At 40.4% G+C, this 144,179-nt stretch overlaps 1 protein-coding gene across 4 annotated transcripts; it reads left to right on the plus strand.

Annotated features, from left to right (window-relative positions):
* Positions 1–9,554: 9,554 nt before the first annotated feature.
* On the plus strand, positions 9,555–117,956 carry LOC147900187 (uncharacterized). 4 transcript variants are annotated; one of them, XM_087377141.1, is made up of 4 exons: positions 9,555–10,111; positions 86,352–86,441; positions 117,419–117,657; positions 117,906–117,956. In XM_087377141.1, exons 1-3 carry the CDS (start codon positions 9,565–9,567, stop codon positions 117,637–117,639), a joined length of 858 nt encoding a protein of 285 aa, XP_087233267.1. In that variant the 5' UTR covers positions 9,555–9,564; the 3' UTR covers positions 117,640–117,657; positions 117,906–117,956. The 4 variants fall into 4 exon arrangements, with proteins under 4 accessions (XP_087233267.1, XP_087233266.1, XP_087233268.1 ...); XM_087377140.1 differs by having other exon boundaries at positions 117,834–117,948; XM_087377142.1 differs by lacking the exons at positions 86,352–86,441; positions 117,419–117,657; positions 117,906–117,956 and adding an exon at positions 10,548–10,713 and having other exon boundaries at positions 9,555–10,299.
* The last annotated feature ends 26,223 nt before the right edge of the window (positions 117,957–144,179 follow it).

The raw sequence follows: 144,179 nt of genomic DNA on the forward strand, positions 1-144,179 counted from the left end.
CGATTTGTTAAATGGAGTTTTAAACGAATTGTTAGACGCGCTGTTAGACGGATGTTTGGACGGACTGTTAGACGCGATGGTAGACATGCTTTTTAATGCACTGTTAGATGGATGTTTTGACGGACTTTTAGATGCAGTGATAGACACGCTTTTACTTGAACTGTTAAACGCTCTGTTAGACGCGTTTATAGATGCGAAGATTAGACGGGTCTATAGACGCGCTCTGACAGAGCTTTTTTTTTTTCCCCCCCTTTCTTCTCAGCTCCCAAAGTAATAGATTTGTTTATTTTTTTCCAGTTTAACATGTGGGGAGAAAGTGCTTCTAGCTCACCTGATCTGCGTGAATCGATCTGGAAGGATTTATATAATCTTTTAGGGCACCCTCCTAGTCCTGCGGAGTTATATGGGTACATGACGGGTACCCTTAACACTCCCCAAGAGTCGGCACTACAGACTCCGAGCCATCCCACACCGCCTGAGATCACCCCAGCGGAGTCCGCATAGCCGTCTTATGCCCCGTCTTATGCCCTGTCCCCCGTACCGTCTTATGCCCCTTCCCCCATGCCGTCTTATGTCCCTTCTGCCATCCCGTCTTATGCCCCTTCCCCCATGCCTTCAGGAGGTCCTTCTGCCTCAGCGAGCCGTCGACGTACTCCCCAGCCATTGAGACTCGGTTCTCCAGCTACGAGTGGTCAGCGTAGTCCCGCGCAGTCCCCAGCTACGAGTGGCCAGCGTACGAGCTCGACACGACAGGGTAGCAGGCATAGTAGCAGGGAGAGCGGTGGCGGATGCATGGCACAGTGCTTTGGGCCATGTGGCGGTGAGGAGGATGATGATTCTGATGATTTAGACGTGCCTCTGGGTGATGGTACGATTTATTATGACATCACCCAGACAGGAGGCATCTTGATGGATGCGCGGGGGAAGGATATAATGGCCTTCATGCGCTCTGTAATTGCTAACAATTACAGAGATTGCTTTATCCACTATAAAGACCACCCAAAGAGGTTGGCTGATGAGACCCTCGCTACTGTTCGCTCTAGGTATCCTAACCCCCCCAATCGCCAGTTCACAGATAAATGGGCGATACTTAGCAATAAAAGATCTTCCCTTAAGAGACAGGCACTAGCGGAGCTTGCCAGACTTGAGGCAGGTCAACCTCCAAGGGGCCCGCCCCACACAGCTCAGAAGCATGAGTGGAAGAAGGCAATGAAGTCAGCGAGGGAGGAGCCCAGTCTGCAGCACGTGGAGGCACGGAGGATCCAGATGGAGGAGTATGGGAGCGCGCATTTTGGAGCAGGGGGTGTTGAATCATGGGAGGCCCAATTTGTAAGTATCAATCTCAAATTATATTGCTTACGTAGTTTATTAGGAGGTTGGTTGTTTCTTTGTACTAATCCCTCCACAAAGTGTATCGCGATCATGCAGCTTGAGATCATGCACAGATACCCTACTCCAGTGGAGACAGCCTACCACCGCCACCATCGCAGAGGAGATACATGGAGGCACTTCTATGATGACAGGTTGATTACTGAGGAGCAGTATACCCGAGCTACTGGACAGGCCCCCCAGGTATTTGAAAGTAATTAAATAATGCCAAAATTATAAGTAAAGATTTGATTTTTCATACATTGATATATGTTGTCCCTTGTTTACATGGCGCCCCTGCACAAGACGACGAGGAAGACGAGGAAGGAGGTGCAGAAGGGAGCGCAGAAGGCAACGCAGAAGGGAGCGTGGAAGGCAGCGAGGATTAGTCGTAGAAGTAGTGCTACTATTCTTTTTTGTACTTAAAGCCATTGGCTTGGCTTCGTGCCTCTTGTATATAGACTCCTCTTATTTTTTGTACTTGAAGCCACATGACATGGCTTAGCTTCCTTATTTTTGTACTTGGAGCCACATGACGTGGCTTAGCTTCGTGCTATATGTATATACAAGCACTTTTTGAGCTTTCAATTTTATTGCGTTTTGGAGTTGTAATATTTTCTCGGGGGGGTCACTATGTATAAACCCTCTATATCACGTGCGTTCAAGGCCTATATTTAAAGTCCCTTATCTGTAAAAAATTTCATTGATAAAATGTACCCCTTTTCTATACAAATCTGTAAATTTTTTCCAAAACTATTTTAAATAGTCCCTTATGTATATTTATTTCTGTAAATTTTAGAAATTAAAAAAATCCTTCTGTTGAACTCACGTGATAGGGTTACATATGATGAGTGACCCCCCCGAGAATATTTTATTTGGAATTGTAATTAAAATGAGGTTGGCTGTAAGAATTGAATTACAGAATGTGGATATGGGATTCTTGTAACAATATAGAATACACAACATACACAGTATTCTGTAAATTTTTTTTAAAAAAAAAGGTGCATCTATCAGTGCGTTTACAAACGCGTTTATATTCGCGTCTGTCTGTTCGAGTTGCGTCTATACGTGCGTCTATCAATGCGTTTATATGCGCATCTATTTACGCGTGTATGAGCGCGTCTATACACGCAAAAGTCTGACATATAGACGCGCTAATAGACGCGGGTCTCCTGACGTGCAAATAGACGCGCCCGTAAGTTTTTTATTTAGTTCATGAAACGCGTCTGTGCACGTGTCTATGGGTGCTTTGTCTTGTTGTGTAGCACCTACTAACTTTCGAGCTGATCTGCACATCAAAACATATAACAACAGTGAATATAGGCATTGCATATCAATGTACATGTCAAGAAGTGACAACAAGTGTAGTCTATACTTACTCTAACACAGTGCCATGGACGGATATCATTGAGTTGGCAAAGAAGCACTTCTTCGCAAGGATGTCCATGACTACCAGACTCCAATGTGAGCTGCATTATCAATAAAGAATAATTATTATGTTTGAGACAATTCTAGCAATGCAATAGAAAAAACAAGTAGGGTTTGATGCTTACTTCTCATAATATGCTATAAAAATAACTCGTGCGTCATTCATAGGAACGTGCTTCAACCACTTGCAAACACCCTCTATGGTTTCTTCTTTGTTGCTAAGCACTTCCAAAATACGAGGATCGAGCATATATGAAACGCTTTGTATATTTTGCAGAAAATTTGCTATAACATTACTATATTTTAAAAAAAAGTATAAGCTTCTTGGGTTTAATCAAAATAAGCAAAGTATAAAGCCAAGGAAAAGGCTGCATCAAACCTGAGGATGGTTGTAATGACTTTGACATTAACCTCTTTCTTAGGATTCAAGAGGATTGAAATCTCTTCTTCACCAAATTCAAAAAAATGAGGTTGTTGTCGAATTAACAACATAGCGGTGAATGAACTTCCAATCTGCTCTAATAGATTCATATTTTCATGACTCATCTTATTGAGAGAGTAGTCTACATCGTATTCTTCTTCACTTGCTGTGTCTTCTACATCCTCCTTCTACTATAAAAATATAAAAAAGTTATGTGATGTACACATCCCAAATAAAGGCTTAAACAAGCAGATAAGGTTTCATACATGCTTTCATTAGAGTGAGTTTCTCCTCCGCTTGGAGCAAAAATTTAAAAAGTAAGGTTTCATACATGCTTTCATTAGAGTGAGTCTCTCCTCCTCTTGAAGGAAAAATTTAAAAAGTTATGAGATTTACACATCCCAAATAAAAATAAAGGTTTAAATAATCATAGAAATATAAAGATAGCATGCTTTCATTAGACTCAGTCTCTTCTCCTCTTGGAGGAAAATATAAAAAAGTTATGAGATTTACACATCCTAATTAAAGGCTTGAACAAGCATACAAGTATAAAGATAAGCTTTTATACATGCTGTAATGTAGTCATATTTTCAGGCTGTTTCCCAATGGTAGTAATTAGATGCTGAATACTCTCAGCCTAAAATGCTAGCAGATCAGCTTCTGTATATGATTCCATTTTGACTGGTAACTCCAAATCAAAAATCTCTCTAAGAAACAACATGCAGTTGTAGGCAACTCTCCACCCACAGCTGTGCCCATCTTTTTGCTCCACTGGCAGATGTCTTTTAAATTCTACTTGATCTTGTTACTCCGTGGTTGTTCTGACAGCAGATATGTAGCACTATCCATCATGACATATTAAATATATCAATATGTCATGATCATAAGATACAAAATAAGAAAGTATCAAAAATATTAAGAGAATAATTACCTTGGGGAGTTGGCATGATAGCCTTCCATTGAATTCACAAACGACAAACGGTTGAGTTCAAGGTCCCAGACAATCAGACTCCAATGTGAGCTACATGACCAGAATAAAAAAGATTATTGTTTTACACAAACTTGCCAAAGAAATATTAAAAATAAGGTTACAGTTGATACTTATGCCTCATGATAAGGCATTAAGATGACTCGCACCCCATCTAAATTCAAAGGGCTTAACCAAGTACAAACATCTTCTATAGTCTTTTGAGGAGAGCTAAGAATAGAAGAAAGGAGAGCATCGAGCATGTAGACACGATGTTGCACTGCACTAGGAAGCTGAGAAATAACTACACTGCACCAAGAAATAAATAAACGTTAGCTCATAGAATTGATTTGCATTCTACACTAGGAAACTGATATATAACTACACTGTGAATAAATAAACAAATGTTAGCTCATTGAAGTAGGCAACAAATAAACAAACGTTACCTGAGAATGGCCAAGATAACATTGTCATTAACCTCTTTTAAAGGATTGGAGAGGATTGAAACCTCCTCTCTACCAAAGCTCAAATACTGAGGTTCTCGTTTCAAAACGATCCTAACTTCTCCACATTTTATCCAATGCAGCTAAATTTGCAGAATGGGTCTCTATCATAGCTTGTATTCTATGTTTGGGGTCATTCTGCTTTTCCGTGGTCTCTTTAAAGCTCTTGTGCTCATGGGATTCTTCAATCAAATTTAGAGGTGGTTGTATTGTTGAAGTAGAAGGGAGTGCCTCCGTATTGACTTCATCCATTTCTTCTCCCTCTATTGCCTGTAAACAAATATGAGAGATTAGATTCATTATCTTTAAATTTAAATCTTATTTAAAAAATTGTATTTAGTTGAGAAATAGAGAGTTCATACCGCTAAGTATTGTCGTAGTGGCCTTTTTTCATAACCCTGCGAGCCATAATTATCAAAGAAGGCATCATCATGTTTGTCTTCATCCACCAACCTCTCTCTGAACGGGTCATGTAAGTCCATCTTTTCATCATCATCAACTGGGACATTATGATCTTCAAGGTAATCATCCATGTCATCAGTGTCCTTGTGGTCTATCTCTTTTTCATAGCCTGTGGTTAGATCTACTTGAAGCTGAAAATAAGCCATGAAATGCTTATTTTCAATAATATTTGTGGAGTTGCCTTTTCTGAGGAGATCCTCAAATAAATATCCCATCCTACACAAGGTGACCTCCCAACCTGCCGGTAGCAAATTCTCCATCATGGTAAGCAAGAGACTCCCACTTTTTGCAGGACTTCCATAGTTGTTTTTTTAATAATGTATGGACCTGGGAATATCTTGCTCTTCTAGCATCAATCTTAAATTATTTGAATTCCCTCTTATGTTCTTTTGTAAGGAGTGATCAGGGTTGTGGGACTCCGCATACACAAAAAGGATGATTCAAGAGATTGAATCGCTATGCCACATTCTCTCTTGCCTCTCTTTGCTGCATACGGTTGAAGAAGGTTGTGCAGGGCCCGTGAGATCCCTCAGCGTTGTGAAGGGCTATGGTGGTCGTTCGGCACTGTTGGAGCCCATAGAGACAAAATGTGTTAAGGAAAGGTGCTTTTTACCAATGTCCATGAAAATGCTCGTTTGAGCATGTAATTCACATTATTTCTAATGTCAATTGGAATCCACTATCTCTTTCCACTCTAACAACCAAACGTAAAGCTTTGCCACTCCATTGATAGGAAAAGTTACCACTCTAACAACCACATATAAAGCGTTGCTACTCCATTGATAGGAAAAGTAAAGGGTTCAAAGTAAACTAATACATGCAATCAACTTTTTACATCCCTAATAAATGAGAATAAAATGTGTAAATGGTACCCCATAATTAGGACCTTTGCACCCCACTATATTTTTGAAAGTTTATACAAACCATTTTATAAATTTGGCCTTACATTTCCTCTAGGAGTTGTGACATAGATATAACATTATGAATCTCTGCCTCTATTGAACCTATGATACCGCCCTAAACCCTAAATCACCCTAAACCCTAAACCTGAAACCCTAAACCCTAAGCCCTAAGCCCTAAGCCCTAAACCCTAAAGCTTGATCTTCTAGTAAGGCCTGGGTACCATTATGGAAATTTGGAAATTGATTTAAAACATGCAACAATCAGCATTTCAGAAAGAGAAATTATTTAAACAATGAAGCACCTAATTAACCATTGAAATCAAATCACAAGAAACACAAGTCGACATAAAATACTAAAAACACAAAACTTACAAGCAAGCATACACGCAAGATTAAAGAGACTAAATATAGTATAAATAATAAATCATTAAACTCACAAAAGAAGATAAGAACTTATTATAAGAAACACAACTCGTAATAGACTATTGAATCTTAAGCATATGCGCCATGGCATATCAAACTAACTATTGAATCTTAAGCATATACACCATTCAGAAAAAGAACCACAATAAAAAGCCATGATGATCTAGATCATCCTTGCCAGCCACACATCTAGTTGGGAAGGTCATTAGTAAGGTGATATCGGTTTGCCATTTACATATGCAAGCTACACACTTGAATAACAATAAGCTCTACTCAATATGACTAAATAGAGTAATACAGTATATCACAATGTTTAAATTAGGGGACCAAGCCAACAAATCATACCTGACTTTGACCCCCCTGGCTCCCCCCTCCTCTCTCTCCCTCTCCCCCCCTCCTCTCTCTCTCTCTCTTTCTCTCTCTCTCTCTATGTGCCTATCTGCCTCTCCCCCTCCCCCTCCCCCCCCCCCTCTCTCTCTCTCTCTCTCTCTCTCCCTCTCTCTCTCTCTCTCTGGGTTCACCTAAAAACAATTTAGTGTACCACGTGCATTCAAAAGGAGGGGTATTTTAATTCAACTCTTTGAAAAGTTTAATAGGATTACAATAACAAGAGGGGTTTTTAAATATAACTTCAAAAATAAATAGTTTAGTTCATAAGTAAAGAGGGGTCTTTTTATTTAAGAAAAAATTTAGTTGAGGGGTTTTTCAAATACCCCTCAAACACATGTGATACATACAATTTCTAAATAGTGCACCTCTGTGTGTGTGTGTGTGTGTGTGTGTGTCCACGTGAGGTCCATGTGCACGCATGTTCGCATAGATCCATACCCATGTTAGTTAAAACAGGGTGATATATTTGGTGATTTTGGGACGCACATGTAGACCTAGCCAAATTCTTTAAAAGAACGGCAAAAAACTCACGAGAAAAAGTTATAAAGAACATTTAAAAAAGGAAAAATCAACATAATCATGTAGCGAATCATAATGGAACTCACTTTTATAGAATTTCCTACTACCACGTGGAACAAAGTAGCCAATATAACTCTTGATAATGTTATGCAAGTTAGGCATATGTTTTGATACCCTTTGGGGAGAATGCTAGCTTTTCCACCGTGAGCACCTATGCTCTATGAACTATTCTTGCTATAATAGGTTGGCTAGGAGTACATTGTTGTCTTGTAAGCATGCTTGTCTTTGTAAGGCCTAGTTGTACCAAGCTTGTACTTGTTTAATGATATGAACTATCAATTTTCATAAATACGCCTATTGCTGGTATATATGTTGTTTGTATTCCCATACTTTACACTAGCTGATATAGTTACTCTTCATGAAAATGCTATCCATGCCCTACCAACTCATCTTGGATTGATTGATACTCCCATGGTTTTTAAGAGAGCCTTTTTTTCTTATTAAAATATGACTAAACTTCCATTTAAAATAAACATTAGAAGCCACAATTTTTTAAGCTTGATGAAGGCAATTGGCGCATTAGATAAATATTGGGCAATATAGATAAACAACAAATGGTGTATGTAGAAATTATCATATAGTATATCAACATTGTCGCACAATATTTAGGTTTATTACATGGTAAAACATGCAATAGAACAATGGAAAACATATATTTACTCGAGTCACTTTTGGCCAAAAACATTATTGTTGATCCAAGTGTATTGCACAAAGAAATGGAAATATTAAACAATGAAGCTAAGTGGATGAGAAGAACTCTAGATTGCACAAGTATCAATCCTAATTCACTCATCTTGCAATCGTTGTATACAAGGTGAAATTTTACTTAAGTATGAGCTTGATATCAAGATGATGTGTCCAAACTTAATGTTGCCTAGTGTTGTACCTTTTCAAGAAACAAAACTTCTGATAGTCAAGCACACTCATCTTCAAATTATGTGAGTATTAATCACTTTTATAGTGTTGGTCCATGTACACTTGTAAATAAAGAAATCACCATTAGAACATGATGACACCACAAGATATAATCTTTAATAATAGAAAAAACATTGAATGCACTCTCATTAATATGTATCATCTCACTCCACCAAATTATAGAATATTCACAAACATGCTTTGACAAAATGCTCGAAATTTTTGAAAAACGGAGAACATGTTCATACTTGATACACTTTAAATATAGGAGCTATACGGCCACGTTAATAATCTTGGAGAAAACCTAAATTGCCATGACATGAAGCTGCAATGGAGAAAACCTAAATTGCCATGACATGAAGCTGCAATTCGAAGAATCATTAGAATTATGTATGGTTCCGATCCAGATCATTATGGGTTCCCATCTAAATCACATTCAGAGCTGTGAACATATGCATATTGGAGATACCGTTCCATATACAGTGGTGTCCTTCCTTTCTAGAAGCCGGTATTGCTAAATTATTAAAAAAAAACGATTCTTACAAACTTGCATGCACGTACGTAATTAGTTATGAGGAAATACATGACGTTACGATTGACTGACTCCACCGACACAAGCTGTAAACTGCAACAAAAACCTCACATTTGTTCGGACGCTGAGTTTGAAGAGCACGAGATACATGATGCTCCTATTGATGCATCTTTTAATAAATGATGATACGAGGGACTGACTCCACCAGCTACACAAGCTCTAGAGGCAACAAACACCTCACATTTTTCGGACGTTGAGTGTGAAGAACAAGAGATACGTGATATTACCATTGATGCATCTTCTGCAAGACAGGGGCCTCTGATAGAACAGCCAATCTTTAACAGGGATCGACAAAGGACCTTGACGACGTTAATTTCGCTCAGAGGCCCAATTCAGCAGAGGTGATGAAGGCATTGTCCGTTCAACCTTTATGCCGGACGTCCCTTCGTTAAGAGGGTCGGAACTTGGCACTGTCCACCCTGCTGGATAGTGGATGCTCGTCTCTGTGACGTGACTCTCGGCCTCTACCGACATGTGCGTCCCGGAAAACAAAAATTACCAATAGATGTGCATCACCGTTAAGATACGCATCGCCGAACTTATAAATTCGAGCCATCGACCTCCGCCATCCAACCCATTCCCGGATTGAGTTTGTTGCGAGCTTCTCACGAATCATGGCTCCAAAGAGCATGCTTTTTCTGGCTAGTATTCTGCTATTGTTGCTGATCGCCGTCAGCTCATGGGGAGCGGAGGCTCAAGGTGGAGGCCCCGGAGGTCAGGGAGGACCGGGAGCTCAAGTAGGGCCTGGAGGTCAGGGGGGGCCTGGAGATCAAGGTGTAGCGGGAGGTGGAGCCTTTGGACAGGGAGGGCCTGGAGGTGAGGGGGGGCCTGCTGATCAAGGTGTAGCGGGAGGTGGAGCCTTTGGACAGGGAGGGCCTGGAGGTGAGGGGCCAGGGGGTCAAGGAGGACCGGGAGGTGGAATCTTCGGACCTGGAGGTCAGGGAACGGCAGGTCAAGGAGGGCCTGGAAATCAGGGAGGACCGGGAGGTGAGGGGCCTCTACTTCAAGGAGGACCAGGAGGAGCTGTAGGACCTGGAGGTCTGGGAGGACCTGGAGGGCGAGGTCAAGGAGGTGGAGGAGGACCAGGAGGAGGTGTAGGATCAGGAGGACGAGGAGGAGGTGTAGGACCAGGAGGACCAGGAGGTGGAGTAGGACCAGGAGGTGGAGGAGGGCCTGGAGGGCAGGTGCGTCCTGGAGGTCAAGGAGGACCGGGAGCTGGAGGCTTCGGACAAGGAGGAAGAGCTGGAGGTGGAGAAGGACCTGGAGGGCTAGCGCTTGGAGGTCAAGGAGGACCTGGAGGTAAAGCTTCGAGGCAACAAGCCCTTCCTTGAGCTGCTTTCTCAAAAACGGTACGTAGTCTTTGCCATGGAGTTCCAAAGTCTTTGCAAGTCCTTGCCAATATGCAGTTCGACATAACGCCTCCACGTCTTTGCATTTGCTGTTCTGTATTTCTAATTTGCTACTTCGAGAGCATATTAGCTGTGTAATTAATTACAACGTTCGTGAGAGTTTGTTTCCATTGCAGAGCTGTTGATGTTGGCAAACGCTCCCTTGATAAGTTGCTTGCTAAACGCAGTACATAGTTCTTGCCATGCAGACGTTCCACAGTCCTTGCCATTGCAGTTCCATAAGGCATTCACATCATGAGCAGACTATGCCTTTGCATTTGTTGTTTGTATTGCTACTTCAAGGCCTTATGTAACCGTCACCTTCGTGCTCCTACAAGATGTAATCGAATCAACCCATCAATACAACTATTCTACCATTACGCGCATACTCTATTTTCCACAATTTCCACAGAGGAAAGTACTCTGAATGTGACGAGTGGCCTCTAGCCATGAGCCATATTATGAGCACTTCTCGACTCCCCCATGTTGAGGAGTTACCTGGTGGCTCCTCTCTAGAAGTCCTTGGTACTAGTATTTGCTTTTATTGCAAACATCAATTCAAGGAAGGGAAATTAGCATCTATATTAAACTAGACAAACCAATTGAGCTACAATCGCAGCTAGAAGAAAATTGAATTACACCACGTGCTACATTTGGCCCAAATCAACTACATTAAAGCTTTTGACCTCCATAAAACATCCCTCATTCCAAATATGATGCTTTACAAAGAACAAAGACATATATTTGATAATCGAGAGAAACAAAAAGCTTATCTATTTTGAAAGATTCTCTTAAGAGTCAATGATCGCGTATGAGTTCTTTTCTTGTACTGTGCAAGTTAAAGCATCGAGTCCATCCATTTCTTCATGATGTACCATCCCATTCCCCTCTTTTTGTACCTTATAAAAGAAAATTCTTACTCAATGTTTCCTTGGACAAAATATGTGAGACATTGTTGATTAGAAAATTTGTTGAGCTTTTGGGCAATATTTCTCATTATTGCTTCAGACAAAATTTCATGGTACATCCTATTTTGATCACGTGTCCAAAGGTGCCATATATTCTATGATTTTTCCATTCAATCCCCATGCAAATCATGCATGTTGCATACCTACACTTGCCCACACTTTGATCAATGATATAAAAATAATAATGGAAGGCTAAAATCATTTGCGAAAGATCACATCAGCATAACAATTAATCTAACCCAACCTAAAAGGAAATAGAAACATGCATATAACAAACAATAGAGGAATACCAAATATTATAAACCATAATTCAAAACAAAACTAGACCAAAGTCTAAGCTCTACTTAGAGCATATTGTTTATATATAGCACTCAAAACTCTCTTATTGAATATTCTCAAAAAAAGGCTCAATCTTTAGAACAAAGATCAAAACAACCCATAGCTGTTACACTCTCCAACAAAAACAATGATAACAAGTACTTATGATGCAATCAAAGTATTTTGATTCTTATCTATATTTTACATGAAGGGATCAAAGCATAGCATAATCAGGTGTGGCCATTCACAAAACTATTTGGGGGTGCATCGTGACAAGTGCTAGTGGATTGGATCACCAAATTGATGTGTAACAATCACCTTCTCATCGGATCTTTTAGCGGTGTGATGATTATCACATTGGATGACCACAAATTTTAACTTGCCTTGATCTTTTACCAACTACCATATCTATACATACTCTTTCAAAACAAAATACTACTAGTGCTATTGAATTGATTATGCTACATGGAAGCTATAGTTATTGTATTAAAATCATCGTGCTAATTTTGATACATAGCACATCGCATTGTGTAGGTGTGCTACATGAAGCCATAATTGGGATCCTTGGTAGAGGACATTTGGCATTATACATGCTCAAAATAGTCAAATTGACTACCACGATGGCTGGAATCAACCCTATAACCCATGTCCAACATCTATTGGGGTGGCCACGTCAACTATTGCAAGTGATGACTACCACCACAATGGCATATGTTATTTACTTCAATGGCCCACATCAACTATATCGTAAGGATTGTCTAGTGACCCATTTCAACAATCATGATAAGTGATAGTAACCATTATAGGTGGTGACTATCCCGGGGGGTCCACTAGGGTTTATCATATGGTACCACATGAGTAAGGGAGGGGGGTTATATAAGGGAAGGAAGGTACATTTATAAGGTAAGGTCTCGTAAATAGGGGGTAGATAAGGGAAATTTTCATATATTTACTACACGCAGGTGACGTCTCCTTATTACTACTAGTGAATCCCCCGTGGTGACTATTGACATAGTGGCACATTCTACCAATTCAATGGCCCAAAGTGAGTGGTCTTATTGCATGATGTATGTTTCTGTGTAGGCCACCATGTTGGACACATGGGGCTGTGCACTCCATAGCTTGCTACTATGGCACCATGCATCATGGTTCTTGAAGGATGTGGCTCTGGCACTACCACACCTTTGTCCTTTCTTGACATTTCCCTATCGATGTTTAGCATGTGTAGGTGCAAAAACTCTTGATACCGTGCAGGGCAGATTTTCTATTGGTATTGGTGTAGGTATATATCGACACTAAAGAGTGTCGGTATATACCAATACTAGTGAGTGTCAATATATACCAACATTATCAGAAGAATTTTTACTAGAGTACCGGTAAAAAATTTCCATACCGATGGAATTACATAACCTTTTTTGCAATAAGGCCCGTAATAATTTTTTGCTACAAGTTTTATCATTTGAAAGCTAAAAAATATGAGAGCATGTACACCAAGTACATCTACCTAGGACTTGATGCTCTAATTCATCTTCTTCAATAATATTGGGTGATACATGATCCCCATCTTTTTCCCTAATGTCATCACATCAAGCAGTGATGAGTACTTCTTATAACAAATTCTAATGATTGAAGTCTCTCTTCAAACCAATCCCTACATACATCTCTTCGTAATAAATTTGTAATACATATAATAAAGCTTAAAGCTTGGCTCAAGTACAATTTCAAAGTACACCAGATATCCATTCCAGATAATCATCCTTGGAAATAGCTTCCATGGCAATAGGTGTAAATGCATAATTAGTTCCATGAATCTCACTGCGCTAACCGTAGTAAACTCCCTCTCCTTATATCACCAATCTAATCATATGTGTGCACTATCCCATATACCCCCATTAAAACCATTTGTAGACATTAGTTCCTCATTGGCCTAGAGCTATTTGTAATCCCTATTAAACAACAATCTCATGGTGGTGCTAAGGGAAATAGGGGTTCCTCAAGGGTTCTTTGTGTGTGTGTGTGTGTGTGTGTAAGATTTTACAACACCCCTTTGCATAGTGAAAAGACAAAAGAGTGAAGCTAGACAATGAAATAGGACTAATTGCATTAACGAAAAAGTTTGTATAAGTAGGTGAATCCTTGTTTATAAAGGAAATTAGCAATGGGCCCTTTTGTAGAAATGACTTTATGGAAACTGTATAGAAGTTGAGCTTGGATAAGTTCTAGCAAGCATCACTTTTATTGAAGAGGGGGAGTCTACCTACCTTCCACCATCCAACAAGAAAGATGTGGTGAGAACCCGCTTAAACCTTAGTTGGGAAGGAAGGTGTCATAAACATCCCTCCCTTGTTATCAGGGTCACAATAAAAATAACTCATAACCACAAACCTATCAAGCGAGTTATTAATATTTAGGAGAATCAAGTAAATTGGAGTAACTATGAATGAGTTTTGCATTTTAGAGAGTGAAATTTTATATGTAAAGAAGGGGGGATAACTTGGTGGAATAATTAAGAGAACGTAGTTTTAAGATCATAGAGGGAAAAATGACTATAGGAGGGAATGAGATAGCACAAAGGTTTTAAGAAAGGTGAAAAGCTATAAACAAGATAGAGATGGAAGGGTAATAAAGGAAGGGGGGGGGGGGAATATAAGAAGAATTGAAAAAGGAGGGGGGGGGGTATTAGCAGGGGAAATGAAAAGGGAAAAGTAAAGGGACAATCAAGGGTAAATTATATAGATAGAGAAGAGGGAGGAAAAAAGGAAAGGAGGGAAAAGGAACAAAAAAATTAGGAAGAGATATACATATAGAGGAGGGGGGAGAGGGGAAAGAATGTATGAATAGAGAGGAGGGAGAGATAAGGAGAGAGGAGGAGGGGGGGGGGCATGGTTACGGAATTAAAAGGAGGAAAAGGAAAGAATGAAGGGGGGGGGTTAATATCATGCAACCGAAAATACATTTAAAACATAGGGTCCTACAAGTCCATTATTTGGAGGAGGCGTGCAAGAATTGAACGCGATAAAGATTGGGTAGCAGGTTGACGGGACATGATCGAGAATCCCAAAACTGGCAAGGGGGGTTTAGTCATGTAGACTATGCAAAGAGTTCAATAGATGGGACAGCAGGGGGTTTAATGGAAGTTTTAAAGAAGGATTTGTGAGTCCATTGCACATGGCCAATAGAGAAGAAGTACGGGCACGATGTGGAAGGAGGTATGAGCCATGGAGAGGAGACTGCAAGGCGTAGGGGTGGCTGGGGAGCAGAATGTCACTGGAAGGTCTACGCAGCCAATGCACTGAGTGTGGCATGCCACCCGAGACAACAGCAAGGTGTAAGGGGACATGCCAAAAAGGGTACTAGGAGGGGATAGTGGGCAAAGAAGACTATGGGTGGGACTCTATGGGAGGGCTTAATATATAGGAGAAGGGAGGTAGTCGGGATACTTGAGAGCTAGGGGTTGTTTTGGGAAGGTGGAGGTATTTATCACAAAGCTACTTGGTGTATGGAGGAAAAAAGGGCCGCGGTTGGGTTAGCTTAGAAAAATTATGGGAAAAATCAATGAAAACAAGTGTAGAAAAATTATAGAAAAAATTAAGTGAAAGTTTAGAAAATTAGAAAATAGTAGGAAAATTTTGGAAAGATAAAAAATTAAGAAAAAAGGAAAAACCCTCACGATTGGGGGGGGGGGATTAAGATAAGTGTGACTATAAATGAATGATTAGGAAGGCGGGGGGGGGGGGGGGGGTAGTGAATAAAATAGGATAAAATGAAATAGGGTGGAGAAATTAGAATTTATAAGAAAGGTGTAAACAATTTAGGGAAAAAAGAAATAAAAGAAAATAAAGGACAATTTTATTATAAAATCAAGGAATTTAAGAGAAGAGTAAGGAAAAATAAGAGAATTGGAGTACAAAGAAGTTAAGAGACCAATTCAGGGAGAAATGATGGAATTTGAGGGAAAAGAGATTAGGGGGATAAAGGGAAAATATACTGGGAAAAATTAAGAGAGATTACCGAACAAGGAGAGAAATTGAAAGAGGGGTTTGGAAGGGAGGGGGGTCTCGATGGAGATCTAATGTCCAAGTGGCCAAACCAATGAAGGAAGGGATAGTGTGTGTGTGTGTGTGTATCTCTATCTCCTTCCTATAATCTATCCCATGCCATGTAACATTATCCTCATTCTATTTGCATCAATTTTAGTGACACAATATTTAAATTCACAACACCAAGTGTTTATAGAGAATTTTTACATTTGCAGATAGAGAAACCTACAACTTTCTACTCACACAATTGCTAGAATATAGCTAAAGCATTACACAAAACCTACAATAACAAAGATTATATCAATTGTACCAACATACTAGTGAAACTCTTTATATTATTGAAATAGAAAATGATCAATATATAAAAATCTATACATTTACAACTATATAAAGAGCACAAGCCCAATATAATAGAGCAAACAAGAGAACCTATGGATTCAAGGGCCATTTTCTTTGGAGTATTATTGAGGGGCAACTTAAAGGAACACCTTCAAATATCTCTTGACTACGTTTTCAACATTGAGGGAAAACCGATACAATATTATGAAAAATATGCCATGAATGGTCTAATCATATGTATTTACCACAATCATGCTATATGCATAAACACTTTTACATCACAAAATCTAATTGTCCACCTATTAAGATGGAAACTATTAATGGTCCACCTATTAAGATCGAAACTAATACATAGTACAAGCTTATGATTGGTTGCATTAACTCTTGCACTAGGATCTCCATTTTTATTTAAGTAACTAAGGTTCAAGTTGGGATGTCCTTTCTTTTTTAGAGCTTTTAGATCTGTTTTGTGACCACGACCATGGAGACAAGCAATCACTTCTATCCATAGAAGTGGGATGTGAGAGGGAGCTTTGTTTGTAGGGATGCAAAACAAAGTTGAATGGAGGTTGAAATTGGTGAAACAAGTGAAATAGAGTGTGAGGCATCACGAGAGACAAAAGCATGAGTGGTTTTGGCTATTTCTACTAGGCAACCATTTGTATATACCAACAGTTGTAAAAGCACAGTGTTGGTATATACCAACACTTATCCATTGGTATATACCAACATAAATAGTTTTTGGCATCGGTATATACTAACGAAGAGGGGGTTTAGCAACATACCAACAATGCAAATAGGATCTAAGGTTGATATATTCCGATGGAATAGGGCACTTTCCTAAAATTGATGGATGCTTGGGCAATTTCTAAACTTTTTCTGGCTCGACTTGGTTTTTGTTGTGGTTTTGAAGATGTGTAGAGGGCAAGGGTGAGTGGAAGCTCTTTGGATGAGGGGACAAGGCTTGAGAGCATGGAGTGGCTTAAGGAGAGGTTGCCTTATCCTTGCAAATGCTGAAAGTAAGAAGTTTGACATCAGTGCTGTATTGTCATGCCATGTGTAAGCATCTAGGGAGTCGCCAAAAGTACCACCAGTTGTTGGTGGCACTAGTGGATCGTTGGTGCATCAATGGTATTTGAGTTTGTGATCAATATTGCATGTGTATTTTACACACTAACCTTGTAGTTATGCAAAAGCATTATACAAGATGAGGAGGGCAACGAGCAAGCACATGTACGTACACACTTGGAGCTTGAGGATAGTCTCCCTGATGTGCCAGATGATGACAAGGGTATGCATTGAGGATGGTGTAAATTGCACCATACCTTAAGGGCATTAGGGAAAAACCCTAACCCTAATCCTTAGGGGTTCTCATGTATATTTTCTTGTTTATTGCACCATACCTTAAGGGCGTTAGGGGAAAAACCTAACCCTAAGGGGTTCTCATGTATATATTCATGTTTATGTTCAATACAACATAGTGTATAGGTGGCTATATTGTGTGCATTGCTCTCTCTCTCTCTCTCTCTCTCTCTCTCTCTCTCTCTCTTTCTCAAAGCACCAAGTTCTCACAAGCCCTTACATCTTGTCAAGGCAACAAGTGCTCCTTTTGCAATGCACCCACCATCTCCAAGCAAGAGATCCACTGTCTACAAGGTCCATTCTTTATTTGAGAGATTTTCGTGAGAGAGTGTAAGCCCTTGTTTTGTCAAGGTGAAATCCATCCTTCATGAGGCATCTTCATTTCTTCAACTCTTCTTATATATCCCTGTCTCCTCTCTGATTTTCTTCAGAAAGCTTGACATTTTGAGGGTGAGATATGTTCATTTTAGTTTTGAGAGTTCTACTTTGTGAGAGAGATCTCTCAGTCCTTTTTCCTTTAAGGAGAAGAGATATATCTTCAAAAGATCAACCTCCTTTAAAAGCCATAGAGGCTAATGCAACATCTACTATATACAAGCTCCTAGAATCAAGAACCATTCGGCCAAGGAACCTCTACATTCTACTTGTGTTGAAGGCAAGGCTCCCATTTTGGCAACCCTCTTTGACACACAACTTGCAAACAACTCAAACAAGTCCCATTAGTTGGACCTCTAGTAGTAGTGACTTCTGTGACTAAGCCACTCCCTCCTCTAGCCAAAGCCACTCTCCAAATGGTGTACAATCTCTAGAGCAGTGCCAATACCTCTAGCAACCTAGCAGCCTAGTACCAAGACTCCCTTGACTCGACTGCATGGTGTCCATCTCCTCTACAGTAGTGGGAATCAACTCCTAAGGAGTAGCAAGTAAAAAAGGATGACTCCAAGGAAAATGAATCACACAATATCCTCTCAAATGGACAACGACTTTAACAATAGCCTCCATCTACAATTTGGCCCCTCACATAGCAATGCTACAGCCCTACCTACAATGCTTGACTAGCAAAGAGCTAGCATGTACCAACAACAATGAATGGAGTCCATGGCTCGAGAATAGGCTGTAGCACATAGTTGACTATCAAGGCTCAACTGACCACCTACAACCAGAAGACCTCCAAATTTGCAAAAGAGACATCAAGCCTTCCGATGGTTCCATAGCAATTGATGCCTTCATGGCTAACAACAACGACCAAAGTACCCTCCACCATCAAAACAATCAGCAATGCAATGACTAGATCATTGTGTTGTGAGGCATTTTGGTGCTCCAAGATGCCTTCTACACACATATTCATAATGAAACAAACTCCACAACCTACATACACTCTAAACAATAGCACAAGGCAACCAAGTCACTGTCAACTGCACCAACTGTCAACTGCACCAACAATAGTTGCACCAAGCCAAGGTGACTAACGGGCAATGGACCTAGCAACCTAAATGTGTCGGCTCCTCCAGTGATGCCCCAGGCATCTAGGCCACAAGTGGTGACTAGTGAGTAAAATGCATCCCCAGTGGTGACATAGCCAGAATACACATGGCCACATTGACAAAATCTTAAAAATATTTTGATGGGTTATTTGAGACATCAAACCTTATCTCTCCCCACATGGTGACATGTATAATCAACTCTATCCCCAAAGTACCATACCCTTGGGCTTGGTCCATAAGCTGCCACATAACAACCCTATCCTAATAACACCCACATAGGCACACCACATCAACATGCCAGGTCACTTGCCTAGTCAACACTTCTAGTAGCTACTGCCACCTCAACAATGCCACGTTAGCACTGCCACATGCCCTACCCAATCATCGGGCCATGTCATCATGCCACATCATTAGGCCCTGTGGTGGCAGAGCCTGTACTAGGCACACTTGCCTCTTCATAGGCAGAGTATATTTTTGCATGTGCATTCATGTGCCACCTCAACACATAGTGCCACATAGGCACCATTTTGTAAACAACATGTGACCCACAGTTCCAGATCATCATTTTTGTGCCCTCTTGGGATCAAAGTTTGCCCATTTTCTAGGAGCCACATCTTTTGATCCAGGTGGAATCTCGAGGAGCCCAAAAAAAAAAAAGCTCTGCAACTTGCACTCTGTGTTAGCTCAAATTTCACATCTAAGATTTCCACTTTGTCAAATTTGCTAAACCTCATCATTGAAACCACCTCTTGATCCATTGCATCCACCCAACACATAAAATGATCGAACTAAAATTCATTTTGCTACATTTGATGCTTCAACATGTAGTCCTCTAGCTGTAGACTAGCAGAGCCATAGAGGAGATTTGACTCCACCAAGCCAAGTAATCCATTGTCATATTACCTGATTAGTTCTCAAACGTGTCAGCCCCATCTGATCTATCATCAATGTACACATTCACACATCTCTTGAGTCTCTTGGTATTTTGCAGTCCGGTATGTCAGTGTGACACTTGGCAAAGTGATCTTCCTCTAGAATTCAAGATTGTTGCATTATTCTTGTACACACATATACCACCCATGTACAATCAAATTTATTGATTGTTTTCTAGCATTGGTTTCTACACACATATCCATCAGCCTTGTATAGCCTCTTGGCTACTCCCAACACATAGTTGTCATCGTTTCACTACAAGCTTGATCTTTGGCACACATGGAGTTCTTCAACCATAACTTGGTTTTGATAGTTTAGCATTCAAATTGCTTAGTGGCATCTCTCACATAGTGTTCTCATTGGTAGCTCGGGGGGGTCAGTCATCATATGTAACCCTATCACGTGAGTTCAACAGAAGGATATTTTTTATTTCTAAAATTTACAGAAATATATATACATAAGGGACTATTTAAAATAGTTTTGGAAAAAATTTATAGATTTCTATAGAAAAGGGGTACATCTTATTAATGAAAAATTCACAGATAAGGGATTTTAGAAATATGCCTTGAACGCACGTGGTATACAGGGTTTATACATAGTGACCCCCCCGAGATTGGTAGACACTTACATCGGTACATGGGTAGGCCTCTTGTATAGAACACCAAATCGCCTCCAACATGGAGTTATTCACATCACACAGTTGATGATACACCAGTCATGACTCTAGATGAGATCCATGAGTGGAAAGAGAACCTACTTTGTTCCACATGTTAGCATGGATCAGCCTACACCTTCTGATCATGCATATTTTTCATCGGTAGGCCCTCAGCATGAGGTCCATTTGTTAGTAAGCCCTCGGCATGAGGCTCATTTGACAATAAGCCCTCAGCCCAAGGCATTCCAATCTACATCAGCACAGTCTAATTCTAGTGATTTCCAACCATCACATTCATGCATGGATTCGACTCCATCTACTATCACACCAGATGTAAATACACAATAGGAGTTCCATTATGATCATGCAGTTTTAAAGCAGGTAAGTCCTCATTATGAGGCTCTCACATCTCCAGTTGCATGTGGAGATACATGCCACAATGCATTCAACTCTTCAAGTGATTCCAATCCATCATATGTCAGTGATGCTTTCACCTATGACATGGAGCCTATCATATCTTTTGACATGGTTGCCATGAGCATTATTGATCAATATATCGGTCTTATGGACATTCTAGCATCGGCTCACTCACGCCCCATTTTACCACCCTTGGATCCTATAATCACCACCTCTTTCCATCAATAGATCATTTCTCATCATGAGGACATTTATGCATCAATTCCATCCTACTCTGGTGCTGTGGGCATCGTCAGGTTCAACCATTGTGAAACCCAGGGAACTTCAATGTTCTAGCATGCACTTATGGTTGTAGTATACAGTCACAAATTTGTAGAAAGAAGGCTTGCGAGGTGCAAGGTTGCGAGGAGTAAGTAGTAGTGCAACAAGTAAGCAAGAGAGGACAAAAGGAGGCAAGATGGTTAGAGTGGAAAATGGTGCATCTCTAAATTTACCCACCATGGTGGAGGCTCGGTGGAGGTGATTGACTTGCTTATGTAGTGCATGATGCTTGGTTTCCAACAAACTTTGGAAGCCATGCTTTCATGCAAGCTAAGCCACGAACTTGTTGTGTTTATCTCGTGACTTTATTATTGCTTCAAAGTGGTTATAATTTAGAAGGGTGGCACCCCTTATGGCAATCTAGTGTGTGGGTGTGTGTGGCACGTAGCAGGGCATGTGTGTTACCCAATCAAAATTCTTGTATGGCTACTAGGAGTCATTATTACTAGTCAGTGTTGGGTCCAATTAGGAATGTAAGGCACAAGATGGAGAATTAAATTATCAATATAGTTGATTAGTGTGTTATTACTGGGGTATTATTAGGGTCTAAAATTATTGATTAGTGTGTTATTACTAGCAGTGTTGGGCTCAATTAGGAATGCAAGGCACAAGAGGGAGCATTAAATTCTCAATATAAATTGCTCTTACCAATGAAAAGTAGTTGAAGAAACTTTTCACCTTGGTAATCTAATAGATTTAAGAGGATTGTAACTTATCTCGTCCATTTTTAGTCTTGTAGAATTATTGGGGTCATGAACACATACTTTCTATTTGTGCCTTCTTCAAAAGTCACATCCTACTAATAACACTTATTTCATTAATTTTGGACTCATATGTCTACTTTTGGACTATTCCTTAAAATCCTTCCCAACTGAAAAGTTTACTTTATGAAACTGTCATTCGAGAATCAAAAGTTTACTTTTTGGCACTATCATTTTCACATAAGACATTTCAAAATATCTCTCTACAATGTTGTACAAATAATGCAAAAACTACTATTAAATCCTAAATTTGTATTTCTTGTTTATAAGAATCATATTCTTAAAATAAAAAATCCGAGTTATTAGTTTAAATTCATGAAAAACCATGCTATTGAGGATTCACAACATTTTAAAAATGTATACATAAGAGACCTGTAAGACTCTTTTTACTTTCAATGCAGAAAACTATAACACTCTTGAATATTCAAGAAATTAAAAGGTTTATATACACATGAGACATGATGGAAGTCTCTTTTGTACTCCAAAAAATAGCAATAGCTATGCTTGCAATTTTACATTATCATGTCATAAGTTTTACAACAAATATTGCTCTGGATGAGTCTTTGTACAAAGGATCTCCTGTGGCCTTTTCAATAATTTAATTTTTCCTTTACAATGAGTTTAGTACAAATGGGCGATCCAAACATTTGCTTGTTTGAATGTCCTTTTATATCATGATCACAGAAATGAGCAATCCAAACATTTGCTTTTTCAGAATGTCCTTTCTGTCGTCACTTGTCGCTTGGGTGCCATCTTCATTCACTCTCATCTGACAACCACCACCACCTTCACTCTTTCTCGATATTTGAATGGTGTTATGATGGGCATTCTTCATTTGCGCTATCTCCTTCTACTTCCTCCCAGGCGAGCATCTTTGTGAACTCTGTAATGTGCGTAATAATTGGTTGCGGTAATTTTATTTTGTCTTCTACATCATACCCCATGTGCTTCTTTGTTTTCTTTGACCTTGATTTCCAGGATACTATGACTGTCTCTGTGGAAAGTCTTGAAATTGCTTCATGGTTTGGGACCCATTCCTTTTTCAAACAACTACTATACAATGTACTGTTATCTTGGTTCTCCTTCCTGCCCCTTGGCTCATACCATACCGCTGTAAATGTTGTAGCTCTCCCCCGGTCATCCATGCTCACGTCAACTACTTTTGCAACCCAAAACTTCACGTTCTCATGTTCATCATCCGATGGTCGAACTGCAACAAAACAATGGACATCTATGTCTATTTGTGGCATAAACTCTCTCTTCTTGGGTCCACAATATGGACGTGGGAGCAACGATTCAAACTCATTTTCAAAGAGACCACATGCTGGACGCAAGTCATTACTAACATTTGGCCAAAATAAAGGCCGTTCTGCCTTAATATCATCTTCTCGCATTTTTGCAAGGTCCTTTATCAATTGGTAGGTCTTGCTAATTACAACAGTAGTGTGTTCCTTCCAAGAGGGCTTCCAATCAGGAAATCTCCGGAGCATTTCCTCTTTGTATGCAATAAAAGCTTTTAAGCCTTCTATTTCACCTTTGGATTTCTCGCTGAATTCTTTTATAGGAGCCCATGTTGGATGCATTTCTTTGCTCGGGATTGAAGTTAAGAGAGAGTAAGGTTCTTCAGGTTCCCATTTTGTATCAAGAGAATAGTGTTGCCATTGCATCACTGGTTTTTCATTCTTTAAGAAAAATCGAAAATAGTGTGGAGCGCTATGACCAATCAGGGCATCACCACCTTTTTGTATGAAAGGTAGAATAAAGCTCTTCCAATCATCATCCTCTCAACCATTGAGTATATTGTTCCTTCCTTACGGCCACCAACTTGCCTCCCGCATTTTCTTATCAAGTCATCCATTGTCTCCATGTCCTTGTGTTTTAGTTCTCTTGAAACTGTGCTAAATACCTGATCGATATCCTCATGTGTGTGCCCAACCAACAAAAACCCAACTTCAATCTCATTGAAGATTCTATGAGCGATTAGCATTGAGCAAAATGCAAAGAAGAGTACATTCTTATTCTCTCGTCCGCAATTGTCTGCTTGTATTCTCAAAGTTGCTGGTAGGCGACCTTTTTCTGCATGTACATTGTGAATTGCCTTCATAACGGATGTTACAACTTGATTGCTATCGTGTAGATGCAAGGAATCAATCCATATGTCTACAAAAAACTTAAATCTGTGCACTAACACTCCACATAGATGTGTCTTTAAAAAGTATTTGCCTTGTAGCTTAGGTGGAGTGTTAACGAATCGAGGTAATGTTGTTGTATTTTGATCCATACCATCTACAATAATGCACATGTACTCATTTGGGTGAGAAATAGCTTGCTCCTTCCAAAATGCATATTTTATTCTAGAATGTCGAACAAGTCCATGATGAAATTCTCTCTTTCTTTTGTAAGCTTCTTTTTGTTCTAGAGATGTTGCACTCTCAAGTGCTCGCTTTAGATCATCACAGTCGTTGCACTTTGACATTTTTTGCCTCTTTGGGATTTTAACATGTCCAAAGCTTTTTTTCCAAAGAGTATACAAAGTATGAAAAGATGCCGGTGCATGCCCTCTTTGCCTCTGTGTATCTCCAATAGAGTTAAATACTTCTTTTTTGGTTAAACCTATCGGAAGATGCATTTCTGATAGGTGGGGTTGCGGTAAAGCATTTTCATAAATGTAATCTTTCAAAATTGCTGTTGCCGCAACCGTTGAGGCTCTTGTTTTGGGCCTTCCTATGTTTCCATGAATGTTAAATTTAACTCCATACTTTGCTTTATTAGCCAAATTCCAATATGTGCCATGTGATAATCCTGTAATAATGCGATATGCATTATTGCATATACTTTTTCCATTTATAAGAGGCCTTATTTGATGTCCTGAACTTTGCCTTCTCTTATCATTTACAAGAAAGCAAGACAATCTCGTGAGTAGGTATTCATTTCTTCTGCTTCCTTTCCTTTGCCAGACATGTTCTCTACAACCCTTGATGTCATGTAAGTTAATGGATCGCATACATGTATGCTTACAGCATGTAGATCGCATTGCTTTTAGCATAACATCTTCATTCATTACTCTTATTCTCTTTGGTTGCTTTTCTGGATCTGCCTGCACTCGTTGTCTTTTCATGCATCTGTATGTCCGTTTTGGGACCTTCTGTTCATTCTTATTTGGATTTGTGTAGTTCTCCTTGTAAGATTTATTTGTCACGTTGTTTTCATGAGATGTTGCATCCTTGATCTTATCACTCTGACAGTCAAATACTGAATATTCCTTTGTTGATGTCATCCTTGCTTTTGATACATTCGTCAAACCATTTGTAACATTTACAAGTTCACAATCAAAGTCAAACACCGAATAGTCCTTTGTTGATCTCATCCCTACTTTTGATACAATCGTAGAACCACTTGTCACAATGGCTTTAGAGTGTCCCGAATGATCTTCAAACTCATTTATTCCTGAGAGAACATCACTCATTGATGCACTTTCTATGGATTTCATAACTCCATAGTCAGTGGTGATAGAGTGTCCAGAATGATCTTCAAACTCATCTATTCCTGAGAGAACATCGCTCATTGATGCACTTTCTATGGATTTCATAACTCCATAGTCTTGAAACTCCTCTACTCCAGAGAGAACATCACTCATTATACTATCGTGCATGATTTCCATAATTTCATAGTTACCTGCTTTGACTCCAAGAACTTTATCAGTATCCATGAAGCCATCCATGCTTGAAGATATAACACTTTTCACATCTTTGCCCAAGTTCTCAATGTGCATGAACTCATCCACCCCGGATAAGGCATCACTTGTGAAATATTTTTCTTTCTCGGTACCAATGAACTCATCGACTTCTGATAAGACATCAGTGCTATAGTTGAGTGCATTGGAATCATCCATCTCTGAAGGAATAGAGCTTGGTACATTGGCATATTCTTTCAATTCTTTGATGTTGTAGTATACATTATGTTTATCATTAAAAACCACATGCCAAGTCTTTCCAATCTTTAAAAATTGCATGCTCCATCTCAAATCCTTACCTACCTCATAGTAGGGACCATCCAATGACATTGAGTTATCATCCATACCATCATCAGTAACTTTTTGAATTCTCATCTGCGCAAATGTCCAGTGTTCAACTTGTTCAAATCCCAAGACTTGACCTTCTGCTACATACTTATTTGTAAATGATAACATTTGTAAAATATCTCCCACTCTAAAATCCAAAGATATGCACTTTGTATTCCTGATGACATGTGTTGGATAAGTCTCATCTCTGTCCCATGCAATAAATGCTTTGTTGGAAGTATTAAAGGGCATAACATCTCCAAGGATTTCCATATCCCCACACTTATGCTTTAGCTCAACATGTGCACTAAGAATCCTTGATACGATAACCGCTACCTTATCTTCGCCAAGTCTTCTAAAGTGACAAATAGAATTTGGATCACTTTCATGGATTGTAGTAAATGCAACTACTTCTCTTTTGCAACATAAAATCACCTCCATCCCTGGAATAAATTTTGTAGCCATCTCCTTTGTGAGTTTCCTTTGCAAATAACGTGTAACAACCATTATAAAGAACATTCGTCTCTTCTCAATAATCTACTTTATTAATGATTTAAAAATCCAGAACGTGTTTGAAAATTTAATTAGACACTAACCAATAACAACCGTAAACCAATAACAACCATAAACCCTAACCAATAACAGCCCTAAACCCTAAACCCTAAACCCTAAACCCTAAACCCTAACCCCCAAACCCCAAACCCTAAACCCTAACCCCCAAACCCCAAACCCTAACTCCCAAACCCTAAACCCTAAACCCCAAACCCTAAACCCTAACTCCTAAACCCTAAACCCTAACTCCCAAACCCTAAACCCTAAACCCTAAACCCTAAACCCTATCCCCTAAACCCTAAACCCTAAACCCTAACTCCCAAACCCCAAACCCTAAACCCTAACTCCCAAACCCGAAACTCGAAAGCCTAAACCCTAAACCCTAAACCCTAAACCCTTAACCCTTCACCCATCGTCATTGTGCCTAAATGCAATAAGAAGCTCAGAATATGCGTAAACTTAAAAAATGTGAATGCCACCACAATTAGGGATCACTATCCCCTACCCTTAACAGAAACTGTTTTGGAAAAGGTGGCAGGCTCCGAAATATATAGCTTCTTGGATGGCTTCAGTGGCTATAACAAAGTGCAAATTGCTCCTAAAGACCAATCAAAAACAGCATTTGCTACAGAATGGGGTATTTTTGCATATAGAGTCATGCCATTTGGCCTTTGTAATGCCCCATCCACATTCCAGCAAGTCATGTTCACAGCTTTCAAGTCATTTCTAATCAAGTTTTTACAGGTGTTCTTGGATGATTTGTGCATCCATTCAAACAAAAAAGACACACTTCAAATGTCTTGAAGCTGTACTAATCAAATGCAAGGAGTATGACATCTCCCTAGATCCAACAAAATGCTAGTTCATGGTCACCCATGGAGATTTTTTGGGACACATCGTCTCTCAACCTGGGATTGCAAGTGACATGGAAAAATCAAAATCATCATGGAATTGCCTCCTTCTACAAATTCCAAAGGTGTAGAGTTCTTTATGGGACATGCCGGCTATTATAAAAGATTTATATTGTGGTATGCCATGATAGCTAGACCACTTTAGAAATTATTAGTGGAATTCTTATGGATCGAAGAGTACGACCAAGCCTTTGAGCTTTTAAAGTGGCACCTAATCACATCACCCATCCTTATATCTCCCAATTGGGATATTGATTTTCATGTTCATACTAACGAATCCAAGTATGCAATTGGGAGTGTGCTTTGTCAACCTGGTGAACATAAGAAAGACTACCCATTCTACTTCACCAGTCAACAACTCAATGATGTAGAGATCAACTATACCATCACAGAAAGAGAAGCCCTAGCAATGGTGTATAGTGTAAAGAAATTTTGGCACCATCTACTAGGTGGCAAATGATTTTGTCTTATACATTGACCATCAAGCATTGCTTTATCTTGTGAACCGTCCATGTACAATAGGAAGAATAACCAAATGGCTCCTCTTGCTTCAAGAATTCAACTTCAAAATAGTGGCCTGCAAAGGTGCCCACTACTACATTCCCGATCACAGGAATGCATGGGAGACCATGAATCCTTGAAAGAAAGACTCTATCAGTTGGAGAAGCATACAGAGACAAGACTAGTCACCTACCATGCCATGACAACAGAAAAACACAGAAGAAAGGCATGGTTTGACAGAAATCTTAAAGTTAAAGACATCAAAGAAGGTGACTTGGTCCTATTATACAATGCCAAAGTACACAAAGGCAAAACTGAAGTATCTAGGTCAAGGACCCTACCGAGTACGAAAGATGAATCCCATTGGAGATGTGCTACTAGAAACCTTGGATGGAGTCTAATTCACACAACAATAAATGGGAGCCGCCTGAAGCGCTACTACAACACGCAAGCCATCCCTGACAAAAACGAAGATTTGGGAAACCAAGTATTTCTTAGTTAAGATTAGATTGTATCATGAGCACTCACTTGAATATGTACATCTTTGCACATATAGGTAGCATCAATTGATTTTAACCTAGGGCTCAAAAGTGATGCCTAAGTTCTAGTTGCCCTATGAAAATCCCAACAAAAAAAAAAGCATATAGTTAGTCTCTACCTAGCTACTAGGTCACACGCACTCACACGCTTTCGCTTAGACACATAGATGATTGCATGAATAATTGTGCCACACACTTTCATTCCACACTCTAAAAGCATGTATAAAAATAAGATCTCTCACACACCCACAGAAAGGTCATACCTGCATGCCAACCAATCTAATGATCAATGGTACACGACATGCACATGGATGCAGGTTCAAAAAAGATGCCGCCACTAAAGAGGATGCACAAAAAGAGCCCACTACCTCAACCACAAGACCCCCTCTAGAGTTTGCAACCATCTACATCCTCTCAACCACGACGACCATAGGCATTTTTGGTCTAGAGCGATAGCTTCGAAGAGGATTCAGGGCATGACGAAGAAGAACAAATGCCACCCCAGTCACCACCGGCCTACACAACCATTGACGGCCCACGGGGCCCAATCACTAAAACTTGTTTGGCCGCCCACATCAACTTATGCTCTCTCCCAAGAAGCAACATCTTACTTAGAGCAAAGGGGTCTAGGCAGTTTGCATGAGAGCCTAAAAGCCTTGGAGGACAGTCCTACAATGAACACATACATCATGGACTTTCTCCATTCTTACCACTCCAACAATGCAAAGGTTGGCAAGTATGATACAATCACTGTACATTAGAGCCCACTAAATATTATCCTCAATAGTACAGTCATTCAAAGGGCTTTTTCACTGCCAACACACGGTGCTAAATACCCTACACGGCCTGTTGATGCAAAGTTTCTCGAAGTACAGTCTCTTCTCACCAAGGGCACATTGTTCCATAGGGAGGGAATGCATATAGGTTCCATGATCTAGGCTACATGAAGGTAATATACATGACTTCTACATGGTCTAACAAAGCAATTGTTCATCTTATGCTGGACCCTTTTTTGAAATTTCTCATTCATATGAAAGATAAAACAACAAATGAATGAAAAATTATAAAAAAGTGCATAGCCATACATTGAACATGTCTTATATTGAATTTAAATTTAAAAAATAAATATTTAATTTCTCAATTCATTTGCAAGATGTAGTACGAATTGCATTGCCACCCTTTGTGTTTTCCTCCCTCAAGCCAATTTATCCTATCTCCTCACTCATGGCATCGATCCTCTATCTCCATGCTTTCTCATAAGCATGCATCGCAATCCTAGTCAAATGCTATATAGCTGTAAATAGTTTTCATGCTCAACTCTATGTCATATACTACACAACAACTATTCCTACAACCACTATATACTCTACTTAACCTGGTGACAACAACCAAAACAACAATTGCATACCAGACTCTATCATCCATTGCATACCCAACTCTATGTCATCTATTGCATAACTACTTGTACAATCCATACTACATATTTTTGTGTGACTCTACAGCAACAACCACAAAAATCACCCCTATACAATTGCATATGGCCAAAACTATGTCATCTACTACTTGACAATAATGACACAACAACATCCTCTAATGCATGAAAGCAATTGTATACCTAATTTTCTATCATCAACTACTTAACAACAAAAATTGCATACCTTAGTCTATATCATCTATTGCATAACAGTTGGGTAACAACTACTCTTACAACCCATTACATGCTCTATGTAGCTCTGTAGCAACCACAACTACAACCCTTACACAATTGGTTACTAATTCTTTAAGTACTCTCCCCCCTCAATTTTGGAATATTCCCCATGCTAGGTATTCGTCGATTTGCTTATGTAGATAAATCCATTGGTCGATATCCCCTTGTTGACTTCAAAGTGAATCCTTATCAAGACTATTGGTAGAATCACTATATGAGTTTTTTCAGCCTCCCACTCAATGTTCCTTTGTCGTTGACTCCTTCAATCTCAAAGCTTATTGTGACTCAGTCCATATGACTTTGGACATGGCTCAATCCATATGACTTTGGGCATGGCTCAGTTAATTGTTCATTTCAAGCTTTATCTTGGGCCTTGTATTATTCTTTTCTTTGTTGTTGGACACCTTTTTGTTCGGGGTTTTCAAACTTGCACCCAACTCTCACTAAAGCCATGTCCTCATGGCATTCTTAATCAATTTGTCTCAATCAATAGTTTTTGGGATGGGAGTCGTAGAACGTTTTTCTAATAGCTAGAACATCTTATTTTCCTTAAGGGTAAAGGCATGTTAACTAGTACAAAATAGCATGTCCAAGGACATTGTTATTAGCATACCTAGTAAGTGTTCCTAGCATATCAATACAAATTTCTATACATACTTAATTGTGCTCCTAGCATACTCCATACAAAAATTCAAAATAATAAGTGCTCAATTGCATAATTTACATTTATGCCACGGGTATGTAATCAATGTCTGTTGAAGTTTACATACTACTACTGATTAGCATAAAACGTGTAGCAAGTTAACATGGTTACACGCTTAAACTCCATGTCCCTGTACATCTTGTGATTTTTTTCTTCACATAAAGTCAAGAAAGTGATTGTATCTATCATGGGATTCCTGGTGTTTACCATTCTACCTAGCTAGGAGGAGTGTGTGTTTTTTAGCATTGTGGTAACCAAATGCAAAGGTGAATACCATTGTAGCTTTCTCTGTTGGTGGGGTCACTCACTTCTATATGTGTGAATATCACATGAGTTCAACATTTCATTTCATTTTCTCTCACATTTTCACATACACAAGGGTGCTGTAAAAAGGATTAAAAAATTACAGATTGCATTGAAAAAGGGTGCATTTTATTAATTAAAAAGTAAAAAATAAGGGTTATTGTAAATTGTCCTTAAATGCATCTGGATATAGGGTTTCTACATAGTGACCCCCTGATCTTTCTCTGTAGGGTCATTTCTCCTTGTCCCTCTTGCTAATTTTTATTCGCTTGATGAAGAGCCATAAGATCCTCCAATATTGCATCTTCAATCACTTAGGCTAGGTTTGCATACATTTTTTTGTACATCTTGAGGTTTGCTTTAGGTCCATGGAATGGTTTAATAGGTCTTTAATAAAATGTCATCCTATAAGAGAAGGCAATGCATTCTTGTATGCCACTCTTGTCATCCATTATGAGCTCTAGTTTGAGTCATTATCTATTGAAATTGTGGTGCTTAGACCATAGTCTCTTCTTTGTCTGACCAAGTTAGGACCATAGCCCTTTCCATGTTAAAATTCCTTTTCTCTTCCTTATTTTGACTCTCTCTTGCCTTGCCTATGGTGATTTGGGGCTCTAGGTTACTTGGCTCAACTTGTGTGGCCTACATTTCTTGGTCCTAAATGCCTCCCCTAGACTATGATTCACCTCTCATGTTATAGAGACTATAGCTTTTGCAGCTACATTCTTATCAAGAATAGTGTAAATTGCACTATTATAGAGAGGACTATAAGGACATAGAGACATTTGGAACCCTATCTCAAAGGGTTAAAGGTGTATATATCCATCATCATGGTCATAATATAAGTAAAGTATAGTTTCTTATCTTTTGCAATCCATGTCTCCCTTATGTTTTGGCACTCCTATTGCTTAAGCATGAGTTCAAGCCCTCCCTCAGACACATTGTGATCCTCATTTCTTCTTGAGAGCATAGCCCTTCATCTCCTCTCTATTTAGAGCTTGAAAGCTCCTTGCTTTAATAGCTAGAACTGCTTGTATGTCATCTTGACTGAATGTTTAGATTTGTGAGGTCCTTCTTGTGTGTTCATCTCTTTGAGAGATTAATGAGCATTGAAAGGATTGATGATTTTTTCATATATTTTTTATGGAGAGATAAAATCATGTTTTTATGAGATTATATGAGTAAGCAAAATAAAAGAGAGAAAGATTTAAGGGTTATGAAGGTCTTCATCTCATCAACAAATTGACATCATCTTCTATATTAGGTATACTTTGGTGTAACCTCCTATTAGTCTTTGCCTTCAAAGCTTGATTAGCTAGTCCATCTAAGTCTTATAAGGAACAAGGCATCTACCCTTGACCCTCTTGCATTTTCATAGTAGCACAAATGCATGCCTCAATGTCAATAGTATGTAGCATATCCCTTAAACCTAAAGGCCTGGTTAGGTTGGGATCACCTTAAATGTGATTTTTATGATCTTCTTCATGGTTTTCAATCTTCCATAGCTCATCATTTGAGCTAGCTTCTTCATTGAATTCTTGCTCCATGGAACTAATCTGTATAAACTTTATATATCACGTGCCTTTAAGGCATATTTATAAAACCCCAAATCTAAATATTAATTATTAATAAAACACACCCTTTTTCTCTTCAATCTATGAATACCAATACCCTTTTGTATGTGAAAAATGTGTAAAAAGGGAATTTCAAAAATATCTTCTATTAAAACCACATGCTACACTTACATATTTATGAGTGGACACCTCAAGAATTCTTGCAACTCCAATAGTAACTCTTTTCTAGATCCTTTAAGAGCCCCATGTTCCTAGTAACAAAGTGAGTAGTATTTGAAACTAGTTCCTTCAACCAGTGACAATCCAATAGTTATCTTCACAATCCTAAATGTTATGTGCAAATGCTACCATATCATCTTATCCTACCATATTAACAATAAACAAGATGTATGGCACAATCCATGTCATGACTGGCATGAAATTAAGAGGAAGAGAGAAAACAGGAACAGAGGAATAGAGAAAATAGAGAAAGAGAAAGAGAGAAAGAGGAACAGAGGAACAGAGAAAATAGAGAAAGAGAAAGAGAGAAAGAGAGAAAGATGAAGAGAGAAAAGAGAGAAAGTGGAAGAGAGAAAAGAGAGGAAGATAGGAAAGAGAGGAAGAGAGTAAAAGAGAGAAAAGAAAGGAAAAGAGAGGAAAGAGAGGAAAAGAGAGAAAAGAAAGGAAAAGAGAGGAAGAGAGGAAGAGTGAGAAGAGCAAGTCTTAGAGAAAGAGAGAAAGAGAGGTCTGAGGGAGCAAGAGTGAAGGGAGATAAGGGTCCTACACCCATTCCATTTGATAGCGCTTAAGGTGCTAGCAAATGGCCATTGCAACATAGAAACAAAATAAAAAGAGAGAAAAGTAGAAATTCCATACCTAGAGCTAAAGAATAAAAGATGACCTCAGAGTGAAAGAGAAAGGTTTTGGCTAGCTCCCCTATAAAACAAAGCAAACACCTCATTTTAAAAAAAATCGGTGGGTGAAGCAAAAATTAGTGGAGCAAAAAAAAGAGGGAAGGGAAGGGAAATCCCTACTACAAGCAAGCAACTAGAGAAAAAGCAAACAACCAAAACAGAGGTATGGTTTTGTACTACATATTGCTATTTATTATGGTTCTTCTTAGAGGAAAAAGAAAAGGAAACTAGAGAGAAAGTAGAGGAAAACATAGCAAAAGAATAACTTAGAAAGCATGAACTTTGAAAATAAAGAAAGAGAACAGAAACACATACCTTCAAATAAAGGGAGCAAGAGATTTGCTGCAAGATGTGGAGGTGGAGAGGGAGATCTGTCAAGAGGATGGAGAAGTGGGATGTGGGAGGGAGATTTTTTTGTAGGGATGCAAAATAAAGTTGAATGGAGGTTGAAATTGGTGAAACAAGTGAAATAGAGTGTGAGGCATCGCGAGAGACAAAAGCATGAGTGGTTTTGGCTATTTCTACTAGGCAACCATCTGTATATACCAATAGTTGTAAAAGCACAGTGTTGGTATATACCAACACTTATCCATTGGTATATACCAACATAAATAGGGTTTGGCATCGGTATATACTAACAAAGAGGGGGTTTAGCAACATATCATGTTGAGAGTTCACGCTCAACATCATGTGATCATGTGTGCATAGCACCATCACGTGATCATATGTGCATAGCACTAACCTTATAGAGTGCTATAAAGGAAAGGGTTAGATCCCCTAACCCTAACCCTAAAAGGGTTTGTATATATTCTATTTTTTCAACTAATTCTAGTGTACAGTTAGTCATTTGTGGTGTGCTCTCTAGCTATGCCCTCTCTCCTCATCTCCACTCTTCTCCTCTCCCCTCTTCATATTTTGTCATGGTATCAAAGCTCCCTTGTCTTCCGCTGAGACATTGAGTTTCTTGAGAGTGTGAAAGAGATTGTGAGATTGAGAGTTCTCTTGAGTGATTGTGAGATCCTTCCCTTCACTTCCGTTGAGAGAAAATTCCGTCCATTAACTTTCTTGAGAGTTCTTTGAGAGATTGAGTATTCATTCTTCTAGAGAAAGAGAGAAAGATTTCAGTTGTTGTGAGTCTTGAGAGTTCATCTCTTTTGAGTGATTCTGAGATATTCAGCACCTTGCGAGATCTTGCGAGATCTATTTTTTGGAGAGAGAGAGAGAGAGTTCTTCTTCATGCTACAACGGCCAATTCTCTATCAACGCACGCCTCCATAGAGGCAGTTGACTGCAGTGGGTGGGAGCGCCCTACGCCATCTCCAAGCCTAAAGCAAAGACAATGCCAAGGCCTTCTGCCACCATCAACGGCCGCTCCAGTACCTCCAAATGCTAGCAAGCTGCACAACGCCTCTTGGTCCATAGCCATGACTAAGGAAGACTGCAGTAGCGCCTCCGACCTTCCACGGCTCCTCGACCTCTCCACTAAGGCAAACAACCCTTCTTGGACTGCTCGTCCACGTACTTCTGGCTATGGCGACCGAAAGCTCCTGAGGTGCAGCTTGTGATGGCTGAGGCAACTCAACAGCACGAGCCGCCTCCATCTTCAAGCGACCCTGCATCAAAGCTCTGGCATTGAAGGCTCACGGTTAGCCAGCAGCTCCCGTCTTCCAAGCGACGCTCCTTCAACGGCTTCAACAGCCCGTCTCCAAAACCGACTCTTCCAAGGCATGCTTCTTGTTGTTGGCATCTGGGCAATCTTTTTTTTTTCCTTTGCGCCCCACCACTTTCCAAAGGTCTGGTTCCTGCAAGCCTGCCCTCTCATCGAACTACCCAGAGCTTCGAGGAGCCGCGGCACCCAATTCGTTGCGAAGAAGAAGTTCTGAAGCCATGCGGAGAAATGGATTGCAGCTCCGCAACGACAGACTCCTATAAACGACCGACGGAGTCGCCTTCTCGCCGTGGACGTCAGAGAGCCATAACTATTCTCTCTCTACATTCTCTCACCTCACCACTAGCTGACACGTGGCAGATAGCCTTTCACTTGGGTTAGCTTACGATAACCAGAGGTTGGGTTATCCTCCCAGGGTTGGTTAGCCTTATCCACAGTGCCACGTCAGCACTGCCACATCATCACTGCCACGTCAGCACTACCACATCATCTGCCACGTCATCACTGCCACGTCAGCACTGCCACATCACCAGTGCCACATCATCAGTGCCACATCACCTGTGCCACGTAATCAGTGCCACGTCATCAGTGCCACCTCAGCACTGCCACCTCAGCAGTCCAGTCAGCACAGTCCAGTCAGCACTAACCCCTGTAGGCACAGTCCCTTGCCAGGCACACTGTGCACACACTGCATGTGCACACTCCTGCCACCTCAGCACAGAGCTTCACTGGCACACCTCTTGCTAAGCACAGTGCCACATCATCACTGCATGTGACACAGTGACACATCATCATTGAGCACCATTTGCACTCCTTTTGCCCCTCCACCTAGATCAAGTCATATCTCTTGATCCAGGAAGAATTTGAGGGTGCTCCAAAAAGGAAAATCGCTCGATTTTTCATGCTCTACGCGCACATTTCGGCGCAAGTTACACTCACATTTGAGCCTCGCCGACAAAACCACTTCCTTCACGCACATTTGCCTCTACATCGACGCATCTGACCCGGCACTTAAAAAGAACAAAAAAAAAGGAATTATTTGCAGCTCTTTCATCGATCGACGGTTGGTTTAGATCTAGATCAGACTAGATCGCCATAGAGGGGACGCTTTGAATTCCCCAAGTTGCCAATCTCAGCCATGCCCGAAATTCCCGACTAGTACCTACTCGGAGTCAGTCCATACGCTCACATCCGATTTCACGTCATTACATCACCTGAAACCTTACATTCATCAGTTCAGTGAGCAGACTTCAGAGTTCAGAGGCATTGCAGATTGATTCAGTGGGCAGATAGCACTTGATTTCACACACACATGCCACCATTGTAAAGCCTATTTGGCTATCTCACGGCATCGTGCACATCATTTTTCAGCCTTGTAAAGCCTCTTGGCTATTCCCGGCATCATTGCCACAAGCCTTGTAACACAGGTCAGATCTTATTTACTGCAGTTCTATCTTCACCAACAGTACAGAGATTTCACTTGGCATCTTCAGTGTATTTGCAGTTGATTCATACAGAGTTTTTTTTCAGGACATTTTTGAGTACATTGTTTGCACCATGTCGACTAGCAACCTCAATCTGGAGGCATCTGCTAAGTTAGACAACTCCAATTATGGTACATGGAAATACCGAATGGAGACCATTCTTGTGCTTCAGGACAAATGGGAGTATGTCGATGGATCCATACCTAGACCATTGGCCGATCCAGCCACCAGTAGCTCTACTCCATCTGTTGTCATAGCACCAGCAACGGGATCTACATCGGGATCTACATCTACACAAACAGTTTCCGCACCAGTAGCAGATCCTGCCATTGCCCGAGCTCAAGCAGAATGGGATAAGAAAGACAAGTATGCCTATCACCTGATCAAGCAGAATGTGCAAGATGTCATGCTAGGACAGCTCAACACAGTCAAGACATCAAAAGAAGCATGGGATATGTTCGCAGCTCTCTATGAGTCCAAGAACACATCCAGGATTCTCACCCTGAGAAACCAGATCAACCAGAGTTTTCGCAATAGCAGTGAAACCAGTCATGCTTATGTACTCCGCATCAAAGACTACAACAATCAACTTGCAGTAGCAGGAGAGACTATGAATCCCGCAGAAATGGTTCAAGTAATCCTGAATGGACTAGGAGAAGGATATGAGAATCTAGTCCAGAGTATTGCCATCCAACGGCAAATTCCAACACTGGAAGAACTTCAGTCAGTTCTACTTGGTGAAGAACTCAGGACTCAGGCCATTCAAGCACGTAAAGGTCATTCTAATGATCAGGCATTCACAGCTTCAGACAGAAGTAGAGGCAAAGGCAGAAACAGAGGTAGATCATATCAAAAAAGTGGTCATCATCAACAAAATCAAAGTCAGAATCAGCATCAGCATCAGCAGCATCCTCAGCAACATCAAAATCAGCAAAGAGGAAATCATTCCAACCGAGGAAGATTCCAAGGACGAGGGAATGCATCCACCAATGTGTCAAACATTCAATGCAACTATTGTCACAAGTTTGGACACTATGAAAGAGATTGCCGCAAGAAGCAGTATGACCAAGGCAGTCAATCCAGCGAGGGAATTCCCGAGGAAGAGGAAATCATCGTGGTGGACATTCTAGTCACAGTCATTTTGCAAATGAACATGGAAATATGTTTCTTGCAAGTGAGGAATTGCATCAGACTGATACAATGCACCTAGACACTGATTTCAATCCCAAAGAGGATTTCAGCTATTAAGTCGACCAAGTGGAATAGGATCCTTGGTACATCGACAGCGGTGCATCATCTCATATGACAAATCATCAGGAATGGTTCACAGAAATGAAGCCATTAGAAGGTCAAAAGAATGTCATCTACACAGTAGACAATACACCGAATCCGGTTCAAGGGACAGGTGTTATCCCTATGAACAATTTCACTGGTACAAAAGGATTAGTCAAAGATGTGCTCTATGTTCCGAAGCTCAGCAAGAACCTTTTGTCAGTAGGTCAAATGACGGAACACAACTACAAAGTCATCTTCGACGGTGATGAATGCACTATCAGAGACAAATCCAAAAGAGGTCAGCTAGTAGCAAAAGGTGTCAAGGAAGGACGCTTATACAGGATGCTAGCTACAGTACCAGATAAGCATGCCATGTCAGCTCAAATGAAATAGATGCCACTATCTGCAAAATGGCACAAGAGATATGGTCATGTCAACTTCAAGTACTTGTTAGATCTAAGGAATCAAAATATGGCAATTGGGATTCCGAAGCTACAATTTCTTGGAAAGGTTTGTGAAGCATGCTGCTTCGGCAAACAAAAGCGAACCAACTTTGTCAGAAGTACCTCTCGTGCACGAGGTATTCTTGATTTGATTCATACAGATGTATGGGGTTATGCCCAGACCCGCAGCATCAATGGTTCACTTTATTACTTGACCTTCATCGACGACTACAGCAGATATTGTTGGGTCTACTTTCTGAAAGAGAAATCTGAAGTGTTTGCCAGATTTCAAGAATTCAAAGCCATGGTAGAAAACCAGACAGGCAGAAAGATCAAGGTCATGAGATCAGACAGAGGAGGTGAATACATGTCTTCAGCCTTCATGAACTTTTGCAAAAATCACGGCATTCGAAGACAATTCACATGTGCAGATACTCCTCAGCAAAATGCAAGAGCTGAAAGGAAGAATGGGACTTTAGCAGACAGTGCTAGAGCAATGCTTAGTGAAAAGCATCTTCCGAATCAGTATTGGGCAGAAGCAATAGCTACAGCTAACTACTTGCTTAATCGGCTTCCTACCGAACCGATACAAGGTATGACTCCTTATGAAGCATTCACTGGACACAAGCCACGCATTGGGCATCTCCGCATATTTGGTTGCATAGCATATGCCCACATACATGATAATCATCGCAGGAAATTGGATGCGAAGTCACACAAATGCATCATGGTTGGCTACAGTGAAGAAAGGAAAGCATACAAATTGTATGATCCCATCAACCGCAAAGTCATTATCTCCAGAGATGTAATCTTCGATGAGGAATCAGAATGGAAAACCTCACCTACACAGGAGATAGAAGCATCGACTTCACAGTCATCTACAGAACAGGTTGATGAAGAAGAGCAAGATTTGCCAGCAACACCCCAATCAGTGCCACAGCAGCTCAGACGGTCTACTAGGGAAAGCAGACCACCAGCCAGATTGACATATGCTCAGAAAGGCAAAGCAATTCAGGTGGAAACCACCAACTATGCTCTTATGACTACCATCATGGCTACAGAAGAGCCAGTGTACTTCGAAGATGCAGTCGACAAGCCAGAATGGCAAACTGCTATGAATGAAGAAATGGATGCTTTGTATAAAAATAACACTTGGGAATTATGCGACCTTCCACCAGGCAAGAAGGCCATAGCCAACAAATGGGTATACAAAGTGAAGTACAATCCAGATGGCAGTATTCAGAGATACAAAGCCAGATTAGTTGCAAAAGGATTTGCACAACAATATGGCCAAGATTATGATGAGACTTATGCTCCAGTAGCAAAGATGAATTCCATACGGTTCTTGATATCACTAGCGACACTCAGTAAATGGAATGTGTATCAGCTCGATGTCAAGAATGCATTTCTCAATGGTTATCTAGACGAGGATGTCTACATGCAACAACCAACCGGTTATGTTGAACCAGGAAAAGAGAACAAGGTTTGCCATCTCAAGAAAAGTCTCTACGGCTTAAAGCAAGCACCCAGAAGTTGGTACAGCAGAATTGACAAATATTTTGCTGATCTGGGATACATGAAGTCCAAAGCAGATCATACTCTCTACTACAAAGTTCAAGGGGAAGATATTACTATTGCACTTTTGTACGTAGATGATCTGATTGTGACAGGAAGCAAGGATAGCTTCATCAGAAAATTAAAACAAGACTTATCTGCAGAGTTCGACATGAAAGATCTTGGACTTATGCACTATTGTCTTGGAATTGAGTTCTAGAGAGATTCAGATAGCATATTCATGAGTCAGCTCAAGTATGTTGACAATCTCCTGAAGAAGTTTCATATGGCAGATTGCAAGATTGCAGCCACTCCCATGGAACAGAGTTTGAAACTTACTAAAGATTCAGAAAAGCCTACAGTCAATGACAGATACTACAGGCAACTCATTGGATCTCTTATATATCTGACAATCACACGGCCAGATATTTGTTAAATCCATCCTTCATGAGGCATCTTCATTTCTTCAACTCTTCTTTTATATCCCTGTCTCCTCTCTGATTTTCTTCAGAAAGCTTGACATTTAGAGGGTGAGATATGTTCATTTTAGCTTTGAGAGTTCTACTTTGTGAGCGAGATCTCTCAGTCCTTTTTCCTCTAAGGAAGAGAGATATATCTTCAAGAGATCAACCTCCTTTAAAAGCCGTAGAGGCTAATGCAACATCTACTACATACAAGATCCTACAAACAAGAACCATTCGACCAAGGAACCTCTATATTCTACTTGTGTTGAAGGGAAGGCTCCCATTTTGGCAACCCTCTTTGACACACAACTTGCAAACAACTCAAACAAGTCCCATTAGTTGGACCTCCAGTAGTAGTGACTTATATGACTAAGCCACTCCCTCCTCTAGCCAAAGCCACTCTCCAAATGGTGTACAATGTCTAGAGTAGTGCCAATACCTCTAGCAACCTAGCAACCTAGTACCAAGACTCCCTCGACTCGACTACATGGTGTCCATCTCCTCTACAGTAGTGGGACTCAACTCCTAAGGAGTAGCAAGTAAAAAAGGATGACTCTAAGGAAAATGACTCACACAATAGCCTCTCAAACGGACAACGACTTTAACAATAGCCTCCATCTACAATTTGGCTCCTCACATAGCAATGCTATAGCCCTACCTACAATGCTTGACTAGCAAAGAGCTAGCATGTACCAACAACAATGAATGGAGCCCATGGCTCAAGAATAGGTTGTAGCACATAGTTGACTATCAAGGCTCAACTGACCACCTACAACCAGAAGACCTCCAATGCAAAAGAGACAATAAGCCTTCCGATGGTTCCATAGCAATTGATGCCTTCATGGCTAACAACAACGACCAAAGTACTCTCCACCATCAAAACAATCAGCAATGCAATGAGTAGATCATTGTGTTGCGAGGTGTTTCGGTGCTCCAAGATGCCTTCTACACACATATTCACAACGCAATGAACTCCACGACCTACACACACTCTAAACAATAACAGAAGGCAACCAAGTCACTGTCAACTGCACCAACAGTAGTGGCACCAAGCCAAGGCGACTAACGGGCAATGGAACTAGCAACCTTAATGTGTTGGCTCCTCCAGTGATGCCCTAGGCATCCAGGCCACAAGTGGTGACTAGTGAGTCAAATGCCTCCCCAGTGGTGACATAGCCAGAATACACATGGCCACATTGACAAAATCTTAAAAATATTTGGATGGGTTATTTGAGATGTCAAGCCTTATCTCTCCCCACATGGTGACACGTATAATCAAATCTATCCCCAAAGTACCATACCCTTGGGCTTGGTCCATAAGCTACAACATAACAATCCTATCCTAATAACACCCACATAGGCACACCACATCAGCATGCCAGGTCACTTGCCTAGTTAGCACTTCTAGTAGCTATTGCCACCTCAATAATGCCACATTAGCACTGCCACATCCCCTACCCACCAATCATCAGGCCATATCATCATGCCACATCATTAGGCCCTGTGGTGGCAGAGCCCATACTAGGCACACTTGCCTCTTCATAGGCAGAGTACATTTCTGCATGTGCATTCATGTGCCACCTCAACACAGTGCCACATAGGCACCGTTTTGTAAACAACATGTGACCCACAGTGCCAGATCATCATTTTTGTGCCCTCTTGGGATCAAAGTTTGCCCATTTTCTAGGAGCCACATCTTTTGATCCAGGTGGAATCTGGAGGAGCCCAAAAAAAAAATGCTCTGCAACTTGCATTCTATGTGATTGTTAGCTCAAATTTCACATCTAAGATTTCCACTTTGTCAGATTTGCTAAACCTCATCATTGAAACCACCTCTTGATCCATTGCATCCACCCAACACATAAAATGACCGAACTAAAATTCATTTTGTTGCATTTGATGCTTCAACGTGTAGTCCTCTAGCTATAGACTAGCATAGCCATAGAGGAGATTTGACTCCACCAAGCCAAGTAATCCATTGTCATATTACCTGATTAGTTCTCAAAAGCATCAGCCCCATCTAATCTATCATCAGTGTACACATTCACACATCTCTTGAGTCTCTTGGTCTTTGGCAGTCTGGTATGTCAGTGTGATACTTGGCAAAGTGATCTTCCTCTCGAATTCAAGATTGTTGCATTATTCTTGTACACACATATACCACCCATGTACAATCAAATTTATTGATTGTTTTCTAGCATTGGTTTCTACACACATATCCATCAACCTTGTATAGCCTCTTGGCTACTCCCAACACATAGTTGTCATCATTTCACTACAAGCTTGATCTTTGGCACACACGCAATTCTTCCACCATGACTTGGTTTTGATAGTTTCGCATTCAAATTGCTTAGTGGCATCTCTCACATAGTGTTCTCATTGGTAGACACCTACATCGGTACATGGGTAGGCCTCTTGTATAGAACACCAAATCGCCTCCAACATGGAGTTATTCACATCACACAGTTGATGATACACCAGTCATGACTCTAGATGAGATCCATGAGTGGAAAGAGAACCTACTTTGTTCCACATGCTAGCATGGATCAACCTACACCTTCTGATCATGCACATTTGTCATCGATAGGCCCTCAGCATGAGGTCCATTTGTTAGTAAGCCCTCGGCATGAAGCTCATTTGACAATAAGCCCTCAGCACAAGGCATTCCAATCTACATCAGCACAATCTAATTCTAGTGATGTCCAACCATCACATTCATGCATGGATTTGACTCCATCTACTATCACACCAGATGCAAATACACAATAGGTGTTCCATTATGATCATGTAGTTTTAAAGTAGGTAAGTCCTCATTATGAGGCTCTCACATCTCCAGTTGCATGTGGAGATACATGCCACAATGCATTCAACTCTTCAAGTGATTCCAATCCATCATATGTCAGTGATGCTTTCACCTATGACATGGAGCCTATCATATCTTTTGACATGGCTGCCACAAGCATTATTGATCAATAGATCGGTCTTGTGGACATTCTAGCATCGGCTCACTCAAGCCCCATTTTACCACCCTTGGATCCTATAATCACCACCTCTTTCCATCAATAGATCATTCCTCATCATGAGGACATTTATGCATCAATGCCATCCTACTCTAGTGCAGTGGGCATCATCAAGTTCAGCCATAGTGCAACCTAGGGAACTTCAATGTTCTAGCATGCACTTATGGTTGTAGTATATAGTCACAAATTTGTAGAAAGAAGGCTTGTGAGGTGCAAGGTTGCAAGGAGTAAGTAGTAGTGCAACAAGTAAGCAAGAGAGGACAAAAGGAGGCAAGATGGTTAGAGTGGAAAATGGTGCATCTCTAAATTTACCCACCATGGTGGAGGTGACCGATTTGCTTATGTAGTGCATGATGCTTGGTTTCCAACAAACTTTGCAAGCCATGCTTTCATGCAAGCTAAGCCACTAACTTGTTGTGTTTGTCTCGTGACTTTATTATTGCTTCAAAGTGGTTAGAATTTAGAAGGGTGGCACCCCTTATGGCAATCTAGTGTGTGGGTGTGTGTAGCACGTAGCAGGGTGTGTGTGTTGCCCAATCGAAATTATTGTATGGTTACTAGAAGTCATTATTACTAGTCAGTGTTGGGTCCAATTAGGAGTGTAAGGCACAAGATGGAGAATTAAATTATCAATATAGTTGATTAGTGTGTTATTAATGGGGTATTATTAGGGTCTAAAATTATTGATTAGTGTGTTATTACTAGCAGTGTTGGGCTCAATTAGGAATGCAAGGCACAAGAGGGAGCATTAAATTCTCAATATAAATTGCTCTTATCAATGAAAAGTAGGTGAAGAAACTTTTCACCTTGGTAATCTAATAGATTTAAGAGGATTGTAACTTATCTCGTCCATTTTTAGTCTTGTAGAATTATTGGGGTCATGAATATCTAGTCTACCAAAGTTAAAGCTATCACAAAATTGTAGTCAATAAACTTTCAGTATGTAAACTCCCTTTTTGCAAGTAATACAAAATTTTGTTTTGATTAAAGAGCCTAATTAGATTTAATGATTGATGATGAGCATCGATGTTAGGTATACAATCTTTTTATGTTTGCGGTATGTCTTTGGCAGCGTTTAAAGAGAATAACTCTATTTAGGCACTACTCAATGATCAGTTGATCCATGCACAATGAAGGTAAGTGAGATATTTGTTAAACATATACCTAGCACATTTTCTTTAAGTAACACTTTAATTTTCATTAAGCTTGCAAGAATATTGCAAGAATATTTAATCTTCAAAACCTTCATAGAATCATATTTAAGCCAAATTCTTCATGCAATACCAATAATCCCTCAAGAAAACATATAACTTGATTAACGATATTGCAAGACTTTGAATATATGATGTTCTAGCTCTACAATACAAATATGGGTCCATTGGAAGCCATGCAAAATTGTGAAGCAACAATGTGAGGGACCTTGATACGTAGAATTGGCAAAAGAAGCAAATGCATAATTATATGTCTAGTCACAATAAACTTTGGATCAATTTCTATACAACAAAAAAGAGAAGCTTCCCTAGTTCAAAATGAATGTAACTAGGAAGATTGTCTAATATGACGGAAAGCACCCTGGAGCATAGAAGCAAGGGCATTCAAAAACTATGCCTACACTGCCCAAGCCTCTCGAGATGTAGGAGAGGGGCTGGGTAGTGGGGATCTCTGTACCACCGGTGGATGCACCCACTATGGAAGGCAATTGCTCATGTTGAGTAGCCTCATCATTGTCATGTACATAATCACGAGGGGCATGCTTGGGTGCCATAGTGAATGTCACGGGAGAGAGAGGAAGCTCGAATGTATGGCTTTCCCTGCAAAGAATCTCCCAATCTGGCAGACACGGTTGCCCCAACAAGCTAGTACAAATACAAGCAAAGAAATGAAGTTGACTCAGAGAAATAGATAGCAAGATCCTATTGTAATGAGCACCTGAGAACCACTGAAAATGCCGACGGAGAAGCATAGAAGGAAGAGGCTTCAAAATGGAGCCTAATGACTCCAAATGGGGCTATGAAAGACCCTAAAAAAAGGCTGAAATTTTGAACTTTTTTTTGGGGCAACCGTAGGTTAATACAGGTGGTTTTCCCTGTCAAGTATTAGAGTAGCTATAGTCGACCTTGGTTCTCTGGATCTTGGAGTTTATAGCAGATCAATGCAATGCCAAGATGAGTCATGTTTGTGTTGGTAGTGGTGAATTGGACGAACTGCTATATGAAAGCAAATATAGGTGGATCTGGCGACGGTTGATGAGGATGCTTGGTGCCCACGTATCTCTGTCAGATTTGCTTAGCATAGGGTTTGGCCTTAACTGCCCTAGCACAGGGTTTGGCTCTGCATGTTTGTGTCAAATGCTACGTTGCAGTCCATAATCCTCGTGAGATTTTCCATTGATGGCTGAATCACTGTGCTCGCAAGGGGTACGGTAGATAGCATTGGGAACGAGGAGAAGGTACACGAAAAGAAGGCACAGGCCATAGGAAGGAGCTCTAATACCAATATAAGGAAGGGGTAGGGACAGATTGGTGGAAGGAGATAGAAGTGGCAGGATGAAGAGAGAGAATGGGGGAGAAAGAGTGACAAGTGAGGAAAGGGGTAGAGGGAGAGGAAGAGAGGGAGAAGGGGTGAGGGGAAGAGAGAGATAGAGAAAGAAAGAAAGAAAGAAAGAAAGAAAGAGAGTTTATTATAGTCTGCTAAAGACCGATGGGTCTACGAGACTGAAGAAAAATTTGATATAATGAGCAAAAGGCTGGAGCTACTAAGCGAGCATCTTAACCCATGCTAGAAAACTTGTAGACATAGTCAACGATATCATAACACATGTCCATCAAAATTATATACAGCCATCCTGAAATTCTCCTCCTCTTGTGGAGACACAATCTGATCCAATACAATATAATAGGCATATAGAACATCAAGCTGCACCGCGGGCTATGTAGGCAAGAAGCCCGTAATGGATCATTGTCTACTATCTGGATGAGTAACATGTCGTGCCCTCCTGGCTGCTACCCGAGTGCCACTGTAACCCCAGTCAGCTTCACCCTAGGTCTAAAAATGGAGGAGATGTCAGTGAGGTGTGATCTGTTTGTCGCCCTTTGCTAAGTGTGCCATGTCTCGGTCTTAGGGTCTCTCCCTCTCCTACTGACAATGGCCAAGATAACAACTTGCTCTACCTGGAAAAAATCTGTGATTGTACTCTGAGATTGGCTAGGCACGGTACCTTGCTCCTGTCTCCTCGATCAGATGAGATGGTCTCTATGTTGGACTGTCTCCTACCAGACATCTTTGATCTGGGTATAGGAGTCTGGAGAGGCCCTCAAGTCCGTCTTTGAAAAGGCAATGGTATCATCCATGAATCTCATCGTAGATTGGGCAATGGAAAAGAAAGTGCTCCTCTAAGTCCACCTCATGGCGCTCACACAATGTGTAGATGCAACTCTCCCTAGGTGTCCCCGTTGCTCCTCTAAGTAGAAGAACCTGTAATCCCTCCACTCAAGTCCACTCTGTGTCGGAGAGGTCTGGTCCCCAACAAGAGCTACCATACATACCCGCAAGTCGGACCAAGCAGTCGATAAGGAGAACCTTGGTCCGCAAGTCCTGAAAGTGCAAGTGGAAGTAATATCTCTCTATTCGGGCCAGGGAGGCGTAACCTCTACTTAGGCATGCTTGCATCACCAGTCTCATCGTGAAGATAGGTCCTGAAAACAAAACCCCCAAATATGTGTATGATGAAATGATCTCAACTGGTGCCCGGTCAAAATAAATTACTCTCTATGTGCAACTACTCTGGAGGTGTTGAAGATCATAACCTTGGCTTTACCTAGGACCTTCAAGTCATGAGACTCGCAAAAAGGCAGTAGTGCATCTAGGTATCTCTTGATCCCCTCAGCGGACAACGAGGCTAGGAGTACTGCATCATCAGCGTACAAAAGGATTTGGAGCAAATAACCGACAAGAGAGCAACCATCACCTCCTAGTGTCCTTATAAAAGACTCAAGCTCGTCTATGTAAAGGCCAAACAAGGTCGGTAAGAGTGGACAAGCTTGTTTGACACCAATGGTGCTTAGGATCTCATCTGTCCATCCTCCCCCTGTCCGAACCCTACTAGAAACCCTCTCATAAAGTGCCATAACAACCCAAACTATCTCTGGTCCATACCCTAGCTCCTGTAGCTGCCTGATGAGGCATGCTCGAGGCATTGTGTTGATGGCTTCACAGAAATCCACAAAGCAGCAATATACCCTTTGTCTTCGTGTCTTGGCCTCCTCTATGACACTCCTAAGTGTCAGGATATGATCCATGGTCTCGTGGTCACGTTGAAATCTTGCCTATCCATCTGCTTTGAATCCCTGCATATGTGCATAGCGATTGACCTCCATATCTAGCACTGAAGCATATATCTTGGACATGACATGCCCGATCATAATGGTCCTGTAGTTGCTTGGATCCATGGGATCCCCTACCTTGTGGATAGATGTGATAGTGTTGAGGGTCCAAGTGTGAGGGAAGGTGAGACAAACTACTTCATTAAATAGCTTTGCAAGGATAGGGGCTAGGATATCAATCCTGCATGCAACAGTGCATAATCCCTCATGATCCTTCACTCATCCATTATGAAGCTTCATGACCGCATCTTTGATGTCTCCCTTAGTGAAGAGTGCAACAGGTTGGTCGTGGTGTGTGCGAGAGGTCAGGTGTGGGCTGGTCAGGGATGTCATAAAGTGTGCATGCATAGTTGTGCCAAACTTGAGTGTCTTCCCTGGTGAGGGGGACCACCGTTCAAAAAACCGTCACGAAAAGTCTTTGGAATTATTACTGAAAAAGAATGTTCATAATTCATCCTCGTTTTGGTGGACAAAGTTTCATTTCTTTTGGCAAACTAGACGATAGTACTCGCGTAACATGTCCGGTTCACTTGATAGGCCATGTTGGGATTCGAATCGGAGTTGTCAGAGGAGAGCCTAACACTCACCATGGTACCACCTATTACATGGCATGGACCCTAAAGGCGGTGGACGGTTAGAACGGGTGGTGTACGGGAAGGCATGAAGGGTAGTTTCATGCAGTGATCAGCTAATGAACATAGTCCAGTCCTCTAGGAGGGGTATATGGTCAATATAGGTAAGTAGAGTGTATAGCCGTGCAGGGTATATGGGTGAGAGGCTATGGCCAAAGTGTATGTCGTGATAGGCAGTGTAGGTGGGTGGTGTGGTGGGTGGTAGAGCAAGGTGGGGAGTGGTGATATTGAAGAAGAGATATGTGTGATCAACCCCAAGTGGTGGTGTGAAATGGAGAAGTCTGTGATGTGTGATGTGAAGGCAAGGGATCCCATTGGGAGAGAGTGTGTAGGCAGCAAGTAGGAGGAGGGAGGTTTCCCCACCTAAAAGGCCTCTAAAGGGCCTCTAAAATAGCCCTTTCGCCCCCTTTATTACAGCCTCACCCTCCTCTTGGGGAAGTAGAAAACTATGATGAAGATGTCACACAAAGTGTACTCTAAAGCTGGATCCATAGGATTTTGGTGCATGGGTCATTTTGCTCCATAGAGATCATCCCAACGAGAGATGACTGGTATAGAACTATGACGCCCACCATAGAAGTGCAAAAATAAGGATGGGTTTCTTAGAGCTTTGTATTTGGTGGTCTTTGCCTTGTATATGGCCTGATCCTCATACCCTTGAAAATGTTGTGTTAGCCCAAGATCAAGGTGGTCAAGGGCTAGCTATGGGCCAAGGAGGGGCGGACAGGGCTAATGCATTGCCCATATTGTGAAACAGGGCCAAGCTGAAACCCAAAATATGGGAGGGGACGTAGTTTATTTAGGGAAAGAAATAAGAGGAGTCTAGTGGGAGAGTGTCATGAGGATGTGAACTTTTAAGCTTTAGGAATTTACGGTGACTACCTTAGCCTCCATCTGATTAAGTAGTTCAAAGGACACTTCAGGTTAATTAATTCCATGGGCTAAGGTAAGGGATTGAAGGTTAAAGAGGGGTAAAAATCCCTTTAGCTAGAAATAGCTCTAGGGGCCATGTTTGGCAAGCTGGCTTGTGAGACAAGGCAAAAAGTTGAAATTTTCTTTGAGGCTTGTTTCTAGACCAGAGAAGAATAGAGAGAGACAAGTCACAGGCTAGGAAAGTGCTCCAGGACTATTCTATCACATCGCCTTGCTGACTAGGATAATTTGTGGGTTGTTGGTGGGCTACCAAAAACTCAAAAACGAAATTCGTTTTTGTGCTTGGAGCCTCCAAATCAGTTCATTTTTGTTGCATGCTTGCTGTTCATACCTTCGCAAAGCCCCAAATCTGATTCACACTTCCTCTAAGAGCCTTCCAGGCTAGGCACCTATCAAAATCGCACTTTTCTAGGCACTTTGGAGCTTCCAAGCAACTTGATTTGCTTCTAGGCATGAGGATTTGCTGAGTTACACTTGCCAAAGGCTTCTAAAGTGCCAGATTCTACCAGATACAAATCGCCTTTAAGGATTGGACTTCAAGATCCAGAAGGGTGCCAAGAGGAAATCGTTTTTTTAAATGTTTTTCACCTTCTAGGGCTGTTGATGTTGATCTTGACTGCCCGACTACTTGGGAACTGCTCCAGAGCAATTTTCCTACTTGCTTGCTGCTGCTCCAGGGTTTCTAGAGCCCTCTGATCAGTCATCAGCTTCCCACAAGTCGTAAAGTTGTCTCAGAACCTTCAAAGTTTCTTGCCTTGCTGTAGCTACCTTTCTACTAAGGCAGGAATAGCATGGGGTGGCTGTTTTACTAGCCACTGCCCTGCTAGGATTCCTTTGGTGCTGCCAGGATAGACTTGGCTGATTTTTAGTGTTGCCAGGATAGACTTGACTGATTTTTAGTGCTACAAGGACTCCTTTGGAGCTACTAGGTTAGAAATTATCAGCCAGAGACAAAAGAAAAGTCGCATCAGACGCCATTACAGAACACTACAAAATATTCTGTCACTGCAAAAAACACAGCTTCTGCCTCATAAGGGCAAATCTACAAAACTGACGAAAGTGGTATTTGACCACACAGTCACTTCCTAGTGATGATTTTGTATCAACAGGCAATAAGGATGATTCTGTAACTCCCAATATCTCTGTGCACAAACATATGATGCAATTTTTGTGGCAACTTTTCATCGACCTATAGAGCAGTGGTCGCACAGTAAAAAATAGGGCCTTTTTCTCAGTGCTTGCGGAGAACTTCCGCCTCCAAAACAGGTCCCAAAATGGCCTCGAATCAGTGCCTTTCTGAAACTGGAATTGTTTGCATAGTAAGACGGAAGTGGCTGTGAACGGATTATTCAGTTCGCTGTTTTTGGTAAGATGCATGAAAGTGCTTTTACTATATTTTTTATGCCTTCTGAATAAAAGATAAACAAATATTGAAAGGGGGGCTAAGTTTAGGGTCAATCTAGTGTCTGGTGCTTATGTTTATTTTGTGATTATTTGTTTTGTTTGACTGTTAGTATTTTCTGGTTGGCTATAATAATTCACTAAGTGGCTGAAATTATGGTATTTGCTGGTTATATTAATTGTTCACTGCCCTTTGCTTCCCGAAGGCCAGTTTAAGAGAGGGAGTAGGGCATATAGAAGGGGAGACAGGATGGGTAGAGTCAGAAGTAGGGAGAAAGAAGAGGAAACAGTAGGAAAGGGGGGGGGAGGTGGTTGGGGGCAGCCAGCAAGGTGAGGAGGAGCTCAAGTAGCTCAAGCAATTTGTTGGGAGCTTTAAAACTTTCTTACTATGGATTTTGTGGATAGACACTTGAACTATGGATGGTTTGTGGATAGACACTTGTGAAAGGGTATGCCCTTTCAATAGGATGTTCTTGTGAGGTGTTACCCTTTGCAACAGGCACACACCTCCAAGGGAAGAGAAACACACTCTTTTGTAGAGTCACGGTGTGTTAAAAGCATATGATGTAACAAATTTTTAAAGGGTGTCACACACCTTCACAAGGGATACACACATCTTCATGTGCACACCTCTTGGTCCACATGACTCTTTGGATGCATCTCTTGATTTTCTATAGAAAGAGAGGCTATTCATGGAACAAAGCATTCATTCAATCCATTTAGTTTATTTTGGGTACTCCTGGAAATACACTCCACTTTCTATTTCTTTCTATAGTCGATATAAATTTCCTAGGATCTCTTATAAATAATTTTAGTAAACTAACTTCCTTCCACTCTCCTTACGAATTTAACTTCCTTCCACTCTGTGTGTTCTTTTTATAGTTGATATTAACACTCATTTGGTACTGAATCCAAGCATTTGAAGGCCGTTTCTACTCTTCCCTCTGCAAAGCTGCCAACTTCTGGTGAACACCAATCTCACGTCTGAGAATATCTCGTCTCCTGATACTAGCAATTGAGTGGTAGAAGTCGCTAATACTAGAAAGGACAACAGCTACATGTGATGGAGATGGCTGCCCACCCTGGACATGAGAAACTCATATCTATAGGACTGCCTCTGTAAGGTCCTCCTCTGTATACAAGGCATCTGGAATCCTGATGCTGGTAGACTGGCCTCTCATGTGAGATAGCCAGCACAACAAGAAAGTGGTTTGAAGTGGAAACCCCAGTAGCAATGCATACCGATCCACCTCTGTCTAGTGCCCAATCATCTACATAGAATCTATCAATGTGTGCATGAATAGGCATCTGCTACCTCCTGTTCGACTAAGAGAACAGGAGGGACTGTGACTGAATCAGACATGCATCGTCCAACCAAGTATCTCTAACACAGTAGTGAAAAAGGAAGGCATCCCACGCTACTCTCTCCAAAGAGTGAAGTCCTCCTTCTCTACCCTCTTTTTTGTTTGATGGTAACTCAACCATGTTAAAGTCACCTCCAATCACCCATGAATCCGCAATGGGAGCCCAGGAGAGCAAATCCTTTCACATAATGACATGTTTTCCTCCAATGTTGTAGGCATACAGGTTAAGGAAACCAACCTTACGCCCTCCAATCAAGAGAATAATCCACTGAGCCCTAGAGGCAATAATGACTCCATGTCCAACAACTAAGGGGAGAACCGTCTGTGAAACTGAAATAGAAGTGCCTCCCCTAGTGCCCAAGGCAGGCGACCAAAACGTATGGCCAAAAAGCAACTTGCCTGAATTGGCACAATCTCTAGAATCTAGTTCGTGCTCCTGACCTGAAGATGCGTGCGATCAATGTGGTAGAGCATTCAATCTCTACGTCCTTCTTGAGCTGCTGCAACTCGTCTTTAGAAAATGTAATAGTTTTCGCGGCTGGTGGAGGTGGAATAGGATTGGCTGATAGAATATCCATCGCTAATCGAGGTGAGGAGGCCGATTCGAACACATTTGATGGTCCGTCCGCTCCAAAAAGCACTGCGGGAGAAGGAAAAAGGGGGGAGACAGGAAGGAGGGTAGGGAGCTTTGGAGAGGAGAGGGTTGAGGCGGGGGGTAGGGAGTAGGGTAGAAGAGAAGGGGGAAGAGGAGAGCAGGGTAGGATAGGGAGGAAGAGGCAGGGGGGGTAGGGAGCGGGGAAAAGGGGGGGCTAAGGCAGAGGGAAGGGAGCGGGGTAGAGGGCAGGATAGAGGGCGGGATAGAGGGCAGGGTAAGGAGCCGGGTAGAAGGCGGGGGTAGGGAGCGGGGTAGAGGGCAGAGTAGAAGGCGAGGTAGGGAGCGGGGGTAGGAGGCGAGGTAGGGAGCGGGGTAAGAAGGCGAGGTAGGGAGGGGGTAGAAGGGAGCGACTGAGAGGGGAGGGGGCGGGTTGAGAGGGGGTAGAAGGGAGCGGAGAGGGGAGGGGGCGGGCTGAGAGGCAGGGAGGGGGTAGGCTGAGAGGGAGAGGAGAGGGAGCGGGGGCTGAGAGGGGAGGGGCGGGATGAGAGGGAGAGGAGGGAGGGAGGGCTGAGAGAGGGGAAGGGGGAGGGGCTGAGGGTGAGGGAGGGAAGGAGGGAGGGGCTGAGGGAGAGGGGGCAGCAAGGGAGCGGGGAGGAGCAGCAGCTCGATCATTTACTTAGAATTCAAAGAAAGTGTTTTCTAGAAACAGTTATTTCACCACATGCAAGGAGCAAATGCCTCACACAGTTGTTTTTTAAGGTGCTTGATAGCCTTCATAGAAGGTACTAGAAACGTCTGCATCCTACTGAGAAGATTCTTGTAACCGGTGTTCTACTTTCCAAGTGGATTTTGCTACTTTATATAACAGTTACAAGCACCTGCAAGCATGTATTCAGCAGTTTGCCAATGAAAAGTCTCCACATGATCTGTTGAGACAGGAGATAGGAACTACTTGGCAACCTTCAATAAAACACTATAGAACTCAGATCTAACATGCAATGTGCCTCATTCTCTTGCTAAGAAGGAATCTTATGATGCTCGAAGTGTGTGCATTGGGAAGGAACATGAAAATGTGACTTAAAACATGATTGTTAGTAGAAATATTAGGGATACTCAGGACTAGAGAGTGAATCTTTGAAGAATTTAGATGTGGAAGATGCAAAAAAATTTCTAGACTTACCCTCACTAAAAAGATCCAGAAAGTATGTCACAGAAATTAAGGTCCCAAACGCCCTCCAAAACAAACTTTAGTTACAGATATTTGCCTTTTCTTTTTTGGTGGGGCTCTTTACAGGTACTGATGCCAGATGAAAATAAAGGAAGAAAATGTTCTATCAACTTTCAACAAAAAAGTAAAGTTTAAAAGACTACATATGAAATGGAGATAGAGGAAGAAGATGTTGCTGCATTAGTCAATCAACTTTTAACCAAGAGAAGAAATAGAAGATAACGAGAAAATAGCAATTCAAGATCTAAGACATTGCAATAATCTTCTTTGCTCAAACTTATAAAGTCATACAATCTCAAGAAGATAATCTTGTCATACATAATTCCCCTTTTAAATTTAAAAAACATGTGCCTTGACCTTTCTTTTTCCTTCCAATTACAATTCAACATCATTTCGCTTTCATATTCCATGAACATAAAGTGGGAATGGCGCAGTGTGAAAGTGGACCTACCACAAAAGGAGGAGGTGGTGGCAATGTTGTGACTTCAGAATGATGTAGCTGCAATTGTAACGGGATGGCCCCCATCCACACAAGCTGTTGTGCTTCAATTGCCATTTTTTCATCTGATTCAAGTAAAAAACAAGAGATTTTTTAATTGTAGATTATATTAATTTACACCTATACTCTTAACAATAGCTATTATTGAAGTTAAGTTATCCTATATTGTATAGTGTTATCCCTAGAAGTGAGTTTATGAAGTACATAAAATACTAGAATCTCCTAGTCTACATTCTATAAAATTCATGCTTCCATGGTGGAGCCTAAGCTCCTTTGAGTTAATCCTTGTGCTATGATGCAATCGCATCAATCGTTGTGCTGTACTACAACACATTCATGGAATCTCATGGCATGAGTTAGCCACGTTATTGCACTATGAATGCAATTCAATGTGTTGTGATAAAACATATCTACGAGTCAAAATTCTATCTCATGTGCATGGATTCAATGGCATTCATTTGTGAAGGCTCTTCTTTCACATTCTCTAAATTGAATCCTAGTAAATTTCACTAGTTTGGTAGAAGGACAAAAAAATGTCCTAGGACACTTTTATGTCCTGATAAGGTATTTTGCCGTTTTGATTATTGACCACAGTAGCTTATGTGCTAAAAAAGCTTGGAATTATTATCGATTGGAACTCACACCCATGACTTTGAGTTTCACCTGAAGTTTTAAGGTCGAGCTGTCACTAATATTTCAATCTTAAATTTTAGATAAAATGGCCATACTTCTTAATTGGAAGGAGTCTTTTCATAGTTCTTAAGTCCCATGTGTTAAGATGGTTTTTAAAGTTAAATAATCATACTTACTATGATTTATGGACTCAAAATTCAAATTTTGAGAATGCTAACAGTTAGACAATTTGACATCATTTGACATGCATAACAAGTTCCAAACTCAACTATACTTTGGATATGTCTTCAAGATAATAGTGTGGAGTACCATGAGTTTGTAGGGGAGCCAATATGATGTAGAACATTAAATTGAAACCTTATTTTGATTGTTCATTACGCTTCAATTCATATTAATTTCTACAAGAATTAAGTGATATCAAAGGAAACTTCAAAGGTCTAAATTATACTACAGTGGCTCTAGTCATGAATGAGTGATAACAACAAAAAATGATTATTTGTAGAACACTTATAGATACTTCCAAAATATAAAAGCAAGATGTGTTGTGACACTTGTTTGGAATTTTGCCTGGGTGAAAAACAATGTTACTATACCTTGTGGGCACTTTGTAATCACATGTGATGCTTTTTTACGTTCCTTATATTTCTTTAAAGTAGTCTCATGTAGTCTCATGAGTCTACCTTAAGCTCAGGAGAGGGGATACTCAAAAAATATATTCTAAATTAAGTTTTGAATCTTTTGCCAGTGCCTTGCTACAGCAAAGGCTCATCAGCAGACATTGCTTGATCAAAGAGTAGAGTATGCCTTTCATGCATGGGAGTCCTTCTAGATTTAGATGGGTGGCAGAGTCAATAAACACTTTTTCTCTACTCTTGGCCCTAGACATAGTAGAGAGAGTGTATCCCAGCTTATTGACTCATGTGGGGTTTTACAGACAGATCCAGATGACGTCATGCACATAGCTTCAGATTTTTATGCTGCCCTTCTTGCTACAGATCTTGACACATAGGATAGAGAGGATGCTAGACAGGTTATTTGGCAGAGCATCCCTTTGTTGGTGAAACCGGATATGCATATTTTGCTTGATGCACCTTTCACCAACACAGAGTTCAAGACTGCACTTTTAGCCCTTCACAAGGGCAAGTGCCCAGGTTCAGATGGCCTGACCCCTTCTTTCTTCATTGCATTTTGGGATATGATTAGATACTACATTACATCGGACCCACAGGGCATTTGGGACTCACGCAAGATGCTTGGGTCGCTTACAGAGGGTCTCATCCACCTTATCGCGAAAGGAGGTTGCAAAAATTTAGTGTCCGAGTGGAGGCCTATCAAACTTTTGGGGGCATGTTACAAGATTCTGGCCAAAGCAATTAGCCTCCGATTACAGCCCTTCTCCCAGATCTTATTCATGACACTCAGATGGGATTTGTGCATGCATCATACATTATGTCATTGATAGTGTGTCCTTGCTATGCCATTACTTAAACATGTCATTTTATATCCCAACTATGTATATACACCCATTACATTAACATCATCTTTTATGCTAGCTAATCATTGCAACTATATTGAGAGTGTTACTAATTAGCATTAAACTAGTCTATCTACATATAAATCCATCCTTATCTTTTGCTAATTAGCACTTACCACTATGTTTATATCCATATTCATCAACACTGGCATCTCCCTTGGCTTTAGCTATGAGTTCCAATGGGAGTTCTAACTAATAACTATAATTGTACTAAGTGTTACTAGTCTAAAATAATCCAACTACATATATATCCATTGTTGAACCACATATCTTATGCTAACTAAGCACTTTAATTGTATTAAGACTAGTAACTAACATTAATCTACTCTAATACATTTTGTGTCCATTCTTGAGCCATATTCAATGTTGATTACCACTTGCCACTCTACTTACATCCATATTAATAAGAACTTGCACCTCCTTAAACCTAGCTAAAGAGTTCCAATGGGATACTAATCAGTTGTATTGATAGTGATAGCTAGCATCATATCTACTTTATAATTACAACTTTCTTAAGTCTTACAACCTTATTGACATGATGACTAGCATTATGGCTACTAGTAACACTTTGAACTCTACTAACTTTCTGTTATGAGTACTAACCATCATCATTAATGAGCATTTACCACTATGAGCATCCATATTGATAAGCACTTGCTACTTAAGATAATATATTGATAATGAGCACCTATAATTCGTCATGACTGTTGTCTCCTTTATCTCATACTCTGAGGTCTAAAATAAACTTCTACCTCCAATGTTTTCAACTAGAATCATATGTGTTGGTTAGCACCTATCATTGTGCTAGTCGGAACTTGTAATAACTTTGTTTACTAGCACTTGCAACAATTGACAAGAGATTGACAAGGAGGTATAGTAGCTAGTACCTACATCTCTAGTAATTTCTAGTAGTGCTCAAAAATTTTAGTACATTGTGAATCTAAATTCATCCTTAATATAACTATTGTTTTAGCTTCCTACTCAGCAAAACAAATGTGCAGAGTGGAAGGGATCGATTCTTGCTGCACTTAACCCCCAGGATTGTGGATAGGAATTGTGCTGCTTCCTTGAGGCGATGGTTAAGGATTGTGCGAAGCAATATGCCATCCCTATGGGACAGTGTTCCCTTGGTGAGAAGAGACTGTACTTCGAGAAACTTTGCATCGGCAGGCCATGTAGGGTATTCAGCACCATGTGTTGGCAGTGAGAAAGCCCTTTGAATGACTGTACTGTCGAGGATAATGTTTAGTGGGCTCTGATGTACAGTGATTATATCATACTTACCAACCTTTGCATTGTTGGAGTGGTAAGAATGGAGAAAGTCCATGATGTATGTGCTCATTGTAGGACTATCCTCCAAGGCTTTTAGGCTCTCATGCAAACTGCCTAGACCCCTTTGCTCTAAGTAAGATGTTGCTTCCTAGGAGAGAGCATAAGTTGATGTGGGCGGCCAAACAAGTTTTAGTGATTGGGTCCTGTCAATGGTTGTGTAGGCTGGTGGTGATTGGGGTGGCATTTGTTCTTCTTGGTCATGCCCTGAATCCTCTTCGGAGCTATCGCTCTAGACCACAAATGCCTATGGTTGTCGTGGTTGAGAGGATGTAGATGGCTGCAAACTCTAGAGGGGGTCTCGTGGTTGAGGCACTGGGCTCTTTTTACGTATCCTCTTTAGTGGCGGCATCTTTTTTGAACCTGCATCCATGTGCATGTGGTGTACCATTGATCATTAGATTGGTTGGCATGCAGGTATGACCTTTCTGTGGGTGTGTGAGAGATCTTATTTTTATACATGCTTTTAGAGTGTGGAATGAAAGTGTGTGGCACAATTATTCATGCAATCATCTATGTGTCCAAGTGAAAGCATGTGAAACACCTATTTCATTAATTTTGGACTAGTGCACTGTCCAAATTCGTTTTGTGAGATAATTTTGGATAAAGCATTTCAAAAAAAGAGGCTCTTATAAAACAAAACTTTGAGACAAAAAGTAAAATTTTAAAAAAGCAAATTAGAAAAATTGACGTGACATGTTATTAAAACTAGAGTACATTAAAAAAAGAGGACTTCATGTTGTTAAAAGAGACAAAAAGTAAGATTTTAAAAAATCAAATTAGAAAAAAAACTAGAGTACATTTAAAAACAAGCATGACACATTTGTACAAGAAGTAGATCATATAACTCAAAGCCATATGGTGTTAAAAAACACCTTCCATTAGCTCAGCCTAGAAGATGTCATCTTTGTCTCTCTTGTCGATTACAACTTTACATTAGAGAACTAAAAAGTCTTTGTCGAACTGTAGTTTCATTTCTTGTCTATTACAATTACTTTAGAAAACACATAAGTCTATGGAATTAAATTTCATAGTTACTTTAAATTTCTATGGAATTAAATTTCCATCACTTGACTATTAAGTCATTAGAGAGAGCATATGTCCTCGAAAGTGCCTACTATGGCATTGGCTTCATGAAAACAAGTAGACTTTAAACTTGCAGGCCATGCGTAACCAGGGCTAGCATCGCAAATCTTCTCACAGACTCTCCTCACAACTTGTTTCGAATCTTCTGCCAACTTGTAAGCATTCAACAACTCTTCTTTTCTCTCTTGGCTTTCCTCATCTTCACCATTTTTTTCAATACAGCTTCTAGCCACCGCCATATCCTATACGAAAATTTGACTCGTTTGCATAAGAAGTACATGATTAAAAGAAGCAAAAAAGAAAGCTAAGGATATTCACCTCTTCTGCTGAGTTCAAATCAAGCAGCCATGTGCATAACATATCTTCCTCGAATGATTTTCCCTTCATTGGTCCATACAAAAGAGATCTAAGACAGAATTTGAGTTCAGTAAATGAAGTCGGGTAGTAAGTAGTCATTGTCTTAGAGGGAAAGTGGGAGAAGGAGAGTGAGGGAGCAATAGGGAGGGATGCACAGTGAGCTGCCCCTCCTTCAAGAGTGATAGAAAGTGAGGGAAGATGTAAAGTGAAAGATGAATACAAGTTAATCAGAAGGACTAGGATGTAAGAAATAAGAGAGTGTTTGTGGAAGGACTACGATGGAATATTACAAGTGCACTAAGGCACGATGTGTTCACTATGATAAAGATAAGAGTTGGAATAAAGTGAGAGAAGCATTGGAAATGCTCTACTTTAAGTGAGTGGAGACTGTCCAACTGAATAAAATTTTGCAGAGCATTGGGAATGCTATACTTTAAGTGAGTGGAGCATTGGGAATTGATACTTTGCCATGAAATATATTACAAATATTAAATCATCACATATTCATATCAAAATTCTCATCACAGAAGGTTATATTTCCTAATAATCACATCATCACACATTCATATCATAAAATTGTGTGCATGAAATAAATATATAAATATCATGACTAAATGCCACTTAAGTAATAAGTCAGAAATTGGTGTATAATCAACAAAACTACATCATGATTCATACATTGCAACAAATAAATGTCAACCATAATATTCATGGAGTAAACAATATCATGAGAATATGCTCCTCATGCATATATACAAACACAACATCATACATGCATCACAACTCTTCTGATGCTTCTAGTGGAGACTGTGGCAACTCTTCTGATGCTTCCAATGGAGGCTGTGGTGCTCTAGATGTATACTCAGTCTCTACTTCTTCTCTGTAGTATGTAGTGCTTTAGGAGTAGACTCAATATCCTCTTCCTTAAATGCAAGCGGAGGCTGTGGCAACTCTTCTGATGCTTCCAGTGGAGGCTGTGGTGCTGCAGGTGTACACTGGGTCTCTACTTCTTTTGTAGTGTGCAGTGCTTTCATAGTAGACTCAGTCTCCTCTTCCTTAAATGCAAGCTCTGATATTGCTTCAGTTGCACATTGTATTCTAATGGCAGCAATTAGGTCTCGAATGATTTCAGCCCTAAACAATTGTATATCTTGCTTTGAATATTTGAGCTCCAAAGAGTCTTCCGATGAGATCTGTGGCTTAAGTGAGAAAATTTCTTTGAAAATCAACATGCAGTTGTAGGCAACTCTACACCCACAACTATGCCCATCTTCCTACTCTACTACTAAACGCTTTTGGAAGTCTACCAAGTCTTTGTACTGTCCTGTTTCTCTGATAGCAGATACCAACTTCTCAATCGACCTGCTCATCATGACATATTTAAAAAACTTAGTGTGTCTATTACATAAGGTACATAATATAGAAGTAACAACAGATTAATAGAATACTTACGTTTGCACTGCACTGAGCCATGAAAGCCTGCAATCGAGTTAACAAACCAACAATAGTTGTCTTCAAGGTCCCAAACCACCAGACTCCAATGTTCCCTACACGAATAATTAAGAACCATTATTATTTAACACAATGTTGCAAGTATAAGATGAAAATAAAGGTTGCCATGATACTTACATCTTGTGATATGCCATAAATAGGACTCGCATGGCATGTAAATGTAAAGGCTGTAACCATTTACAAACATCGGCTATTGTCTTTTTGCTATCGCTAAGCATAGGAGAAAGGAGGGAATCGAACATATACACATGATTTTGTACGGCTCTAGCAAATCGTGAGATAACTATACTACCCCAACAAATAAATGAATATTAGCTTATTAGATTTTAATCAAAATATTGAATTATCAAGTAGAGAAAAAGTTTGTATCAAACCTAAGAATGGCCATCATAACGTTGTTATTGACATCATTTGAAGCTCTAGAGAGGATTGAAATCTCCTCTCCCCTAAATTCAAGATGCTAAGGTCTATGTTGAATCATAACCCTAACATTAAAAGAGCTTCCCAATTCTTCCAATGAAGCCATGTTTATAAAGTTGAGGTCTTCTATCCCCTTTGACTCTTTGACAGCATTCATTTCGCACTCCTCTGAGCCATTATCTATTTGCCTTGTGGGAGGGTCCATAATGTCGCCCTTAATGATTGCTCGAATGGTACATGTTATAAATGCATAGAGATGCAAATCCGTATATGTTGACAGTGTGGTGTCATTTTGTATCTCAAAAATTCGACCAAGTACCAAAAAGCAATTGTAGCCCACCCTCCATCCACAATTATAGATGTGGCTATTCTCTTGATGTGATACCTGACATGTTTTATACTCTATTTGTTGTGCCAAGTCACATTGCCGCATTACTGTGTCGATAGCACCTACTAACTTTCGAGCTGATCTGCACATCAAAACATATAACAATAGTGAATATGTGCATTGCATATGAATCTACATGTCAAGAAGTGACAACAAGTGTAGTCTATACTTACTCTAACATAGTGCCATGGACGGATGTCATTGAGTTGGCAAAGAAGCACTTCTTCGTAAGGATGTCCACGACTACCAGACTCCAATGTGAGCTGCATTATCAATAAAGAATAATTATTGTGTTTGAGACAATTCTAGCAATGCAATAGAAAAAACAAGTAGGGTTTGATGTTTACTTCTCATAATATGCTGTAAAACTAACTCGTGCATCATTCATAGGAACGTGCTTCAACCACTTGCAAACATCCTCTATGGTTTCTTCTTTGTTGCTAAGCACTTCCGAAATACGAGGATCGAGCATATATGAAACACTTTGTATATTTTTTGGAAAATTTGCTATAACATTACTATATTTAAAAAAAAAGTATTAGCTTCTTGGGTTTAATCAAAATAAGCAAAGTATAAAGCCAAGGAAAAGGCTGCATCAAACCTGAGGATGGTTGTAATGACTTTGACTTAACCTCTTTCTTAGGATTCAAGAGGATTGAAATCTCTTCTTCACCAAATTCAAAAAAATGAGGTTGTTGTCGAATTAACAACATAGCGGTGAATGAACTTCCAATCTGCTCCAATAGATTCATATTTTCATGACTCATCTTATTGAGAGAGTAGTCTACATCGTATTCTTCTTCACTTGCTATGTCTTCTACATCCTCCTTCTGCTATAAAAATATAAAAAAGTTATACGATGTACACATCCCAAATAAAGGCTTAAACAAGCAGATAAGGTTTCATACATGCTTTCATTAGAGTGAGTTTCTCCTCCGCTTGGAGCAAAAATTTAAAAAGTAAGGTTTCATACATGCTTTCATTAGAGTGAGTGTCTCCTCCTCTTGGAGGAAAAATTTAAAAAGTTATGAGATTTACACATCCCAAATAAAAATAAAGGTTTAAATAATCATAGAAATATAAATATGCTGCATGTTCAACTACCTGGCACTTCTGTATAGAAAAAGCCTGAAGAGACCTCACTATGTGGCTAAGAAATTTGGATGCATGCTCATGCATCCAAATTCATGCATGGAAAAAGCAAAATGTATGCACACATATGCAACTACATGCAGACGCTGAGGCAAATGCCTTACAATTTCTTAGCTGTCTACTAGTTCATGAACACCATAAGTTGCTGAGAAGTGTGACGTGTCATTTGTGGCTACCCTCATGAAATGCACCACCACCATAGCTAAGATGGTGTAGACTCATGGCAGATGAGTAACCATTGAAGCTGACAAAGACCGATGCATTGGATTTGCGGAAGATAATCGGCCGGTGTGTGAAGTCCCTGAATAAGAACTCACATAGAAATTTGTTGAGAGCTGAGGATGTAGCTAACGGATGCCATAGCTAGAATTCAAGTCTTGGAAGGACCTGGTGGGAAGGAAGTCATTGACGAGGTTATAAAGTCATGCAATGCTTCCCCCTACCCCCCAACTAGTCTCTGCAGTCAAGAATCTAGTTCATACTGAAATGCAAAAGCAAGAAGTGATTATGGAGTTTGATGCAAAGGTCAACAAAGCTGATATATTCTATTCTATATACTATTCTATCAATGAAGTTATGGATATCATCGCTAGAAACTTCATTGATAAAGAATAGTTGTGGCTTATCCCATGCTGACTCATTCTTGAAGAAGTCATCTTCTGAGACTCCCCTGAAGTTCACAAGCTTTCCAGACTCTGTCGTAACCTCTACATTGAATTGAAAGCTTTGGCTCGGGGGGGTCACTCATCATATGTAACCCTATCACGTGAGTTCAACAGAAGGATTTTTTTTATTTCTAAAATTTACAGAAATAAATATACATAAGGGACTATTTAAAATAGTTTTGGAAAAAATTTACAGATTAGTATAGAAAAGGGGTACATTTTATTAATGAAATTTTTTACAGATAAGGGACTTTAAATATAGGCCTTGAACACACGTGATATAGAGGGTTTATACATAGTGACCCCCCCGAGAGCTTTGGTGCATATCTGTCGGCATCCTCATCTCGCTGATTAATCTTTCCACATATGCAACCACCTGTTACGGGATTTCTTTTCTCATATAAGAGGCTACTATTTTTGACCCATCTTCATCCTTTTTAATCCACCTGTTTGCCCATAGCTTTACGACAAAGAATCTATATGCTTCACCACATTATAGTCAATGTTACAATGAGTAAGTGGAATTTGTTTCTCTGACAGCAAATACTTAATGGCACTATGCATTGCATCACGCCTCACCTGTACATTGATGCATTCTTCCATGCAGCGGTCTTTGTCTTTTTTTCCAAAAAACCATTCTTTCTTTAAAATTTTTTGTGCTGCCATGGATGCATACTTGTCAGGTAAGTACTTTATAGGCCTCCACATCCTTGCCGTCAACTCCTTCTTATCCATTACCTTTGACTTTCCGGAGATAAACAAAGGAGCTTCATAGGTCAACTATCCATGCTCACAAGCAATGCACGTTTCAAGCATCTCATTGAACACTTCAACAAGACGAAATATGATAGAAGTGTAGTCGGCATATCTGTCCCTCACCACCTTGAGGCTTGTCATACTTTCTTCTCGCTCTTGACTTCCCCTAGGCACAACTGCACTCAAAGAAGTATAGAAGTTCGCATCACTGACCCTTCTTTCCAGGCTGCCATAAGTATGTTGAATACTCTCCCCTTCAAACATAAGGGGGCAATCGAGAAATCTTTAGTCCACATATCTAGTGAGCTGAAGTGCTTCACCTTAGCATGTGAACAACGTACTCCAGAAATTCGGTCCAGGGTTCCTTAGAGTCCAAGAATTGGACCCACAATTTCATAAGGAAAGAGACAGATCTTGTCCTCAAGTCTAGGACCCCAAAACCTCCCAATTTTTTAGGTGCACACGGAATTGACCAGGAGATCCATTTCCATTTGGTCTTCTTCCATATGAAGGCCCTCAGACTTTTTTCGATTAGTAGGATGTGACTTTTGAAGAAGGCACAAATAGAAAGTATGTAGAATGGTGCCGGTGCTAAGATATGCTTGACCATAGTGCATTTGCCCAACAAACTTAATAGGACCTTTGCCCATGCGTCAATTTTGGCTTTGAACTTGGGCCACCACCACAAAAAACTTTGCCTAATTGTAATTCCAGCACCGATAGGGATGCCCAAATGCCGAATAACCTATCCCCTAGGAACCCATTTCAAAACTGTAGCTTTCATCCACTCCGTTGGGTCTCTCCTTGACACAAACAGAGCTTGGGATTTGTCCCATTGGGTTCTCGAGCCTAAGGCCGCACAATGCAATTCAAACAGATCGAGGGCTTAATTGGTAATTTGGTAACAGATTTATTTCCGACTTGCTCCATAGTTTTTATCAAAACTGAAATGTTGATATAGTTCAGAGGTTGCGTCCGAGGGATCCACCCTGCTCTTGCACATTGCAGCCAAGAAAGGACAAAAGGACCTAGTTGCAAAACTCTTGCATGGAGAAGCAAAGACGGACACATGAGGAAACACTCCATTGCACTATGCTATGCAAAATGGGCATGAAGATGTGGCGTGGCAACTAGCGGAGGAGGGAGCATAGTTGAGTCTTCCAAATAATGATTCTCTGATGGCTGTATTTAAAGGTTGGGGAGGAGATAAGATTCCATGAGGCACAGGACTAATGTTACGCAGCCTTGTTTTGTCGTATGTACTTACCGGGAAGGGCGCCGTGGAAAGTGCATTGCAAATTTGTGATCGAACTCTACATCTCACAAAAATGAGGCAACTGCTCTACCACCACGCCATCTGTGCATTCGTGCACATGTGTGTAGTCTTTGCACATATTGTCATGACCTGAGAATGAGATGAGAGATAGAGACAACACAAAGAAAGGAATTGCGGCCAGCCGCCTTAAGCATGTATTGATTATCCCTTTATAGGCTGATACATACAACTGATGGATCCTATCAAGAACTCCCAACCGGCTACACCCCGATCTTGCTAACATAGTCTATTGGATCGTCCACGTGCCTAAGTGGGGACCCTAATTCTTGTTAGGTCGTCATGTCCTTCCCCCCTTACAAAATTAATTCTACGACAGTGAAAAGGTTTGATCCAAGAGATGTGTGCTATTGTGTTTATTTTACGATGATCCGGAATGCAGCATTGCATAGCATAGGTTGATCTTTCTAATTGTTTAATTACTTGATAGGGTCCGATCCAGTGCACCAGAAATTTCTCTACTAGTCCTTTTTTGCGAATTAGATAGTGTATCATCACCAAATCTCCAATTTGGAACTGAGACGGACGATGTTTCTTATCATACAGCCTTTTTTTATAGGATTGGGCTGTACGCGCTCTGCTGCGTTTTGTTGAAGAAAAATTAGTGCCTCTTCCAGATACCTGCCTCATGATGTTTGTTTTTTGCTCGATCAATCATTCCGACCTCTGGGAGGAACGTCGATGGTCTCCCATACAGTGTCTCAAATGGGCTTAATCTTGTAGAATCATGAAGGGCCGTTTGTATGCTGCTAAAACATAAGTTGGTATGCTGAGCATCTACATACATGGCTAACATTATTTTGATTGTGCGATTGAGTCTCTATGTTAGCCCGTTACAATCCGGGTGGTGAGGGCTTGCGAACTGCTGCTATATATTTAGACGATCTGCAACTATCTTCAGCACTTCTGATTTGAAATTGCTACCTTGATCTGACAAAAAATATTCTGGGCAACCATGCGGGAGGATCACATACTAGATTAGAAAATCAGCTGCATCTGAAGCTGTTGCCGTCTTGAGTGGCTTTGCAATTGCCCATCGCGTTACTAATATGTGAGTACAATAATGTACTGGTTACCATCCTTTGAAGTTGGAAAAGGGCCTGTTATCTCGTATGCTACCATTTCAAAAGGTTGAGAAACAGAAATTTTCCCTTGAGGCATTGGCTCCCCTCGCCACCTCCTTAATTCTTTTAGCAAGTCCGTTCTTGGATTGTTGGTCAGCGCGTCATTGATATCCTCCTCTACACAGGCCTTTCCTTTGCCCTTGTCTTCAAGCATCCTCTTCCTATGGTTCACATCGGGCATATCCTCCTCAACCACTTCAATTACATGTACCTCAGCTTGATATTCCTTTCTTCTATTTGAGCCAGTGTCCCACACTCTGGCTAAGGGCGAGCTTGCACTCGCTTCAACATCCTTCCCCACCACCCCTCTACTTCAAGGGGTGTAACAACCACTAGCTGGTCACCCTCCTTACAAAAAGAGTATGTGCGTGTAGTAAAAGCCCATGATTCTCCATTGCTTCGCCGTCGTTACCATCTTGTCGGACAAGCCTTCATGTCCTTCAGCCTCCAAGAGGTCCGATCGTCCTTCTCTTTCAGGATTCCAGCCGCATCCGACAAGACTTCATTTGGATCCCCCGTATGCAAGCCCTCCGACATACTATTCCTATCTTCAACCGCCAATCTATTTCATTGTATCATTCATGTGATTCTTTGAATGCATATGGATATATGTTCTTAATAACTTTTTTGAAAGTAGTAAATGTAAGAATGTATTAAATTGATTAGCTAGCAATCTTATTGAAATCTTAAAATTAAATAATCAAATCATTTTCATAATTTCATAATAGGAAATATAAACTATAATTTGCCTATATAGATAGACATTATATAGAAAAAAAGAGAAGTTTTCTTAGTTAAAAATGAATGTAACTAAGAAGAGTGCAAACTAGAAAATGGAGCACTTTCCTGGTTACATAAGTAGGAAAACTCACAAGAAATTTCCTAGATAGGTATAATCCATATAGGAGAAACTCTTCCTAGTTACATTTATTTTGAACTAGGGAAGCTTCTCTTTTTTCTTGTATAGAAATTGATCCAAAGTTGTTTGTGACTAGACATATAATTATGCATTTGCTTCTTTTGCCAATTCTACGTATCAAGGTCCCTCACATTGTTGCTTCACAATTTTGCATGGCTTCCAATGGACCCATATTTGTATTGTAGAGCTAGAACATCATATATTCAAAGTCTTGCAATATCGTTAATCAAGTTATATGTTTTCTTGAGGGATTATTGGTATTACATGAAGAATTTGGCTTAAATATGATTCTATGAAGGTTTTGAAGATTAAATATTCTTGCAATATTCTTGTAAGCTTAATGAAAATTAAAGTGTATTACTTAAAGAAAATGTGCTAGGTATATGTTTAACAAATATCTCACTTACCTTCATTGTGCATGGATCAACTGATCATCGAGTAGTGCCTAAATAGAGTTGTTCTCTTTAAATGCTCCCAAAGACATACCACAAACATAAAAAGATTGTATACCTAACATCCATGCTCATCATCAATCATTAAATCTAATTAGGCTCTTAAATCAAAACAAAATTTTGTATTGCTTGCAAAAAGGGAGTTTACATACTGAAAGTTTATTGACTACAATTTTGTGATAGCTTAAACTTTGGTAGACTAGATATTCATGACCCCAATAATTCTACAAGACTAAAAATGGACGAGATAAGTTACAATCCTCTTAAATCTATTAGATTACCAAGGTGAAAAGTTTCTTCAACTACCTTTCATTGATAAGAGCAATTTATATTGAGAATTTAATGCTCCCTCTTGTGCCTTGCATTCCTAATTGAGCCCAACATTGCTAGTAATAACACACTAATCAATAATTTTAGACCCTAATAATACCCCAGTAATAACACACTAATGAACTATATTGATAATTTAATTCTCCATCTTGTGCCTTACATTCCTAATTGGACCCAACACTAACTAGTAATAATGACTCCTAGTAGCCATACAAGAATTTTGATTGGGTAACACACACGCCCTGCTACATGCCACACACACCCACACACTAGATTGCCATAAGGGGTGCCACCCTTCTAAATTATAACCACTTTGAAGCAATAATAAAGTCACGAGATAAACACAACAAGTTCGTGGCTTAGCTTGCATGAAAGAATGGCTTGCAAAGTTTGTTGGAAACCAAGCATCATGCATTACATAAGCAAGTCGATCACCTCCACCGAGCCTCCACCATGGTGGGTAAATTTAGAGATGCACCATTTTCCACTCTAACAATCTTGCCTCCTTTTGTCCTCTCTTGCTTACTTGTTGCACTACTACTTACTCCTTGCAACCTTGCACCTTGCAAGCCTTCTTTCTACAAATTTGTGAATACTACAACCATAAGTGCATGCTAGAACATTGAAGTTCCCTAGGTTGCACAATGGCTGAACCTGACGATGCCCATAGCACTAGAGTAGGATGGCATTGATGCATAAATGTCCTCATGATGAGGAATGATCTATTGATGGAAAGAGGTGGTGATTATAGGATCCAAGGGTGGTAAAATGGGGCGTGAGTGAGCCGATGCTAGAATGTCCATAAGACCGATATATTGATCAATAATGCTCATGGAAACCATGTCAAAAGATATGATAGGCTCCATGTCATAGGTGAAAGCATCACTGACATATGATGGATTGGAATCACTTGAAGAGTTGAATGCATTGTGGCATGTATCTCCACATGCAACTGGAGATGTGAGAGCCTCATAATGAGGACTTACCGGCTTTAAAACTACATGATCGTAATGGAACTCCTCTTGTGTATTTGCATCTGGTGTGATAGTAGATGGAGTCAAATCCATGCATGAATGTGATGGTTGGAAATCACTAGAATTAGACTGTGCTGATTTAGATTGGGAATGCCTTGGGCTGAGGGCTTATTGTCAAATGAGCCTCATGTCGAGGGCTTACTAACAAATGGACTTCATGCTGAGGGCCTACGGATGACAAATGTGCATGATCAGAAGGTGTAGGTTGATCCATGCTAACATGTGGAACAGAGTAGGTTCTCTTTCCACTCATGGATCTCATCTAGAGACATGACTGGTGTATCATCAACTGTGTGATGTGAATAACTCCATGTTGGAGGCGATTTGGTGTTCTATACAAGAGGCCTACCCATGTACCGATGTAAGTGTCTACCAATGAGAACACTATGTGAGAGATGCCACCAAGCAATTTGAATGCTAAACTATCAAAACCAAGTCATGGTGGAAGAACTCCATGTGTGCCAAAGATCAAGCTTGTAGTGAAATGATGACAACTATGTGTTGGGAGTAGCCAAGAGGCTATACAAGGCTGATGGATATGTGTGTAGAAACCAATGCTAGAAAACAATCAATAAATTTGATTGTACATGGGTGGTATATGTGTGTACAAGAATAATGCAACAATCTTGAATTATAGAGGAAGATCACTTTGCCAAGTGTCACACTGACATACCGAACTGCAAAATACCAAGAGACTCAAGAGATGTGTGAATGTGTACACTGATGATAGATCAAATGGGGCTGACACTTTTGAGAACTAATCAGGTAATATGACAATGGATTACTTGGCTTGGTGGAGTCAAATCTCCTCTATGGCTGTGCTAGTCTACGGCTAGAGGACTACATGTTGAAGCATCAAATGTAGCAAAATGAATTTTAGTTCGGTCATTTTATGTGTTGGGTGGATGCAATGGATCAAGAGGTGGTTTCAATGATGAGGTTTAGCAAATTTGACAAAGTGGAAATCTTAGATGTGAAATTTGAGCTAACAATCACATAGAGTGCAAGTTGCAGAGCTTTTTATTTTTGGGGCTCCTCCAGATTCCACCTGGATCAAAAGATGTGGCTCCTAGAAAATGGGCAAACTTTGATCCCAGGAGGGCACAAAAATGATGATCTGGCACTGTGGGTCACATGTTTTTTACAAAATGGTGCCTATGTGGCACTATGTGTTGAGGTGGCACATGAATGCACATGCAAAAATATACTCTGCCTATGAAGAGGCAAGTGTGCCTAGTACAGGCTCTGCCACTACAGGGCCTAATGATGTGGCATGATGACATGGCCTGATGATTGGGTAGGGCATGTGGCAGTGCTAACGTGGCATTGTTGAGGTGGCAGTAGATACTAGAAGTGTTGACTAGGCAAGTGACCTGGCATGCTGATGTGGTGTGCCTATGTGGGTGTTATTAGGATAGGGTTGTTATGTGGCAGCTTATGGACCAAGCCCAAGGGTATGGTACTTTGGGGATAGAGTTGATTATACGTGTCACCATGTGGGGAGAGATAAGGTTTGATGTCTCAAATAACCCATCAAAATATTTTTAAGATTTTGTCAATGTGGCCATGTGTATTCTGGCTATGTCACCACTGGGGAGGCATTTTACTCATTAGTCACCACTTGTGGCCTGGATGCCTGAGGCATCATTGGAGGAGCCGGCACATTGAGGTTGCTAGGTTCATTGCCCGTTAGTCACCTTGGCTTGGTGCCACTATTGTTGGTGCAGTTGACAGTGACTTGGTTGCCTTGTGCTATTGTTTAGAGCGTATGTAGCTTGTGGAGTTTTTTGCATTATGAATATGTGTGTAGAAGGCATCTTGGAGCACCGAAATGCCTCGCAACACAATGATCTACTCATTGCATTGCTGATTGTTTTGACGGTGGAGAGTACTTTGGTCGTTGTTGATAGCCATGAAGGCATCAATTGCTATGGAACCATCGGAAGGCTTATTGTCTCTTTTGCATTGGAGGTCTTCTCGTTGTAGGTGGTCAGTTGAGCCTTGATAGTCAACTATGTGCTACAGCCTATTCTCGAGCCATGGGCTCCATTCATTCTTGTTGGTACATGCTAGCTCTTTGCTAGTCAAGCATTGTAGGTAGGGCTGTAGGTGAGGGGCCAAATTGTAGATGGAGGCTATTGTTAAAGTCGTCGTCCATTTGAGAGGATATTGTGTGAGTCATTTTCCTTGGAGTCATCCTTTTTTACTTGCTACTCCTTAGGAGTTGAGTCCCACTACTGTAGAGGAGATGGACACCATGCAGTCGAGTCAAGGGAGTCTTGGTACTAGGCTGCTAGGTTGCTAGATGTATTGGCACTGCTCTAGAGATTGTACACCATTTGGAGAGTGGCTTTGGCTAGAGGAGGGAGTGGCTTAGTCATAGAAGTCACTACTACTGGAGGTCCAACTAATGGGACTTGTTTGAGTTGTTTGCAAGTTGTGTGTCAAAGAGGGTTGCCAAAATGGGGCCCTTGCCTTCAACACAAGTAGAATGTAGAGGTTCCTTGGCCGAATGGTTCTTGATTGTAGGAGCTTGTATATAGTAGATGTTGCATTAGCCTCTATGGCTTTTAAAGGAGGTTGATCTCTGGAAGATATATCTCTCCTCCTTAGAGGAAAAAGGACTGAGAGATCTCTCTCACAAAGTAGAACTCTCAAAACTAAAATGAACATATCTCACCCTCAAAATGTCAAGCTTTCTGAAGAAAATCAAAGAGGAGACAGGGATATATAAGAAGAGTTGAAGAAATGAAGATGCCTCATGAAGGATGGATTTCACCTTGACAGAACAAGGGCTTACACTCTCTCACAAAAATCTCTCAAATAAAGAATGGACCTTGTAGACAGTGGATCTCTTGCTTGGAGATGGTGGGTGCGTTGCAAAAGGAGCACTTGTTGCCTTGACAAGATGTAAGGGCTTGTGAGAACTTAGTGCTTTGATACTATGATAAAGTGGAGAGAGAGAGAGAGAGAGAGAGAGAGAGAGAGAGAGAGTAGTGCACATAACATAGCCACCTATACACTATGTTGTATTGAACATAAACATGAATATATACATGAGAACCCCTTAGGGTTAGGGTTTTCCCCTAATGCCCTTAAGGTATGGTGCAATAAATAGGAAAACATACATGAGAACCCCTAAGGATTAGGGTTAGGGTTTTTCCCTAATGCCCTTAAGGTATGGTGCACTTTACACCATCCACTTTACACCATCCTCAATGCATACCCTTGTCATCATCTGGCACATCAGGGAGACTATCCTCAAGCTCCAAGTGTGTAGGTACATGTGCTTGCTTGTTGCCCTCCTCATCTTGTATAATGCTTTTGCATAACTACAAGGTTAGTGTGTAAAATACACATGCAATATTGATCACAAACTCAAATACCATTGATGTACCAATGATCCACTAGTGCCACCAACAACTGGTGGTACTTTTGGCGACTCCCTAGATGCTTACACATGGCATGACAATACGGCACTGATGTCAAACTTCTTACTTTCAACATTTGCAAGGATAAGGCAACCTCTCCTTAAGCCACTCCATGCTCTCAAGCCTTGTCCCCTCATCCAAAGAGCTTCCACTCACCCTTGCCCTCTACACATCTTCAAAACCACAACAAAAACCAAGTCAAGCCAAAAAAAGTTTAGAAATTGCCCAAGCATCCATCAATTTTAGGAAAGTGCCCTATTCCATCGATATATATCAACCTTAGATCCTATTTTCATTGTTGGTATGTTGCTAAACCCCCTCTTCGTTAGTATATACCGATGCCAAACCCTATTTATGTTGGTATATACCAATGGATAAGTGTTGGTATATACCAACACTGTGCTTTTACAACTGTTGGTATATACAGATGGTTGCCTGGTAGAAATAGCCAAAACCACTCATGCTTTTGTCTCTCGCGATGCCTCACACTCTATTTCACTTGTTTCACCAATTTCAACCTCCATTCAACTTTGTTTTGCATGCCTACAAACAAAGCTCCCTCTCACATCCCACTTCTCCATCCTCTTGACAAAACTCCCTCTCCACCTCCACATCTTGCAGCAAACCTCTTGCTCCCTTTATTTGAAGGTATGTGTTTTTGTTCTCTTTCTTTATTTTCAAAGTTCATGCTTTCTAAGTTATTCTTTTGCTATGTTTTCCTCTACTTTCCCTCTAGTTTCCTTTTCTTTTTCCTCTAAGAAGAACCATAAGGAATAGCATTATGTAGTACAAAACCATACCTCTGTTTTGGTTGTTTGCTTTTGCTCTAGTTGCTTGCTTGTAGTAGGGATTTCCCTTCCCTTCCCTCTTTTTTTTGCTCCCACTAATTTTTGCTCTACCCACCGATTTTTTTAAAAATGAGGTGTTTGCTTTGTTTTATAGGGGAGTTAGCCAAAACCTCTCTCTTTCACTCTGAGGTCGTCTTTTATTCTTTAGCTCTAGGTATGGAACTTCTACTTTTCTCTCTTTTTATTTTGTTTTTATGTTGCAATGTCCATTTGCTAGCACCTTAAGTGCTATCAAATGGAATGGGTGTAGGACCCTTATCTCCCTTCACTCTCGCTCCCTCAAACCTCTCTTTCTCTCTTTCTCTAAGACTTGCTGTTCTCACTCTTCCTCTCTTCCTCTCTTTTCCTTTCTTTTCTCTCTTTTCCTCTCTTTCCTCTCTTTTCCTTTCTTTTCTCTCTTTGACTCTCTTCCTCTCTTTCCTATCTTCCTCTCTTTTCTCTCTTCCACTTTCTCTCTTTTCTCTCTTCATCTTTCTCTCTTTCTCTCTTTCTCTTTCTCTATTTTCTCTGTTCCTTTGTTCCTCCTTTCTCTCTTTCTCTTTCTCTATTTTCTCTGTTCCTCTGTTCCTCTTTCTCTCTTCCTTTCAATGTCATGCTAGTCATGACATGGATTGTGCCATACATCTTGTTTATTGTTAATATGGCAGGATAAGATGATATGGTAGCATTTGCACATAACATTTAGGATTGTGAAGATAACTATTGGATTGTCACTAGTTAAAGGAGCTAGTTTCAAATACTACTCGCTTTGTCACTAGGAACATGGAGCTCTTAAAAGATCTAAAATAGAGTTTCTATTGGAGTTGCAAATTTGTATTGATATGCTAGGAACACTTACTAGGTATGCTGATAACAATGTCCTTGGACATGCTATTTTGTACTAGTTAACATGCCTTTACCCTTAAGGGAAATAAGATGTTCTAGCTATTAGAAAAACTTTCTATGACTCCCATCCCAAAAAATATTGATTGAGACAAATTGATCAAGAATGCCATGAGGACATGACTTTAGTGAGAGCTGGGGGCAACGTCTTTGAACCTCGAATAAACCCAGAAAAAAAAGGTGTCCAACAAGAAAGAAAAGAATGATACAAGGCCGAAGATAAAGCTTGAAATGAACAATGAAATGAGCCATGCCCAAAGTCATATGGACTGAGTCACAATAAGCTTTGAGATTGAAGGAGTCAACGAAAAAGGAACGTTGAGTGGGAGGCTGAAAAAAATCATAGAGTGATTCTATCAATAGTCTTCATAAGGATTCACTTTGAAGTCAACAAGGGGATATCGACCAATGGATTTATCTACATTAGCAAATCGACGAATACCTAGCATGGGGAATATTCCAAAAGTGAGGGGGGAAAGTACTTAAAGAATTAGTAACCAATTGTGTACTAAGGGTTGTAGTTGTGGTTGCTACAGAGCTACATAGAGCATGTAATGGGTTGTAAGAGTAGTTGTTACCCAACTGTTATGCAATAGATGATATAGACTAAGGTATGCAATTTTTGTTGTTAAGTAGTTGATGATAGAAAATTAGGTATACAATTGCTTTCATGCATTAGAGGATGTTGTTGTGTCATTATTGTCAAGTAGTAGATGACATAGTTTTGGCCATATGCAATTGTATAGGGGTGATTTTTGTGGTTGTTGATGTAGAGTCACACAAAAGTATGTAGTATGGATTGTAGAAGTAGTTATGCAATAGATGACATAGAGTTGGGTATACAATGGATGATAGAGTCCGGTATGCAATTGTTGTTTTGGTTGTTGTCACCAGGTTAAGTAGAGTATATAGTGGTTGTAGGAATAGTTGTTGTGTAGTATATAACATAGAGTTGAGCATGAAAACTATTTATAGCTATATAGCATTTGAATAGGATGATTGCGATGCATGCTTATGAGAAAGCATGAAGCTAGAGGATCGATTCCATGAGTGAGGAGATAGGATAAATTGGCTTGAGGGAGGAAAACAAAAGGGGTGGCAATGCAATTTGTACTACATCTTGCAAATGAATTGAGAAATTAAATATTTATTTTTTAAATTTAAATTCAATATAAGACATGTTCAATGTATGGCTATGCACTTTTTTATGATTTTTCATTCATTTGTTGTTTTATCTTTCATATGAATGAGAAATTTCAAAAAAGGGTCCAGCATAAGATGAACAATTGCTTTGTTAGGCCATGTAGAAGTCGTGTATATTGCCTTCATGTAGCCTAGAGCATGGAACCTATATGCATTCCCTAAATAAAAAAATCATAGTGTATGAAATAATTCATAGCTAGCACAATTTATATAATTTTAGGCCTTGATAATCTCTAGTGGTGGGAAGTAGCCCATTGGGTACTAAAGCAATACTCTCCATGAAATTTTGTAACTTTCTTCACCACTACTCATGCTCAAACTCCACACCCCCCTCTAGCTTCTTCTTCAAGCACCACTCTTGTCATTATTTTATAGTGGTCTTGACTCTTTGATCCTCTAGCCCTACTCTTCCCCATTCTCATTGCAACAATACATACATGTGTATATACTAAAGGCTCAAGTCCTGACCTTTTGTTCTTTTGTCTTAGGCCCATTCTTGTTCTTCCTATTCCTTATATTGATATTGTGTAATTCTTATTATATCCACAAGTATCCACAAGGGGATGGCTTTGCATTGCCATGACATCTATAGGCGTATAACCCTATGATAGCTAATAGACTAGCAATGCTACCATGTGAACCCAAATTATGTCAAATAGATTTAAATAGACAAAATCAACTAGCTCATCAAGGTAGGTTTCATCTATGCTATGGATAGAAGTGATTGCTTGTCTCCATGGTCGTGGTCACAAAACAGATCTAAAAGCTCTAAAAAAGAAAGGACATCCCAACTTGAACCTTAGTTACTTAAATAAAAATGGTCCAGATCCTAGTGCAAGAGTTAATGCAACCAATCATAAGCTTGTACTATGTATTAGTTTCGATCTTAATAGGTGGACCATTAATAGTTTCCATCTTAAAAGGTGGACCATTAGATTTTGTGATGTAAAAGTGTTTATGCATATAGCATGACTGTGGTAAATACATATGATTAGACCATTCATGGCATATTTTTCATAATATTGTATCGGTTTTCCCTCAATGTTGAAAGCGTAGTCGAGATATATTTGAAGGTGTTCCTTTAAGTTGCCCCTCAATAATATTCCAAAGAAAATGGCCCTTGAATCCATAGGTTCTCTTCTTTGCTCTATTATATTGGGCTTGTGCTCTTTATATAGTTGTAAATGTATAGATTTTTATATATTGATCATTTTCTATTTCAATAATATAAAGAGTTTCACTAGTATGTTGGTAAAATTGATATAATCTTTGTTATTGTAGGTTTTGTGTAATGCTTTAGCTATATTCTAGCAATTGTGTGAGTAGAAAGTTGTAGGTTTCTCTATCTGCAAATGTAAAAATTCTCTATAAACACTTGGTGTTGTGAATTTAAATATTGTGTCACTAAAATTGATGCAAATAGAATGAGGATAATGTTACATGGCATGGGATAGATTATAGGAAGGAGATAGAGATACACACACACACACACACTATCCCTTCCTTCATTGGTTTGGCCACTTGGTCATTAGATTTCCCCCGAGACCCCCCTCCCTTCCAAACCCCTCTTTCAATTTCTCTCCTTGTTCGGTAATCTCTCTTAAATTCCATCATTTTTCCCACTATATTTTCCCTTTATCCCCCTAATCTTTTTTCCCTCAAATTCCATTATTTCTCCCTGAATTGGTCTCTTAACTTCTTCGTACTCCAATTCTCTTATTTTTCCTTACTCTTCTCTTAAATTCCTTGATTTTATAATAAAATTGTCCTTTATTTTCTTTTATTTCTTCTTTCCCTAAATTGTTTACACCTTTCTTATAAATTCTAATTTCTCCACCCTATTTCATTTTATCCTATTTTATTCACTACCCCCCCCCCCCCGCCGCCTTCCTAATCATTCATTTATAGTCACACTTATCTGAATCCCTCCCCCCTAGTCGTGTGGGTTTTTCCTTTTTTCTTAATTTTTTATCTTTCCAAAATTTTCCTACTATTTTCTAATTTTCTAAACTTTCACATAATTTTTTCTATAATTTTTCTACACTTGTTTTCAATGATTTTTCCCATAATTTTTCTAAGCTAACCCAACCGCGGCCCTTTTTTCCTCCATACACCAAGTAGCTTTGTGATAAATACCTCCACCTTCCCAAAACAACCCCTAGCTCTCAAGTATCCCGACTACCTCCCTTCTCCTATATATTAAGCCCTCCCACAGAGTCCCACGCACAGTCTTCTTTGCCCACTATCCCCTCCTAGTACCCTTTGTGGCGTGTCCCATTACACCTTGCTGTTGTCTCGAGTGGCATGCCACACTCAGTGCATTGGCTGCGTAGACCTTTCAGTGACGTTCTTCTCCCCAGCCACCCCTACGTCTTGCAGTCTCCTCTCTATGGCTCATACCTCCTTCCGCATCGTGCCCATACTTCGTCTCTATTGGCCATGTGCAATGGCCATGTGCAATGGACTCACAGGTCCTTCTTTAAAACTTCCATTAAACCCCCTGCTATCCCATCTATTGAACTCTTTGCATAGTCTACACGACTAAACCCCCCTTGCCAGTTTTGGGATTCTCGATCATGTCCCGTCAACCGCTACCCAATATTTATCGCGTTCGATTCTTGCACGCCTCCTCCAAATAATGGACTTGTAGGTCCCTATGTTTTAAATGTATTTTCGGTTGCATGATATTAACCCCCCCCCTTCATTCTTTCCTTTTCCTCCTTTTAATTTCGTAACCATGCCCCCCCCCCCCCCTCTCTCCTTATCTCTCCCTCCTCTCTATTCATACATTCTCTCCCTTGTCCCCCCTCCTCTATATGTATATCTCTTCCTAATTTTTTTGTTCCTTTTCCCTCCTTTCCTTTTTTCCTCCCTCTTCTCTATCTATATCATTTACCCTTTATTGTCCCTTTACTTTTCCCTTTTCATTTCCCCTTCTAATACCCCCCCCCCCCTCCTTTTTCAATTCTTCTTATATTCCCCCCCCCCCTTCCTTTATTACCCTTCCATCTCTAACTTGTCTATAGATTTTCACCTTTCTTAAAACCTTTGTGCTATCTCATTCCCTCCTATAGTCATTTTTCCCTCTATGATCTTAAAACTACGTTCTCTTAATTATTCCACCAAGTTATCCCCCCTTCTTTACATATAAAATTTCACCCTCTAAAATGCAAAACTCATTCATAGTTACTCCAATTTACTTGATTCTCCTAAATATTAATAACTCGCTTGATAGGTTTGTGGTTATGAGTTATTTTTATTGTGACCCCGATTATAAGGGAGGGATGTTTATGACACCTTCCTTCCCAACTAAGGTTTAAGCGGGTTCTCACCACGTCTTTCTTGTTGGATGGTGGAAGGTAGGTAGACTCCCCCTCTTCAATAAAAGGATGCTTGCCAGGACTTATCCAAGCTCAACTTCTATACAGTTTCCACAAAGTCATTTCTACAAAAGGGCCTATTGCTAATTTGCGATCTGATTACAAGCATAAGCCCAATGTTGACCATTAATGGGCTGGAATTTGCAATGAAGGAGGAATTTCACCACCTCTTTCCATCAATAGATCATTCCTCATCATGAGGACATTTATGCATCAATGCCATCCTACTCTAGTGCTGTGGGCATCGTCAGGTTCAGCCATTGTGCAACCTAGGGAACTTCAATGTTCTAGCATGCACTTATGGTTGTAGTATTCACAAATTTGTAGAAAGAAGGCTTGCAAGGTGCAAGGTTGCAAGGAGTAAGTAGTAGTGCAACAAGTAAGCAAGAGAGGACAAAAGGAGGCAAGATGCTTAGAGTGGAAAATGGTGCATCTCTAAATTTACCCACCATGGTGGAGGCTCGGTGGAGGTGATCGACTTGCTTATGTAGTGCATGATGCTTGGTTTCCAACAAACTTTGCAAGCCATGCTTTCATGCAAGCTAAGCCACGAACTTGTTGTGTTTATCTCGTGACTTCATTATTGCTTCAAAGTGGTTATAATTTAGAAGGGTGGCACCCCTTATGGCAATCTAGTGTGTGGGTGTGTGTGGCACGTAGCAGGGCGTGTGTGTTACCTAATCAAAATTCTTGTATGGCTACTAGGAGTCATTATTACTAGTTAGTGTTGGGTCCAATTAGGAATGTAAGGCACAAGATGGAGAATTAAATTATCAATATAGTTCATTAGTGTGTTATTACTGGGGTATTATTAGGGTCTAAAATTATTGATTAGTGTGTTATTACTAGCAATGTTGGGCTCAATTAGGAATGCAAGGCACAAGAGGGAGCATTAAATTCTCAATATAAATTGCTCTTATCAATGAAAAGTAGTTGAAGAAACTTTTCACCTTGGTAATCTAATAGATTTAAGAGGATTGTAACTTATCTCGTCCATTTTTAGTCTTGTAGAATTATTGGGGTCATGAATATCTAGTCTACCAAAGTTTAAGCTATCACAAAATCGTAGTCAATAAACTTTCAGTATGTAAACTCCCTTTTTGCAAGCAATACAAAATTTTGTTTTGATTTAAGAGCCTAATTAGATTTAATGATTGATGATGAGCATGGATGTTAGGTATACAATCTTTTTATGTTTGTGGTATGTCTTTGGGAGCGTTTAAAGAGAACAACTCTATTTAGGCACTACTCGATGATCAGTTGATCCATGCACAATGAAGGTAAGTGAGATATTTGTTAAACATATACCTAGCACATTTTCTTTAAGTAATACACTTTAATTTTCATTAAGCTTGCAAGAATATTGCAAGAATATTTAATCTTCAAAACCTTCATAGAATCATATTTAAGCCAAATTCTTCATGCAATACCAATAATCCCTCAAGAAAACATGTAACTTGATTAACGATATTGCAAGACTTTGAATATATGATGTTCTAGCTCTACAATACAAATATGGGTCCATTGGAAGCCATGCAAAATTGTGAAGCAACAATGTGAGGGACCTTGATACGTAGAATTGGCAAAAGAAGCAAATGCATAATTATATGTCTAGTCACAAACAACTTTGGATCAATTTCTATACAAGAAAAAAGAGAAGCTTCCCTAGTTCAAAATGAATGTAACTAGGAAGAGTTTCTCCTATATGGATTATACCTATCTAGGAAATTTCTTGTGAGTTTTCCTACTTATGTAACCAGGAAAGTGCTCCATTTTCTAGTTTGCACTCTTCTTAGTTACATTCATTTTTAACTAAGAAAACTTCTCTTTTTTTCTATATAATGTCTATCTATATAGGCAAATTATAGTTTATATTTCCTATTATGAAATTATGAAAATGATTTGATTTTCATAATTGATTTAATTTTAAGATTTCAATAAGATTGCTAGCTAATCAATTTAATACATTCTTACATTTACTACTTTCAAAAAAGTTATTAAGAACATATATCCATATGCATTCAAAGAATCACATGAATGATACAATGAAATAGATTGGCAGTTGAAGATAGGAATAGTATGTCGGAGGGCTTGCATACGGGGGATCCAAATGAAGTCTTTCAGATGCGGCTGGAATCCTGAATTCCTATCCACAATCCTGGGGTTAAGTGCAGCAAGAATCGATCCCTTCCACTCCGCACATTTGTTTTGCTAAGTAGGAAGCTAAAACAATAGTTATATTAAGGATGAATTGAGATTCACAATGTACTAAAATTTTTTAGCACTACTAGAAATTACTAGAGATGTAGGTACTAGCTACTATACCTCCTTGTCAATCTCTTGTCAATTGTTGCAAGTGCTAGCAAACAAAGTTATTACAAGTTCCGACTAGCACAATTATAGGTGCTAACCAACATATGATGTTTATTTTAGACCTCGAAGTATGAGATAAAGGAGACAACAGTCATGACGAATTATAAGTGCTCGTTATCAATATATTATCTTAACTAGCAAGTGCTTATCAATATGGATGCTCATAGTGGTAAATGCTCATTAATGATGATAGTTAGTACTCATAACATAAAGTTAGTAGAGTTCAAAGTGTTACTAGTAGCCATAAAGCTAGTCATCATGTCAATAAGGTTGTAAGACTTAAGAAAGTTGTAACTATAGAGTAGATATGATGCTAGCTATCACTGTCAATACAACTGATTAGTATCCCATTGGAACTCTTTAGCTAGGTTTAAGGAGGTGCAAGTTCTTATTAATATGGATGTAAGTAGAGTGGCAAGTGGTAATCAACATTGAATATGGCTCAAGAATGGACACAAAATGTATTAGAGTAGATTAATGTTAGTTACTAGTCTTAATTAAAGTGCTTAGTTAGCATAAGATATGTGGTTCAACAATGGATATATATGTAGTTGGATTATTTTAGAGCTAGTAACACTTAGTACAATTATAGTTACTAGTTAGAACTCCCATTGGAACTCATAGCTAAAGCCAAGGGAGATGCCAGTGTTGATGAATATGGATATAAACATAGTGGTAAGTGCTAATTAGCAAAAGATAAGGATGGATTTATATGTAGATAGACTAGTTTAATGCTAATTAGTAACACTCTCAATATAGTTGCAATGATTAGCTAGCATAAAAGATGATGTTGATGTAATGGGTGTATATACATAGTTGGGATATAAAATGACATGTTTAAGTAATGGCACAGCAAGGACACACTATCAATGACATAATGTATGATGCACTACGCTAGATTATACTTGAGGATAATGAATTCTTGAGTGCTTGACGTAACTATTTTGACTAGTTAGTTTTTAGCAAACATCTTGTTGGGGGAAACGTGTCTCAGTTTCTTGAAATGAGTATATGTGCACCTTTGTTTCATCAATGATTGGGTTAGTATCGTGGTTTTATAAGTATCGTATCTACACTATCGATTATCATCATAAAGCTCAACATGTACTACTGATATATAAGCTGTGCTTAGGTACTTGAATAACTCTTGAGACCTTGGATAGAGGCAATTTTGATTTGTGTCCATTAGCATAGATAATGCACTTTCCTTTAAAAACTTCTCTTTGGAAGTTAGCTACTTAACAGTGGTGGCTAATATGTTGCATTCTCTATGAATGCTCTTTGGACCTTGACTTCTTGGGAGGTGCACTACAAAGAAAATCTATGTATCACGTGCGTTCAAGGGGTATTTAAAACCCTCCTCAACTAAAATTTTCCTCCCAATAAAAGCACCCCTCTTTACTTATGAACTAACAGATTTTTTACGTAAGTTGAATTAAAAACCCCTTAAGTTATTGTAACCCTGTTAAATTATTTCCAAAAGTTGAATTCAAATACTCCTCCTTTTGAATGCATGTGGTACACTACATTTTTGTGAGGTGAACCCCCCAAGCTCCGACTTCTTCTCTTAATGATGTGTTTTAAAATCCTTGCACATGAGGATGTTAAAGGATTGCATTAAGAATCTTATGCCTGAGTCTTGTACCCATGTAAGTTGTCCTATCATTAGAGAATTCCATAGTATCAGAAGCAAGTCTTGGCTTCTTCTCTTCATGAATGGCATGTACACTAACGTACCTCCCTCTCCTATGCTTGTTGCTCTCTATTCCTTCTTAATAAGATGTCCTATGTATTGCATCATTGCATGTCTCCCTAGTCCTTGCTTTATTTTAAATGAAATTGTTCAATAAATCTACAAACCCATAGTTGAACAAAATCCAAAATTTAGTAATGCTTTGAACAATGAAACACAATCATGAATTTGTAGTCAAGTCTCATAATTCCTCCATGAGTATTGATGCTCATTTCTATTACCTATGGAGAAATGTGTTAGAGAGGAAGAGATAGAGTGACTTATTCACTCCTTATTCATAAATATAGTTGAATTTGTCCACATATGATGGAGCGAAAAGCAATACTTCTATAGAGAAGTGAGAATTAAGAGGGAGCTAACTCGTTGACTTATGAAAAGTGACGATCTTTTTGACAACTACCTAAGAAAAACATGAGTTTGGTGCAATACATGGACCATAATGGGATAGTTGATTATGGATTTTAATGAGAAGGATTTGATTGGCCTACGAATCCTAATGATGCATAGGCTAGGAGGGACACACAGAGAGACTACCTTTTTCTTCCATGAGAGAGTGAAGGAGAGCATGAGGGAGATTGAGAGAGTTTGCATATAAAGAGAAGAAATGAATCCTAAGGATGCATTAGCTAGGAGGGGGCATAGAAGTTGTGCCTTTATGTCTATGAGAGATCAAGGGAGAGCATGAGGGAGACTGAGAGCATTTGCATAGGAAGAGAAGACATAGGTCATAACAGCTGGGAATTTGTTAGTCTTCTTTTGCACATATGAAAGAAAGAACTCACACATGGATTGTAACTGTTAAGCTAACAATTCTTTTAGTCCTTTTCTTTCTTTTTTCAAAATTTGAAATCAAGAACTCATTTTTTGTAATGTTGAAATAGCAAGACACATAGACTTATATTTACTCTCCAGTCACTTTTGGCCAAAAACATTATTGTTGATCCAAGTGTATTGCACAAAGAAATGGAAATATTAAACAATGAAGCTAAGTGGATGAGAAGAACTCTAGATTGCACAAGTATCAATCCTAATTCACTCATCTTGCAATCGTTGTATACAAGGTGAAATTTTACTTAAGTATGAGCTTGATATCAAGATGATGCATCCAAACTTAATGTTGCCTAGTGTTGTACCTTTGCAAGAAACAAAACTTCTGATAGTCAAGCACACTCATCTTCAAATTATGTGAGTATTAATCACTTTTATAGTGTTGGTCCATGTACACTTGTAAATAAAGAAATCACCATTAGAACATGATGACACCACAAGATATAATCTTTAATAATAGAAAAAACATTGAATGCACTCTCATTAATATGTATCATCTGACTCCACCAAATTATAGAATATTCACAAACATGCTTTGACAAAATGCTCGAAATTTTTGAAAAACGGAGAACATGTTCATACTTGATACACTTTAAATATAGGAGCTATACGGCCACGTTAATAATCTTGGAGAAAACCTAAATTGCCATGACATGAAGCTGCAATGGAGAAAACCTAAATTGCCATGACATGAAGCTGCAATTCGAAGAATAATTAGAATTATGTATGGTTCCGATCGAGATCATTATGGGTTCCCATCTAAATCACATTCGGAGCTGTAAACATATGCATATTGGAGATACCGTTCCATATACAGTGGTGTCCTTCCTTTCTAGAAGCTGGTATTGCTAAATTATTAAAAAAAAACGATTCTTACAAACTTGCATGCACGTACGTAATTAGTTATGAGGAAATACATGACGTTACGATTGACTGACTCCACCGACACAAGCTGTAAACTGCAACAAAAACCTCACATTTGTTCGGACGCTGAGTTTGAAGAGCACGAGATATATGATGCAACTATTGATGCATCTTTTAATAAATGATGATACGAGGGACTGACTCCACCAGCTACACAAGCTCTAGAGGCAACAAACACCTCACATTTTTCGGACGTTGAGTGTGAAGAACAAGAGATACGTGATATTACCATTGATGCATCTTCTGCAAGACAGGGGCCTCTGATAGAACAGCCAATCTTTAACAGGGATCGACAAAGGACCTTGACGACGTTAATTTCGCTCAGAGGCCCAATTCAGCAGAGGTGATGAAGGCATTGTCCGTTCAATTTTTATGCCGGACGTCCCTTCGTTAAGAGGGTCGGAACTTGGCACTGTCCACCCTGCTGGATAGTGGATGCTCGTCTCTGTGACGTGACTCTCGGCCTCTACCGACATGTGCGTCCCGGAAAATAAAAATTACCAATAGATGTGCATCACCGTTAAGATACGCATCGCCGAACTTATAAATTCGAGCCATCGACCTCCGCCATCCAACCCATTCCCGGATTGAGTTTGTTGTGAGCTTCTCACGAATCATGGCTCCAAAGAGCATGCTTTTTCTGGCTAGTATTCTGCTATTGTTGCTGATCGCCGTCAGCTCATGGGGAGCGGAGGCTCAAGGTGGAGGCCCCGGAGGTCAGGGAGGACCGGGAGCTCAAGTAGGGCCTGGAGGTCAGGGGGGACCTGGAGATCAAGGTGTAGCGGGAGGTGGAGCCTTTGGACAGGGAGGGCCTGGAGGTGAGGGGGGGCCTGCTGATCAAGGTGTAGCGGGAGGTGGAGCCTTTGGACAGGGAGGGCCTGGAGGTGAGGGGCCAGGGGGTCAAGGAGGACCGGGAGGTGGAATCTTCGGACCTGGAGGTCGGGGAACGGCAGGTCAAGGAGGGCCTGGAAATCAGGGAGGACCGGGAGGTGAGGGGCCTCTACTTCAAGGAGGACCAGGAGGAGCTGTAGGACCTGGAGGTCTGGGAGGACCTGGAGGGCGAGGTCAAGGAGGTGGAGGAGGACCAGGAGGAGGTGTAGGATCAGGAGGAGGTTTAGGACCAGGAGGAGGTGTAGGACCAGGAGGACCAGGAGGTGGAGTAGGACCAGGAGGTGGAGGAGGGCCTGGAGGGCAGGTGCGCCCTGGAGGTCAAGGAGGACCGGGAGCTGGAGGCTTCGGACAAGGAGGAACTGGAGGTGGAGAAGGACCTGGAGGGCTAGCGCCTGGAGGTCAAGGAGGACCTGGAGGTAAAGCTTCGAGGCAACAAGCCCTTCCTTGAGCTGCTTTCTCAAAAAGGGTACGTAGTCTTTGCCATGGAGTTCCAAAGTCTTTGCAAGTCCTCGCCAATATGCAGTTCGACATAACGCCTCCACGTCTTTGCATTTGCTGTTCTGTATTTCTAATTTGCTACCTCGAGAGCATATTAGCTGTGTAATTAATTACAACGTTCGTGAGAGTTTGTTTCCATTGCAGAGCTGTTGATGTTGGCAAACGCTCCCTTCATCAGCTGCTTGCTAAACGCAGTGCATAGTTCTTGCCATGCAGACGTTCCACAGTCCTTGCCATTGCAATTCCATAAGGCATTCACGTCATGAGCAGACTATGCTTTTGCATTTGTTGTTTGTATTGCTACTTCAAGGCCTTATGTGACTACTTCAAGGCCTTATGTAACCGTCACCTTCGTGCTCCTACAAGATGTAATCGAATCAACCCATCAATACAACTATTCTACCATTACGCGCATACTCTATTTTCCACAATTTCCATAGAGGAAAGTACTATGAATGTGACGAGTGGCCTCTGGCCATGAGCCATATTATGAGCACTTCTCGACTTCCCCATGTTGAGGAGTTACCTGGTGGCTCCTCTCTAGAAGTCCTTGGTACTAGTATTTGCTTTTATTGCAAACAAGGAAGGGAAATTAGCATCTATATCGAACTAGACAAACCAATTGAGCTACAATCGCAGCTAGAAGAAAATTGAATTACACCACGTGCTACATTTGGCCCAAATCAACTACATTAAAGCTTTTGACCTCCATAAAAGATCCCTCATTCCAAATATGATGCTTTACAAAGAACAAAGACATATATTTGATAATCGAGAGAAACAAAAAGCTTATCTATTTTGAAAGATTCTCTTAAGAGTCAATGATCGCGTATGAGTTCTTTTCTTGTACTGTGCAAGTTAAAGCACCGAGTCCATCCTTTACTTCATGATGTACCATCCCATTCCCCTCTTTTTGTACCTTATAAAAGAAAATTCTTACTCAATGTTTCCTTGGACAAAATATGTGAGACATTGTTGATTAGAACATTTGTTGAGCTTTTGGGCAATATTTCTCATTATTGCTTCAGACAAAATTTCATGGTACATCCTATTTTGATCACGTGTCCAAAGGTGCCATATATTCTATGATTTTTCCATTCAATCCCCATGCAAATCATGCATGTTGCATACCTACACTTGCCCACACTTTGATCAATGATATAAAAATAATAATGGAAGGCTAAAATCATTTGCAAAAGATCACATCAGCATAACAATTAATCTAACCCAACCTAAAAGGAAATAGAAACATGCATATAACAAACAATAGAGGAATACCAAATATTATAAATCATAATTCAAAACAAAACTAGACCAAAGTCTAAGCTCTACTTAGAGCATATTGTTTATATATAGCACTCAAAACTCTCTTATTGAATATTCTCAAAAAAAGGCTCAATCTTTAGAACAAAGATCAAAACAACCCATAGCTATTACACTCTCCAACAAAAACAATGATAACAAGTACTTATGATGCAATCAATGCCAAGTGTCACACTGACATACCGGACTGCAAAATACCAAGAGACTCAAGAGATGTGTGAATGTGTACACTGATGATAGATGAAATGGGGCTGACACTTTTGAGAACTAATAAGGTAATATGACAATGGATTACGTGGCTTGGTGGAGTCAAATCTCCTCTATGGCTGTGCTAGTCTACAGCTAGAGGACTACACGTTGAAGCATCAAATGTAGCAAAATGAATTTTAGTTCGGTCATTTTATGTGTTGGGTGGATGCAATGGATCAAGAGGTGGTTTCAATGATGAGGTTTAGCAAATTTGACAAAGTGGAAATCTTAGATGTGAAATTTGAGCTAACAATCACATAGAGTGCAAGTTGCAGAGCTTTTTTTTTTGGGGCTCCTCCAGATTCCACCTGGATCAAAAGATGTGGCTCCTAGAAAATGGGCAAACTTTGATCCCAGGAGGGCACAAAAATGATGATCTGGCACTGTGGGTCACATGTTGTTTACAAAATGGTGCCTATGTGGCACTATGTGTTGAGGTGGCACATGAATGCACATGCAAAAATATACTCTGCCTATGAAGAGGCAAGTGTGCCTAGTACAGGCTCTGCCACCACAGGGCCTAATGATGTGGCATGATGACATGGCCTGATGATTGGGTAGGGCATGTGGCAGTGCTAACGTGGCATTGTTGAGGTGGCAGTAGATACTAGAAGTGTTGACTAGGCAAGTGACCTGGCATGCTGATGTGGTGAATCTATGTGGGTGTTATTAGGATAGGGTTGTTATGTGGCAGCTTATGGACCAAGCCCAAGGGTATGGTACTTTGGGGATAGAGTTGATTATACGTGTCACCATGTGGGGAGAGATAAGGTTTGATGTCTCAAATAACCCATCAAAATATTTTTAAGATTTTGTCAATGTGGCCATGTGTATTCTGGCTATGTCACCACTGGGGAGGCATTTTACTCACTAGTCACCACTTGTGGCCTGGATGCCTGGGGCATCATTGGAGGAGCCGACACATTGAGGTTGCTAGGTTCATTGCCCGTTAGTCACCTTGGCTTGGTGCCACTATTGTTGGTGCAGTTGACAGTGACTTGGTTGCCTTGTGCTATTGTTTAGAGCGTATGTAGCTTGTGGAGTTTGTTGCATTATGAATATGTGTGTAGAAGGCATCTTGGAGAACCGAAATGCCTCGCAACACAATGATCTACTCATTGCATTGCTGATTGTTTTGATGGTGGAGAGTACTTTAGTCGTTGTTGATAGCCATGAAGGCATCAATTGCTATGGAACCATCGGAAGGCTTATTGTCTCTTTTGCATTGGAGGTCTTCTGGTTGTAGGTGGTCAGTTGAGCCTTGATAGTCAACTATGTGCTACAGCCTATTCTCGAGCCATGGGCTCCATTCATTGTTGTTGGTACATGCTAGCTCTTTGCTAGTCAAGCATTGTAGGTAGGGCTGTAGCATTGCTATGTGAGGGGCCAAATTGTAGATGGAGGCTATTGTTAAAGTCGTCGTCCATTTGAGAGGATATTGTGTGAGTCATTTTCCTTGGAGTCATCCTTTTTTACTTGCTACTCCTTAGGAGTTGAGTCCCACTACTGTAGAGGAGATGGACACCATGCAGTCGAGTCAAGGGAGTCTTGGTACTAGGCTGCTAGGTTGCTAGAGGTATTGGCACTGCTCTAGAGATTGTACACCATTTGGAGAGTGGCTTTGGCTAGAGAAGGGAGTGGCTTAGTCATAGAAGTCACTACTACTGGAGGTCCAACTAATGGGACTTGTTTGAGTTGTTTGCAAGTTGTGTGTCAAAGAGGGTTGCCAAAATGGGAGCCTTGCCTTTTACACAAGTAGAATGTAGAGGTTCCTTGGCCGAATGGTTCTTGATTGTAGGAGGTTGTATATAGTAGATGTTGCATTAGCCTCTATGGCTTTTAAAGGAGGTTGATCTCTTGAAGATATATCTCTCCTCCTTAGAGGAAAAAGGACTGAGAGATCTCTCTCACAAAGTAGAACTCTCAAAACTAAAATGAACATATCTCACCCTAAAAATGTCAAGCCTTCTGAAGAAAATCAGAGAGGAGACAGGGATATATAAGAAGAGTTGAAGAAATGAAGATGCCTCATGAAGGATGGATTTCACCTTGACAGAACAAGGGCTTACACTCTCTCACAAAAATCTCTCAAATAAAGAATGGACCTTGTAGACAGTGGATCTCTTGCTTGGAGATGGTGGGTGCCTTGCAAAAGGAGCACTTGTTGCCTTGACAAGATGTAAGATGTAAGGGCTTGTGAGAACTTGGTGCTTTGATACTATGATAAAGTGGAGAGAGAGAGAGAGAGAGAGAGAGAGAGAGAGAGAGAGAGAGAGAGAGAGCAGTGCACACAATATAGCCACCTATACACTATGTTGTATTGAACATAAACATGAATATATACATGAGGACCCCTTAGGGTTAGGGTTTTCCCCTAACGCCCTTAAGGTATGGTGCAATAAACAGGAAAATATACATGAGAACCCCTAAGTATTAGGGTTAAGGTTTTTCCCTAATGCCCTTAAGGTATGGTGCAATTTACACCATCCTCAATGCATACCCTTGTCATCATCTGGCACATCAGGGAGACTATCCTCAAGCTCCAAGTGTGTAGGTACATGTGCTTGCTCGTTGCCCTCCTCATCTTGTATAATGCTTTTGCATAACTACAAGGTTAGTGTGTAAAATACACATGCAATATTGATCACAAACTCAAATACCATTGATGTACCAATGATCCACTAGTGCCACCAACAACTGGTGGTACTTTTGGCGACTCCCTAGATGCTTACACATGGCATGACAAGATGGCACTGATGTCAAACTTCTTATTTTCAGCATTTGCAAGGATAAGGCAACCTCTCCTTAAGCCACTCCATGCTCTCAAGCCTTGTCCCCTCATCCAAAGAGCTTCCACTCACCCTTGCCCTCTACACATCTTCAAAACCACAACAAAAACCAAGTCAAGCCAAAAAAAGTTTAGAAATTGCCCAAGCATCCATCAATTTTAGGAAAGTGCCCTATTCCATCGGTATATATCAACCTTAGATCCTATTTTCATTGTTGGTATGTTGCTAAACCCCCTCTTCGTTAGTATATACCGATGCCAAACCCTATTTATGTTGGTATATACCAATGGATAAGTGTTGGTATATACCAACACTGTGCTTTTACAACTGTTGGTATATACAGATGGTTGCCTGGTAGAAATAGCCAAAACCACTCATGCTTTTGTCTCTCGCGATGCCTCACACTCTATTTCACTTGTTTCACCAATTTCAACCTCCATTCAACTTTGTTTTGCATGCCTACAAACAAAGCTCCCTCTCACATCCCACTTCTCCATCCTCTTGACAGATCTCCCTCTCCACCTCCACATCTTGTAGCAAACCTCTTGCTCCCTTTATTTGAAGGTATGTGTTTTTGTTCTCTTTCTTTATTTTCAAAGTTCATGCTTTCTAAGTTATTCTTTTGCTATGTTTTCCTCTACTTTCCCTCTAGTTTCCTTTTCTTTTTCCTCTAAGAAGAACCATAAGGAATAGCAATATGTAGTACAAAACCATACCTCTATTTTGGTTGTTTGCTTTTGCTCTAGTTGCTTGCTTGTAGTAGGGATTTCCCTTCCCTTCTCTCTTTTTTTTGCTCCCACTAATTTTTGCTTCACCCACCGATTTTTTTAAAAATGAGGTGTTTGCTTTGTTTTATAGGGGAGCTAGCCAAAACCTCTCTCTTTCACTCTGAGGTCGTCTTTTATTCTTTAGCTCTAGGTATGGAACTTCTACTTCTCTCTCTTTTTATTTTGTTTTTATGTTGCAATGGCCATTTGCTAGCACCTTAAGCGCTATCAAATGGAATGGGTGTAGGACCCTTATCTCCCTTCACTCTCGCTCCCTCAGACCTCTCTTTCTCTCTCTCTATAAGACTTGCTCTTCTCACTCTTCCTCTCTTCCTCTCTTTTCCTTTCTTTTCTCTCTTTTCCTCTCTTTCCTCTCTTTTCCTTTCTTTTCTCTCTTTGACTCTCTTCCTCTCTTTCCTATCTTCCTCTCTTTTCTCTCTTCCACTTTCTCTCTTTTCTCTCTTCATCTTTCTCTCTTTCTCTCTTTCTCTTTCTCTATTTTCTCTGTTCCTTTGTTCCTCCTTTCTCTCTTTCTCTTTCTCTATTTTCTCTGTTCCTCTGTTCCTCTTTCTCTCTTCCTTTCAATGTCATGCTAGTCATGACATGGATTGTGCCATACATCTTGTTTATTGTTAATATGGCAGGATAAGATGATATGGTAGCATTTGCACATAACATTTAGGATTGTGAAGATAACTATTGGATTGTCACTGGTTGAAGGAGCTAGTTTCAAATACTACTCGCTTTGTCACTAGGAAAATGGAGCTCTTAAAGGATCTAGAATAGAGTTTCTATTGGAGTTGCAAATTTGTATTGATATGCTAGGAACACTTACTAGGTATGCTAATAACAATGTCCTTGGACATGCTATTTTGTACTAGTTAACATGCCTTTACCCTTAAGGGAAATAAGATGTTCTAGCTATTAGAAAAACTTTCTATGACTCCCATCCCAAAAAATATTGATTGAGACAAATTGATCAAGAATGCCATGAGGACATGACTTTAGTGAGAGCTGGGGGCAACGTCTTTGAACCCCGAATAAACCCCAAAAAAAAAGGTGTCCAACAACAAAGAAAAGAATGATACAAGGCCCAAGATAAAGCTTGAAATGAACAATGAACTGAGCCATGCCCAAAGTCATATGGATTGAGCCATGCCCAAAGTCATATGGACTGAGTCACAATAAGCTTTGAGATTGAAGGAGTCAACGAAAAAGGAACGTTGAGTGGGAGGCTGAAAAAACTCATAGAGTGATTCTATCAATAGTCTTGATAAGGATTCACTTTGAAGGCAACAAGGGGATATCGACCAATGGATATATCTACATTAGCAAATCGACGAATACCTAGCATGGGGAATATTCCAAAATTGAGGGGGGAAAGTACTTAAAGAATTAGTAACCAATTGTGTACTAAGGGTTGTAGTTGTGGTTGCTACAGAGCTACATAGAGCATGTAATGGGTTGTAAGAGTAGTTGTTACCCAACTGTTATGCAATAAATGATATGGACTAAGGTATGCAATTTTTGTTGTTAAGTAGTTGATGATAGAAAATTAGGTATACAATTGCTTTCATGCATTAGATGACATAAAGTCGAGTATGTTGTTGTGTCATTATTGTCAAGTAGTAGATGACATAGTTTTGGCCATATGCAATTGTATAGGGGTGATTTTTGTGGTTGTTGATGTAGAGTCACACAAAAGTATGTAGTATGGATTGTAGAAGTAGTTATGCAATAGCTCGGGGGGGTCACTATGTATAAACCATCTATATCACGTGTTTTCAAGGCCTATATTTAAAGTCCCTTATCTGTGAAAATTTTCATTAATAAAATGTACCCCTTTTCTATACAAATCTGTAAATTTTTTCCAAAACTATTTTAAATAGTCCCTTATGTATATTTATTTCTGTAAATTTTAGAAATAAAAAAAATCCTTCTGTTGAACTCACGTGATAGGGTTACATATGATGAGTGACCCCCCTGAGTGTAATAGATGACATAGAGTTGGGTATACAATGGATGATAGAGTCTGGTATGCAATTGTTGTTTTGGTTATTGTCACCAGGTTAAGTAGAGTATATAGTGGTTGTAGGAATAGTTGTTGTGTAGTATATAACATAGAGTTGAGCATGAAAACTATTTATAGCTATATAGCATTTGAATAGGATGATTGCGATGCATGCTTATGAGAAAGCATGGAGCTAGAGGATCAATTCCATGAGTGAGGAGATAGGATAAATTGGCTTGAGGGAGGAAAACACAAGGGGTGGCAATGCAATTTGTACTACATCTTGCAAATGAATTGAGAAATTAAATATTTAGTTTTTAAATTTAAATTCAATATAAGACATGTTCAATGTATGGCTATGCACTTTTTTATGAGTTTTCATTCATTTGTTGTTTTATCTTTCATATGAATTAGAAATTTCAAAAAAGGGTCCAGCATAAGATGAATAATTGCTTTGTTAGGCCATGTAGAAGTCGTGTATATTGCCTTCATGTAGCCTAGAGCATGGAACCTATATGCATTCCCTAAATAAAAAAATCATAGTGTATGAAATAATTCATAGCTAGCACAATTTATATAATTTTAGGCCTTGATAATCTCTAGTGGTGGGAAGTAGCCCATTGGGTACTAAAGCAATACTCTCCATGAAATTTTGTAACTTTCTTCACCACTACTCATGCTCAAACTCCACACCCCCCTCTAGCTTCTTCTTCAAGCACCACTCTTGTCATTATTTTATAGTGGTCTTGATTCTTTGATCCTCTAGCCCTACTCTTCCCCATTCTCATTGCAACAATACATACATGTGTATATATTAAAGGCTCAAGTCCTGACCTTTTGTTCTTTTGTTTTAGGCCCATTCTTGTTCTTCCTATTCCTTATATTGATATTGTGTAATTCTTATTATATCCACAAGTATCCACAAGGGGATGGCTTTGCATTGCCATGACATCTATAGGCGTATAACCCTATGATAGCTAATAGACTAGCAATGCTACCATGTGAACCCAAATTATGTCAAATAGATTTAAATAGACAAAATCAACTAGCTCATCAAGGTAGGTTTCATCTATGCTATGGATAGAAGTGATTGCTTGTCTCCATGGTCGTGGTCACAAAACAGATCTAAAAGCTCTAAAAAAGAAAGGACATCCCAACTTGAACCTTAGTTACTTAAATAAAATGGAGATCCTAGTGCAAGAGTTAATGCAACCAATCATAAGCTTGTACTATGTATTAGTTTCGATCTTAACAGGTGGACCATTAATAGTTTCCATCTTAATAGGTGGACCATTAGATTTTGTGATGTAAAAGTGTTTATGCATATAGCATGATTGTGGTAAATACATATGATTAGACCATTCATGGCATATTTTTGATAATATTGTATCGGTTTTCCCTCAATGTTGAAAACGTAGTCAAGAGATATTTGAAGGTGTTCCTTTAAGTTGCCCCTCAATAATATTCCAAAGAAATTGGCCCTTGAATCCATAGGTTCTCTTCTTTGCTCTATTATATTGGGCTTGTGCTCTTTATATAGTTGTAAATGTATAGATTTTTATATATTGATCATTTTCTATTTCAATAATATTAAGAGTTTCACTAGTATGTTGGTAAAATTGATATAATCTTTGTTATTATAGGTTTTGTGTAATGCTTTAGCTATAGCAATTGTGTGAGTAGAAAGTTGTAGGTTTCTCTATCTGCAAATGTAAAAATTCTCTATAAACACTTGGTGTTGTGAATTTAAATATTGTGTCACTAAAATTGATGCAAATAGAATGAGGATAATGTTACATGGCATGGGATAGATTATAGGAAGGAGATAGAGATACACACACACACACACACTATCCCTTCCTTCATTGGTTTGGCCACTTGGTCATTAGATTTCCCCTGAGACCCCCCTCCCTTCCAAACCCCTCTTTCAATTTCTCTCCTTGTTCGGTAATCTCTCTTAAATTCCATTATTTTTCCCACTATATTTTCCCTTTATCCCCCTAATCTCTTTTCCCTCAAATTCCATTATTTCTCCCTGAATTGGTCTCTTAACTTCTTCGTACTCCAATTCTCTTAGTTTTCCTTACTCTTCTCTTAAATTCCTTGATTTTATAATAAAATTATCCTTTATTTTCTTTTATTTCTTTTTTCCCTAAATTGTTTACACCTTTCTTGTAAATTCTTATTTCTCCACCCTATTTCATTTTATCCTATTTTATTCACTACCCACCCCCCCCCCCCGCCTTCCTAATCATTCATTTATAGTCACACTTATCTGAATCCCTCCCCCCCAGTCGTGTGGGTTTTTCCTTTTTTCTTAATTTTTTATCTTTCCAAAATTTTCCTACTATTTTCTAATTTTCTAAACTTTCACATAATTTTTTCTATAATTTTTCTACACTTGTTTTCATTGATTTTTTCCATAATTTTTCTAAGCTAACCCAACCGCGGCCCTTTTTTCCTCCATACACCAAGTAGCTTTGTGATAAATACCTCCACCTTCCCAAAACAACCCCTAGCTCTCAAGTATCCCGACTACCTCCCTTCTCCTATATATTAAGCCCTCCCACAAAGTCCCACCCACAGTCTTCTTTGCCCGCTATCCCCTCCTAGTACCCTTTGTGGCGCGACCCCTTACACCTTGCTGTTGTCTCAGGTGGCATGCCACACTCAGTGCATTGGCTGCGTAGACCTTTCAGTGACGTTCTTCTCCCCAGCCACCCCTACGTCTTGCAGTCTCCTCTCCATGGCTCATACCTCCTTTTGCATCGTGCCCATACTTCTTCTCTATTGGCCATGCACAATGGACTCACAGGTCCTTCTTTAAAACTTCCATTAAACCCCCTGCTGTCCCATCTATTGAACTCTTTGCATAGTCTACACGACTAAACCCCCCTTGCCAGTTTTGGGATTCTCGATCATGTCCCGTCAACCCGCTACCCAATCTTTATCGCGTTCAATTCTTGCACGCCTCCTCCAAATAATGGACTTGTAGGTCCCTATGTTTTAAATGTATTTTCGGTTGCATGATATTAACCCCCCCCCCCTTCATTCTTTCCTTTTCCTCCTTTTAATTCTGTAACCATGCGCCCCCCCCCCCCCCTCCTCTCTCCTTATCTCTCCCTCCTCTCTATTCATACATTCTCTCCCCTCTCCCCCCTCCTCTATATGTATATCTCTTCCTAATTTTTTTGTTCCTTTTCCCTCCTTTCCTTTTTTCCTCCCTCTTCTCTATCTATATCATTTACCCTTTATTGTCCCTTTACTTTTCCCTTTTCATTTCCCCTTCTAATACCCCCCCCCCCTCCTTTTTCAATTCTTCCTATATTCCCCCCCCCCCTTCCTTTATTACCCTTCCATCTCTATCTTGTCTATAGCTTTTCACCTTTCTTAAAACCTTTGTGCTATCTCATTCCCTCCTATAGTCATTTTTCCCTCTATGATCTTAAAACTACGTTCTCTTAATTATTCCACCAAGTTATCCCCCCTTCTTTACATATAAAATTTCACCCTCTAAAATGCAAAACTCATTCATAGTTACTCCAATTTACTTGATTCAACTAAATATTAATAACTCGCTTGATAGGTTTATGGTTATGAGTTATTTTTATTGTGACCCCGATAACAAGGGAGGGATGTTTATGATACCTTCCTTCCCAACTAAGGTTTAAGCGGGTTCTCACCACGTCTTTCTTGTTGGATGGTGGAAGGTAGGTAGACTCCCCCTCTTCAATAAAAGTGATGCTTGCCAGGACTTATCCAAGCTCAACTTCTATACAGTTTCCACAAAGTCATTTCTACAAAAGGGCCCATTGCTAATTTCCTTTATAAACAGGGATTCACCTACTTATACAAACTTTTTCGTTAATGCAATTAGTCCTATTTCATTGTCTGCTTCACTGTTTTGTCTTTTCACTATGCAAAGGGGTGTTGTAAAATCTTACACACACACACACACACACACACACACACACAAAGAACCCTTGAGGAACCCCTATTTCCCTTAGCACCACCATGAGATTGTTGTTTAATAGGGATTACAAATAGCTCTAGGCCAATGAGGAACTAATGTCTACAAATGGTTTTAATGGGGGTATATGGGATAGTGCACACATATGATTAGATCGGTGATATAAGGAGAGGGAGTTCACTCTGGTTAGCGCAGTGAGATTCATGGAACTAATTATGCATTTACACCTATTGCCGTGGAGGCTATTTCCAAGGATGATTATCTGGAATGGATATCTGGTGTACTTTGAAATTGTACTTGAGCCAAGCTTTAAGCTTTATTATATGTATTACAAATTTATTACGAAGAGATGTAGGCAGGGATTGGTTTGAAGAGAGACTTCAATGGTTAGAATTTGTTATAAGAAGTACTCATCACTGCTTGATGTGATGACATTAGGGAAAAATATGGGGATCATGTATCACCCAATATTATTGAAGAAGATGAATTAGAGCATCAATTCCTAGGTAGATGTACAATAGATGATGATGATATAGGTGATCAATTGATTATACATCTAGAGATTGCCTTATTTGGTGCACTGGACTTTGCTCAGGACAAAGCCATTGATGTAAATCCTACTAATTGATTTTTTTGCCCCATCAACAAGGCTTTTTTATATTTGCCCCTTTCACTTTTATAGTGGCATTATGTACATTAGTGGCATTATGTACATTTATATATTGAATTCACCGTGAATACATGAGTATTTTGATCTCAAACTTGGTGTACATGCTCTCATATTTTTTAGCTTTCAAATGATAAAACTTGTAGCAAGAATTTATTACGGGCCTTATTGCAAAAAAGGTTATGTAACTCCATCGGTATGGAAATTTTTTACCGGTACTCTAGTAAAAATTCTTCTAATAATGTTGGTATATATTGACACTCACTAGTATTGGTATATACTGACACTCTTTAGTGTCGATATATACCTACACCAATACCAATAGAAAATCTGCCCTACACAGTATCAATAGTTTTTGCACCTGCACATGCTAAACGTCGATAGGGAAATCTCAAGAAAGGACAAAGGTGTGGTAGTGCCAGAGCACATCCTTCAAGAACCATGATGCATGGTGCCATAGTAGCAAGCTATGGAGTGCACAGCCCCATCTGTCCAACATGGTGGCCTACACAGAAACATACATCATGCAATAAGACCACTCACTTTGGGCCATTGAATTGGTAGAATGTGCCACTATGTCAATAGTCACCATGGGGGATTCACTAGTAGTAATAAGGAGACGTCACCTGCGTGTAATAAATATATGAAAATTCCCCTTATCTACCCCCTATTTATGAGACCTTACCTTATAAAATGTACCTTCCTTCCCTTATATAACCCCCCTCCCTTACTCATGTGGTACCATACGATAAACCCTAGTGGACCCCCCGGGATAGTCATCACCTATAATGGTTACTATCACCCATCATGATTGTTGAAATGGGTCACTAGACAATCCTTACAATATAGTTGATGTGGGCCATTGAAGTAAATAACATATGCCATTGTGGTGGTAGTCATCACTTGCAATAGTTGACGTGGCCACCCCAATAGATGTTGGACATGGGTTATAGGGTTGATTCTAGCCATCGTGGTAGTCAATTTGACTATTTTGAGCTTGCATAATGCCAAATGTCCTCTACCAAGGATCCCAATTATGCTTCATGTAGCACACCTACACAATGCGATGTGCTATGTATCAAAATTAGCACGATGATTTTAATAGAATAACTATAGCTTCCATGTAGCATAATCAATTCAATAGCACCAGTAGTATTTTGTAGTGAAAGAGTATGTATAGAGATGGTAGTTGGTAAAAGATCAAGGCAAGTTAAAATTTGTGGTCATCCAATGTGATAATCATCACACTGCTAAAAGATCCGATGAGAAGGCGATTGTTACACATCAATTTGGTGATCCAATCCACTAGCACTTGTCACGATGCACCCCCAAATAGTTTTGTGAATGGCCACACCTGATTATGCTATGCTTTGATCCCTTCATGTAAAATATAGATAAGAATCAAAATACTTTGATTGCATCATAAGTACTTGTTATCATTGTTTTTGTTGGAGAGTGTAATAGCTATGGGTTGTTTTGATCTTTGTTCTAAAGATTGAGCCTTTTTTTGAGAATATTCAATAAGAGAGTTTTGAGTGCTATATATAAACAATATGCTCTAAGTAGAGCTTAGACTTTGGTCTAGTTTTGTTCTGAATTATGGTTTATAATATTTGGTATTCCTCTATTGTTTGTTATATGCATGTTTCTATTTCCTTTTAGGTTGGGTTAGATTAATTGTTATGCTGATGTGATCTTTCGCAAATGATTTTAGCCTTCCATTATTATTTTTATATCATTGATCAAAGTGTGGGCAAGTGTAGGTATGCAACATGCATGATTTGCATGGGGATTGAATGGAAAAATCATAGAATATATGGCACCTTTGGACACGTGATCAAAATAGGATGTACCATGAAATTTTGTCTGAAGCAATAATGAGAAATATTGCCAAAAGCTCAACAAATGTTCTAATCAACAATGTCTCACATATTTTGTCCAAGGAAACATTGAGTAAGAATTTTCTTTTATAAGGTACAAAAAGAGGGGAATGGGATGGTACATCATGAAGAAATGGATGGACTCAGTGCTTTCACTTGCACAGTACAAGAAAAGAACTCATACGTGATCATTGACTCTTAAGAGAATCTTTCAAAATAGATAAGCTTTTTGTTTCTCTCGATTATCAAATATATGTCTTTGTTCTTTGTAAAGCATCATATTTGGAATGAGGGATCTTTTATGGAGGTCAAAAGCTTTAATGTAGTTGATTTGGGCCAAATGTAGCACGTGGTGTAATTCAATTTTCTTCTAGCTGCGATTGTAGCTGAATTGGTTTGTCTAGTTTGGTATAGATGCTAATTTCCCTTCCTTGAATTGATGTTTGCAATAAAAGCAAATACTAGTACCAAGGACTTCTAGAGAGGAGCCACCAGGTAACTCCTCAACATGGGGGAGTCGAGAAGTGCTCATAATATGGCTCATGGCCAGAGGCCACTCGTCACATTCAAAGTACTTTCCTCTGTGGAAATTGTGGAAAACAGAGTATGCGCGTAATGGTAGAATAGTTGTATTGATGGGTTGATTCGATTACATCTTGTAGGAGCACGAAGGTGATGGTTACATAAGGCCTTGAAGTAGCAATACAAACAACAAATGCAAAGACGTAGTCTGCTCATGACGTGAATGCCTTATGGAACTGCAATGGCAAGGACTGTGGAACGTCTGCATGGCAAGAACTATGTACTGCGTTTAGCAAGCAGCTGATCAAGGGAGCGTTTGCCAACATCAACAGCTCTGCAATGGAAACAAACTCTCACGAACGTTGTAATTAATTACACAGCTAATATGCTCTCGAAGTAGCAAATTAGAAATACAGAACAGCAAATGCAAAGACGTAGAGGCGTTATGTCGAACTGCATATTGGCAAGGACTTGCAAAGACTTTGGAACTCCATGGCAAAGACTACGTACCGTTTTTGAGAAAGCAGCTCAAGGAAGGGCTTGTTGCCTCGAAGCTTTACCTCCAGGTCCTCCTTGACCTCCAGGCGCTAGCCCTCCAGGTCCTTCTCCACCTCCAGTTCCTCCTTGTCTGAAGCCTCCAGCTCCCGGTCCTCCTTGACCTCCAGGGCGCACCTGCCCTCCAGGCCCTCCTCCACCTCCTGGTCCTACTCCACCTCCTACTCCTCCTGGTCCTACACCTCCTCCTGGTCCTAAACCTCCTCCTGGTCCTCCTGATCCTACACCTCCTCCTGGTCCTCCTCCACCTCCTTGACCTCGCCCTCCAGGTCCTCCCAGACCTCCAGGTCCTACAGCTCCTCTTGGTCCTCCTTGAAGTAGAGGCCCCTCACCTCCCGGTCCTCCCTGACTTCCAGGCCCTCCTTGACCTGCCGTTCCCTGACCTCCAGGTCCGAAGATTCCACCTCCCGGTCCTCCTTGACCCCCTGGCCCCTCACCTCCAGGCCCTCCCTGTCCAAAGGCTCCACCTCCCGCTACACCTTGATCAGCAGGCCCCCCCTCACCTCCAGGCCCTCCCTGTCCAAAGGCTCCACCTCCCGCTACACCTTGATCTCCAGGTCCCCCCTGACCTCCAGGCCCTACTTGAGCTCCCGGTCCTCCCTGACCTCCGGGGCCTCCACCTTGAGCCTCCGCTCCCCATGAGCTGACGGCGATCAGCAACAATAGCAGAATACTAGCCAGAAAAAGCATGCTCTTTGGAGCCATGATTCGTGAGAAGCTCACAACAAACTCAATCCGGGAATGGGTTGGATGGCGGAGGTCGATGGCTCGAATTTATAAGTTCGGCGATGCGTATCTTAACGGTGATGCACATCTATTGGTAATTTTTGTTTTCCGGGACGCACATGTCGGTAGAGGCCGAGAGTCACGTCACAGAGACGAGCATCCACTATCCAGCAGGGTGGACAGTGCCAAGTTCCGACCCTCTTAACGAAGGGACGTCCGGCATAAAAATTGAACGGACAATGCCTTCATCACCTCTGCTGAATTGGGCCTCTGAGCGAAATTAACGTCGTCAAGGTCCTTTGTCGATCCCTGTTAAAGATTGGCTGTTCTATCAGAGGCCCCTGTCTTGCAGAAGATGCATCAATGGTAATATCACGTATCTCTTGTTCTTCACACTCAACGTCCGAAAAATGTGAGGTGTTTGTTGCCTCTAGAGCTTGTGTAGCTGGTGGAGTCAGTCCCTCGTATCATCATTTATTAAAAGATGCATCAATAGGAGCATCATGTATCTCGTGCTCTTCAAACTCAGCGTCCGAACAAATGTGAGGTTTTTGTTGCAGTTTACAGCTTGTGTCGGTGGAGTCAGTCAATCGTAACGTCATGTATTTCCTCATAACTAATTACGTACGTGCATGCAAGTTTGTAAGAATCGTTTTATTTTAATAATTTAGCAATACCAGCTTCTAGAAAGGAAGGACACCACTGTATATGGAACGGTATCTCCAATATGCATATGTTCACAGCTCCGAATGTGATTTAGATGGGAACCCATAATGATCTGGATCGGAACCATACATAATTCTAATGATTCTTCGAATTGCAGCTTCATGTCATGGCAATTTAGGTTTTCTCCATTGGAGCTTCATGTCATGGCAATTTAGGTTTTCTCCAAGATTATTAATGTGGCCGTATAGCTCCTATATTTAAAGTGTATCAAGTATGAACATGTTCTCCGTTTTTCAAAAATTTCGAGCATTTTGTCAAAGCATGTTTGTGAATATTCTATAATTTGGTGGAGTCAGATGATACATATTAATGAGAGTGCATTCAATGTTTTTTCTATTATTAAAGGTTATATCTTGTGGTGTCATCATGTTCTAATGGTGATTTCTTTATTTACAAGTGTACATGGACCAACACTATAAAAGTGATTAATACTCACATAATTTGAAGATGAGTGTGCTTGACTATCAAAAGTTTTGTTTCTTGCAAAGGTACAACACTAGGCAACATTAAGTTTGGACGCATCATCTTGATATCACGCTCATACTTAAGTAAAATTTCACCTTGTATACAACGATTGCAAGATGAGTGAATTAGGATTGATACTTGTGCAATCTAGAGTTCTTCTCATCCACTTAGCTTCATTGTTTAATATTTCCATTTTTTTGTGCAATACACTTGGATCAACAATAATGTTTTTAGCCATAAGTGACTGCAGAGTAAATATAAGTCTATGTCTCTTGCTATTTCAACATTACAAAAAATGAGTTCTTGATTTCAAATTTCGAAAAAAGAAAGAAAAGGACTAAAAGAATTGTTAGCTTAACAGTTACAATCCATGTGTGAGTTCTTTCTTTCATATGTGCAAAAGAAGACTAGCAAATTCCCAGCTGTTATGACCTTTGTCTTGTCTTCCTATGCAAATGCTCTCAGTCTCCCTCATGCTCTCCCTTGATCTCTGATAGACATAAAGGTACAACTTCTATGCCCCCTCCTGGGTAATGCATCCTTAGGATTCATTTCTTCTCTTTATATGCAAACTCTCTCTATCTCCCTTATGCTCTCCCTCACTCTCTCATGGAAGAAAAAGGTAGTCTCTCTGTGTGTCCCTCCTAGCCTATGCATCGTTAGGATTCATAGGCCAATCAAATCCTTCTCATTAAAATCCATAATCAACTATCCCATTATGGTCCATGTATTGCACCAAATTCATGTTTTTCTTAGGTATTTGTCAAAAAGATCGTCACTTTTCATAAATCAATGAGTTAGCTCCCTCTTAATTCTCACTTCTCTATAGAAGTATTGCTTTTTGCTCCATCATATGTGGACAAATTCAACTATATTTATGAATAAGGAGTGAATAAGTCACTCTATCTCTTCCTCTCTAACACATTTCTCCATAGGTAATAGAAATGAGTCTCAATACTCATGGAGGAATTATGAGACTTGACTACAAATTCATGATTGTGTTTGATTGTTCAAAGCATTACTAAATTTTGGATTTTGCTCAACTATAGGTTTGTAGATTTATTGAACAATTTCATTTAAAATAAAGCAAGGACTAGGGAGACATGCAATGATGCAATACATAGGACATCTTATTAAGAAGGAATAGAGAGCAACAAGCATAGGAGAGGGAGGTACGTTAGTGTACATGCCATTCATGAAGAGAAGAAGCCAAGACTTGCTTCTGATACTGTGGAATTCTCTAATGATAGGACAACTTACATGGGTACAAGACTCAGGCATAAGATTCTTAATGCAATCCTTTAACATCCTCATGTGCAAGGATTTTAAAACACATCATTAAGAGAAGAAGTCGGAGCTTGGGGGGTTCACCTCACAAAAATGTAGTGTACCACATGCATTCAAAAGGAGGGGTATTTGAATTCAACTTTTGGAAATAATTTAACAGGGTTACAATAACTTAAGGGGTTTTTAATTCAACTTACGAAAAAAATCTGTTAGTTCATAAGTAAAGAGGGGTGATTTTATTGGGAGGAAAATTTTAGTTGAGGAGGGTTTTAAATACCCCTTGAACGCATGTGATACATAGATTCTATCTACATATAAATCCATCCTTATCTTTTGCTAATTAGCACTTACCACTATGTTTATATCCATATTCATCAACACTGGCATCTCCCTTGGCTTTAGCTATGAGTTCCAATGGGAGTTCTAACTAGTAACTATAATTGTACTAAGTGTTACTAGCTCTAAAATAATCCAACTACATATATATCCATTGTTGAACCACATATCTTATGCTAACTAAGCACTTTAATTGTATTAAGACTAGTAACTAACATTAATCTACTCTAATACATTTTGTGTCCATTCTTGAGCCATATTCAATGTTGATTACCACTTGCCACTCTACTTACATCCATATTAATAAGAACTTGCACCTCCTTAAACCTAGCTAAAGAGTTCCAATGGGATACTAATCAGTTGTATTGACAGTGATAGCTAGCATCATATCTACTTTATAGTTACAACTTTCTTAAGTCTTACAACCTTATTGACACGATGACTAGCATTATGGCTACTAGTAACACTTTGAACTCTACTAACTTTCTGTTATGAGTACTATCTATCATCATTAATGAGCATTTACCACTATGAGCATCCATATTGATAAGCACTTGCTACTTAAGATAATATATTGATAACGAGCACCTATAATTCATCATGACTGTTGTCTCCTTTATCTCATACTCCGAGGTCTAAAATAAACATCATATGTTGGTTAGCACCTATAATTGTGCTAGTCGGAACTTGTAATAACTTTGTTTGCTAGCACTTGCAACAATTGACAAGAGATTGACAAGGAGGTATAGTAGTTAGTACCTACATCTCTAGTAATTTCTAGTAGTGCTAAAAAATTTTAGTACATTGTGAATCTAAATTCATCCTTAATATAACTATTGTTTTAGCTTCCTACTTAGCAAAACAAATGTGCGGAGTGGAAGGGATCGATTCTTGCTGCACTTAACCCCCAGGATTGTGGATAGGAATTTTGCTGCTTCCTTGAGGCGATGGTTAAGGATTGTGCGAAGCAATATGCCATCCCTATGGGACAATGTGCCCTTGGTGAGAAGAGACTGTACTTCGAGAAACTTTGCATCGGCAGGCCATGTAGGGTATTTAGCACCGTGTGTTGGCAGTGAGAAAGCCCTTTGAATGACTGTACTGTCGAGGATAATGTTTAGTGGGCTCTGATGTACAGTGATTGTATCATACTTGCCAACCTTTGCATTGTTGGAGTGGTAAGAATGGAGAAAGTCCATGATGTATGTGTTTATTGTAGGACTATCCTCCAAGGCTTTTAGGCTCTCATGCAAACTGCCTAGACCCCTTTGCTCTAAGTAAGATGTTGCTTCCTAGGAGAGAGCATAAGTTGGTGTGGGCAGCCAAACAAGTTTTAGTGATTGGGCCCCGTCAATGGTTGTGTAGGCCGGTGGTGACTGGGGTGGCATTTGTTCTTCTTGGTCATGCCTTGAATCCTCTTCGGAGCTATCGCTCTAGACCACAAATGCCTATGGTCGTTGTGGTTAAGAGGATGTAGATGGCTGCAAACTCTGGAGGGGGTCTCGTGGTTGAGGCAGTGGGCTCTTTTTACGTATCCTCTTTAGTGGCAGAATCTTTTTTGAACTTGCATCCATGTGCATGTGGTGTACCATTGATCATTAGATTGGTTGGCATGTAGGTATGACCTTTCTGTGGGTGTGTGAGAGATCTTTTTTTTATACATGCTTTTAGAGTGTGGAATGAAAGTGTGTGGCACAATTATTCATGCAATCATCTATGTGTCCAAGTGAAAGCATGTGAAACACCTATTTCATTAATTTTGGACTAGTGCACTGTCCAAATTTGTTTTGTGAGATAATTTTGGATAAAGCATTTCAAAAAAAGAGGCTCTTATAAAACAAAACTTTGAGTCAAAAAGTAAGATTTTAAAAAAGCAAATTAGAAAAATTGACGTGACATGTTATTAAAACTAGAGTACATTAAAAAAAGAGGACTTCATGTTGTTAAAAGAGACAAAAAGTAAGATTTTAAAAAATAAAATTAGAAAAAAAACTAGAGTACATTTAAAAAACTACAGTACATTTCAAAAAAAGCATGACACATTTGTACAAGAAGTAGATCATATAACTCAAAGCCATATGGTGTTAAAAAACACCTTCCATTAGCTCAGCCTAGAAGATGTCATCTTTGTCTCTCTTGTCGATTACAACTTTACATTAGAGAACTAAAAACTCTTTGTGGAACTGTAGTTTCATTTCTTGTCTATTACAATTACTTTAGAAAACACATAAGTCTATGGAATTAAATTTCACAGTTACTTTGAATTTCTATGGAATTAAATTTCCATCACTTGACTATTAAGTCATTAGAGAGAGCATATGTCCTCGAAAGTGCCTACTATGGCATTGGCTTCATGAAAACAAGTAGACTTTAAACTTGCAGGCCATGCGTAACCAGGGCTAGCATCACAAATCTTCTCACAGACTCTCCTCACAACTTGTTTCGAATCTTCTGCCGACTTGTAAGCATTCAACAACTCTTCTTTTCTCTCTTGGCTTTCCTCATCTTCACCATTTTTTTCAATACAGCTTCTAGCCACCGCCATATCCTGTACGAAAATTTAACTTGTTCGCATAAGAAGTACATGATTAAAAGAAGCAAAAAAGAAAGCTAAGGATATTCACCTCTTCTGCTGAGTTCAAATCAAGCAGCCATGTGCATAACATATCTTCCTCGAATGATTTTCCCTTCATTGGTCCATACAAAAGAGATCTAAGACAGAATTTGAGTTCAATAAATGAAGTTGGTAGTCATTGTCTTAGAGGGAACGTGGGAGAAGGAGAGTGAGGGAGCAATAGCGAGGGATGCACAGTGAGCTGCCCCTCCTTCAAGAGTGATAGAAAGTGAGGGAAGACGTAAAGTGAAAGATGAATACAAGTTAATCAGAAGGACTAGGATGTAAGAAATAAGAGAGTGTTTGTGGAAGGACTACGATGGAAGATTACAAGTGCACTAAGGCACGATGTGTTCGCTATGATAAGGATAAGGGTTGGAATAAAGTGAGAGAAGCATTGGAAATGCTCTACTTTAATTGAGTGGAGACTGTCCAACTGAATAAAATTTTGCAGAGCATTGGGAATGCTATACTTTAAGTGAATGGAGCATTGGGAATTGATACTTTGCCATGAAATATATTACAAATATTACATCATCACATATTCATATCAAAATTCTCATCACAGAAGGTTATATTTACTAATAATCACATCATCACACATTCATATCATAAAATTGTGTGCATGAAATAAATATATAAATATCATGACTAAATGCCACTTAAGTAATAAGTCAGAAATTGGTGTATAATCAACAAAACTACATCATGATTCATACATTGCAACAAATAAATGTCAACCATAATATTCATGGAGTAAACAACATCATGAGAATATGCTCCTCATGCATATATACAAACACAACATCATACATGCATCACAACTCTTCTGATGCTTCTAGTAGAGACTGTGGCAACTCTTTTGATGCTTCCAATGGAGGCTGTGGTGCTCTAGATGTACACTCAATCTCTACTTCTTCTGTAGTATGTAGTGCTTTCGGAGTAGACTCAGTATCCTCTTCCTTAAATGCAAGCGGAGGCTGTGGCAACTCTTCTGATGCTTCCAGTGGAGGCTGTGGTGCTGTAGGTGTACACTGGGTCTCTACTTCTTTTGTAGTGTGCAGTGCTTTCACAGTAGACTCAGTCTCCTCTTCCTTAAATGCAAGCTCTGATATTGCTTCAGTTGCACATTGTATTCTAATGGCAGCAATTAGGTCTCGAATGATTTCAGCCCTAAACAATTGTATATCCTGCTTTGAATATTTGAGCTCCAAAGAGTCTTCCGATGAGATCTGTGGCTTAAGTGAGAAAATTTCTTTGAAAATCAACATGCAGTTGTAGGCAACTCTGCACCCACAACTATGCCCATCTTCCTGCTCTACTACTAAATGCTTTTGGAAGTCTACCGAGTCTTTGTACTGTCCTATTTCTCTGATAGCAGATACCAACTTCTCAATCGACCTGCTCATCATGACATATTTAAAAAACTTAGTGTGTCTATTACATAAGGTACAGAATATAGAAGTAACAACAGATTAATAGAATACTTACGTTTGCACTGAGCCATGAAAGCATGCAATCGAGTTAACAAACCAAAAATAGTTGTCTTCAAGGTTCCAAACCACCAGACTCCAATGTTCCCTACACGAATAATTAAGAACCATTATTATTTAACACAATGTTGCAAGTATAAGATGAAAATAAAGGTTGCCATGATACTTACATCTTGTGATATGCCATAAATAGGACTCGCACGCCATGTAAATGTAAAGGCTGTAACCATTTACAAACATCGGCTATTGTCTTTTTGCTATCGCTAAGTATAGGAGAAAGGAGGGAATCCAACATATACACATGATTTTGTACGGCTCTACCAAATCGTGAGATAACTATACTACCCCAACAAATAAATGAATATTAGCTTATTAGATTTAATCAAAATATTGAATTATCAAGCAGAGAAAAAGTTTGTATCAAACCTGAGAATGGCCATCATAACGTTGTTATTGACCTCATTTGAAGCTCTAGAGAGGATTAAAATCTCCTCTCCCCCAAATTCAAAATACTGAGGTCTATGTTGAATCATAACCCTAACATTAAAAGAGCTTCCCAATTCTTCCAATGAAGCCATGTTTATAGAGTTGAGGTCTTTTATCCCCTTTGACTCTTTGACGGCATTCATTTCGCACTCCTCTGAGCCATTATCTATTTGCCTTGTGGGAGATTCCATAATGTCGCCCTTAATGATTGCTCGAATGGTACATGTTATAAATGCATAGAGATGCAAATCTGTATATGTTGACAGTGTGGTGTCATTTTGTATCTCAAAAATTTGACCAAGTACCAAAAAGCAATTGTAGCCCACCCTCCATCCACAATTATAGATGTGGCTATTCTCTTGATGTGATACCTGACATGTTATATACTCTATTTGTTGTGCCAAGTCACATTGCTGCATTATTGTGTCGATAGCACCTACTAACTTTCGAGCTGATCTGCAAATCAAAACATATAACAACAGTGAATATGTGCATTGCATATGAATCTACATGTCAAGAAGTGACTGCAACAAGTGTAGTCTATACTTACTCTAACACAGTGCCATGGACGGATATCATTGAGTTGGCAAAGAAGCACTTCTTCGCAAGGATGTCCACGACTACCAGACTCCAATGTGAGCTGCATTATCAATAAAGAATAATTATTGTGTTTGAGACAATTCTAGCAATGCAATAGAAAAAACAAGTAGGGTTTGATGCTTACTTCTCATAATATGATGTAAAAATAACTCGTGCATCATTCATAGGAACGTGCTTCAACCACTTGCAAACATCCTCTATGGTTTCTTCTTTGTTGCTAAGCACTTCTGAAATACGAGGATCGAGCATATATGAAACGCTTTGTATATTTTGCAGAAAATTTACTATAACATTACTATATTTAAAAAAAAAGTATTAGCTTCTTGGGTTTAATCAAAACAAGCAAAGTATAAAGCCAAGGAAAAGGCTGCATCAAACCTGAGGATGGTTGTAATGACTTTGACATTAACCTCTTTCTTAGGATTCAAGAGGATTGAAATCTCTTCTTCACCAAATTCAAAAAAATGAGGTGGTTGTCGAATTAACAACATAGCGGTGAATGAACTTCCAATCTACTCCAATAGATTCATATTTTCATGACTCATCTTATTGAGAGAGTAGTCTACATCGTATTCTTCTTCACTTGCTATGTCTTCTACATCCTCCTTCTGCTATAAAAATATAAAAAAGTTATGTGATGTATACATCCCAAATAAAGGCTTAAACAAGTAGATAAGGTTTCATACATGCTTTCATTAGAGTGAGTTTCTCCTCCGCTTGGAGCAAAAATTTAAAAAGTAAGGTTTCATACATGCTTTCATTAGAGTGAGTCTGTCCTCCTCTTGGAGGAAAATTTTAAAAAGTATGAGATTTACACATCCCAAATAAAAATAAAGGTTTAAATAATCATAGAAATATAAAGATAGCATGCTTTCATTAGACTCAGTCTTTTCTCCTCTTAGAGGAAAATATAAAAAAGTTATGAGATTTACACATCCCAATTAAAGGCTTGAACAAGCATACAAGTATAAAGATAAGGTTTTATACATGCTGTAATGTAGTCATATTTTCAGGTTGTTTCCCAATGGTAGTAATTAGATGCTGAATACTCTCAGCCTGAAATGCTAGCAGATCGGCTTCTGTATATGATTCCATTTTGACTGGTAACTCCAAATCAAAAATCTCTCTAAGAAACAACATGCAGTTGTAGGCAACTCTCCACCCACAGTTGTGCCCATCTTTTTGCTCCACTGGCAGATGTCTTTTGAATTCTACTCGATCTTGTTGCTCTGTGGTTGTTCTAACAGCAGATACTAGCCGATATGTAGCACTATCCATCATGACATATTGAATATATTAATATGTCATGATCATAAGATACAAAATAAGAAAGTATCAAAAATATTAAGAGAATAATTACCTTGGGGAGTTGGCATGATAGCCTTCCATTGAATTCACAAACCACAAACGGTTGAGTTCAAGGTCCCAGACAATCAGACTCCAATGTGAGCTACATGACCAGAATAAAAAAGATTATTGTTTTACACAAACTTGCCAAAGAAATATTAAAAATAAGGTTACAGTTGATACTTATGCCTCATGATAAGGCATTAAGATGACTCGCACCCCATCTAAATTCAAAGGGCTTAACCAAGTACAAACATCTTCTATAGTCTTTTGAGGAGAGCTAAGAATAGAAGAAAGGAGAGCATTGAGCATGTAGACACGATGTTGCACTGCACTAGGAAGCTGAGAAATAACTACACTGCACCAAGAAATAAACAAACGTTAGCTCATAGAATTGATTTGCATTCTACACTAGGAAACTGATATATAACTACACTGTGAATAAATAAACAAATGTTAGCTCATTGAAGTAGCAACAAATAAAGAAACGTTACCTGAGAATGGCCAAGATAACATTGTCATTAACCTCTTTTAAAGGATTGGAGAGGATTGAAACCTCCTCTCTACCAAAGCTCAAATACTGAGGTTCTCGTTTCAAAACGATCCTAACTTCAAATGAGCTCTCCATTTTATCCAATGCAGCTAAATTTGCAGAATGGGTCTCTATCATAGCTTGTATTCTATGTTTGGGGTCATTCTGCTTTTCCGTGGTGTCTTTAAAGCTCTTGTGCTCATGGGATTCTTCAATCAAATTTAGAGGTGGTTGCATTGTTGAAGTAGAAGGGTGTTGAAGTAGAAGGGAGTGCCTCCGTGTTGACTTCATCCATTTCTTCTCCCTCTATTGCCTGTAAACAAATATGAGAGATTAGATTCATTATCTTTAAATTTAAATCTTATTTAAAAAATTGTATTTAGTGAGAAATAGAGAGTTCATACCGCTAAGTATTGTCGTAGTGGCCTTTTTTCATAACCCTGCGAGCCATAATTATCAAAGAAGGCATCATCATGTTTGTCTTCATCCACCAACCTCTCTCTGAACGGGTCATGTAAGTCCATCTTTTCATCATCATCAACTGGGACATTATGATCTTCAAGGTAATCTCATCGGTGTCCTTGTGGTCTATCTCTTTTTCATAGCCTGTGGTTAGATCTGCTTGAAGCTAAAAATAAGCCATGAAATGCTTATTTTCAATAATATTTGTGGAGTTTCCTTTTCTGAGGAGATCCTCAAATAAATATCCCATCCTGCACAAGGTGACCTCCCAACCTGCCGGTAGCAAATTCTCCATCATGGTAAGCAAGAGACTCCCACTTTTTGCAGGACTTCAATAGTTGTTTTTTTGATAATGTATGGACCTGGGAATATCTTGCTCTTCTAGCATCAATCTCAAATTATTTGAATTCCCTCTTATGTTCTTTTGTAAGGAGTGATCAGGGTTGGGACTCCGCATACACAAAAAGGATGATTCAAGAGATTGAATCGCTATGCCACATTCTCTCTTGCCTCTCTTTGCTGCATACGGTTGAACAAGGTTGTGCAGGGCCCGCCGTGAGATCCCTCAGCATTGTGAAGGGCTATGGTGGTCGTTGGGCACTGTTGGAGCCCATAGAGACAAAATGTGTTAAGCAAAGGTGCTTTTTACCAATGTCCATGAAAATGCTCTTTTGAGCATGTCATTCACATTATTTCTAATGTCAATTGGAATCCACTATCTCTTTCCACTCTAACAACCAAACGTAAAGCTTTGCCACTCCATTGATAGGAAAAGTTACCACTCTAACAACCACATATAAAGCATTGCTACTCCATTGATAGGAAAAGTAAAGGGTTCAAAGTAAACTAATACATGCAATCAACTTTTTACATCGCTAATAAATGAGAATAAAATGTGTAAATGGTACCCCATAATTAGGACCTTTTCACCCCACTATATTTTTGAAAGTTTATACAAACCATTTTATAAATTTGGCCTTACATTTCCTCTAGGAGTTGTGGCATAGATATAACATTATGAATCTCTGCCTCTATTGAACCTATGATATATTGCAAAGAAAGCTTACAAATGAGCATCTAAAGCTTGATCTTCTAGTAAGGCCTGGGTACCATTATGGAAATTTGGAAATTGATTTAAAACATGCAACAATCAGCATTTTAGAAAGAGAAATTATTTAAACAATGAAGCACCTAATTAACCATTGAAATCAAATCACAAGAAATACAAGTCATAAAATACTAAAAACACAAAAATTACAAGCAAGCATACATGCAAGATTAAAGAGACTAAATATAGTATAAATAATAAATCATTAAACTCACAAAAGAAGATAAGAACTTATTATAAGAAACACAACTCGTAATAGACTATTGAATCTTAAGCATATGCGCCATGGCATATCAAACTAACTATTGAATCTTAAGCATATACACCATTCAAACAAAGAACCACAATAAAAAGCCATGATGATCTAGATCATCCTTGCCAGCCACACATCTAGTTGGGAAGGTCATTAGTAAGGTGATATCGGTTTGCCATTTACATATGCAAGCTACACACTTGAATAACAATAAGCTCTACTCAATATGACTAAATAGAGTAATACAGTATATCACAATGTTTAAATTAGGGGACCAAGCCAACAAATCATACCTGACTTTAACCCCCCTGGCCCCCCCCTCCTCTCTCTCCCTCTCCCCCCCTCTCTCTCTCTCTCTCTCTCTCTCTCTCTCTCTCTCTCTCTCTCTCTCTCTCTCTCTCTCTCTCTCTCTCTCTCTCTCTCTATGTGCCTATCTGCCTCTCCCCCTCCCCCTCCCCCCCCCCCCCTCTCTCTCTCTCTCTCTCTCTCCCTCTCTCTCTCTCTCTCTCGGGGTTCACCTAAAAACAATTTAGTGTACCATGTGCATTCAAAAGGAGGGGTATTTTAATTCAACTCTTTGAAAAGTTTAATAGGATTACAATAACAAGAGAGGTTTTTAAATATAACTTCAAAAATAAATCATTTAGTTCATAAGTAAAGAGGGGTCTTTTTATTTAAGAAAAAATTTAGTTGAGGGGTTTTTCAAATACCCCTCAAACACATGTGATACATACAATTTCTAAATAGTGCACCTCTGTGTGTGTGTGTGTGTGTGTCCACATGAGGTCCATGTGCACGCATGTTCGCATAGATTCATACCCATGTTAGTTAAAACAGGGTCATATATCTGGTGATTTTGGGATGCACACGTAGACCTAGCCAAATTCTTTAAAAGAACGGCAAAAAACTCACGAGAAAAAGTTATAAAGAACATTTAAAAAAGGAAAAATCAACATAATCATGTAGCGAATCATAATGGAGCTCAATTTTATAGAATTTCCTACTACCACGTGGAACAAAGTAGCCAATATAACTCTTGATAATGTTATGCAAGTTAGGCATATGTTTTGATACCCTTTGGGGAGAATGCTAGCTTTTCCACCGTGAGCACCTATGCTCTATGAACTATTCTTGCTATAATAGGTTGGCTAGGAGTACATTGTTGTCTTGTAAGCATGCTTGTCTTTGTAAGGCCTAGTTGTACCAAGCTTGTACTTGTTTAATGATACGAACTATCAATTTTCATAAATACGCCTATTGCTGGTATATATGTTGTTTGTATTCCCATACTTTACACTAGCTGATATAGTTACTCTTCATGAAAATGCTATCCATGCCCTACCAACTCGTCTTGGATTGGTTGATACTCCCATGGTTTTTAAGAGAGCCTTTTTTTCTTATTAAAATATGAATAAACTTCCATTTAAAATAAACATTAGAAGCCACAATTTTTTAAGCTTGATGAAGGCAATTGGCGCATTAGATAAATATTGGGCAATATAGATAAACAACAAATGGTATATGTAGAAATTATCATATAGTATATCAACATTGTCACACAATATTTAGGTTTATTGCATGGTAAAACATGCAATAGAACAATGGAAAACTTATATTTACTCGAGTCACTTTTGGCCAAAAACATTATTGTTGATCCAAGTGTATTGCACAAAGAAATGGAAATATTAAACAATGAAGCTAAGTGGATGAGAAGAACTCTAGATTGCACAAGTATCAATCCTAATTCACTCATCTTGCAATCGTTGTATACAAGGTGAAATTTTACTTAAGTATGAGCTTGATATCAAGATGATGCGTCCAATCTTAATGTTGCCTAGTGTTGTATCTTTGCAAGAAACAAAACTTCTGATACTCAAGCACACTCATCTTTAAATTATGTGAGTATTAATCACTTTTATAGTGTTGGTCCATGTACACTTGTAAATAAAGAAATCACCATTAGAACATGATGACACCACAAGATATAATCTTTAATAATAGAAAAAACATTGAATGCACTCTCATTAATATGTATCATTTGACTCCACCAAATGATAGAATATTCACAAACATGCTTTGACAAAATGCTCGAAATTTTTGAAAAACGGAGAACATGTTCATACTTGATACACTTTAAATATAGGAGCTATACGGCCACGTTAATAATCTTGGAGAAAACCTAAATTGCCATGACATGAAGCTTCAATGGAGAAAACCTAAATTGCCATGACATGAAGCTGCAATTCGAAGAATCATTAGAATTATGTATGGTTCCGATCCAGATCATTATGGGTTCCCATCTAAATCACATTCGGAGCTGTGAACATATGCATATTGGAGATACCGTTCCATATACAGTGGTGTCCTTCCTTTCTAGAAGCCGGTATTGCTAAATTATTTAAAAAAAACGATTCTTACAAACTTGCATGCACGTACGTAATTAGTTATGAGGAAATACATGACGTTACGATTGACTGACTCCACCGACACAAGCTGTAAACTGCAACAAAAACCTCACATTTGTTCCGACGCTGAGTTTGAAGAGCACGAGATACATGATGCTCCTATTGATGCATCTTTTAATAAATGATGATACGAGGGACTGACTCCACCAGCTACACAAGCTCTAGAGGCAACAAACACCTCACATTTTTCGGACGTTGAGTGTGAAGAGCAAGAGATACGTGATATTACCATTGATGCATCTTCTGCAAGACAGGGGCCTCTGATAGAACAGCCAATCTTTAACAGGGATCGACAAAGGACCTTGACGACGTTAATTTCGCTCAGAGGCCCAATTCAGCAGAGGTGATGAAGGCATTGTCCGTTCAACCTTTATGCCGGACGTCCCTTCGTTAAGAGGGTCGGAACTTGGCACTGTCCACCCTGCTGGATAGTGGATGCTCGTCTCTGTGACGTGACTCTCGGCCTCTACCGACATGTGCGTCCCGGAAAACAAAAATTACCAATAGATGTGCATCACCGTTAAGATACGCATCGCCGAACTTATAAATTCGAGCCATCGACCTCCGCCATCCAACCCATTCCCGGATTGAGTTTGTTGTGAGCTTCTCACGAATCATGGCTCCAAAGAGCATGCTTTTTCTGGCTAGTATTCTGCTATTGTTGCTGATCGCCGTCAGCTCATGGGGAGCGGAGGCTCAAGGTGGAGGCCCCGGAGGTCAGGGAGGACCGGGAGCTCAAGTAGGGCCTGGAGGTCAGGGGGGACCTGGAGATCAAGGTGTAGCGGGAGGTGGAGCCTTTGGACAGGGAGGGCCTGGAGGTGAGGGGGGGCCTGCTGATCAAGGTGTAGCGGGAGGTGGAGCCTTTGGACAGGGAGGGCCTGGAGGTGAGGGGCCAGGGGGTCAAGGAGGACCGGGAGGTGGAATCTTCGGACCTGGAGGTCAGGGAACGGCAGGTCAAGGAGGACCTGGAAATCAGGGAGGACCGGGAGGTGAGGGGCCTCTACTTCAAGGAGGACCAGGAGGAGCTGTAGGACCTGGAGGTCTTGGAGGACCTGGAGGGCGAGGTCAAGGAGGTGGAGGAGGACCAGGAGGAGGTGTAGCATCAGGAGGACCAGGAGGAGGTTTAGGACCAGGAGGAGGTGTAGGACCAGGAGGACCAGGAGGTGGAGTAGGACCAGGAGGTGGAGGAGGGCCTGGAGGGCAGGTGCGCCCTGGAGGTCAAGGAGGACCGGGAGCTGGAGGCTTCGGACAAGGAGGAACTGGAGGTGGAGAAGGACCTGGAGGGCTAGCGCCTGGAGGTCAAGGAGGACCTGGAGGTAAAGCTTCGAGGCAACAAGCCCTTCCTTGAGCTGCTTTCTCAAAAACGGTACGTAGTCTTTGCCATGGAGTTCCAAAGTCTTTGCAAGTCCTCGCCAATATGCAGTTCGACATAACGCCTCCACGTCTTTGCATTTGCTATTCTGTATTTCTAATTTGCTACTTCGAGAGCATATTAGCTGTGTAATTAATTACAACGTTCGTGAGAGTTTGTTTCCATTGCAGAGTTGTTGATCTTGGCAAACGCTCCCTTGATCAGCTGCTTGCTAAACGCAGTACGTAGTTCTTGCCATGCAGACATTCCACAGTCCTTGCCATTGCAGTTCCATAAGGCCTTCACGTCATGAGTAGACTACGCCTTTGCATTTGTTGTTTGTATTGCTACTTCAAGGCCCTATGTGACTACTTCATGGCCTTATGTAACCGTCACCTTCGTGCTCCTACAAGATGTAATCGAATCAACCCGTCAATACAACTATTCTACCATTATGCGCATACTCTGTTTTCCACAATTTCCACGGAGGAAAGTACTCTGAATGTGACGAGTGGCCTCTGGCCATGAGCCATATTATGAGCACTTCTCGACTCCCCCATGTTGAGGAGTTACCTAGTGGCTCCTCTCTAGAAGTCCTTGGTACTAGTATTTGCTTTTATTGCAAACATCAATTCAAGGAAGGGAAATTAGCATCTATATCAAACTAGACAAACCAATTGAGCTACAATCGCAGCTAGAAGAAAATTGAATTACACCACGTGCTACATTTGGCCCAAATCAACTACATTAAAGCTTTTGACCTCCATAAAAGATCCCTCATTCCAAATATGATGCTTTACAAAGAACAAAGACATATATTTGATAATCGAGAGAAACAAAAAGCTTATCTATTTTGAAATATTCTCTTAAGAGTCAATGATCGCGTATGAGTTCTTTTCTTGTACTGTGCAAGTGAAAGCACCGAGTCCATCCATTTCTTCATGATGTACCATCCCATTCCCCTCTTTTTGTACCTTATAAAAGAAAATTCTTACTCAATGTTTCCTTGGACAAAATATGTGAGACATTGTTGATTAGAACATTTGTTGAGCTTTTGGGCAATATTTCTCATTATTGCTTCAGACAAAATTTCATGGTACATCCTATTTTGATCACGTGTCCAAAGGTGCCATATATTCTATGATTTTTCCATTCAATCCCCATGCAAATCATGCATGTTGCATACCTACACTTGCCCACACTTTGATCAATGATATAAAAATAATAATGGAAGGCTAAAATCACTTGCGAAAGATCACATCAGCATAACAATTAATCTAACCCAACCTAGAAGGAAATAGAAACATGCATATAACAAACAATAGAGGAATACCAAATATTATAAACCATAATTCAGAACAAAACTAGACCAAAGTCTAAGCTCTACTTAGAGCATATTGTTTATATATAGCACTCAAAACTCTCTTATTGAATATTCTCAAAAAAAGGCTCAATCTTTAGAACAAAGATCAAAACAACCCATAGCTATTACACTCTCCAACAAAAACAATGATAACAAGTACTTATGATGCAATCAAAGTATTTTGATTCTTATCTATATTTTACATGAAGGGATCAAAGCATTGCATAATCAGGTGTGGCCATTCACAAAACTATTTGGGGGTGCATCGTGACAAGTGCTAGTGGATTGGATCACCAAATTGATGTGTAACAATCACCTTCTCATCGGATCTTCTAGTGGTGTGATGATTATCACATTGGATGACCACAAATTTTAACCTGCCTTGATCTTTTACCAACTACCATATCTATACATACTCTTTCAAAACAAAATACTACTGGTGCTATTGAATTGATTATGCTACATGGAAGCTATAGTTATTCTATTAAAATCATCGTGCTAATTTGGATACATAGCACATCGCATTGTGTAGGTGTGCTATATGAAGCCATAATTGGGATCCTTGGTAGAGGACATTTGGCATTATGCAAGCTCAAAATAGTCAAATTGACTACCACGATGGCTGGAATCAACCCTATAACCCATGTCCAATATCTATTGGGGTGGTCACGTCAACTACTGCAAGTGATGACTACCACCACAATGGCATATGTTATTTACTTCAATGGCCCACATCAACTATATCGCAAGGATTGTCTAGTGACCCATTTCAACAGTCATGATGGTTGATAGTAACCATTATAGGTGGTGACTATCCCGGGGGGTCCACTAGGGTTTATCGTATGGTACCACATGAGTAAGGGAAGGGGGTTATATAAGGGAAGGAAGGTACATTTTATAAGGTAAGGTCCCATAAATAGGGGGTAGATAAGGGGAATTTTCATATATTTATTACACGCAGGTGATGTCTCCTTATTACTACTAGTGAATCCCCCGTGGTGACTATTGACATAGTGGCACATTCTACCAATTCAATGGCCCAAAGTGAGTGGTCTTATTGCATGATGTATGTTTCTGTGTAGGCCACCATGTTGGACACATGGGGCTGTGCACTCCATAGCTTGCTACTATGGCACCATGCATCATGGTTCTTGAAGTATGTGGCTCTGGCACTACTACACCTTTGTCCTTTCTTGACATTTCCCTATCGATGTTTAGCATGTGTAGGTGCAAAAACTATTGATACCGTGCAGGGCGGATTTTCTATTGGTATTGGTGTAGGTATATATCGACACTAAAGAGTGTCGGTATATACCAATACTAGTGAGTGTCAATATATAGCAACATTATCAGAAGAATTTTTACTAGAGTACCGGTAAAAAATTTCCATACCGATGGAATTACATAACCTTTTTTGCAATAAGGCCCATAATAATTTTTTGCTACAAGTTTTATCATTTGAAAGCTAAAAAATATGAGAGCATGTACACCAAGTTTGAGATCAAAATACTCATGTATTCACGGTGAATTCAATATATAAATGTACATAATGCCACTATAAAAGTGAAAGGGGCAAATATAAAAAAGCCTTGTTGATGGGGCAAAAAAATCAATTAGTAGGATTTACATCAATGGCTTCGTCCTGAGCAAAGTCCAGTGCACCAAATAAGGCAATCTCTAGATGTATAATCAATTGATCACCTATATCATCATCATCTACTGTACATCTACCTAGGACTTGATGCTCTAATTCATCTTCTTCAATAATATTGGGTGATACATGATCCCCATCTTTTTCCCTAATGTCATCACATCAAGCAGTGATGAGTACTTCTTATAACAAATTCTAACCATTGAAGTCTCTCTTCAAACCAATCCCTACCTACATCTCTTCGTAATAAATTTGTAATACATATAATAAAGCTTAAAGCTTGGCTCAAGTACAATTTCAAAGTACACCAGATATCCATTACAGATAATCATCCTTGGAAATAGCTTCCACGGCAATAGGTGTAAATGCATAATTAGTTCCATGAATCTCACTGCGCTAACCATAGTAAACTCCCTCTCCTTATATCACCAATCTAATCATATGTGTGCACTATCCCATATACCCCCATTAAAACCATTTGTAGACATTAGTTCCTCATTGGCCTAGAGCTATTTGTAATCCCTATTAAACAACAATCTCATGGTGGTGCTAAGGGAAATAGGGGTTCCTCAAGGGTTCTTTGTGTGTGTGTGTGTGTGTGTGTAAGATTTTACAACACCCCTTTGCATAGTGAAAAGACAAAAGAGTGAAGCTAGACAATGAAATAGGACTAATTGCATTAACGAAAAAGTTTGTATAAGTAGGTGAATCCTTGTTTATAAAGGAAATTAGCAATGGGCCCTTTTGTAGAAATGACTTTGTGGAAACTGTATAGAAGTTGAGCTTGGATAAGTTCTGGCAAGCATCACTTTTATTGAAGAGGCGGAGTCTACCTACCTTCCACCATCCAACAAGAAAGATGTGGTGAGAACCCGCTTAAACCTTAGTTGGGAAGGAAGGTGTCATAAACATCCCTCCCTTGTTATCGGGGTCACAATAAAAATAACTCATAACCACAAACCTATCAAGCGAGTTATTAATATTTAGGAGAATCAAGTAAATTGGAGTAACTATGAATGAGTTTTGCATTTTAGAGGGTGAAATTTTATATGTAAAGAAGGGGGGATAGCTTGGTGGAATAATTAAGAGAACGTAGTTTTAAGATCATAGAGGGAAAAATGACTATAGGAGGGAATGAGATAGCACAAAGGTTTTAAGAAAGGTGAAAAGCTATAGACCAGATAGAGATGGAAGGGTAATAAAGGAAGGGGGGGGGGGGGGGTGGAATATAAGAAGAATTGAAAAAGGAGGGGGGGGGGTATTCGCAGGGGAAATGAAAAGGGAAAAGTAAAGGGACAATAAAGGGTAAATGATATAGATAGAGAAGAGGGAGGAAAAAAGGAAAGGAGGGAAAAGGAACAAAAAAATTAGGAAGAGATATACATATAGAGGAGGGGGGAGAGGGGAGAGAATGTATGAATAGAGAGGAGGGAGAGATAAGGAGAGAGGAGGGGGGGGGGGGGGGGGGGCATGGTTACGGAATTAAAAGTAGGAAAAGGAAAGAATGAAGGGGGGGGGGTTAATATCATGCAACCGAAAATACATTTAAAACATAGGGTCCTACAAGTCCATTATTTGGAGGAGGCGTGCAAGAATTGAACGCAATAAAGATTGGGTAGCGGGTTGACGGGACATGATCGAGAATCCCAAAACTGGCAAGGGGGGTTTAGTCGTGTAGACTATGCAAAGAGTTCAATAGATGGGACAGCAGAGGGTTTAATGGAAGTTTTAAAGAAGGACCTGTGAGTCCATTGCACATGGCCAATAGAGAAGAAGTACGGGCACGATGTGGAAGGAGGTATGAGCCATGGAGAGGAGACTGCAAGGCAAAGGGGTGGCTGGGGAGCAGAACGTCGCTGGAAGGTCTACGCGGCCAATGCACTGAGTGTGGCATGCCACCCGAGACAACAGCAAGGTGTAAGGGGACACGCCAAAAAGGGTACTAGGAGGGGATAGTGGGCAAAGAAGACTGTGGGTGGGACTCTGTGGGAGGGCTTAATATATAGGAGAAGGGAGGTAGTTGGGATACTTGAGAGCTAGGGGTTGTTTTGGGAAGGTGGAGGTATTTATCACAAAGCTACTTGGTGTATGGAGGAAAAAAGGGCCGCGGTTGGGTTAGCTTAGAAATATGGTTGCCATGAGCATTATTGATCAATATATCGGTCTTATGGACATTCTAGCATCGGCTCACTCACGCCCAATTTTACCACCCTTGGATCCTATAATCACCACCTCTTTCCATCAATAGATCATTCCTGATCATGAGGACATTTATGCATCAATGCCATCCTACTCTAGTGCTGTGGGTATCGTCAGGTTCAGCCATTGTGAAACTTAGGGAACTTCAATGTTCTAGCATGCACTTATGGTTGTAGTATACAGTCACAAATTTGTAGAAAGAAGGCTTGCGAGGTGCAAGGTTGCAAGGAGTAAGTAGTAGTGCAACAAGTAAGCAAGAGAGGACAAAAGGAGGCAAGATGGTTAGAGTGGAAAATGGTGCATCTCTAAATTTACCCACCATGGTGGATGCTCGGTGGAGGTGATCGACTTGCTTATGTAGTGCATGATGCTTGGTTTCCAACAAACTTTGCAAGCCATGCTTTCATGCAAGCTAAGCCACGAACTTGTTGTGTTTATCTCGTGACTTTATTATTGCTTCAAAGTGGTTATAATTTAGAAGGGTGGCACCCCTTATGGCAATCTAGTGTGTGGATGTGTGTGGCACGTAGCAGGGCATGTGTGTTACCCAATCAAAATTCTTGTATGGCTACTAGGAGTCATTATTACTAGTCAGTGTTGGGTCCAATTAGGAATGTAAGGCACAAGATGGAGAATTAAATTATCAATATAGTTGATTAGTGTGTTATTACTGGGGTATTATTAGGGTCTAAAATTATTGATTAGTGTGTTATTACTACCAGTGTTGGGCTCAATTAGGAATGCAAGGCACAAAAGGGAGCATTAAATTCTCAATATAAATTGCTCTTATCAATGAAAAGTAGTTGAAGAAACTTTTCACCTTGGTAATCTAATAGATTTAAAAGGATTGTAACTTATCTCGTCCATTTTTAGTCTTGTAGAATTATTGGGGTCATGAATATCTAGTCTACCAAAGTTTAAGCTATCACAAAATTGTAGTCAATAAACTTTCAGTATGTAAACTCCCTTTTTGCAAGTAATACAAAATTTTGTTTTGATTTAAGAGCCTAATTAGATTTAATGAATAATGATGAGCATGGATGTTAGGTATACAATCTTTTTATGTTTGTGGTATGTCTTTGGGAGTGTTTAAAGAGAACAACTCTATTTAGGCACTACTCGATGATCAGTTGATCCATGCACAATGAAGGTAAGTGAGATATTTGTTAAACATATACCTAGCACATTTTCTTTAAGTAATACACTTTAATTTTCATTAAGCTTGCAAGAATATTGCAAGAATATTTAATCTTCAAAACCTTCATAGAATCATATTTAAGCCAAATTCTTCATGCAATACCAATAATCCCTCAAGAAAACATATAACTTGATTAACCATATTGCAAGACTTTGAATATATGATGTTCTAGCTCTACAATACAAATATGGGTCCATTGGAAGCCATGCAAAATTGTGAAGCGACAATGTGAGGGACCTTGATACGTAGAATTGGCAAAAGAAGCAAATGCATAATTATATGTCTAGTCACAATAAACTTTGGATCAATTTCTATACAAGAAAAAAGAGAAGCTTCCCTAGTTCAAAATGAATGTAACTAGGAAGAGTTTCTCCTATATGGATTATACCTATCTAGGAAATTTCTTGTGAGTTTCCTACTTATGTAACTAGGAAAGTGCTCCATTTTCTGGTTTGCACTCTTCTTAGTTACATTCATTTTTAACTAAGAAAACTTCTCTTTTTTTCTATATAATGTCTATCTATATAGGCAAATTATAGTTTATATTTCCTATTATGAAATTATGAAAATGATTTGATTTTCATAATTGATTTAATTTTAAGATTTCAATAAGATTGCTAGCTAATCAATTTAATACATTCTTACATTTACTACTTTCAAAAAAGTTATTAAGAACATATATCCATATGCATTCAAAGAATCACATGAATGATACAATGAAATAGATTGGCAGTTGAAGATAGGAATAGTACGTCGGAGGGCTTGCATACGGGGGATCCAAATGAAGTCTTGTCGGATGCGGCTGGAATCCTGAAAGAGAAGGACGATCGGACCTCTTGGAGGCTGAAGGACATGAAGGCTTGTCCGACAAGATGGTGACGACAGCGAAGCAATGGAGAATCATGGGCCTTTACTACACACACATACTCTTTTTGTAAGGAGGGTGACCAGCTAGTGGTTGTTACACCCCTTGAAGTAGAGGGGTGGTGGGGAAGGATGTTGAAGCCAGTGCAAGCTCGCCCTTAGCCAGAGTGTGGGACACTGGCTCAAATAGAAGAAAGGAATATCAAGCTGAGGTACATGTAATTGAAGTGGTTGAGGAGGATATGCCCGATGTGAACCATAGGAAGAGGATGCTTGAAGACAAGGGCAAAGGAAAGGCCTGTGTAGAGGAGGATATCAATGACGCGCTGACCAACAATCCAAGAACGGACTTGCTAAAAGAATTAAGGAGGTGGCGAGGGGAGCCAATGCCTCAAGGGAAAATTTCTGTTTCTCAACCTTTTGAAATGGTAGCATACGAGATAACAGGCCCTTTTCCAACTTCAAAGGATGGTAACCAGTACATTATTGTACTCACATATTACCTAACGCGATGGGCAATTGCAAAGCCACTCAAGACGGCAACAGCTTCAGATGCAGCTGATTTTCTAATCTAGTATGTGATCCTCCCGCATGGTTGCCCAGAATATTTTTTGTCAGATCAAGGTAGCAATTTCAAATCAGAAGTGCTGAAGATAGTTGCAGATCGTCTAAATATATAACAGCAGTTCGCAAGCCCTCACCACCCGGATTGTAACGGGCTAACATAGAGACTCAATCGCACAATCAAAATAATGTTAGCCATGTATGTAGATGCTCAGCATACCAACTTATGTTTTAGCAGCATACAAACGGCCCTTCATGATTCTACAAGATTAAGCCCATTTGAGACACTGTATGGGAGACCATCGACGTTCCTCCCAGAGGACGGAATGATTGATCGAGCAAAAAACAAACATCATGAGGCAGGTATCTGGAAGAGGCACTAATTTTTCTTCAACAAAACGCAGCAGAGCGCGTAGAGCCCAATCCTATAAAAAAAGGCTGTATGATAAGAAACATCGTCCGTCTCAGTTCAAAATTGGAGATTTGGCGATGATACACTATCCAATTCGCAAAAAAGGACTAGTAGAGAAATTTCTGGTGCACTGGATCGGACCCTATCAAGTAATCAAACAATTAGAAAGATCAACCTATGCTATGCAATGCTGCATTCCGGATCATCGTAAAATAAACACAATAGCACACATCTCTTGGATCAAACCTTTTCACTGTCGTACAATTAAACAATTAATTTTGTAAGGGGGGAAGGACGTGACAACCTAACAAGAATTAGGGTAGCCACTTAGGCACGTGGACGATCCAATAGACTATGTTAGCAAGATCGGGGTGTAGCCGGTTGGGAGTTCTTATAGAACCCAACAGTTGTATGTATCAGCCTATAAAGGGATAATCAATACATGCTTAAGGCAGCAATTGGCTGGCCGCAATTCCTTTCTTTGTGTTGTCTCTGTCTCTCATCTCATTCTCAGGTCATGACAATATGTGCAAAGACTACACACATGTGCACGAATGCACGGATGGCGTGGTGGTAGTGCAGCTGCCTCAACTTTGTGAGATGTAGAGTTCGATCACAAATTTGCAATGCACTTTCCACGGTGCCCTTCCCGATAAGCACATACGACAAAACAAGGCTGCGTAACATTAATCCTGTGCCTCTTGGAATCTTATCTCCTCCCCAACCTTTAAATACAGCCATCAGAGAATCATTATTTGGAAGACTCAACGATGCTCCCTCCTCCACTAGTTGCCACGCCACATCTTCATGCCCATTTTGCACAACATAGTGCAATGGAGTGTTTCCTCATGTGTCCATCTTTGCTTCTCCACGCAAGAGTTTTGCAACTAGGTCCTTTTGTCCTTTCTTGGCTGCAATGTGCAAGAGCAGGGTGGATCCCTCGGACGCAACCTCTGAACTATATCAACATTTCAGTTTTGATAAAAACTATGGAGCAAGTCGGAAATAAATCTGTTACCAAATTACCAATTACTTAAGTATTGTTTTGTCAAGCTTCTAAAGTCAAAAAATACAAGGTTTGCCCAACATTGTTACCCGCTCGATCTCTTCGTGCTGCTGCATCTGCGAGGATTGCCGTCGCCATGGCTACCTGTGAGATAATCAAAGATCAAGCAATCAACCTATCTAATCTCGTGCTACATCCATTATGGTTTCAGGCCTTTTCGGATGCCACGCACATTTTCCACAGCATCCCATCAGCATCAACTACGAAACACGGGGAAATGGACATCAAGAATAAAATTTTGCCTCTTCTTTGCAGTATTGTGTTTATTATATATATATATATTTTTAAAGTCTTACTAAGATCAAATTTGAAAGTACTCGTTGTTGTTGTTGTTTTGAACGGGATCTGAGCTCTGAGCCACGAGCGTCAGCTGGCTCAGCCCCCTTGAGATCTACGCTTACAGCTTCAAGGGGCCCTACTGTGTCAGAGAGAATTCTCCATCAGCCTCTCCTGTTGCTAAGAGGGCCAAGGATGACCAAGCGATGCAAGTTCCTGAGAGACACAAGTCGGATGATGACGACGATATGGAGGTTTTTGAGGACAGCGCCTTCAACCTTCAAGGAGTCACGGGTGAGATCTCTAGTGGCTTGGGTAAGCTCGCCGTGGGTATGCCGAATGATGACATTTCTTTAAGGCCTCTGTCTCAGGAAGAACAATCATCCACGTGTACACAGAGCTCAGGGAGAAGGGAGTTTTTGTTTACTATATGGGTAAAAACCTACAAGGAAGCTGATCTTGAGCGATGGAGAGCGAGCCCCGCAATGCAAAGGTTTGGCATCTCCTCTATTTCCTACGTTGGGAGGGGTTTCTACTTGCTCCGTCTTCACTCTACTGAGATGGTGGAGGAGATTCTTGATAGAGGCAGCATCCCATTCTATGGCTCAATGGGCTATGTTGTTGCATACCATGCCGAGTTTGACCTAGCAACAGAGCTGCAAAGTGTATGCCCGGTGTGGATCTCCTTTGCTGGCTTACCCTTCATGCTCAGACCGGTTGTGCACGAAGTGTGGCAAAGGATTTGGGTTAGGTCATCTTTGCTCCCCCGCCACCACGAGCTGTTGAGACGAATCCTACACCCAGAGATGGTATTTTGTGGGACATCTCCCAAAAGCCCCCTGAGGTCATGGAACTTGACACATGTGATTTTGAGCCCATTCCTATCCGTGTCCACTTCAATCCATTCCCCAATGCATGCTTTGCATGCACAGAGATTGGACACTATGCAAGGCAGTGCCCCCAAAGGGGAGTGCAAAACAATCAGAAGATGACTAAGAAGGAGCCCCAGGTGGAGGTTATGCAGGTGGAAACATGGCAGGAGCCAGAAGTTCGACATGCAGTGAAAGAGTCTCCTCCCGCTACTGAAGGTATCTTGGAAGAGTGCATCAAGGCTAAGGCCCCTCAATGTCTGGCTCCTAGCGTGCCACCCTCCCAAGCACAGAAGGCTGCTCCGTTGGGGGAATCATCCAAGGCAAATCAGTTGGTGCTCCCATAGTGTCTTAGTCTATCAGAGGACAACATCCGAAGCTTCAACAAAAGGAACCTACAGAAGCAGGTTAAACTTGTGACTTGGGAGGTCCACGGACTTGGCCTTCAAGCCAAGAGATGGATCTAAGCCGAGAGGATTCATCGCTGGAAAGCTAACGTTGTCTATCTTCAAGAATTAAAACTTGGAGAGGAGGATGCTTTTTTCTTAGCCGCTTTGTTTAAGGAGCTTGATGTTTTTTCAGCTTATAGGAAACAAGGCTCAAGAGGCTCAGCTATCCTTTGTTGCAAAGAGCTTAGAGCCACAAAGTGCATGGTGCATAAGGAGGGTTCAGCAGTAGGGGTAGTCATCGACATCGAGGGTGAACCCCTAACTATAATCTCTGTGTATGTTCCTACAGATGCTGGGGAGGCAAATCAGTTTTTGGATTGGATGGGAGGCCAAGACTTCAGTGCTAGACTGGTGACAGTCAAAGATTTCAATCCTAGGAGCTATGCTTGGTCCATGATAGAGGAATAGCACGGCTTGGTAGAAGCTCGTCAACTCGAGTTGCTGGACAAGAGACCCACTTGGTTCAAAAGAAGAGCCTTCAACTTGCAGTCGGCCTTGCTTGACAGCAGGGGAGCTTCTTGTGTTTGCCCACCTTGGGAAGGTGAGGTAGACCATTTGCAAACCTTCTCTGATCATATGCCATGCATTGTTTCTTTTGTGGTTGGAACTCGGCCAGTTAGGAAAGGACATCAGTCCTTCAAAATCAACGCTTCTCTATTGAATGAAGACAACTGCAAGGCCTTAGAAACCGCCTAGAGACAAAGCATCAGAGGCACAAGTGACCCAATTCAAGCCTTTGATAAAGGAATATCTGTTGTAGTTAAGGTAGCTCGAAGTCTAGGTAGGTGGCTCGAAAGCGCTTCCTAGATTCCAGCTCAAGGGAGAAGCTTAAGCAGTTGAGGGAGAAAGAGGATTTGGAGGATCAAGACATCAGAGAGATGCAACAGTGTGAAGCTATGATTAGATAGCTTGAGCTCCACAAAGTAGAGGGAGCCGAAATTCGGTCCTCTGCTAGATGGATGGCATAAGGTGATGTGCCATCTGCTTTTTTTCTTCAAGACAATAAAGTCAGATAAGGCTCGGGACAATATCTATAGAATCCACGACCCTCTAGACAACTTGATCACTGAGCAGGACAGAATCAGCCAGCACTTTATCTCGTCTCTAGAGGCACTCCTGGGAGCCAAGGAAGAGTAGTCAGAAGCTAAGCTGGAGGCGTGGATAAAAGAATAGATGAGATGGAATTAATGACACTGTGCAAGCCCTTCACTGTCGAGGAAGCAGATGCAGTGATCCTTCACATGAAGAGGAATAAATCTCCTTGCCCTGATGGCTTAGATGTCGAATTCTACCAGGCGTTATGGGGCACTATCAGAGGCAATTTCGTGAGAATGGCCATTGAGATATGGAATAGGGAATCCCTTTCTCCAAATGTCAATAGAGGCCTCATCAGACTCATTCCCAAGAGATTTCCTACAGAAAGCTTTGGGGACTGGAGGCCTCTATCACTTCTCAATGTTTCCTACAAACTCATAGCCAAAATGGTTGCTAAAGAATTACACATCTGATACCCGAGGTGGTCTCTAACCAACAATACGGCTTTGTAAAGGGAAGACATATCCATGATAATGTACTGAATGTCATTGTTGCCTTGGAGCACGCCTAGACGCAAAAGGAAGAGATTATCTTGCTCAACATCGATTTTGATAAAGCATATGACTAGGTGGAATGGGGCTACATTCTGGTAGTCATGAAGACAATGGGATTTGGCGACAAATTTCTCTCTCCAGAGCGCTCTTAGCTAATGCTTCGGCTTCCGTCTCCATTAATGGCTTTGAGTTAGGGTTCGTTTGAACTCAGGAGGTCTATCAGGTAGGGATGCCTCTTCACACCATTGTTCTTGCTCTGATCATTGAACCCCTGCTCGCTATGTTTCGTAAGTTGATTGCAAGAGGCTCCTTGGATCCCATGATACTTCCAGTGTCCAACTCACCTCTCTTCACTCAGCTATTTGTGGATGACTCCAACTTTATCTACAAGGTTGACCCAGAGCAACTGAAGTTAGCCCTCGATCTGTTTGGATTGCATTGCGCAGCATCAGGCTCGAGAACCCAATGGGACAAATCCCAAGCTCTGTTTGTGTCAAGGAGAGACCCAACGGAGTGGATGAAAGATACAGGTTTGAAATGGGTTCCTAGGGGATAGGTTATTCGGCATTTGGGCATCCCTATCGGTGTTGGAATTACAATTAGGCAACGTTTTTTGTGGTGGTGGCCCAAGTTCAAAGCCAAAATTGACGCATGGGCAAAGGTCCTATTAAGTCTATTGGGCGAATGCACTATGGTATGCATATCTTAGCATCGGTGCCATCCTACATACTTTCTATTTGTGCCTTCTTCAAAAGTCACATCCTACTAATCGAAAAAAGTCTGAGGGCCTTCATATGGAAGAAGACCAAATGGAAATGGATCTCCTGGCCAATTTTGTGTGCACCTAAAAATTTGGGAGGCTTTGGGGTCCTAGATTTGAGGACAAGATCTGTCTCTTTCCTTATGAAACTGTGGGTCCAATTCCTGGACTCTAAGGAACCCTGGATTGAATTTTTGGACTACGTTGTTCACAATGCTAAGGTGAAGCACTTCAGCTCACTAGATATGTGGACTAAACTTTTCTCGATTGCCTCCTTATGTTTGAAGGGGTGATTCTTCAACATACTTATGGCAGCCTGGAAAGAAGGGTTAGTGATGCTCTCCTGGAGAGGTCTCCCTACAGGGATGGAAGACTTCTCCCTAAGGCTTTCCATTTGGTGGCAAGCAACCTGGCCTGGTGGCAGCAAATTCTTAGTAGGCAATGAGAGGGTGGCAGGACAAATCATTGCCAAAGGGTTACTCACTTGGGAGGACCTTTGGGATGCGCAGGCAAGCAGCTAGCTTTCTCCCTTCTGGATTAAAACAAATTTCCTTTTATCTCAGGAAGAAATGGATTTAATCAACGGCATTATGGTCAGGATTCCCCTCGATTGGCCCACCAATACCCACCCTTTAGGTAGCTCAGTTCCAGAGGAATGGGTGTGGGGTGCGAATATCCCCCTGGCTAAACTGTCACCTAAGGCACTTGACAAGCTCCTCGCTTTCAAGTAGGGATGGCATCTGAAGCTTAATGATCACTCGCTTAGGGAAGATTCTGAGGTGAAGATTCTGCGGCCACGTGGAGTGGCAGATTTGCAAGGCTGTGGAAATCGATGCCTTATAACAGGATAAACTACTTTCTGTGGAGAATCTGTGGAGGGTATTTTCCCATTGGTAGTCATGTCCTGTGGCTCCACGTGGATGACAAATGCAAGCTTTTAAATGTGCAATAGAAACACTTACACACCTATTCTGGGGATGCCCCTAGGTTCGCAATCTGTGGGGAATTTTGTGAGGGCGATGTGCCAAAACCTTGGGCATGGAATTCATTTCCAGAGACGTAGCCATTTTTGGAGCGAATAGGGCCACATTGTGGGAGGTGATCAAATATGCCACACTCCACATATTTGGTCCACCCAATACAATGTGTCAGTTAGCAGTTCAGCTATCTTCTCACTATCTTGTAAACAAGTAGTAGTTGACATAGGGATCCAAGTTAAATGGCTAGTGGCTAGTTGGCCTGAGGAGAGCGCTAGAGCTCGCCTCCAGCGTATTTTGGTGGAGATCTCTTTTGTCTAAGTCGTTTGTAAGAAATTGTTTCGTTGAAGTAATATATAAGTATACCTCTTTCAAAAAAAATTTTAAAAAGGTCTTACGTTCTGGAAGAGAGGAGTGCCCACCTTTGTGAGGTAAAACCGGTAGTGGCGGTAGTGGAGGAAGAACTGGTAGTGGAGGAAAAACCGATAGTGGATGAGGAAGAGGAATTAGTAAATTCTCCTGATCTTTCGATGCTACTACCTTTCCTGCCCCTATATCTTCCATGATTATGTTCGAACCCTTTATGTTGCAGTTTGGTGCATCAACTGGTGAATCGTGATGGAAACGAGCGACACATGTCACGATTAAATGAGAGAGAGTGAGAGTTTCAGACTAGAATGGTGCCTGCAGCAGGAGCACTCGAGTGAAACTAAGTCCTTGATGGTCTGCACTCATGAGAGAGGGAGGACAGAGATGATATTGAAATAGCCAAGAGGAAAGAGGTGGATTTTGGACCACAAAAATAGAAGCTCATGTGGTGTCATTATGTATTGGAGATGATTGACCATGTTAATTTTTCATGATCCTCGTGGGGCAACCAAATTCTTGAAGCCCTTCTTCATGGTGTTCACACTTTCCTCTAGAGAATCTATGATATTGTGAAAGGAGTGGGATTTCCATATGTTTCTTCTACAAGCGATATAGGCATCGCCATTGAAATTTGGCACATGGTGAACTTAAGTGGCTTTTTTTTAATAACAAAAAGAAGGGTTATATTGTGACGACCTGTCCTCCATCCAATTGGTGCTCCCCATCGCCACGTGTCCCCTAGCTCACTTACGTGCTGCCACATGTCCTACTTACCCCCAAGTTTTACATACAAGCCATTGGGTTAACCATTGTGTTTAGTTAGATTCTCCATGTCTACCCTATGTCACCACCAAAAAGGATGTAACGACGACCAGCGATGGGACAGAGAGACACGGAGAGCATGACTACACAGAGACGACAAGGCAAAGACTCAAGTTTCACAAGATGTATCACTATTGCATCAGACTACAACAGATGTACTAGCTACGCTTCTCTCGAAACTCATTCAATCGAACATGCATGTTGTGAATTCGATAGCACACTTGATATCCATACAATGAACAGCTTGGGGCATGATTCCCACGTATGACCAAAGCCATTCATGGGCGCAATAGAAGAAGACATCTTTTTATGGTTTTTGAGTATCATTGCTGGTCAGCAGATGCGTAGAACATGGAAGAAATAAAACTTGCATTTCAAGGATTGACAACAACATGGTATCACCAACTCCACGAGAGCATGAAGGGATGCTTGGCACATCTACAAGCACCTCTAACGTCAGCATTTGGAAATTTGGACATAGTAAAAGACACATTGATGCAATTGCAAGAGCTCAACCACCTCCCCAATGAAACAATCTCGAAATTGAGAGTCAAACTCACACACCTGTTGCTCTACGGGTAGGTCCTAACATGATTGAAGATTTAAAATAGATCTTTTTATGGTGGAGGGCCACTCCTTGGATTCTACCAGCTTCGATCTCATTCTTCATCACGTTCATGAGAGGCACTGTAATCACAAACAAGAGGGGTGCCAGTGGGTAGCCCGGACCGATTGACCTGCATATTGATAACTATCCCACTGCACGGCTATTAATACAAAGAGCTACATACAAATTGCCAAAGAGACACCTCACCTTCTCATAGAAATCGAGACCAAATCCTAGTTTGACTAGTACACCTAACAAGTAGTCCCACCTTATGCAACGTATAATTTTTCAAAATCCACCCAGATTAGCACCACTTGTTGATCAGACTCACTTGCATAGTCAATACTAGTGGCAGCATTTAGAATATTTATGAAAATGCCCTTGCCTTTGATGAAGCCACTCTGCTCTTGATCTACAACCTATGTGCACACTTACCTAATTCTCAAGGCTAGTGTCTTGGCTATTAGCTTGTAGCGTGGGGGGGTCACCTCATAAAATTTTAGTATACCACAAGCATTCAAAAGGAGGGGTATTTTAGTTCAACTTTTTGAAAAAATTTAACAGGATTACAATAACAAGAGGAGGTTTTTAATTCAATTTTAGAAAAAAATCTCTTAGTTCACAAGTTAAGAGGGGTGCTTTTATTGTGGAAAAAATTTTAGTTGAGGGGTTTTTAAAATAACCCTTGAATGCACATGATACATAGGGTTCCTTAGTACACCCCTCGAGGCTTGTAGGAGGTATTGAGCTGCATACTAATTGGTCGCCAATCCCCTACCTTGAGATAGCTTGGCGATTTTTGCAAGAGTTTGATCAAACCCACATTCACATCCGCAGATAGGGATCCATTTTCCATAGGCTGATTTTCCATCTCCACCCACCAGGTCCCAAAACTCCCGATAGAATTCTATTGAGGCCATCAAGGCCTAGTGATTTGGCATTCTCAATTCTATTCAAAGCCTCCTTGATTTCATCCATGCAAAATGGTCTTGCTAGTATCCTCTTGTGGTACTCTAGCATCTTGGTGGGGAGACCCTCCAAGAACTCCTTGAACTTAGCAATCTAGCTATCGCTCGGTTTTGCCTCCTCTTCAACAATAGCCCCCAGCTCTTTAGGAAAGGTTAGCAATATGCCAATTCTCAATGACTACATTGCCTTGTGAATCCATCACTTTGCCAATGCACTCTGTCTGATTCTTCCACTTTATGACTCAAAGAAGACTTTTGATGGGAAGTCGCCTACTGCTAACCACAGTTACCAGCTCTTCAAGTGAGTAGACTTAGCTGCCTCCATTTCTACCACCTGTAGAGCCACATCCGCCTCCACACTCAATGTTGCCAAATATGAGTCCTTTGGATCCACCATTAGTGCCAGGCTAAGGGACTCCTTGGTGGCTGCTTGCACGCCCATAGTGTCTTTTGTGCTCATGGCCCTTCTTTACAACAAATTTGTGAATCGTCCCAACTGCAAAGTCCCATTTCTTACAGTGGTCCTCCTCCAAATCCGTAGCTCTTCTAATCCCAACACAAAAGCTCTTCACTGTTGTTAGTAGCAGGTGTTTATCAAGTTTAAAGGGTATGTCTAAAGGCCTCTATAGGCCCTCTACTAGACACTGAAATTCCACACTACAAGCACATGATCGGAGAGACTCATAATAATTATCATGTATTTGCCATGCATTGGTCCTCTGATTCACCAACCTTCCTCCAAACTATAGAAGCGGTCAAGCGGGCCCCCTTGAACTCCTTACCTTTTCTTTGATTGCTCCAAGAGAACCCCTCTAGACCAATTGGATCAAAATCAATGTAGTCTACTAGACCCACCGCAGAACAAGTTCCTCCCATGCTTCCTTCTGTGATTCAGCCCAGTTCCTAGAGGAATGAGACCTATCCATGTATCCCTTTACGAAGTTCCAGTCACCTCGAACAACCAATGCTCACTCGTTCACCATGCCTTTTAACCATTGCAAGCACTCCTTTCTTTCATTGGAATGATTCGGGGCATAAATGCTTGCTGCCATGAATGCAAAGCCATCTACATTCACTTTGGCAGCAATCACTTTTCCTCCCTCATCTTTACACAATAAAGAAACTTTTGGCATAATACACTTTAAAGTATCACTCCTACACCACCTTTATTTCTACTTGGACAATTACAAAACATGGCATAATCTAGCATTTACAGCAAGAACCAGAATTGATTATCGGAGCCACATTTAAGTTCTTGTCGCATGACCACTTTCAGATTGCATTTATGAATGACTACCACACAACCTCTCTGCTTAATCCAATTGTAAACACCTCTTAAATTCCAAGACAACACCTAGGCCTACACATTCCTAAGTCCTGGAGTCGTTGGTCCTCCTCTTCCTCACGTCAATGTGCAATGGCCTTGTAAGCATCTTGTTTATAACATGTAGTAATAGGGGAGGTGATCTAATTGTAATTGAGTATTTTGTCTATTGAATCCTTCTAGTTGGCTTTTGAGTAGGTGACTTGAATGCCTGGCATTTTGGGCACGATTGAATATAATTGTGAACTGATTGTCACATTTTAGGCTAGAAGAAAGTGGTCTGCAACTTTGTGAAAACCTTAATCATGCCTAGGTGTCCTTCGAACATTCTATCATGGAAAGAATGCATGTATCAAGATCACGGAATACGGCCAGTATGAAAATGCGAGGCTGAAAAGGGGGCTTATGAGATAATACAGAATATATCAATGATGCGAAAATGGAGAGGGGGTTTACTGAGGCTAGGTGTTGCCGAATCTTTATACTCTGAGGATCTTGCTCTTGTGCTCTTTTGATCTCGTCTTTTGAAGGTAGCTGAGGACGTCTACCTAGGACTGGAAGAGGTGTGTGAAATGCTACTTGAGCGTGTTGCATACTTGCTCTGGAAAGTGCATCTACCACTTGATTGTATTTTCCTGGGCGGTAATTGATGTCGGATTCATAATCCTGGAGAAAAAGTATCCAATGAGCTAATCTTCCTTGGAGTTTTTTCTTTTTGAACAAAGTTGTAAGTGCTGCATGGTTTGTCTGTACTTGAAACTAAGCTCCATGCACATATGTATGCAATTTGGAAATAGCCCAGACTAATGCCACAAACACTCAAGTTCTATAGCTGCATACCTTGATTCTGGGACTGTGAGGGATCTGCTCATATATGTTATTGGTTGTAAATGGCCATCTTCATCTTTTTGCAAAAGGACTACTCCTAGGCCATGTTCAGAAGCATCCATGCGGATGAGGAATAGCTTGTTTAGATCGGGATGTCTGAGGAGAGCGTCTTCCTTGATATTCTCTCTTAGCTTTTGGAAGGCTTCTTGGCATGGAGTATCCCAAATAAATTTTACATGCTTACAAAGAAGTCTCCGTAAGCGGTGGGCTATTGCTGGCCGATTCGGGCATGAATCGAGCACTTAATTCTACTAGGCTGAGAAAGCGTTGAACTTGCTTTGTATTTGTTGGAGTAGGGAACTCTTTAATTGCTTTCACTTTTTTGGGATCAGGCCTGATCCCCTCTACATCAATGATAAAACCCAAATATTTGAGATGAGTTTGAGCCCAACGACACTTATCTGGATTCAGCTGTAGGTTGTACTGTTGTAGCAAATGCATGACTTACCATAGAGTGCCCATATGGTCTTCCCAAGTAGAAGTATGAATGAGGACGTCATCCAAGTACACCAACACTTTTCCTTGCACAATTAGATCTTGCAAAACAAAATTCATAAAATGCTGAAAGGTGCTTGGGGCATTGTTTGTGCCAAAAGGCATTACATTGAACTTGTACAAGAAGCTAAAAGGAGTTCGAAATGCTATCTTGACTCTATCTTTGAGTTTTACTAGGATCTGCCACCAGTATTTCGCTTTCAAGTCTAGAGTCATAAAGTGAGCTAAAGAGTCAAGGATGTCATCTAGACGAGGCAAAGGGTACTCATCCCTGATGGTCACCTTGTTGAGAGGTCAGTAGTCGACACAAAACCGATATGAATCATCGGTCTTCTTTATCAAATGTGGCTTGCATGTCCATGGACTCTTGGAATGCATGATGATTTTGTCTTTGAGCATTTGATTGACATGTTGTCTCAAAATTTATATCTCTCTAAGTGATCGGTGACACTGAGCTGTAGAGACTAGTCATGCTTGTCCTATGGGAATTTTATGAAAGATGTTTGCTAAAGTTACGGATGGTTGTGTACCTACTGCGAATGCTTGAGCAAACGATTGGAGTAGCTTTTTTATTAGTGTGTGTTGCCAGATGTCCTCATGCATGACTGTCGATGCTACGATGTTTGAAATTTTTTGTGCATGAAACTAGTGTTGTCTTTGTGCCAACATGGACTTAGGTAGAACATAATGTGTGTGTAGAGTAGTGGAAAAGATCCGCTTGTACTTGCATAAGGCCAGAAATAATCCCTCTTAGAAATCCAACTTGCATGTTCTACATGCAAGTTCTACATATGATTCCTACATGCGAGTTCCACATGCGAGTTTTACATGCAACTCCTACATGCGAGTTCTACATGCAAGTTCTACATATGATTCCTACATGCAACTCCTACATGCAACTTCTATATGCAAGTTCTACATGTAGAGAGAGAAAGTCTTACAATTCCTACATGCAAAGAGAGAAGCTCTCCAACTTGTATATTTAATATGCCATAATGGAATGAAGCCCAAACTCTTTGGGGCATTGTGTTGAGTTCTACTTTGGTATTCCAAGCAATTGTGTCAAATGTCCATGCTTCCTTGCACTCCACGTCCAAAAACATGTCCTAATCTTGCAACTCCTCCTCCCCTCTCCTCCAACCTTGCAACACATCCTCTCCCTCTCCTCCTCCCTCCTCCTCCTCCCTCTTCCTCCTCCTCCTCCTCCTCTCTCCTCCTCCCTTCTCCTCCTCCCCCTCTTCCTCCTCTTCCTCCCTCCTCTCTCTTCATCCCCCCATGCTCTTATACCTTCTTCCTCTCCCACTCCTAGGCTCCCGCTAAACCCTTAGTTCCTCAACCCTTAATCTCCATGATCTACAAGGGAGACAAGTTCACCACCATGTACTCTACTCTAAACCTTGGAACCTCTTCTAGACTCTAGAACCTTCTTCTAAACCTTGGAACTCCTTTTAACCCTAGAACCTCTTCTAAACCCTGGAACCTCTTTCTAATCCTTAAACTCTTCCTAAACCCTGCAACCCCCAATGAAGATGAAAGCTTTCATTACCTCAACCATGATGATACATGTTCCTTTTACACATGCATGCACTATGTTTGCTTACCACACTTAAGCCTACATCTCTCACCGGAACATGACTCGAGGTTCTAAGCTTCATGTATACTACAAACGACAACCCTGATATATCTGTAGGTGACAAAAAGCCTCGGAACCCTGCATACTGAGAATACCTTACTCTTCCTATGAAAGCCATAGGAAAGAGCCAACATTTTGCACCGTTGACGGGGAGACTAGCATTTCAAGTAAAGAGTAAACATACACAGGTATGTGTAAAAAACAAACTACTTCAAACTTTCACAAACATATCACTCAAGAGCCAGGAGAGCTAAAATTTTTCCAACTCAAGTTTAAAAAAAAAAAAATCCTAGCTGAAACTCTTCGTTGTCAGTTTAGGAAAATGCATGTTTTCTAAAAAAACAAAATCTTAAGAAATAAATCAGTCCATGTGATGGTTGTCAATGTGTAGAGCTTGAAATTTTGAACATTTCTCCTTTTTACGGAAGCACATTCTGACACAACCACCAAAAGTTATGGGCAATCGATGATTAAAGGTTCTAAATGCCATAATCCAAAAGAAAAATTAAAACCACCTCCCTAGTCAAACTTGGACAAATTCAAAGGTGCACATGCATTTGACTAAATCCACAGCTCTCCCTCCTTCCCTATAAAAGAGCACCCATCCCTCTCATAGTTTTTTCTTTCACATCTTGCCTCCATCCTCTTTCCCATTCTGAGCCCTACGTAAGACACTCCTCCCTCTCCATTGACCACCACCCTACTCTCATCCTCACATGGTAAGTTACTTCGAGCCCATCTCACAGTGATAACCTAGCCATCCACCCACCTTCCATTGGTCCTCAACAATCCTGTTACATCGAGAGAGACTTGGAGAGCATTCATGTGACCATCTCTTCCTCCCTTTGGGTTTCCATCAAAGTTTTCTGTCCGTCAAGTTTTTGCTTTTTTCTTTTTTTCCCCTCCCCCTCGTCCATCTCCTCCTCCCCCCTCCACCCCTTCCATCTCCACCACCCCCTTTCCCCCTTCTTCTCCCTCCACCACCACCCTTTCTTCCCCTGCCCCACGCCCTCCCTCCCTCCATTTCCCCCCCCACCCCCTCCCTCCCTCCATTCCCCCCCCCACCCCTCCTCCATCTCCCCCTCCACCCTCCACCCCTTCCATCTCCACCACCCCCTCCCCCCCCCCCTTCTCCCTCCACCACCACCCTTTCTTCTCCCCCCCCCCCCACCCCCTCCCTCCCTCCATTTTCCCCCCCGCCCTGCCCCCTCCCTCTCCCTCCAATCCCCCCCCACCCCCCCTCCATCTCCACCACCCCTTTTCCCCCCCTCCCTCCCTCCATTTCCCTCCCACCCCCCCTCCATCTCCACCATCCTTTCCCCCCCCTCTCCGTCCACCACCACTCTCTCTCTCTCTCTCTCTCTCTCTCTCTCTTTTTCTTCCCCTTCTCTCTCTTTCTTTCTCTCTCTCTCTCTCTACCCCCCCTCACCGGCTGCTCCACCACTAAATTAACCTACAAACTAACCTAATAAGCAAGGGCCTTAGCCCTTGCTGCTAGGGGTAGCGGCGCTCGCCCGCCCCTGCCACCTCCTCCCCACACCTGCCACCTCCTCCCCACACCTGCCACCTCCTCCCCACGCCTGCCCGTACCCTTCACCATCCACCCCCTTGCGCCCTCACTCCCTTCTTGCACCCACCCATCTGCCCTCACACCCTTCCCCTTCCTCCCAGGCCCTCACCCCCTTCCCCCTCCACCCATCCCCCTCCCTTCACTAGCCCCCCTCCCTCTCCACCACCCCATCCACCCTCCCCCCCCTCACAGACTCCCATCGTCGTGCGACCCCCCCCCCCCCCCCCCCCCGAAATTTTTTTTTTTAAGAAAAGAAAAAGAAAAAGAAAAAAAACTAACCTACCCATTCGACTAACCTAGGTTAAGCTATTAGGATAGGTAAGGTTAGTAGCTTAGGTTCCGAGGCTAAATCCTATTCCTGTTTGGACACAAGTCTCACAACTACTCAGGAATCCAAATCCATGACAATATCCAAGAGCACCAAATCCAACTCCTCAGGCAGTTCCAATACATCAATTACAAGCCGAGGAAGTAGACTCATCATTTGAGTATGAAACAGAGTACCCAGTGTACTATGTAGAAGGTGTAGAGGGTCTAATACCAGTTTATGCAAATCAAGTACGTCCCAACACATATCGAGCACCTATCAAGTGCTACGGTTGTGGAGAAAATCACCAGATCGCAGAGTGCCCTTATTGTGGTAGCCCTGCTACTTTCCAACCACTTTGCAGAGATTGTGGCATAGGACATGCGTGTATGGATTGTCCCATTAAGAAAAGAGTCCCACAATAAATAGAGGTTAAGTCCCAATCAGCATCATTGGGGTGGACCATCAAAATCTGGGTGTGGCAAGTGTAATATCACAACCTGTAAATGTAATTACACGCCAACAGAAAGAGGCCACCAAGGACCCTAACATTCCAATCCAACCAAAGCGACTTCTTAAAAAGAAAGCACAAGTGCCTCCACCTCCGTCAAGCAATGAGCAGCCGAGCTCCATCCACATCAACTCCCAAGCCTCAAATAAAAGAAGCTCCATACCCAAATGCAGAGGTGGAGAAGGGTCATTTTTTGGCACTTCAACAATGGGTACAAAAGGAACAAGCTCAAGACCCAATCCATGACTTGGCCCCACAGAGTATTGATACTGTACTCGAGCCTTTGTTCCAACAACAGACTCCACAACATAATGTCCCACCACGTCAACTTGAAGGAGCTGCACTCTCTAGCATCCTGAGTTGCCCTATGTCAATTCCCATCGGAATCCTCCTATGGAAGTGTCCCAATCTCTGGGAGAGTTTCAAAGGATGGGTTAAACTCGCAAATCCCTCTCCACCTATGAACATGGTCATACAAAGAGATGAAAGGAATTTCACCAGACGTGGTAGTACACATGATACCTATAAAGGAAGGTGCTCACCCTAAGGTATGTGGATCTTATCGCACAAATCCTAAGTATGGCACCATGGTTTATGACGAACTGGAAAAACTCATAGATGTCAAATTCATCTACGAGATAGAGCACATTGATTGGGTTTCACCACCCATCGTCATTGTGCCTAAATGCAATAAGAAGCTCAGAATATGGGTAAACTTAAAAAATGTGAATGCCACCACAATTAGGGATCACTATCCCCTACCCTTAACAGAAACTGTTTTGGAAAAGGTGGCAGGCTCCGAAATATATAGCTTCTTGGATGGCTTCAGTGGCTATAACGAAGTGCAAATTGCTCCTAAATACCAATCAAAAACAACATTTGCTACAGAATGGGGTATTTTTGCATATAGAGTCATGCCATTTGGCCTTTGTAATGCCCCATCCACATTCCAGCAAGTCATGTTCACAGCTTTCAAGTCATTTCTAAATAAGTTTTTACAGGTGTTCTTGGATGATTTGTGCATCCATTCAAACCAAAAAGACACACTTCAAATGTCTTGAAGCTGTACTAATCAAATGCAAGGAGTATGACATCTCCCTAAATCCAACAAAATGCTAGTTCATGGTCACCCATGGAGATTTTTTGGGACACATCGTCTCTCAACCTGGGATTGCAAGTGACATGGAAAAAATCAAAATCATCATGGAATTGCCTCCTTCTACAAATTCCAAAGGTGTACAGTTCTTTATGGGACATGCCAGCTATTATAGAAGATTTATATTGTGGTATGCCATGATAGCTAGACCACTTTACAAATTATTAGTGGAATTCTTATGGATCGAAGAGTACGACCAAGCCTTTGAGCTTTTAAAGTGGCACCTAATCACATCACCCATCCTTATATCTCCCAATTGGGATATTGATTTTCATGTTCATACTAACGGATCCAAGTATGCAATTGGGAGTGTGCTTTGTGAACCTGGTGAACATAAGAAAGACTACCCATTCTACTTCGCCAGTCGACAACTCAATGATGTAGAGATCAACTATACAAAGCCCTAGCAATGGTGTATAGTGTCAAGAAATTTTGGCACCATCTACTGGGTGGCAAATGATTTTGTCTTCTACACTAACCATCAAGCATTGCTTTATCTTGTGAACCATCCATGTACAATAGGAAGAATAACCAAATGGCTCCTCTTGCTTCAAGAATTCAACTTCAAAATAGTGGCCTGCAAAGGTGCCCAACACTACATTCCCGATCACAGGAATGCATGGGAGACCATGAATCCTTGAAAGAAAGACTCTATCAGTTGGAGAAGCATACAGAGACAAGACTGAGTCACCTACCATGCCATGACAACAGAAAAACACAGAAGAAAGGCATGGTTTGACAAAAATCTTAAAGTTAAAGACATCAAGAAAGGTGACTTGGTCCTATTATACAATGCCAAAGTACACAAAGGCAAAACTGAAGTATCTAGGTCAAGGACCCTACCGAATACAAAAGATGAATCCCATTGGAGATGTGCTGCTAGAAACATTGGATGGAGTCTAATTCACACAACAATAAATGGGAGCTGCCTGAAGCACTACTACTTCAACACGCAAGCCATCCTTGACAAAAACGAAGATTTGGGAAACCAAGTCTTTCTTAGTTAAGATTAGATTGTATCATGAGCACTCACTTGCATATGTACATCTTTGCACATATAGGTAGCATCAATCGATTTTAACCTAGGGCTCAAAAGTGATGCCTAAGTTCTAGTTTCCCTATGAAAATCCCAACAACAAAAAAAAAGCATATAGTTAGTCTCTACCTAGCTACTAGGTCACACGCACTCACACGCTTTCACTTAGACACATAGATGATTCCATGAATAATTGTGCCACACACTTTCATTCCACACTCTAAAAGCATGTATAAAAATAAGATCTCTCACACACCCACAAAAAGGTCATACTTGCATGCCAACCAATCTAATGATCAATGGTACACCACATGCACATGGATGCAGGTTCAAAAAAGATGCTGCCACTAAAGAGGATACGCAAAAAGAGCCCACTGCCTCAACCACAAGACCCCATCTAGAGTTTGCAACCATCTACATCCTGTCAACCACGATGACCATAGGCATTTTTGGTCTAGAGCGATAGCTTCGAAGAGGATTCAGGGCATGACCAAGAAGAACAAATGCCACCCCAGTCACCACCGGCCTACACAACTATTGATGAGGCCCAGTCACTAAAACTTGTTTGGCCGCCCACATCAACTTATGCTCTCTCCTAGGAAGCAACATCTTAG

This window comes from Dipteris shenzhenensis, chromosome 7 (genome assembly GCF_047967505.1).
Source record: "Dipteris shenzhenensis isolate YYH24624 ecotype China chromosome 7, Dip_SZ_1.0, whole genome shotgun sequence".
Classification (NCBI taxonomy): Eukaryota; Viridiplantae; Streptophyta; class Polypodiopsida; order Gleicheniales; family Dipteridaceae; genus Dipteris; species Dipteris shenzhenensis.

What these genes read in the sequence shown, in the direction of transcription:
- LOC147900187 (XM_087377141.1), top strand. Translation starts at nt 9,565, where the DNA reads ATGGCTCCAAAGAGCATGCTTTTTCTGGCTAGTATTCTGCTATTGTTG. An exon ending in AGGTGGAGTAGGACCAGGAG is followed by an intron (nt 10,112 to 86,351) that starts GTGGAGGAGGGC and finishes GAGGTGGAGGAG; the next exon opens with GACCAGGAGGAGGTGTAGGA. An exon ending in AGGTGGAGTAGGACCAGGAG is followed by an intron (nt 86,442 to 117,418) that starts GTGGAGGAGGGC and finishes GAGGAGGTTTAG; the next exon opens with GACCAGGAGGAGGTGTAGGA.